The following is a 144179-nucleotide window of genomic DNA, read 5'->3' on the forward strand; positions in this document are numbered from 1 at the left end:
CAGGCTGCTGAGAGAAATAAACACATAAATAATCATAATAAAAGTAGTGTGATATATGAAATATCAGAGAGAAATTCCTACTTTACTTCAGGTATGAAAAAATTTGTTCTTTCCTTCGTTCATTTAAGTCTGCCCAGCCCCTTAGTCCATGGTAACTGCAGGACAACATATAGGGAAGTATTTTCAAAATTAATGAGCACAATAAAAATTCATACTCATAATCTGTGTCTTGAGTTCCAATATGAGATGAAGATGTAGTTTTTATACTGAGAGTACTGGTCACTGGGCTGGGCTGTCCTCTGGAAATTGCAATAACTGGTCCATGGACTTGGAATTATTTTTCCCAGAGTGCAGAAAGATATGTGCTGATCCTTTCATGTTCTCTTATTACTGTTGCAATCCACGTTAAAAATAGGTGCCTATCCCCAGGAATCAGTCTTTAAGCATGGAACCAATCAAGGATAAAAATACATGTAAAGAGATTGAAGCTGAAACCTCATTTCTCTAGGTTGCTACTATGCAATCAGTCTGTTGAATTCAGTATGCCCAGTTACCAGACCAAAAACTTTGCTCTTTTTCCTTTTCCTGAGCAAGGTCAGCCAGTATCTACTCTGGATCCATGAGACTCAGATTGTATACTTCATCAAAATTCAATTAAATCATCAATGACATCAATTCAATACAATCCCATTTACACTGCAAAGATAAACTTTTCCTGGTTTTTTGTTAGAATTTTTCATTGAGAGATACTACTTGAAACAAAATTTAAGCATCTCACCCAGACTGTTGCAATAACTAACCACTTAATTGGTCCTAGTCCTACAGTTTCTCTTCTTTTGGGACAAATTTTTATAGTGCTCCTCAGCTGTCAAAGTATTTTATGCGATCATTCGATTACCGAGGGGCTGGAGAGGCTCAAATGAGTGAAAATAAGAAAATGTTTGATTCATATCTGAAATACAGTCGGAATTTCTCTCTGATACTCCCATATATCACACTGTCTTAAATTGTCATTTTGTCTGTTTTTATTTCCCTTACAAGACTATGAGTCTTTAGAGTATAGGAATTCTATCTTATTTACCTTTGAATCACCTAATGTGCAAGATTATCATAATGTGCAAGTATATTACAATCCAGATCAGGAAATTTCAGCAGTTACTTATTAACAGTTTATTGAAAAAAATTATTAATAGTTTATTGAGACAATACCATATGTGTCCCATCTACCTAAGTTCCAATCTTATCTCCTGATATTCTCTCATATGTAACCTACACTCAAGTTGATTTCAAACCAGAAGAGTTGAAGGTGAGAGAGACTGTTTCGTTTCATCTTCAGACATTCTATGTTAGTAAGTTGTAGGTAGAGTTCAGAAACATATATATATATATATATATATAAAAAATACATGTCATATCCCAACTCTAGAACAAGTAAACTATTTCTTATTCTCCAAGACTACTCTGCAATGTCCTACACCCAGGTCTTCTATTATTATCAGACTAGAATAGTAAGTTTCTTCTCAGATTACTGCTTCTCAATGCCCATTTTAAATAACACCCTCCTACATGAAGCTTTTCCTGATTCATTGCTTTTCTGAGAGATTCTATGACATTTTGCTTATCTCTCTCTCTTTATACTTATTATAGTCTGCCTTGTAATATGGGCATCAGCTTATCTGTTATTCCCACTAACAAATATAATCTCTTTAAAAGCAGGAATTGTCTTACACATTTTTAAATCTCTCTGATAGACTCTGTATAATGGTTTACATAGAAGCTCATTTTTAAAAATTATGTGTTACATTATCTTATACTATTTAGTTCCTACAGTTGGCCCTGTAATTTCCAAGTTGGAGTTAGCCTCTACACAGTTAACACATCACATAAGAACCTTAACAGTCAAACCTGTAAGCAAGCACCCAAACTCAATTTAAATATCCCTTTCTTCTAAAACAAATGCATTATACCACTAAAGCCAGCAGGCTTACTTTGTTCCACTGGGCCACATAAAGTTGGAAGTTTCCAATTATCAGCACAGCAGCATACAGCTTTTACATAATAACTCAGTGTTATGCAGCATCATTGCTCTGAACAAGGGAGAAATGTTAATAGGCAGAGTGAAATGAACTATGCAGACGGATATGACAGGAAGTGGGCCCTTTCAGCACTACAGTTGTTTGAGCTGTGCAGGGTCCTATGCACAAGGCCTAGAAATAAAGTTCCTGGGCCACCCCATGCAGTGATGCTTTAGTGCTAGAGGAAAGGGGCAGCTTGCTTAACCAAGTTCGATTTCGACACCCATTCCTCATTCAATGCAGCAGGAGAAATGAGCCTTAAGGCTAAAGGGAGGCTATCCATGAACCTCTACTCCAGTTCCTTTATAAACCGATCTCCCTGACACCCTGAACTCCTTATGGCAATGGCTTCATCCTTCCTCCTTATACCAACCTGCTCCCTTATACCATTATAGCCTTACACCATTTCTGAAATGTTAATCTTTTATATTCCTTTTTTCTTTTTTTTGAAATGGAATGATTCTAGCAATTCCGTAATTTGCATAAGGAATTGCACCAGAACTTCATCTACCTGGACCTGATCTGGAGGATGAGATTCTGGAATTTGAGCTATTTCTTTAATGACATGAGAATTTCAGGGACCTTGGGAGGAGATCAGAGTACTTTGCCTATGAAAGTGTTATGAATTTTAGGTGTCAGAGGGTAAATTGCAGCAAATAGCCTCTAATATGTCCTCCAATTATTCTGCCTATTGGTATTCATACTTTTGTGTAAACCTTTCCATTTAAGTGTGTACTGCATTTAATGACTCAGTTCTGAGGCACAGAATATGGCAGAGTGATGGGAGCCTTTTTATGTTCCTTTTTCTTCATTCTTTATTCCTCAGCACCCCTTTCCTTCATCTTCCCAAATGTCTGTCTCCTGTGACAAATGATTTTTGTACAGCTAATAGAGACCCCTCCAGTGTCACACAAGCTTTCATGTAATATCACTGATGGCTTGAGGCATGCTGTAATCATGGAAACATGCAATAAAATTTTCCAAACCTAGTTCCTAAAGGAATATATTTTTCCAAGGTCGATAAATCACCTAAACGCCCCTTCCCCAAAACGCCTTTCTTAATGCCCCTGATGCTTTTCTCTCTGAGCTCCCATAGGCTTCTTAGTGGCAATTTATACCTTAAAATATGGTCAATTACATAATTCTTATTTCCACTATAAGATTATAAGTTTCTTGAGAGGACGGTTTCCTACCTTATTCTTTTCATGCCTTTCGCTGGACCTAGAACTTTATCTTGGGTATATCAGGTGTTCAAGAAATGATTTGCCAATTACTAATTAATACATCCCCATAAATGCTTCTTAGCTAATAGGATAAAAAAGGTATTTATTTTCTGTTTCTTTCTGTCCCTATTGCCCTAAATCTCCTCTGATAATGCATGTTTACCAACCAACTTGACAACACATACAAGTCCCAGTGTGTGCAGTTCCTTCTACATCTGCCTCCCTGGCCAGGGCAGCTGGGAAATGTGACAGCACCAGGCAGCTCAATCAGACCTCTGACAGGTGCTGCCCCACTCTGCACAGCCTGAGACCCAAAAGGGAAACGTACATCAAGGACAGGGATTGTCAGGGAAACTCCAGGGCACCATGACGGAGCCACGGGAGCCATGTCTGACTAATGCTAATGGGAGACCAGTCCTCAGTGGTCAGCAAACCTCGCTTTCAAACATCAGGAAAATGACAACAGAAAACCTGTTATTGAGAGCAGGGAGATAAATGGTAGTCAAACTCACTGAAATTAAATTAGAAATTAACTCAAGTGTTACCTTTAAATGTTTACAAACTCATCACTGATTTTTTTTTAACAGAATCAGGAGGCATGTTTTTTTTTCCATCTCTTCCTCCTCAACACAGGCAAAGAACTGCTTGCACTTTATCAACGAGAACACACAGGAAAGGCACAGAAGGAAGCCACACACAGTCATGGTGTGCTTGCTCACCCAAGCAAAGCGACTTGTTTTGCTGCCTGCTTTTTCCTCTTGGCTGTCACAAAAGATTTAAATATCTAAGAGCACCTCGTAAACATTCTTTCTCTTTATAACGCCTAAATTTCTGTAATGTTAAGAAAACATAACTATTTTTTTTTCTGGGAAATACAAAATATGTTTGGGTAAATGCACAGTCTGACAAATTATAATATATTGGGAAACAAATTAGTGAGTGCATACTCTGCGGCCCTTCACACACGTACACACACAGCTGTTTTCAAAACACTCTCCTATCTTCAAAGATTTCACTCTAGTTGCGTCACAGGCAAAGTCCATTAACAATTCCCAGGAAACAAAAACAGAATCTGGGTAATAAAATAAAGTCTTACCTTTTTTTCTTTTCCTTTGTGCCCAGTCTACTTTCGCAGAGGCCTTGGCCTGGCCCTTCAGGCCCGAGCTGCTCGGGCGCAAAAGCTGCGCTGACTCACCTTGGCGAGCCGTGCGCAGAAGCGCTGCGCACACCACTATTCAAGATGGCGGCGGCGGGCTGTGTGCAGACGCTGCGCCGGGAGAGGCGTGAGCAGCACAGCTGCGCCAGACTCGTGAGAATGCCGCGGCCGCCCCCGTGCTGATGAGAACCATATAAAGCAGCCCCGCCCACAGCCCTGCGGGAAGATCATGCAGTCTAAAGCGCCAGTTTGCACCGCTTCACACTCTAGTGGAAGACTAAAGCTTTCTTTTGCTTCTAAACCAAACTCGGTCTCGTTCTATTAGCTCAAATGACACCGGGCAGAAGGACCCTTGTTAGGAACTGACTAGGGAGGGGTGGTAGCAGCTGTAGTGATCCTCCCTGAAATAAGGGGACTCATAGCTTGATATATCACACCAGAACTTCATCTACCTGGACCTGATCTGGAGGATGAGGTTCTGGAATTTTGAGCTATTTCTTTAGTGACATGAGAATTTGAGGGACCTTGGGAGGAGATCAGAGTACTTTGCCTGTGAAAGTGTTATGAATTTTAGGTGTCAGAGGGTGAATTGCAGCAAATAGCCTCTAATATGTCCTCCAATTATTCTGCCTATTGGTATTCACTTTTGTGTAAACCCTTCCATTTAAGTGTGTACTGCACTTAATGACTCAATTCTGAGGCATAAAATATGGCAGAGTGATGGGAGCCTTTTTATGTTCCTTTCTCTTCATTCTTTATTCTTCAGCACCCCTTTCCCTCATCTTCCCAAATGTCTGTCTCCTGTGACAAATGATTTTTGTACAGCTAATAGAGACCCCTCCAGTGTCACACAAGCTTTCATGTAATATCACTGATGGCTTGAGGCATGCTGTAATCATGGAAACATGCAATAAAATTTTCCAAACCTAGTTCTAAAAGGAATATATTTTTCCAAGGTCGATAAATCACCTAAACGCCCCTTCCCCAAAACGCCTTTCTAAATGCCCCTGATGCTTTTCTCTCTGAGCTCCCATAGGCTTCTTAGTGGCAATTTATACCTTAAAATATGGTCAATTACATAATTCTTATTTCCACTATAAGATTATAAGTTTCTTGAGAGGACGGTTTCCTACCTTATTCTTTTCATGCCTTTCGCTGGACCTAGAACTTTATCTTGGGTATATCAGGTGTTCAAGAAATGATTTGCCAATTACTAATTAATACATCCCCATAAATGCTTCTTAGCTAATAGGATAAAAAAGGTATTTATTTTCTGTTTCTTTCTGTCCCTATTGCCCTAAATCTCCTCTGATAATGCATGTTTACCAACCAACTTGACAACACATACAAGTCCCAGTGTGTCCTTCTACATCTGCCTCCCTGGCCAGGGCAGCCAGGAAATGTGACAGCACCAGGCAGCTCAATCAGATCTCTGACAGGTGCTGCCCCACTCTGCACAGCCTGAGACCCAAAAGGGAAACGTACATCAAGGACAGGGATTGTCAGGGAAACTCCAGGGCGCCATGACGGAGCCACGGGAGCCATGTCTGACTAATGCTAATGGGAGACCAGTCCTCAGCGGTCAGCAAACCTCGCTTTCAAACATCAGGAAAATGACAACAGAAAACCTGTTATTGAGAGCAGGGAGATAAATGGTAGTCAAACTCACTGAAATTAAATTAGAAATTAACTCAAGTGTTACCTTTAAATGTTTACAAACTCATCACTGATTTTTTTTTAACAGAATCGGGGGAATGCTTTTATTTTTTTCCATCTCTTCCTCCTCAACACAGGCAAAGAACTGCTTGCACTTTATCAACGAGAACACACAGGAAAGGCACAGAAGGAAGCCACACACAGTCATGGTGTGCTTGCTCACCCAAGCAAAGCGACTTGTTTTGCTGCCTGCTTTTTCCTCTTGGCTGTCACAAAAGATTTAAATATCTAAGAGCACCTCGTAAACATTCTTTCTCTTTATAACGCCTAAATTTCTGTAATGTAAAGAAAACATAACTATTTTTTTTCTGGGAAATACAAAATACGTTTGGGTAAATGCACAGTCTGACAAATTATATTGGGAAACAAATTAGTGAGTGCATACTCTGCGGCCCTTCACACACGTACACACACAGCTGTTTTCAAAACACTCTCCTATCTTCAAAGATTTCACTCTAGTTGCGTCACAGGCAAAGTCCATTAACAATTCCCAGGAAACAAAAACAGAATCTGGGTAATAAAATAAAGTCTTACCTTTTTTTCTTTTCCTTTGTGCCCAGTCTACTTTCGCAGAGGCCTTGGCCTGGCCCTTCAGGCCCGAGCTGCTCGGGCGCAAAAGCTGCGCTGACTCACCTTGGCGAGCCGTGCGCAGAAGCGCTGCGCACACCACTATTCAAGATGGCGGCGGCGGGCTGTGTGCAGACGCTGCGCCGGGAGAGGCGTGAGCAGCACAGCTGCGCCAGACTCGTGAGAATGCCGCGGCCGCCCCCGTGCTGATGAGAACCATATAAAGCAGCCCCGCCCACAGCCCTGCGGGAAGATCATGCAGTCTAAAGCGCCAGTTTGCACCGCTTCACACTCTAGTGGAAGACTAAAGCTTTCTTTTGCTTCTAAACCAAACTCGGTCTCGTTCTATTAGCTCAAATGACACCGGGCAGAAGGACCCTTGTTGGGAACTGACTAGGGAGGGGTGGTAGCAGCTGTAGTGATCCTCCCTGAAATAAGGGGACTCATAGCTTGATATATTTCATTTCCCCACTTCACCTTTCACACTCTCAAAACACATAATACTTAAAATCACAAATTAAAGCAAAGTAGTAATTTTGTCCCTACATTTATAATGGATAGAGGGCCCTAAAGGTAGAATTCTCTTTTGCTTTGAAGACCGTAAAGCAGGAAAGCATCTGCCTCAAGATGGTCTCTCTCTGAACTTATTTTTCTAGTAACATCCTTACAGTACTATTTAAGGGAGATCTTAATTAATAGACATATACCCTGGATTGAATATAATTGATGTCAATGGAAAATCTGGTCAGCGTTTGCCCATGTAACACATTTCTAACTGAATGAATGTAAGCCCAATGCTATCTTTAAAAATGAAGGCTAATTTACTAAAGAAATTTGAAATACATTAAGAGGTCTTAGTGCAGACAGCCCTGTCTATGTTTATCTAGGTAGCATTGAGGTAAATTAATCTTCACCAACTGTCTAGATTGGTTAAAATTTTACAGATATTTCTTTTAAATGCTAATCTTTCAATTTGTCCTTACAAATCCACAACATACTCAAGCAGCTTGCTTATGAACACAATTGCCTGTTGCTCCATAGACAAAAGAGGCAAACAAAGGTCAGAAAGGTGTTTTTTGACTAGTATAGATATCCTCCAGAAGTCACTACAATAAGGAAAGAAAATCAAATTATAGAATAGATTAGGGCTTCCCTGGTGGTGCAGTGGTTGAGAATCCGCCTGCCGATGCAGGGAACACGTGTTCGTGCCCTGGTCGGGGAAGATCCCACATGCTGTGGAGCGGCTGGGCCCGTGAGCCAAGGCCGCTGAGCCTGCGCGGCTGCCACAACAGTGAGAGGTCCGCGTACCGCAAAAAAAAAAAAATAAAATAAAAAAAATATATATATATATAGAATAGATTAAAGAAAATGAGATTTAAAAATATTCAAAACTTATAAGAAAGAAAGAAAAAGAAAGGGAGGGAGGGAGGGAGGGGGGAGAGAGAGAGAGAGAGAGAGAGGAAGGAAGGAAGGAAGGAAGAAAGAAAAGAAAGAAAGAATTCCTATTTTCCTGTTTCTGGTTCCACATATAAGGAGCATGGAAGCTACCATTCCATCCTAACAAGTGAAAAGCTGAACAGACTGAAAAGCCAACAAACTCTTCTTGGATCCGTAAGAAAGGAAAAGACACAGGAAAAAAATCACTACCCTCAAGTTTGGAAAGAGACAGGTGAACACAAGGAGTCACCGATTGCTAAAACAAAGACACATGAGTGGAAACTATTGCAGGAGCAAGTGCCAGAGTGGAAATCCTAAATTGTAATTGATGAGTTGCTGGAGGTTCAGTGTGGACAGCTCTGAGAGTTAGAAACTCCATGGGAGCCCAGTCATTGGGAAGTAGAGGGTTACAATTTTGTGAGATTTACCTTCAGGGACTCAAGGAGGTTCTCACAATAAATATCAAGAAAAATCTCCTTGTACTTCTAGCAGAAGGAAGGAAAAGGAACCGTTTTGAAATAAACCAGATTGCTATGATCTTCATAGCAAGGACTGCCTTCAGGAGAAACTAGTTAACTAGAGCCTAACCTGCTGGGGTATTATCAGAGTTTAACTGACCTGGGAGAAGGGAAATATCTAACTCCAGTCCACTCCAGCCTTACACATGGAAGAAGGGAAAACCCAACACCAGCCTATTCTGTTTATGATGTCTCAGCTAATGGAGGAGAAAAACACTGAGAAACGTTTGTGAAGTTCACAGTCCAGAGGCATAGGCTCATTAAAAGACTGAGACATAATGATAGGACAACAGAGCTCTTCCTCTTCCCCCACACCTTACCATCACACTACCAAACTATTTATAGCAGTTCCTTTTACCTGGTACATCATGCCTAGATATCAGGAAAAATTGCAAGGCATACTAAAAAACAAAAACACAATGTGAAGAGACAGAGCAAGCATCAGAACCAGACGTGGGATGTTGGAATTATCAGACCAGGAATTTAAAACAACTATGATTAATATGTTAATGGCTCTAATGGATGAAGTAGACAGCATGCAAGAACAGATGGGTGATGTAAACAGAGAGATGGAAATTATAAGAAAGGACCAAAAAGAAATGCTAGAGATCAAAAAGATTGCAACATAAATGAAGAATACCTTTGATGGGCTTATTATTGGGCTGGACACAGCTGAGGAAAGAATCTCTGACTTAAAGGATATATCAATGAAACCCTCCATAACTGAAAAGCAAAGAGAACAAAGGCTAAAAAAAAGAGACAGAATATCCAAGGACTCTGGTACAACTACAAAAGTGTAACATAAATGTTATGAGAATTCTAGGAGAACAAAGAAAGGAATAAAAATATTTGAAACAATAGTGACTGAGAATTTCCCCCCAGTTAATGTCAAACACCAAACCATAGATCCAGAAAGCTCATAAAATACCAAGCAGAATAAATACCAGAAAAACTAAACCATGGCATATCATTTCAAACTACAGAAAATCAAAGATAAAGAAAAAATCCTGAAAGAAGCCAGAGGAAATAAATACCTTACCTAGAGAGGAACAAAGATAAGAATAACATCCAATTTCTCTTCAACAACCATGCAGGCAAGAAGAGAGTGCATATTTAAGGTGGTGGGGGGAAAAGCAGCAAGCTATAATTCTGCACCCTGCAAAATTATTCTTCAACAGAGAAAGAGAAAGACTTTCTCAGACTAACAAAACTGAGAGAACTTGTTGCCAGTACACTTGCCTTGTAAGAAATGTTAAAAGAAGTGCTTTAGAAAAAAAGAAAAATAACATACATCAGAAACTTGCATCTACATAAAGAAAAGAAGAGCACTGAGGAAGGAATAAGGAATACTGACAGTAAAATACAGACTTTTATTTTTAATTTTCTTATTCTTAATTGATCCAACAGACACTAATTTGTTCAAAATAATAATAGAAACGATGTTTTTGATATATATAAACATACGTAATTAGCATAAATTCATACGTTTATGTATGCTTATATATAAGTGAAATAAATGGTAAAAATAATATAAGGGATGGGAGGGAGGAATTAAGATTCTGTTATTATAAGTACTTATACTACCTATGAAGTGCTATACTGTTATTTTAAAACAAATTTGGATTAGTTGTAACTGTATATTGAAAACTCTAGGGCAACCACTTTAAGAAGTAAAAAGAGAAGTATAACTTATATCCTAAGAAAGGAAAAAAACGTGTCAGTGTAGGTTCATCAATTTTAACAAAGGTACCACTCTGATGGGTGATGTTGATAACAGAGGGAGGCTATGCGTGTGAAGGTTTAGGGGGTTAAATGAGAAATCTGTGTACCTTCCTCTCAATTTTGCTGTGAACCTAAAACTGCTATAAAAAGTAAAGTCTTTTTTTTTAAAGAGCGTTTTAGTCAAAACCTTAAATTCTTTATTTGTCTCTATTGCTGTTCCTTAATACTATGCTGTGACACTAAGTTTCTATGACTTCCAGTGTTCCTTTAGCTGGAAATGGAGATATCTTTGTCTCATCGCTCATTTGGTGCTCAGGTCATCCTGACAAGGATGTCCTCTTTGAAGCCAGCTCCAAGACCCTTGAGTAAAAGATGAAAATGCCAGGGAGGTGGGAGTGGACTTCTAAATTTAGGGATAACACTGTAATTGGACACCTTCTTAATATGATAATGTAATGTAGCTTTGGGAAAAAGAAAGGTCATCTCAGCAGTATGGGTAGGAGGGAGACGTGAGCGGGAGGGGATACGGGGATATACGTGTACTTGTAGCTTATTCACTTTGTTATACAGCAGAAACTAACACAACAAAGTACAGCAATTATACTCCAATAATGATATTAAAAAAAAACATTTAACAGTCAAGTAATAAATTCTCAATAAAGGCAATTATGTTAAAACTGTTATCAACTCTGTTAAAAAAATAAAGAGTTGAATTCAAAATATCAATTCAAACTTACATTTATTTTTTTAAAAAAAGGTTATATTCTGGCCAGACAAAAATGAATCTAGTTGCTTCTGTGTCATCCTGTCCTATCTCACAGGCTCCTGTAAAGAAATGCATCCAGTATTCAATTAGTCGCATCCAGATTCAATCCTATGGCTACTCTCCACTAAAAGGAGCCACGTCTTCTTGGAGAATAATTGATTCAATCTATGTAGACAGGTTGACTCCCAAGGCACCTTGTTGTCAAAGCAAGTACACTTTCAGAGTAATGTAGAGGCAGTGTTAGGGGGAAAAAGAGGTGAAGTCTGAAAAGAGAGCTACTAGCATCCAAGTTGTATCAATAATCTCTTCAAGACAATACATTTTCTACTGTCCCCTTGGACAGTATCCTGAAGAATCTTAGAAGCCCTACTGTTTAATTAGAAGGATCTGTGCAGCATGCCCTTAAGCTACTTAGAGGTCGTTGTGTCTGTCTGAAGGTTTCTAAAGTAGCTCTATCTTAAATCAATTCTAAGGTCTTAACAAAAGTTTGTATAATTCCACCCTGGATTTGATCTTTGTGTCGAGGTCCTTTCTTACCTTGAAAACACTTGGTTGTCTGAAAAACACCCTCTGGAATCTACATTTCTTCTGAATTCCACTTTAAAACTGAATAACTTTTTCTTCAATCCATCTCTCGCCTCTCTTTTTATTATTGGTAGCTAGGAGAAGGTAGGTGGCACTTTCAGGACTATGCCTGGAAACACCCTTAGCTACGTCATAAAGTGGTAAATATACATACAATGGGATATTACCCAGCACTAAAAAAGAATGAAATCTTGCCATTTGCACTGTGTTTTTTTGATGTAGCCTCAGAAGTCATGCAGTCATTTCGACTGCATTCCTTCAGTTGCAAGCAAATCGCAAATACACTTAGATTCAAGATTCCAGTCTTAGAATTAGACTCTAGTTATAGTGGAAAGGTTCTAGAAATCCATATGGAGTAACAGATACCTCTTGCAACCACCTTTGGAAAATAAAATCTGAGACAGTGTCTGACTGTGGAGACCTGTGGCCCATTTGCTGGGCCAACAAGTTCAAAAACTTTTTTGTTTAGACAAGTTCTAAATTTCAGTGTTCAGACTAGTTAAGAAATATGTTATAAGTAATTTATTCAAATAATAGTTTAAACTATCAAAACTGAAATATATTTTTTACAAAAATAAAATAGAGCTCGTATAAGGTTATCCCCTTTATAATACCCCACTCATTCACTTAGATACTTAGGAGAAAGGGTTGGGTTTACAGCTAACTAATAGGCAATTTTACAATTCTAAAGCCAGTTTTGTCTATGCCAAAGCCTAATAAGATAATACTTAAGATGTGGATATTGCCCCTCTTATATTTCAGGTTAGGAAAATATTGAAGGCTGCTGTTGCAACCAGTGAGGAGCCATTGAAAACTTGAATGTCAATTCCTGTTTTCCAACCTTAGCTGTGACCTCATGGAGGCTAAATATGATTCTTATTCATCCTTTTTGCTACCATTTCTTTTACTATTCCAAACCTTTGACACTTTCCTCAACCCCTTAATTCACTCTAACCCACTTCATTTTCCAACAGATGGTTTCAGCTCAGTCATTTCTTCCTACTCAAGTTACCAGTATTACCATTAACCAGTCACCCAAGCTAGGCACTTCAGAGTTTTCCTCATCATCTCCAACTCCTCAACCCCTAACAATCTGTTCTCAAGTCTTACACATTCTAAATCTAAAATGCTTCTTCAATTCTCATTGCCCTATGTCAGTCCTTCAACATCCTTTACTTGAATTACTTCAGTGAACATCTAACTTGTCCTCTTAACTCAAGTCTCTGTTCCTCAATCAATTCTCCTTGCTTCCCTGCAAACAATTTACATTGGTACCTCGAATTTTTTTCTAATCATGGACTGGATAAAGAAGATTTCCCTTTACATGATACCAATAAGATTTAAAAACCACTCACTTCATCTCAGACTTCTCAAACTATAAATTTCAGAATTCCAATTGTTGAGTACAAATGAGTACAGGTTCTGTTCCAAGGACCAAAGAAAATGTGTTCGTTGTGGAGGAGGGGAATAGGAATCGAAATCATCACATTACATCTAAGTCAAAAATATTCATCTTAAGTATGGCAGAAAGCACAGAGGGACTAAATATAAATATTTTATGAGGCCGTTGACATGTCTAAAATTTCCCCACTACCAGTAAACTCTACTACCAGTCTTTTTATAAATGTATTTTTAAGAAATTTTATGTTCAAATGAATAGTGACTAGTTCTCCCATTTTAATACTCCATCATAATTTTGCTAATAGTTGTGTTTATGTATCAAAAACTCATCTTTGTTAGTTAGCACAGTTAATAAACAAAACAAAATATCATCATAATATTAAACTTTCAAAATCAAAGCAAGCAGATACCTTCCAGATAATTTATGTTTTCCCTCAACACAGAAGGAATGCTATGCACTTATCGCAATGGACTTTTCACCATTTCCTACACCAAAAACTCCATAGAAAATCCTGGTCTCTGTATATTTGCTTATACTATTCTCTCTTCTTAGAATTTACTTTTACTCCGGCTGTGACTGACATAATCCTACCTACCTAGTAAAGCTAGCTATAATTTGGAGCCCTTGCTGATGGACCAGACATAATTAATTTTATCTTCCTGGGGCTGCCAAGATATTTTAGTCATTCCACCAGTATGACATTTAGACCTAGAACACAAGATATTAATCCAGTGTTCAGAGACTGTCCTTGGGATATTTTAAATTTGAAGTGAAAACCTCCTAGGTCTGGGGAACCTACTGCTCCTGAGGATTGGTACTCATAGCATGGATAAGTTCTCTAAGGCCAACTGGTAACTCAGGGGCAGTGACAATTCACACAAGGGAGGGTTAAGGTCCTTGCCTATGTTTTGATAGCAAAAAAGAGAATGATTTCCAAGACTAAAAAAGAGAAAGGTGTGAATACACTGACTTATGTGGGATAAATCACATCAACTTTGAAATGAAACTAAAAGGAGAAACAAAATAATATATCACACACAAAATATGCACAACACTTAATATGTATTGTGTAATATGTAATATCTAATTCATAACATGCAATTAAAATTATATTTATATATAATTGTTTATAACTGTATAATATTATATATAACATACAACATATATGATATAAACATCCTCAAAATTATTGTTTTAATAAACTGCACTTTATCTTTGAAGCTGCTGAAGCACAGAGAGGATCAGCAACATGCCCAACATCAAATGTCTAATAACTGGCAGAGCCACCATTGAAGTCAGACTTTCTGACACTAAAGTTTTAACGTTCCCTTCGTCATACTACGCTGTCACCAATACGCAGTTTATGCCCATGAATTAGGCACAGACAGATGTGGATATGTTTTGAAGAGCAATCAAAGTAAGATGGACAGTTGCAGCAACTCACTGCAAAGCAAGAAACAGTTTGGGCATCACATGACACTAAGATTAAAGCACATGACTGATCCCTGATCAGGGAAATGTGCAAGACTGAGATAATTGGTTTTCCCAGCTCTTCATCCAAAACCAAGTAAAATTCACCAGTGGGCACTAAGTGGTAAAGAGGTAGATGCTTGTCAGAAGAAGTCACTGAAGTAAATAGCTTATACGGCATGGAGGTTACCTCTAATACACAAAGCACTAGAGTTTTGAGGTAAAAAACAATTTACATTGACACCTATGCTACCAACTTGATCAAAAAAGAGGTTTGGAAGGCTACTACTGTCAAAGAGAAAAATATGCTTTTTTTGTTTCCTAAAGAAAACGTTAGATGTTATTATGGCATAAAAAATAGTTAATTTAAAACAGCACAAAAGCTGAAATTGTTATGCAAGACATGGCTGATTTTGATCCTACTCTAGTTCTGCATCTATGCACAATTTGACACAGCAAACAAGATAACAAGAAGCTCAGAATGATAATAATAATAATAATAATAATAATAGTGAATATTCTGACCTTTTGGGTTTAACCCAAACTTTAAGGCACAATAATCATAATTAAACTGTCAACACATCATACAACTAATTTGTAAACTACAATAGTAAAAATAAGAGAGTAAAGGCAAGATGCATGCAATTTAGGGAGATGCAATAGTGCAGAGTAAAAATATAGCAAAATACATAAATCGGGTGAAAAAAATCAAAAGAAGAGAAGAATCTCCGTGAATGTCAAATCTGCTAGAGTATTCCTAGATTGTAAAATCAGAAATGTCATATAAGTTTGGGATACCTATTGAGGTATTCTAAAATAAAGAGCTAAATCCCTGCTTGGCAATGGCTAGAAACAAATTTAAAATAAAGAATTCTGATATTTACTTTCCCAAACTTTTCTGTGAGGAAGATGACATTATTCTATACTCATTTACATAGCAGCTCTAAACATTTTAGCCTACAAGAAATAGTTTTACCTATAAGAAATGATGTAAGATATACACACCCTGTCTGACAAACATGGTCCTTAGCTTCTGGAAGTCCTATAATCCCTCTGCTGAAGAAGAGTACATGAGAGAATAGCAGGATAGGTAAGTCACACAAATGGAAAATCTACTCCCTGCTCCAGGCAGAGAACAGGGTGAGCTTCTGCTGCACCTTGAAATAAGCACCATGAGAAACCATTTTTAGAATAGAATCTCCATGCTCTCTAATAGGCTGCTAAGAACTAGTCACACTCAGTTTTATAAAGAGGAGAGAAAGTCTGTGAAAGAGAATGAGTCTAAGCATATAAATCTATACATTTTAATATTGCGCATGTCACTTAGGTTATGGCTAAGTGGAATCATCTGCCCTCTCATACCACACGTCACTTCTTAGCACACTCCATTCCTTTCTGTGGTCAGAAAATGGCTTTTGAAAATGGCATGAAACATTTAGAAAGCAACTTACTTACTACACAGATATTTTGTTAGGGCACATTGCCAGCTACCAGACACAGACACAATTTTCAGGGTCATTTCCATGGTCAAGGGAGTTAGCAACTACATGGAGACCCAAGAGGAAGTTGGCTAATTAAACTGATATCTAACAAGCCATCTTCTGTAAAATGAAGACATCCAGCTGTCATGGCAAAATGTCCCACCAATGTGTATTGTCTTTCTTGAAGTCAGGTCTTTCCTTAACTTACCTTTTTGATGGCTATTACCACAACTTTGGAACATCATGTGGCAAGGCAGAATAGCGCACTTGTTGGTTAAGAGTGAGCTCTGGAGTTAAGAATGCCTCGGTTCAAATCAGGGCTCAAGCATTCCAATTTAGAGCTGCAATATCGTTCAATACCTCTAACTCTCAGCTTCTTTGTTTTTTTTATTTTTGCTTTAATCTCTGGAAGAGGGATAATAATATCTGTCTCTTAAGGTTGGTCTAACAATGAATTTTTAAAAATCTATGTGGAATGCTTAGCATCTTGCCTGAAATAAGTGCTTAATAAAGGTTCATTGTTTTTATTACTCTTGTTCACAAAAAGACTCCAGCTCTCAAAATATACTTGGCCTAAAATCCATCATCATTACCAAATATTAACTCAACTTCTATCATATACTAAGCACTCTATCAGGCTCAGGGTCTTCTCATGCATTTCCACAGGGAACAAATAAAAAACTGCCCTTAGGGATATTTAGAGTCTAGTGCACTACCTGTCCAGGGTCTCTTCAATGACCTTAGAAACAAAGCAGAACAAAACAGAGTTCCAAAAATATCAGCTGACCCATTTCTGTGCATGAATATCAACATTAATACATTCACCTGGTTTTTTTTAAAAAGGAAAAAGAAAACTGCTTAAAATAAGACATCAGTTGATTCAAACATACCACAAGTCTTCATTTCCCTTCTTGCTGATTTTCTGGTGACTGAAAGCTTGTACACAGTGCTCCCAGGATGTGAGATATGTCCTAAGCCGTATAATTTTTTTTTAATTTTTATTTTATATTGGAGTACAGTTGATTAACAGTGTTGTGTTAGTTTCAAGTGTACAGCAAAGTGATTCAGTTGTACATATACAAAGCCGTAGAATTTTGATGTTTGCTGCTCTTGCTGAGTTGATCATTGAGTTATCTGAAAAAATTATTTAGAAGATATTTAATATTTAACATGTCTTAACAAGTCCGCTATTCTAAGGATTTCATGGGTTACTGAGCTACAAGTCTTTCATTGTCTTTCTCCTTTTACCATACATATCAAATACATGGCAACATCTGATAATTTTAAGTTATCATTACTAAACAGTCACTTGGTACTCTATGCATCCAACCACAATATAAAGTTTCATCATACAATGTTACCTTGGTGGAAATTAGTTGAAATAAACTGGTCTCTCTCAGACTTTATTACCTAGATTATAACATTCATTTCTCTGACCAGAGAAAAATAGGTCCAGCAATTCAACCCCCAGAGTCATCACTTAGTTTTTATTGTCTGATAATCATATGGAGAAAGAACACAAATATACAAGAAAGATCATTAGGATGAATGGAAATATAATGAAAATTCCAAATGAGAAGTAAGGCAATAAATCCTATAGAGATTTCAAGGACAGCAAGATCTCAAGTAATGTTTGAAAAGGAAAAAAATCTTATGTTTGCTAGGAGGCAAACTCAATCTCTTCTTAGCTTGTTTGGTCAGCAAGTTTAGTCAAGTATCATAGACACTCTATGAGTTAGTATGATTTAAGAAAACCCATAGAAATGTTATCTGGCATCTAAAGCTACAACAGATGGCACACCTAACTATATGAGCATTAATGTGAGCTGATATATGCTTGCAGGAAATCAGTGTTATAAAGTGGTTCACCCATAGGAGGCCTTCCAACGTTGTAATGCTTCACGTAGGCTTATTTCTTTTGGAAGTAAAACATGATTTTTCTATACTTTCTATGAAGCAGCAACACCCTTTCCTTAAAAGTTAAGGACTTAGTTTTTGACTATATATATATATATACATATATATTTACTTAGCAAAAAATACAGATATTATATCTTGGATCTTTATTTTCCGCCTCAAATATCCCCTTAAACCTAGCTCTTCATTCTACCACTCTTCAACTGATCATTCACAAAAGGAAAAGTCTCCTTTCCCAAAAAGCAGTTTGACATTTATATTCATATCTTTTCATCTCCCTTAAGGACCCAGATCTGTTTACAGGCATCTCATTTAAGAAGCATTCTGATATGATGTGGAAGGAATTAAGAATGAAGGAAATTGATCTGATCTAATCTGATGCAACATAAGCCAAGTGGTTTATTATAGACAAATTCCCTCAACTGTGAGTTGTTGCCCACTAAAGGAAGTTTCATATACATGATTACATGGATGGGGAGACGTGAAAGTCTGGCAGACATAGCCACCACAACATTAATTTTCTTTTTCCATAAACAGTATTTCATACCCCTCCAACCAGGTTCATTCAGAAGAAGTCATTCAAACGCAAATTACAAAAATATCCTAATATGTATGTGATGAAGTTAACTACCCGCATTTGGAGATTTGTGGGAGGTTAAGAAGTCAGACTTTAAAGATATCAACCACAGGGACCCATCAATCTCCAACCCTTTACTCCTCAGATGGAAATAGCTTCGACCATAAATATTGAGACATAGTCTCTAAAATGTCTCAGTTAAATGGTACAAGAGATGAAAAAAGGGAAGACATTTCCAGCCAAAGACATGGCTTCTCTAGTTTTTACCTATTTGAATATGGATTAATGAGTTGTCATTGTGAATTCTTTGCAAGTCACATTATATATTGATTTATTTCAATAGCAAATTATGGGAACATGGCAGTCAGGAGTCCTGAGTAAATGGGAGAGCTCCAGACATTAGGTTAGACCAGAACTACTTAAAGTGGGAGCTGTGGACCTGTGTGGTCCATGTAAAGAAAGTTTAGAAACAGAGAGTTAATGCCTATAACTTTTTTTTTTTTTTTTTGCGGTACGCGGGCCTCTCAATGTTGTGGCCTCTCCCGTTGCAGAGCACAGGCTCCAGATGCGCAGGCTCAGCAGCCACAGCTCAGGGGCCCAGCCGCTCCGCAGCATGTGGGATCTTCCCGGACCGGGGCACGAACCCGTGTCCCCTGCATCAGCAGGCGGACCCTCAACCACTGCGCCACCAGGGAAGCCCTTAAGTGTTAATTTAATATTTATATTAGGTGCTATGTCAGTTTTCATCAACATATACAACATATACATATTCATTCAGTCTTCAGCAAACATTTAATGATCATCTTCCATGTGCCAGACATTGTGTCAAGGTCCTCATCTGTCAAGTTATTTTACAGTGTGAAATATTAACAATGAAAAAGGGCATTATGATTTATGTAGTAGTAGATTATTATTATTCCCATTTTGTAGATGAGGAAACTAATTCTTCAAGAGGACTGTGTGAGGTCACTCGGGTAGGAATTAGTGGAGTACGGATTAAAATCCAAGTCCTATGACAAAAAACAAGCAGATCTCACAGTTTAGAAACAAGCCTGTGTGCAATTAAGCCTCCCCCATCCCCATAGAAGTGATATTCCTCAATACATGCTGGCTTTTCAAGTTAGAGAGAGCAGAATAAAACTTATTGTTGCAATATAAGGTTCAGGTGAGCATGGCTGCAAACTTCTCAGCACATAGTCTGCAGAGCAGCAACATGGACATTACCTGGGAGCTTGTTAGGCTTCAACCCAGGTGCTCTGCATCGGAATTTGTGTTTTAACATGATACCCAGGGGATTCAGAGGCATATTAAGTCTTAAGAGGCATTGGCCTGCAACCCTGATAGCAACCCTCATTTTCAATCTGTTTTGATTCTCAAGTCTCAGTTTACCAATTCTCTCATCTCTTTTAGAGATTTGAAGTTAGAGTTACATAGGCCTGAGTTCTCTACAAACTTGTATAACCTCCCTCATTTAAACTTTGTCCATGTATAAATGAGGATAGTAACTCTTACTTTCAAGGGTTATTATGAAAATTAACAGAAAGTGTGTATACATTTCTTTATACACATAGTAGGTACCCAGTAAGTATGAATTCACTCACGTCACCATCAACCACAATCCTCACACCCTCCGTTACAACACACCTCAGCTCAGTCCTCGCTTCCATCTTTGTTCTAGCCCTAGTTCTAGCTCTCCCTTGCTGATACTTCCTGCCTCCTTTCCCATCTTCAGTGGAGTTCCCTATGTGTCTCGGTGTGGTCCAGCGTTCTTAATCCTCTTCAGGTGACATCCTAGGGTCACAGATTTGCAGCACGTGTGCAAAGGTGCTGCAAGATGATTAGCTAGCAAAACTCACTTCGTTTATTTGGTGAATTTTCATGCCTCCTGGTGAAGCACTGTACGCTCAATTTGACCACAAACCTTTAAACACCCTTTGTCTTAACACTGGTCACATTCTCAGCAGTATATTTCTTGTCATACCCCTGCATGCTTTTGAGTTTGTGAGTTTTTACACCCCAACTCCTTTAGCTTTTATCCTTATTTACTATTGAAGAATAGAAGGGCAAACAGTTTAACCTATTAGCTAGTGACAGACAGAGGCCCCTTTACTTAGACAGACACATACCCTATTCCCCAACCCATGAGTCTCTTGGTATGTGGTCCTCTGCTGCCCCCTAAGGGCCTCTGCTCACTTTACCCACTGGCCTTGATTCACAGCCATTCAAAACCATTAAGAATACCTGTTCTGATTTTAGTACATGGAGTGCATTGTATGGAGTGTACACAAGTATAATTATAAAGTTTCACATTGTAAAGGATGTATTTGAAGTATAAAATATACTCCTCAACTGAAAGTTCCTTTTATGAGGTCCTTCCCATAGTACTAATCCTACTCTTGAAACATCATTACCTGTCCATTTATGGTCCCCATTGAATGGACAACACAGTCAGAGTAACATAATTCAGCCTGGGAATGAGCTAAGGCCTCCAAGAAGAATGGTACCACAATAAGATAACACTACATGCCCATTACAGTGGTAAATTTTTAAAAGAAACTGACAAGGCCAAGTCTTGGAGAGGGTAAAGAACAACTGGAAATCTCATATATTGCTATAAGAAATGGTACAGTTTCTTTGGGAAATAGTTTGGCACTTTCTAATGAAGCTAAATATGCAGTTATCATATTCCATATCTAGGTGTTAACCCAAGAGAAATAAAAACATATGCCGACACAAAGATCTGTAAACAAATGTTCAAACAGCTTTATTCAGAACTTGCCAAAGCAACTCAGTATCCTACAATAGGTAATTTGTGGCATATGCATGCAGTGAAATACTAGTCATCAAGAGAAAGGAGTGAACTATTGAAACAGATAAGTTAAATGCATGTGAAAAGCACTTAGCTAAGCCAAGGGAGCTACAAACAAAAGCGTACGTGCTGTTTGAGTCCATTTAATGAGATCCTAAAAATGGCAAATCTAATATATAGGACACAGATCAGTGGTTACATGGTCCAAGGTGGAATGGATTGAGTGGGAAGGAACATAAGAGACTTTTGGAAGGTGATAGATATGTTCTATATCCTGACTGTGATGGTGTTTACGCAGGGGTTTTAATGTGTCAAAATTCCATTAATGTACACTTAAAGAGGGGTGCATTTTATTAAGTCAATAAAATTGACTTAAAACAAGCAAACAAATATGTAGATAAGTACTTAGTGATTTAAAATGTCATAATCGACAATGCATGAGCTACATACACATGATGAAGTTGCTTTGGCTTGCTTACCTCTCTGGAGCCCCTTTTAATTGAATTCTAATAGCAAAACACATTGACATGTCTCAACAGCATTACGAAGGACTAAAAATCAATTTTCAATTTTTTTTCACTCATGTGTGATACAGAACATTAGTGTCCTATCTAAAAAATATTTAGTTCAGTCTAATTATTTCAGAATATTTTGTGAACCTTTAGGCAGATATCATTCCATCTAATAAAGAGCCTAGTTGAGTCATCACAAAAGTGAAAACAATAACAAATTAATGTGACAGAATGCAAAAGAGGCTGTACTAATGATCAGTGTTAACACAACCACCAAACAGCTGCTCAGCTCTTCCCAGAATCAGCCTTACCCTTGACTACATCTTCTTAAGCCTTTCTCTTCTGGCTTTGGACCATCTGTCATTTGGCAGATAAGCCATATTCTGAGACATCTATATTGAACCACCATTCTCAAACTCTGTGAATACACACTAATTCTAGGCAAGACCATGCTGGTCTATTTTAACATTTTTGTTTTCCTTAGTTTCATTTAAAACCCTGTCACACAAGGGAGAAACTTAGAAAATTTCAGTGGCAAAATGCAGCATAATTGCCTCTGGGAAGTTCCCCTTACCTTCTGCAAGCTTTTGGTAGCAATTCAATAAATTGTCAAGCCTTGCAAAGAAAGAAAATACAATTTCCTCTAGTCAATAATGAAGATTCACTGGGGATTCAGCTAATTCTGAAGTCTCACAGATTTTGAGCATCTGTAGGATTTTTCTCCTTAGCTGCCTTTCAATCTCAGTCCTGAATATAATATTTTAATTAGTTCTGACCATATTCAGTTATCATTCTCTTACTTTCCAGACTTCATGTATCACTTATGAGAAATGAAAACAAAAAATTGTCTTTCTTGGTCTTTGAAATAGCCCAGAGCACCTAGTCAATTTCTAAAGCTATTTTTCTCAGCTGAGTAGGGGAAGAAAACGAAATGGAACCAGCTTGCTGAGCTAAATAGAAAAAGTTCAGAACTGAGGTGAAGAGCTAAATTATCATTTCCAGTACATCACATCAACAAGTTCATACACAGCCCAGGAAATTCTACACTCTAAACCCTTCTACTGAACACCCACTGAATACATCATCTAAGGTGAGGTAAGAAATACGGAGGCAATGTTATCTTCATATCTGACTATTCCCAGGAGTCTATTTTGTTTAAACCATGTTTATCAGCTTATTACTCTCTTGACAAGCTATCTGGTTTGTACTTAGATCAGTCAAAATACTTGATTTAAAATATAAAATGAGAAGCACTCTTATATGTCATAAAACCAATTTAGTTTTAATTTAGAAATAAAAATAGACCCTAGTGCAACCCACTGTTTATTCTTCTACTTGAACATGTTTTTATATTTCAGGAGAGAAAGACTACTTTTCTCTCTGTACAAAAGCAAACATTTGAAAGGACCACAGGGTAGTATGCAGGAGGTTCTCAAAACAGGAAAATTCCTTTCTTTCCTCTGCTGTTTCATCCCTTCCCGTTTTCAGTTTGGAGCATTGACTGGTGACTTATCCTTATGCCTAAGAATCAGTAGATATAAAACTAAGGGATAAGAGTTGTGCTGTAAAAATGAACACTTAGGCAGAGTGTGGTGCTCCCATCACTGGAGATCAGTCACAGCTTTGATTTATTTGCAGCTCCTGGCACACTAACCACCTGCACAGCTAGTAAACAGGACAGCTAGCCAAAGATCAGGCAGTTCACGTGTTAGAATGCTTTGCTTACCAAGAAAGCACCTACTATATTTGCAAGAACCTTCACACAAAAACAAACACAGTGCAACCGAAGGCAGTGCATTTTTTTTTTTTTTTTTTTTTTTTTTTTTGCGGTACACGGGCCTCTCACTGTCGTGGCCTCTCCAGTTGCGGAGCACAGGCTCCGGACGCGCAGGCTCAGCAGCCATGGCTCACGGGCCTAGCCACTCTGTGGCATGTGGGATCTTCCCGGACCGGGGCAAGAACCCGTGTCCCCTGCATCGGCAGGAGGACTCTCAACCACTGCACCACCAGGGAAGGCCGGCAGTGCATATTTTAACTACAGCTCCTCCGAAGAACACTATTTCCACTAAACATCCAAACAGATTCATATTGCTGCAAGCAAGCACTTGGCAGAACTGTAATGGTAGGCACTGGTGGCCTCACCATCAGAAAAATATAAAGACTAACATAGCCTAACCCTGTTGCCTCCTGCTAGTCCTTCTCTTGCTCCTTTCTTTTCTAAAGACCAAGTAAGGAAAAGTCAAAATAAGAGTAATATTTTTCTTTACTGATGGAAATAGAGTTTTATGAATACAGTTTCACACCATGCCCCCCAAATCTGTATTTGGGATCCTCTTATAAATAAAACAAGTCTCCATTCCAGTTTTCAACATTGCCACAATTAAACACACACGCGCATACTCATACACACCGAAAATGTATACACAATTTTCAGGGAACCTTAGATATCCACAGCATATACTTAGATCAATTCAAATCCACGTGCAACCATGTATTTGGCCTGTCAAGGTATGTTCACATTTGGAAACACTTATGATAAGCGAAGATTATATTTACCTTTGAGCTTTTGACCCTGTCATCACAAACGTGACAGATGAGGCACAGAGGACTCCCCCCTTCCTTACTGCCCACAGTGAGTACTAAATATTTAGAATGAAACTAGAGAATCCCCAGCCCTAAGTTAGCAAGCAAACAGAGCAATTACAAACAAAAATTAAGAAACCTCAGCTGACTCTAATCCTACAGTTCAGAGATGACTTCTGGTGCCATTTTCAACCCATACAGGAGCAAGATCACAGTAAAGTGAGTGCTGTTAATTCTCTTTAGTAAAGCTATTTCCTTATTTCTTATGAGAATAAGTTTTAGGGAACAAAATTTGATAAAGAGCCCCAAACTAGTCAGAGTCAAATGATAATAGTGTGTGTGTGTGTGTGTGTGTGTGTGTGTGTGTGTGTGTGTGTGTGTGTGTGTGTGTGTGTGTGTACATGCAGTTCTGTACCTGTTTTTCTAAGCTATGACTAAAAGAACAATAACTAAATATGCTTTTCAAGGAATAATTACAAATGATAACTCCATTTCCTTCACTGAGTAGAAACGGGACAAAATTCCAAAGCCATTGTTGGTACTAAAATTGTTCGATTTTGCTTTCTGTTAAGGTTTCCATTATTGTATAATGTTATTAAGTATGAAGAAAAGAATTAAGAAGTGACAGAAGATGAAAATCTCAATCCCTCAAATGAGAGTACCACTCTCTTCATTTCTCCACTGGCACACACGGCTCAAGCCCCTAGTCCCCAGCCTGCTGCTACCCAGGACAAGGACCTTCCCCTGATCTCTGTCCCACCACCCTCAGTTTATTCCCTAAGAGACCACTTCATCATGCAACCTGACTTCTTTATTCTGCCTACTCTAGATTTGCAGGTCCTCTACTTGCAAAGCTTTTCCCACTGTTGATAGCATTTAATCCACGTTTGGAGAAAAGCAGCCTCTTCACGTCCCTCAGTCCGTGTGCAGTTACAGTTTGCAACAGAATATGTCCAGGTGCCTGACATGGATTCAAAAGTGCCCTGGCAGTAGCATCGCTGCACAGAGACGACGATTATATGTCTATTCCCTCTCAGGCACACAAAGAGAGGAGACCACCCACCCCAAACCAGTGCCAGCAGCTAGCTGTCCCTCTGCTTCTTTTCAGACCGCACACAGCTGTCACAGTGCTGAGAGGGAAAGCACAGCTGCCTCCGTTTGACCCACACCTACAGGCTTTTCTTCATTCCCGCTCTCATTTCCATGAGCCCCAACTGCTTGCATCTCTCCTCCGCTTCTATCTGTATTAGAGGAAGTACAAGGCTGTGGGCAGAGTCCCCACTGTCTTCCTGTTTAGATCAGACACGTAAATAAACACATCTGTTTGGCTAGGACACAAGCAAAGCCTTAAATAGTAGCATTGCCTAAAAGATATCACTAAGTTCTGTGAAAGAATTATTACAATCATTCTCATGACAAGGCAGCTCTTATACAGCTAAACAAGACACCATTTCACAAACCCACTTGCCTCATTTTTTGCGTATATGAAAAATGCCGGTACTAGAGAACCACAGAGGCAAGCAATTGCACATAACAGCCAAGTAAATCCATGTTCTCAAAACGGGGCACCATGGAGAAAATCACAGTCTTATGAAATAACAACTCTCTCTAAAGCAGATAAAATCCTTTTTAAACATCTGCCTTAGGAAATTCAAGTTGTTTTCATGAATCTCTCTCCTCCCAATCTACTCTGAATTTGTTCATAAAAATGGATGTCAATACTAGATGTATATTTTGTTGTTTGTGAAAAAATATCTCTTGAGGATTGCCTACTATTTTTAGCGACAGATTATTAACCATTTTCTTAACTACCTTCCTTAAAGGGAAAATTAATGGCCCCTGTTTATTTCTCATGTTTAAAATAAAAGAAACCCTAATCTACACTTATAAAATACCAGCATAATCTACATTTATGTAACACAATTTGTTTATTTAGGTACTTCCCAAATACTGTGAAAAGCTTTTAGCTCTACTTCTCTGTTTTCATGTCCAGGACCCAAGTGCTGTGCTGTCTAGAATAACAAAGACCATTCTCTCTCCTGTAACTGTGCCCATTTTTCAGCCAGCAAGGCAAACAGGCAAGTGCTAATGGCTGGTCTGCAGCGACGGCACTTTGTCATGCCAGGAGTTAGCCACAGGCAGCTCTGGAGCCAGATCAGCCCAGGACATTGCCTTGTACCCTTTCTCAAGTATTAATCACCTTTCTAAAGGTCACGGTGCCTGACATGTGGACAGAAAGGCAGGACTCCACCAGCCAAGCTCCCTAGAGCAGTTCACACTACTGGTGCACTTTGCTTGAGGCTTACATCACTTGCTTACCTTCTCGTACACGATGTTACAATCTTCAAATGTTGTACAAGCTGAATCCTACCCCCTTATCCATCTGGAAAACCCACACTCCTGAAGCCCAAGTATCTCCTCCAGGGCAAGCCTTTATTGATGCCACAAGGCTCTGTTTATCTTCCCTTTTTCAATGCAGCCAGCAGATTCTGTATTCACTTCCTTACTTCTGCTAAAGCCCTGACTGATTACACTGCCCTATGGTGACCTATACGCATGTCTGGCCCTGCCTTTGTCCTTAGATTTCTTCTTGGAGTCTAATCTTAATGTGACTCCTCAGGCTGACCTTCCCTGAAGGCTCAGAGTTGGTTTTCTCTGTTATACGCTCCCATTCTGTTGTGTTCTCTTCCTTTACATAAAATCACATGTCAGCATTGTACGGTTTCTATTTCCCGGAACCTTAAATTCTGTGACTGTAGGGACCTTAACAATCCTGTTCGCAATTGCATCCCTAATGCCTGGGACAGTGCCTGAAATCTATTAGTTCTCAACTGTCTGAAAACATCAGGTGAATAAATAAATGCATAGTAGCTTCTTGAAAGTTGGAACCATATCTTATTCAAATTATTATGCCCAGTCTATCCAAGTCAGTGAGCAGCAATTTTCTGACTCAATGATGAACTCAGTAAATTGTGTGTTATTCATTTATAACTCTACAAATATAGTCAAGTTAAACAAACTTGATTCTCAAGGGAAGTGTGTAACCTAATTTCCTAAAATTTATAAGGATCAGAGACATGGAAGAGTAGAAGAAAACATTGAGAATTTAGATTTTTAAATACAATTTATTTTTGACTAGTGGTATCTTGAAAATATTGTACTATGCCATAAAAAATTGCTTTGATGTATGTCCAGCAGCTAAACCAAAGTCAATACGTATTTATCTATGTTTATTATCATGCATGGAAAAATTAAATCACAGGTAATTCAGAGCAATTCAAACCTTCACTTTAGTTTTGCCTTCAATATTACTTTCTACTCATATTTGCATATTTAAAAAAATAATCAATTAGTCATAGTCAACCTTTATGTGCAGACACCATATTAGGCAATATGTAGAAATGCAAAAGTAACAGGAGGGAGACAGATGGCTCCATGTAATATACATAATAAAGTGTCCTGCTTTGCTCTGCCTTACTTAGATATTATGCATTCAATCTGTAATGCTTTATATTCTTTTGCATAGGTGTGGGGTTTTTCCTCTGATTAGACCTGAATTTCCTTGGCTACAAACACCTTGACTTTTGGTTAACTCCTTTTTATCATCATTTGTCCTTCTTTCTTACTGTATCAACTCATACATTCACTCATCAAATATTTATTGAATGTCTGCTATGTGTCAGTTACTCTGCTAGACCCATGATATAGAGAACAAGATAAAGTCCCCACTCCCGTGAAGCTGTATTGAATGTGTATGTGGGAGGCGGGGTGGAGCAAAGATTAAACAAGTAAACAAACAAATATGAAATACGTTAGCTAGGAAAAAGTGTCATAAAAACTTATATAACAGGTAAAGGGTTAGGAACTGGTAAGTATGAGGGTTATTTAAGATGAAATGGCCAAGGAACAATTAAGCAAAAACCTTAATGTACTGAGGAAAGCATTGAAAGATCTGGGTAGAAGAATGTTTTAGGCAGAGAGAACAAAAAGTACTAAGGCTCTGAGGTGGTAATGAGCCCTGTGTATTCCAAGAACATCAGAAAGATGGTGTGGCTGGAGTTGAGTGAGAGAGGGGCAGAGGGGTATAAGATAGGGGTAGCATGAGCCAGATCATGTAAGGCCAGCATAGGCTATGGTAAGCAGTTTAGATTTTATATTTATGCAATGAGAGGCTTATGGAAGGTTTTGAGCAAAGGAGTGACATAATCTGATTTGTCTTTTAAGATTACTCTAGCTGCTCTGTGGCAAATAGGCTATAGGGTTGCAAAAATGGAAGCTAGACCAGTTGGGAGGTATTGCAATGGGCCAGGCAAGACGTGGTAGTGCCTTGGATTGGCACTACCTGGAGGTAATAAGAAGTGATCACATTTTGAACATACTTTGAAAGTAGAGATGGAAGACAAGACTTTCTAAAGGTTTTCATGTTAATTGCGAGGAAATAAGAATTGAGGATGCCTTCTAGGTTATTAGTCTGAAAAGAGGTGAATAGTGATGCGGTTATGAGATGCGGAAGACTGGGGGAGAAGCCTAGAATAGGGCTCCCAAGAGCAGATGCTCCACAAATGCTAATTCGGTAATTAAAAAACAAAAAAGTACAAATTAATACCATTGCAAGCTGTTTATATAAGTGATAATAAGTACATAACTTCAAATTCCAAATCTGTAGCATTTTTAAAAGTAGCAATAGTAATCAGAGCAGGAACAAGGAGAAAATAACATCCCAAGAAAAATCATCTTTAGAACGCATAATTGAAAATCATTTCAGACTACTGCAGGACTTCAGCTTCAAATTTCACAAATTCTAAGAGCTCTAACATTAATTAAAATTGGTTTAAAGTTATTTGTTGAATGATTAACAATGATTCAATTCATTTATCTCTCACTTATTTAGCAGAAGACATTACTGTTTAGCATAAAAGACTCTCCTACCTCTATATACTCATGTTTTCAAAGAAGTTAGAACAGACAAGCTACATCATCTTTATTCATTGTCACGATAGTAATCAGCTGAGAACTTTCAACTTGACCTCTGTGTAGCACTCAGAATAGATAAAGATTGGTTGCTACGATATCTTAATAACATAAATATCCATTCCATCAAGCCAGGCTCTTGAAATTCATCTTAGAGTTTAATAGTGAAGTACCCGCTCCTTAATTGGTAAGATTTGATTAATATGTCCTTTCTTACATCCACATGGCCCATTTGCAGTAGGTTAAACTTGTTTCATTTTTCAAGTTACAACAGTTTAGGGATTTCTGCTTCCCTTTTATCTCTGATGTAAAGTATTACACCTAAGGAACGTGCACTAAATCTGTTTTTACTAATATTCTAGCTGCTTAAATTCAAGGCTCTAGACATGTAATAAAGAGTTATTTCTTGATGGTTTTATAAAGATCCAAAGACTAGACACTAGGGCAAGAAGCATCATTCCATTTGTATAGAATTTTTGAGGAAGGGAAATAGGGGGAGTTTTCTTTTGTTATTTATCACCTAAAATTTGAAATTTTTGCCATTACACCACTCAGTAAACCCTAAGGATAGCTTCCAGTTGGTCTGAGTTACAATAATCTTGTGAAGATTTACTGCTGAGTTTCATGTTATTATAAATGAAGGAAATTCTACTCACAGTCCAAATGTCAAATGCAGCTTCACACAGGGTCAGGCAACATCACTGTGCCACGGGCTTTTATCATAAATCAAACACTCTGGAACAAATTCGGAGCTCTGACTTCCCAAGTTTCCATGTAATATTCTGCACTGTTTTTTCATTTGAACACATGGAGGCCAGCTGTAAATCATACACTAACCTAAAAACTAGGAGACTATTTTTTTTTTCTCCCTGGAATAAAAACTAAGTAAATGGCTGATTCAGGAAAATACTACTATTGGCAGGAAGTGGAGCACCCTTAGAGGACAGGCAGAAGCACATTCAATCCCTGGCCATTTAACAAGATCTGCCAATTCTATGTCGTATCTGTTCCCACAAGACTCCTGTCCCAAATTGCGCCATGTATTTGCTTTCATTTTATTCCAAATGGAGAGTTCGTTTTCTTTTCTATTAACTACTGACTGGCCATTCCATATGTAACTTGCATAATCATCTCTATAGGCCATGGAGAAATATTGTTTGTATCAGTAAGAATCCCTATTATTTTTTTAGTCTTTCCCTATCAAACCAGCATTCCTCTTCTGCTGGGATTGTCTCACCCTTTATAGATAGTCCTATATAATGGATTTCAAAATGTCTTTAACTTGGTTCTCTTCTGCAATGTCTCTTTAGCCCTGATAAACCCTTGGCATGTTTGCCCAACGTGGCCACGGAACACCGTGCACTGTATTCCCCACGCCGTGATGTACACAAAGGAGGGACCCTCATTCTTGACCTCAAATGGTGCATCCTGGAATGGGGTTGTGCGTGCCTGTAGCGAGGAGTGTTTGTTCCTTATTCACACAACGGGCTAGCAACAGCTCTGTTTTTGCCCCACAAAAGTCACGTGCCCTTGACTCTGCCACAGCAGGCAATTCTAACCAGCTTCTGCTCTGTAGACTCTTTCAAGCTAAAGTCTGGTACCTGCATCTGTGCGTCAAAACCTCCGGGGTACACAGTCAAGTTCTCCCAATATCTTTGAAACCATATCCAACTCTGAAACCATGAAAAACTGGGTCCTACCTTAATGTGAATGGTGAATATAATGCATCAAAATCTTAAATAAAATATAGTATTAACCAATCAAATCCAGCTGTATATTTAAAATTAATATTCTTTGCGTTTGTTCCAGGAATATATAGGTTACATATAGGTATGTATCAATAAAGTTCATAACATAAACAGATCAACTAAGAAAAAAACAACTCAATTTATAGTACATTGAAAAAAGGCATTTGATAAAATTTACCATCCACTCTTAAAGGAAAAATCTCTTAAAAACATGAATAGAAAGATGTATATTAAAATCAATCACAGTTTTTCCAGCCAGCCTCATACTTGAGCATTGCATGCTTGCCCATTAATGCCAGATAATAGTATTAGTATGCCCAAAATAATAATCATTCTCTCTACAAATAATGCACATATGATTACTCTGAATCAGCCAGTCAGTGCAATTAAATAAGAAAATGAAATATAAGTGAAAAGTACTAAAATAGAGGAAAACACTTAAATATATTTGTCTACCTAGAAAAAAAAATAAATGAATCAACTAAGAAGCCATTGGAAATAGAAAGTAAAGTCAGTAAAATGGACAACTAAGCTAAAAAATTAATGTTTCCAAAATTTTAAAATGCAAAGAAAAATATTTCACATAAAATAGTAACAAGAAATGCAAAGGAACTACAGAGGAAATTAACTTCACAAGACGTTAGATCACTTACTTGAATAAAATTATAAAATTTTAGTCAGAAGCATAGGAGCAAAATGAATATGTGGAAAACATACAGATTATGAGATAGACAGGAACTTTTAAAGAAAAATAGAAATTCTCCAAATTAAGCTATAGATTTATTTCAGTTTCAGTCAGAATACTGAACGTTTTTTTCAGTGAATTGATAACAATTATGCTAAAGTTCGCTGGATATCCAGGAAAATTATGAAAAAGAAGAATGAGAGAGGACTTGCCCTTTCAGAATCTAAAATGTAGCATAAATTTGTCATAATTGAGTAATTTTTGTGTTTTTGAAATAATCAATAACACAAATACATAAAAATTGGTGGATAAAGATGGCTTTTCAAGTTGACACAGGAAAGATAAATAATTTAATAAATGGAATTGGGACAATGGTTGAGTAATATGGGAAAAAAAAATTAGGTAGATTCCTGCTTCATCCTTACCCTAAAATTGGCTGGAAATAAAGATTAAATTTAAAAGCAAAATCATAAAGTGCTATAAGCATATAGAGATGATATTTATATGTCTGGTATAATGCATATATAATTTTATATTATATTACATTATAAATGCAAAAATATAAACATGACATAAAAATTAATAATCATAAAAAATATATTTGACCTCACATAAATTTAAAACGTTTGTTTTAGACACCTATTGAAAATTACAGTGTTGATATATACACAAGCAAAGATGATGTGCATCTATAGCATGATCTCATTTTGGAAAAAAATCAATAATTATATGTTTGAATAACATGACTATATTTATTATACACTCACAAAGTTGGATGTTTAAAAACATAATGCTTTTTTGTCTTGAAGTGAATTTATTTTCTAAATCTAGATCGCCAACTCACCAGCCTTATATCAGGCAATTTAATTTAGTTCTTGCATTCTAGTTCTGCCCCATCCAGTAATTTAATAGTCCACTTAGACTGTGTAAACCAGTTACAGTGTGGTTCTCTAGTGCCTCCTAGACATTTCTTTCTCACCTCATCGAGCTGTCAGTGTTCCAGGGTATCAAGCACCTGCCTTCCACGGGCAGCAGCTGGCTGCCTCTCTGTAGTGGGGAGAGGTTGTGAAGAAGAGTGACAAAATCTACTTTCTGTGTGGTATTCCACTGCTTCTGTCAGCGTAGTCTCTTGTCTCTGAACCACATCAGGAGGGGTGCTGGTAGGGGTCACATTTGGTTGCTGGCAGCAAACTGGAAGGGTGACATCTCAGAGATGCAGCAGCTCTGCTCTTCTCTCCTCAGCCTGCACATGAGCTGCCCCTCCCAGGTTAAGTCATGAGGTCCATCCATGTTCAACTCACTGCTGTGAGCAACTCCCTGACACGTCACTCTTGGACCATGTAATACCCTGGAGACTCAGTGGAGGGCAGGGTGTGGTTGGAGGCCCCTCTCATATATAAATGAACCATGTATCCATCTCCCTTGCGTTACCAGTGCAGGATGGTGCAGCGCACATCTGCCTGGCTGCCACATTTAAACTGCAGCCAGAAGACAGCGCATGCATCTCCTTTTCTCAAGTTTCTGCCTACTCCCTGGGGCCTTCTAATATTTGTGTCCTGCTTTTCCATTTGATATTCAGCACAAGGAGTCAAGGAATAAAACAACACCAGGCCAGTTTTTCCTCTCTCTTCTTCATCTAAAACTCGATTTCTCTCTACGCTCAACGTGGTTCAAAGTACTTTATTATGTAAAGGGGAGTAAAAAGAGCTGAGGTCCCTCAGCTCTTTACCTCAGCAGATGTGTTTGGTCTCTGCAGCCCTCCCTGCTCTATAAGAACTCATGATCTAAATTGGAGATGGTCATCAGGAAGAGAGAAGTAAATGTTCTTTGATACTGCAAGTAATTATAAGGCATTATAATTATAACATTATATATAACATTATAACTCAGAAATCTTGAGACCCAGAGTGCTGATTTAGCAGGTGTAACTTTCCTGTTATGTTTCAAGAATCATCATATTTTCTAACTGAATAATTTGATTTCTTGCAGGAAATATACTAGGATTGCATCTTGGAATAACCAGTGATGTTAGGAATTGGCTCAATCCTTTACAATTTTAAACCTTTACCCTTAAATTTCTCAAGGAACATTACTTATAAGAAAAAGAGGAAAACAAGAAATAGTCCAGTACTCAGACTTCCAGGAACTTCAAATTCACAAGTGCTGCAGAAAACTCTAGTCAAAGGCAGTGGAGATCAGGAATAGAGCATGGAAGCAAGTTAACCACTCAGGACCAAGTGCTCCTGCACTGCCAGACCCCAAGTTACTCAAGAAGTATTAGGCCATCCTCCTGCACCCTCAACTCACTCAGCCCTGACCCCACTACCAAGGCGTAATCAGAAAACTTAATGTAACTTGATTACACAGTTATTCCTTTCCCTATGTGAAGAGTTACCCACTTTGATCTAATTCCTTAAAGCCTCAGGGAGCATATCATAGGGTATGTTTAAGTTAAATTCCACTAGTCAAATAATGTGGCAAATCTTCTGTGTGTGTTAATTGTAATAATTTCTACGTCTATATATAGCGTTTTAACAAAGCACCTTAAAATACATGATTAATTCCACATGATATTCACAAGACTTTAGGCCAAGTAACAGAGTTCAATATAATAAATAGAAACACTTTAGATGTTTTAAGAGAAATGGGTTTAATTCAAGAAATAAGAGGCTTACAAAATAACTAGAAGTTTGGAAGGAATGGGCTCTAGACTGGGCCTCCAGGAATAACCCCCAAACACTGCATAACCAAAACACCAGGAGGGCTGCTGATTCTGCCACAGTCAGAGGTAAAAATCAAGAGGCCACTACTGGAACTATTAAGTCAAGAACATTCTGTTATGGACTAAGATATAGAGGCCAAACTAGTGGTTACCAGTGGCTGGGGTAGCAGGGTTCGGGCAATGTAGGAGTTAGGGAGTGAGAGGTACAAACTACTGGGTATAAAATAGGCTCAAGGATGTACTGTACCACACGGGGAATACAACCAATATTTTGTAATAACTGTAAATGAAATGTAACCTTAGAAAACTGTATACAAATTTTTTTTTAAATTTTTAAGTAAAATAAAACAAAACATAAAAAAGACATTATGCTATGGCTGTGACCTGGAAATGAGAAAGTAGCTGCTGTTGTCACCTTAGCTACTACGTAAAGCTGGACACTGGAACACTGCTGAAGAAAAACCCCACATCTTTGCAACCTGTTTTCTGAAAGAAAAAAACAAACAAAGGTGCAGGAAGATGGCTCCCTTATTATTCCCACCTTATAAATCTTGAATCAATACTTCTAAATGATAGAATCAAATTTGCTTCCAAATCTTAGCAGCAAAGGAGCCTGGGAAATATGGATTTTTAGCTTTCCAGCTTCTACAGGCCAAGAAGGCAAAGCAGAAGGAGTTAGAAATGGATGCTGGGACTTCCCTGGTAGCGTGGTGGTTAAGAATCCGCCTGCCAATGCAGGGGATACGGGTTTGTGCCCTGGTCCGGGAAGATCCCACATGTCGCAGAGCAACTAAGCCCGTGCACCACAACTACTGACCGTGCGTTCTAGAGCCCATGAGCCACAACTACTGAGCCTATGTGCTGCAACTACTGAAGCCCACGTGCCTAGAGCCTGTGCTCCACAACAAGAGAAGCCACCGCAATAAGAAGCCCACACACTGCAAAAAAGAGTAGCCCTCACTCACCAGAACTAGAGAAAGCCCGTGTGTAGCAACAAAGACCTGACACAGCCAAAAATTAAATAAAATTTTTAAAAAAGAAATGGATGCTGAGAACAGACCAATCACCCATACCACCACAGGGAGCTTGTTGGAACTTCCATTTCACAGATGAGGAAACTGAGATTCAAAAAATTTAAGTGATTTGCACAAGACTTCAGTGCTAAATAAATTGTATTACCAGGAATAAAACCCAGGGATTTCTATGCCGTGACCAGAATACTTTCCAATTTGCCATTCTGTATTAATTGATTATGAGGGATTATTAATCCAGAAGAAGAAACAATTTGTTACACCTGTAAGAGGACCTAACATTTCCTGACATATATTTGCCCATCTATCAGGCTATTATTATGTTTCAAAGAGATCAACTTAGAAAAATCTCTAGATATACAGCACTCCTTCTCAATGGATATTAAGCAGTTGATAGAGTTTAGGGTATAGATGAAGTAAACTTGAAAACTTCAAGCTCTTGTCTTCCTTCAAACATTCAAAAATTACTCAAAGCCTAAAGACAGAAAAAGGCAGCTGAACAGGCAAAATTCATGTTCTTGATTTTTATCCCCATTCCCTCCCCAAATTAAAAGATTATTTGCAAAGATTTATAAAAAGTCAAAGAGTAAAAGAAAAACTTACTTACGTTATCTGAATTAAATTCAGAAATGCTATTCGAGACAAATGTAATATATAAATGTAAGTTAACTAAATACTGGTGAAGTTATCTCTTAAAGAGATACCGGCCTTAAAGATGTAACTATACAGCTATTGAATATAATCTGGCTTGCTTATCAGCTTTCTAATACATATCTCTTTTTAGTAATTGGTTCATTTTTAAAAAATGAATTATTATCCATGTGTTCAGTATGTGGATCATAATTTAATCAAATGTGAAATTTTAGATTAATTTTTAGCATATTCAAACTCATCCCAAATCCACTAATAGACATTCAGAAAATGGTTTTGCTGTCATTCTACAAGTCTCCATGGCAATGTTCAGTGCTCATTTTTGTGACTACCTCTTTAAAGGGAAGCATTTTGGAAGAGGTCTCCTGAGGGCATTTATAATAAATCTTTCCTGAGTTTCTTTTAGGCAGAAAAGAAAAATCCACTTAAGACAATGCTTTAAGGCAAAGTGTTACCTGACTTCAGATTCAAACGTTTTATTTATTAGGGAAGAAGTTAAAATCTCCAGGGGATGCTGAATCAGTCTATTCTGAGAGGTAGAAATGGAGAAGCTACTTCAGGTAAATGGTGTCTAACTCTGGTAACAGAGACAAGTCCTAGCCCTGCCAACATTCTCTCTCCTGGAAATACCACCACTCTACTCCACAGGGAAGGTATATTAATTGCTTAATTGAGAAATGAGAAGACAACAGTGAAGAATTACAGCAGCTTTTATTTACTGAATCCCCACTATATACCAGCCATGTTAGATGCTTCAAAACATTACTATGAGCATTAATCCCACATTGCAGAAAAGAAAGCTGAGGCTCATAGGAGCTAGAAATGTGCCTAATGTCACACAGCTAGTAAGCAGAAGAAGCAAGACTCAAACCATGACCGACTGGCCTCAAAGTTTGCATGCTCTCCCCTACAGCATAGCGATGAGAAACCCAATATCTCGAGCAAAGGCCACTGTCTACTCAAATAGAGATGGTATGAGGCAAGCAATGTAAATTGACCCAACGAGGAAAAACCTACACCATGTAAAACTGCAACGCCACAGAAGCTTCGCAATCTTACCTGAATGTCTCTAGCAATCAATGTAAAGGTTATTCAAGTTCAGCAAACTTGCCTCTAGCAAAATACAGCTAAATTTGTTCTACTTATGGGAATGGAAGGAGAGTAAAAAGATTCCTGTTTCCTCGTTGGCAGATCTATCCCCAGTGTGAATTTTCATCTTCACGAGTTAAAAGATGCAGCATAGAAAGGGATGCATAGTTCTGAATAAACAAGTTATACTTGAAATGACAATCAACACCCCTGACACATTTCTATGTATGTCTGATTTTTTTTTTCTCAAGAAAAGATTATGTTTCTGATACAGGAGTGATCATTTCTAGCCATGTTTCTCATGCCCAAGGTATATATTCCCTATAGTCTCTATGTAATATACCTTCAACATATTATACTTTTTATGATTATTAAGGTAAAACTTCATTTTCCAGCTATAGAGTCAAGCCAATTAATCTATTTCACTTTGGGTTTTTGGTGGGGAGGAGGATATTTTTGACTAGTAAGGCTTTTTTCCTTTATTTAATTGTACATTTTCCCTTTCTACTGCCATTTCTTCCACCAAATGTCTGCAACTGATTGTAACTCCGACATTCCAAATCAGATGTGATGTCTGAAGCATTGTAACTGAATTGTGCAGGAAGAAACACTCAGGACTGTGATTATTCTTCATATAGTTCTTCAAAAAACATTCAGCTTTTCTGCTGCCACATCACATTATAAATTAATTTTGTTTCCAAGTAATGCTCACCTTAATTTTCTTTTACTTCACTTCTCTAACAAGTTATCTTGGCTCAGGCTAAGATGAGCTAGGCAACAATCTCTCTGGAGGCTTGCACGTGCCACGACTGCATAAAATCACCTTAAATGGGAATTCTTAAGGACACTTAAAGAGTTTCTAGCCATATTCCTGATTTGCCTGGGGAGCATTAGGCCTGTAAGAAAGAATTTCTGACATACTGGGGTGGGATGTGGTATGAAGAGTGATTGCTATGTTGGCACAATGAGCCTGAAAAAATATTATACATCTTCTACCAGGAGCAATACTAAAAGGGAATAGTATTTCTGAATACAGTAGGAGACGTTCCTTGAATTCACCACGACTGCACAGACAGCTCCCACTGCCACCAGCACGCAGTGATTATTTTCCATTCAGCCATTCTCCAGTCTCCTACTACCCAGATCTATGTTCTGTAGTGTTCTGTGTATGGCAAAAAGGCTGACGCCTGCAAAACTGCGTCACCTGGGCTAATGGCAGCCCAGCAGGAAATCAGAAAGTGGGAAAAGAAAGAGGGCAGGGGGCTTCCCTGGTGGCGCAGTGGTTGAGAGTCCGCCTGCCAATGCAGGGGACACGGGTTCGTGACCCGGTCCGGGAAGATCCCACATGTCGCAGAGCGGCTGGGCCTGTGAGCCATGGCCGCTGAGCCTGCGCGTCCGGAGCCTATGCTCCACAACGGGAGAGGCCATAACGGTGAGAGGCGCGCGTACCGCAAAAAAAAAAAAAAAAAAAAAGGGAAGAGGGCAGGGTTCTTCTTGGCTTGCTCATGCCTGGATTCAATGCTAGGATTCTAACAGTGGATGCGGCTCCCTCTGACCACAGCTCTGGACAGGCGGTCTCTCCTCAGAGCTCTGTCTCTCACAGGGCTTTAATGTGTGTTCCTCTCCTCGGGTTTAGGGATGGCAACACCTTCCAAATGTTGCTAGTCAGGGGTGCCTCAACTTCTCTTGTTTGTTATCTTCCCCAACCTCACACTTCTCTAACAAGTACTTTCATTAAATTCTCCTCACAATTCCATCAGTGTGCATTCTGTCTGTCTCTCGCTGGGCCCCTGGCTGATGCAGTAATTGGTTCCAGGAACAGACCCTCAGGTTGGAATTCCAGTATTGATTCCACACATATTATTTTATAACATACAGATGACTTACCTACTCAAGTGGGAGGAGGAGTGGAGGGTAAAGAGCAGAGGGCAAGATTGTGGGAGATTAAGTATCTGTTTCATTTGAGCTTTGTGGTGATAAAGATTATAGGTGGCCTCTCACGTGCTGGAGAGATTATAAGAATAAAAATATAAGCTTAGTGCCTGAACTTTCAACTCAAGGCATGGTGGAGAACCGGAAAGTTTCTAGTTAACTTTAAATGTTATCTCTTATCTCGCGTATTGTACAACAGACATAGTTGATGATCAGAATCATGACATGATGATATGAGCTGCAGAGCTGCAATACCAACTAAATATATACATCCAGTGGGCTTTGAAAGTCCAAGTTAAAATTAAGCTTAGCAGCCCTTCTCAAGTCTCAGGATCCCACTTCTTTGTAACCAGGGTTCTAACTGTAATCTAAGAGACTTGTAATAAAGCACTGGTTGAAAAAAGGGGAACCCTGACACCTGAAATGAGGTCCTTAACTTGAATTCTCAAATCCCCCTGCATCGTCGTTGCTAGTTGATACAGTCTCTCCAGACTAAAAAAATTACTTTCAGTAGCTTCATCTGGAACGCTTACCTAGCCAGGACGTTCCCATTATTCTCAAGGTTAACCCACACCACCATCCATAGCTTCCATGGCCACAAGGAGAATTGCAAAGTACTCTCAAATATAAGATAGGTTCAGTATCAAAGGGGTGATAGGAAGGTGCCAATTTTTATAGTCAAGAAATGGGAGTAGGGGAAGCATGTTTACAAATAGATTCTGACAGGATTAAATCAAGGAGCTAAAAATATAAGGTTGTTTCAAGAAGAATTTATCAATATGGGAAAGCTTATCTAAGATTCTAGATATATTATGTCAGCTGAAGCTCTAATTAGTTTGCTTGAAGCCTGAACTCAGTGGTGACCTACAGTAATAAGGTTGAGATGCTGGGACTTCTCTGCAACAAAGAGGAAAGAAATTAAAGGCATAGGGAGGTGGGAATGCTGGAGTGGACCTATTATCTGTAACCTACTCAGCCACTCTTACCATACCTCTAGGAAGGACCAAAGGACACTTCCTTCCCCAAAGCAAAAAGAATACCTTGGTAGTGAGCACCAGTACCCCCCAAAAGTTCTGTCATGGCTGCCCTGTGTAGGCTAGAGATGCTACTGAAGAATCAGGCTCCCTAATCTCAATGAGAATGATGGGGTCTTGGAGTGGTAGAGGCCAGGCGGCAGTGCCCAGTTTCAGGGGTGAGGGTGGCACAACTACTGAAATAGACCACAAAGACAGAACAGCAATACAAGTGTGTTGACCTACATGGATATATGATTGTGGTTAATTTTGTGTGTGTGAGAATTTTAGGAATGAAATAGATTATCAACCTTCTAAAATATTATTTAGTTTACGTTATCACACCAATTCTTCCCCTGGTAGGCAATACCCAAATAAAAATACTATAGTGGGAATTCATGGCCTCTTACCCAGTTCACAAACCCAGCGCCTTTTCAGATAGAGGCTAGTTTTGTTTTGTTTTGTTTTTTAAAGGAATCATTCTGAAAGGCAGACACAAAGATACACTGCAAATCTTCCTCCAAACCTTCCCTCACAAGATCCATGGCTGTTTAACAGAGTGACAGTGAATTGGGAAAGAGAAATAACCATACTACCCAGGAGTTATTACCTCAGTTTAGCACTAATCAGTGTAGGCACAAAGTCAGGAAATAAACAGAGTCTTGGCCCAAATCTACCTTAGAGTGGTCAGTGGGCTATATCCCTTCTGATTGTTATTTCCCATGCTTCTTATTGTATACTTGGAATAATCATAACTTAACAACTGGAAACATCCTTACATTGGTTCTCTGACCTATGAAGTAAATGCTATATGGTGGGAAGAGCCAAGTAGAGTTTCTGGAATTTCCCCTGTCAAGTAGTAAACAGAAAGCAATACCCTGAAAACACTGCAGAAATATGTACTACTATCAAAGATTAAAAGCAGCGTGGATGGTAATTCCGGTCCCTTCCTCATTTTATACTGGCCTTTTCAGTTTGGAGGTCACAAAAGGATGCTTAAGAATGACCCTGAGTTACTGTGATCAGCCACAGCTGCTGATCCAGATGTAGTGCCCTAACTGGAGCAAATCAACACAGCTGCTGGCTCCTGGAATGTAGTTATTGATCTAAGAAGTGGTTTGTTTTCTTGTGGGGTTTTTCCCATTTGCATTAGTAAAGACAATCAGAAACTGTTCATCTTTATCTAAATAGTAGGAACGTAATTATACCTTCAATGTCTCAACTCAGGACTATGTCAACTCTCCTGAAAAAATCTTGACCATTTTGAAATCCCAGAAAACATCACCCTGATCTAGTATATTGAAGACATTATGCTAACTGGACCTGATGACCAGGAGGTCACAAGTTCCAAGATGCCTTAACAAAACCATGTGTGCTAGTGAGTAGAAGACAAACCACACAAAGCTTTGGGATACTGTCAAACTGCAAAATTTCTAGTAATCCTTTACGGTAGAGCATGTGCGGATATTCCCTCTAAAGCAAGCTACAATTAATTGCACCTTGAATTTACTACTATGAAGAAAGAGGCAGCATATTTAGCTTAAGTCTTTGGGGTTTGGAGGAAGACTACACTACATTTGGCAACACTGTTGTAACCCATTTCCTGAATAATCCACAATGTTACCAATTTTATTGCTGCCCACAGCATAAAAGGCTTAGCAATAGGACCAGGTTATGGTGCAGGCTTCCCCATCTTTTGCATTTCATAAGCTAGAATATTTAAATGGTACTTGAACTCTCTGGTACAACTTGAAAGGCTCCCTTTGAGGCCTCTACTGTGCCGCAATAGGAGAAACACAGTATAGACCCTAATATGATAGAGCAATCCAAACTCCCTCCTGCAAAAAACTATCCCATTTGTAAAACTATTTCTGGTTTGCTACTGGCCCTGGTACAACAAAACAACACCTGAGCACAACAACCAGGAGACCATATGACCTGAGCTGCTCATCATGAATTGGGTATTATTTGGTAGATGTGTGCATTGAATGATTAAATTTGGAATGGAATATATCTAACATGCCCAAGGAAGTCCAGAAAACTCAAATAACCCAGCTGGGCAGAATCAGACTTCAAAGTACATACACCTCGGACCTAGAGATTAACATACTGAGTGAAGTAAGTCAGACAGAGAAAGACAAGTATCATATGATATCGCTTATATGTGGAATCTAAAACAATGGTACAAATGAACTTATCTACAAAACAGAAATAGAGTCACAGATGTAGAAAACAAACTTATGGTTACCAGAGGAGAATGGGGGAGGGATAAAGTGGGAGATTGGGATTGACATATATACACTACTATATATAAAATAGATTTAATAAGGACCTACTGTATAGCATAGGAAACTCTACTCAATACTCTGTAATGACCTATACGGGAAAAGAATCTTAAAAAGATTGGATATATGTATATGTATAACTGATTCACTTTGCTGTATACCTGAAACTAACACAACATTGTAAATTAACTATACTCCAGTAAAATTTTTTAAAAAACAAAAATTAAAAAATTTTAAAAAATAAATCAATTAAGAAGTCAAAAGATTTCTTTCAGCTCAAATAAAATCAATTCCATAACAAAAAAATTGCATAAAGCAAGATTAATTTTTCATATTTCTCGGTATTATGTGGACAGGATTCTTAGTTCAAAAACACCTTTCTGTCAGTATTGTGCAGTTTTAAAATGGATGTTGGGGGCTTCCCTGGTGGCGCAGTGGTTGAGAGTCCGCCTGCTGATGCAGGGGACACGGGTTCGTGCCCCGGTCTGGGAAGATCCCACATGCCACGGAGCGGCTGGGCCCGTGAGCCATGGCCACTGAGCCTGCGCGTCCGGAGCCTGTGCTCCGCAACAGGAGAGGCCACAACAGTGAGAGGCCCATGTACTGAAAAAAAAAAAAAAAAAAAAACAAAACAATGGATGTTGGTAGTGGGGTGGGAGAAGGAATAGGGGTTGGCACATCTCGTTTCTCTTTAGTTTCTATAAGATCCTTAATTTCCCCTCTGTATAAGTTTGCTCAGGCTGCCATAACAGAGTACAGGCAGACCTTGGAGATATTGTGCGCTCAGTTCCAGACCACTGCAATAAAGCAAATATTGCAATAAATCAAGTCACACACACACACACAAGTACATACTCCTATTGCTGTCATCAGTTCCTCAAACCACACTTGTGGCCTCCTGGGAAGTTATCTATGACTGTTAGCCAAGAAGGAAAAATTACCTGTCTTTCTGATGGATGTTGACCACATCCAGAAATGGACAGCTGCTACACTCCAGCCCCATCTGTGACGGTCTGAAACTCCTACAGGGAAATATTTCCATTTGGCAGAATTTTGTGTTGTACATCTGTACACTTTGTGTGGAGGGAGAGATGGTCCACTGTATGGATCCACAATGACTCCTGGGAGGAGCTAATGGGATGCCTTTCCCACCAGGGATTTGAAAAACAAGATTAGAGGATTGGTGACAAGGAGTTCTGGGGAAAAGTTATGTGAATAGATGTCTTGGTATAGTCATGGACTGTTGGCTATTTATGTCCTATAGAAAAGTCTACCAGAGGGTATCTATTGCTGAGGAATCTCTTAATGATCAGAAAGATTACTATTACAGATGCCATTCAGCCTCTTTACCCAGCCAATCCAGCATGTGTGTTCAAAATGGCCATGGTGGCAAGGTGGAAGGATACACATGGAACTCAGCAACATGGACTTGCTCTTCCCAAGGCTAATCTATTACAATGCCTATGTACCCAGCCTTTCAGTCATAGAGACCAATGATGTGCTCTGATATGACACCATTCTCCAAAAGGACTAGCAAGCTCCCTGATGGAAAGTTGATTATCCTTTCTACTTGTGAGTGGGGTAGATATTTGTCCTCAGGAACCCAAATACCTGTCCCAGATATGCATTTGGCATCCCAGTCTACAGTGTTTCTTCTAACACCCTACTATAAGCTGAATTGTGTCCCTAGTTGAAGTCCTAACCCCCAGTACCTCAGAATGTAAACTTATTTGGAAATAGAGCCATTGAAGATGTAATTAGTTAAGATGAGGTCATACTGGAGCAAGGTGGGCCCTTATTCCAACATGACTGATGTCCTTATAAGATGATGTGAAGACACAGGGGAAAAGCGTAACATGATGTTGGAGGCAGAGATTATAGTTATGGAACTGTAAGTCGAGGAATGCCAGCAACACCAGGAGCTCATAGCATGGAACTGATTCTCCCCTAGTCCCTTGAGAGATCACAGCTATACTGACACCTGGATTTCAGACTTCTAGCCTCCATCCAGAACTGTACAAGAATAAAATTCTGTTGTTTTAGGCCAGCCCATTTGTAGTATTTTGTCACAGTAGTCCCAGGTATCTAATACACATCCTTATTCATACCTTATTCAGTCAAAAGTTATATCACAAAGCATCAACCTCAATCAAGCCACTCACTTTATAATGAAACAAAGACAGTGATGGGCTCACGCCTATGGAATTCATGGGTTTTACCACATGTCCTATCATCTAGAAGTGGACAGCTATGGTACCAGCTGAGGAGGGTGGGGTTAGGGTACTTTAAACCAGTGATCAATGTACAGTAATGTCCCCCTACTTACCCCATAGCCAAGTCCCAGAACAAATTGGTAGCGGTCCCTCAATATTAAACCTGAAATCTCCATGTTAAAAATTTTGCTTCTTGTTCCTGCACCCTTGGGTTCCACAAATTTGGAAATATGAGTTCCTAAGAGAATAACACCTTCAAATGGGAATGAAGTCACGATTTCAGTATATTGGAGACTAATTCTACCTCCTGTTAATTTAGGGCTCTTAAGCCACTGAATTGAAAGCAGAGGAAGAGTGTGTAACATTGTTGGAGTCATCCATTCCAATTGTTAAGGGGTGATTGTACTGCTGCTACAGAAAGGGAATAAGGAGGGAGATGTGGGGAGTTTGGTAGATTCACTGGAGTACCTCATTATTCTCACAATAATTTTTAAGAGAATCTGTAGAAACGCAATAAAGGTAAAGCCACAAAGGGTTCAAATCCTCTGGTGATAGAGGTTAGGGCCACCGCACTGGGTAAAGAACCCAACCAGCTAAAGCACTGGCAGAGGTAAGAGAACTCAGAATGGGTGGTGGGGAAAGGAGTTTTCAAAGATCAAGGATTCATCAGCACCACTGGAAGGGCAGCCTGAGCAGAAGGTCTAGAATTTCATAAAGCACCAGATGTTTGAAGACAGCTGCAGTATGGAGGCTGAAAGTCACCGAGATGAGAAGAACAGCTTGGTACTAAATGTGAATCAGATCTTCCCCCTCTTGGGGATTCTGAGGACATTTTACAGGAGAAAAGCTGAGATCCTACCAGTCTGCACATGTAAGATTCTGATCAGATTTGGAGACTATGATGGTTAGTTTTTTGTGTCAACTTGGCTATGCCAAGGGATTCAGGTACCCAAACAAACACTAATTTAGGTGTTCCTGTAGAGGCGCTTTTTTAGATCTCGTTAAGATCTACAATCAGTTGACTTTAAGTAAAGAAGATTATCCCTGATTATGTGGGTGGACCTCATTCAATCAGTGGAAAGGACTTAAGAGCAAAACAAATTTCCCTGTAGGAGAAATTCTTCCTCAAGACTGCAGCATCAGATGCTGTGGCCTGCCGTACAAATTTTAGACTTGCCGGGCCACAGTCATATAGCCAATTCCTTGAAATATATATATCTAGATATATATCTTTATATATCTAGATATATATATATATCTGTATGATGATCTCTCATTTTATTTGTGCTACTTGCATCAGTTTTCTGTAAGTCACAGTGGCATGCTGAACTGCAGCTTTGGGTCCAATAATATGAGTTGTTTTACCTGTAGCTGGGATGGATTATTTGTACCTGGTGCTCCTATGAATCATAGTGCAACATGTCCAGGAGGGGGGGCCAGCTGCTGTGCGCAGCAAGTAATCACAAATGGAAACCACTTAACTTCCTATCTTCACCCCATAAACTTGGCCTCGCTGATACAGTGTCCAAACCAGAAGAACTGACAAACTGCCTCCTGGTTTTCAGACAAAAGATTGAAATTACTGAAGAAAATGCAGAGAGAGAGTGAGGAATTCCACATAACTGTTCAAAACAAACTTATTTGACCCTTAAGAAAGACCACTACAGGGTATGTAAATATTGAGTGCACATGGATAAATTTAGGAATTTTACCTTAAAAAATTGAAAAAGTAAAGTGAATCAAGAAAAACTTTCATTTAGAAAACAACTACTTAATTCAAAATTTCTTAAATTTGAATAATGCATGGAACTTCTTTGAAGGGAAAAATATTAGACAACCCACTATTACATACATTATTTTCCTAATATTATATGTATATGTACAAACATAAAAGTAGGTATAAAGTTCTTATGCTTATGCTCTTACAGAGCTAAAATAAACAATTTTATGTTAAATGATAGCAAAATTACAAAGCCAATGAAATTGTAATTTAAAACATTAAATTAGTATGACAATATGACAAATAATTATTTGCTTACTTGGTTTAATTAAATTTAAAACAAATCACTGTTTAGTTTCATGGAAAAAATACATGGTTTACATAGATGCTTTAGAACACGATGGACCACCATTTGGGTTTTTGTCATTGTTAACGTTACTTATTTTTAGATAATTCTTTTTAAACACTGATTAATTATTTTGATCAACCAATGAATTTAATAAAGAACCCAAAATTACAAAAGTTGGCAGTAATGTTTCAATATCATTCAGCAAAAAAATCCTCATTGTGGATTTACTAGGATAATGACTGCTAATGAGCTTTAGCAACTTATTAAATACCAAGACAGAACTCATGAACCTTAATTCACAGCAGGAACACGCAACTGTTATGACACAAGTTGTTCTGAGTTAGACATGTGTAGATTAAAGGAAGGCTCTATCTTGTGTTAGAATCTTTTGGATACATAGAATAGAACCAATTCAACCTGGCTTCAGCACAAGGGTTCTGCCTCTGTCCTCAGCAGGGAGGGGGAGTTTGGGGGGGTGGCTGTGGAATCAGGAACTGGTGAGTTGTTGGGATCTGAGGCTATTCCATGTGTGTGTCTCTCCTTCCCTCTAACCCTCCTCTCTCTCTTTCCCTCCCTCCCTCCCTCTTTCTCTTTCCCCCTACTGGCTGACCCGTCTCCCTCTATCTCTGTATTTCTGTATATGTGTGTCTGTCCCTCACGCCATGAGGTCTTATCTCTACTTCTGTCTTTTGTGTCTCTATTATCTTCCTTCTGTGTTGTCCAGATTTATCTACCCATTTACATGTGAGGCAAAGACTACTACTCCCAGTTTGGGCTTAACATCCTTTACAAATTTAAATGCTGATTAGGGAGAAGACCTGTGTCCCACCTCCATATTTCTAGGAGAGGGAACAGTTTAACAGACCACTGATGTTAAGCTGTGGCTAGTTTGGAGTGAGTGTCACATGGGTGGCTGTCCACTCAACAGTGGCTATTAGAACATACTTTCTGAGAAGGACATGGGTATTATAGGAAACATGTCTATTAAGGACCCAAAACATCAGTTTCTCCTAGCAACTATTCATTAAAGTACTTGAAATATCCAGTTGATTCTGACATTAAAGATAGTGTCTAAAAACCAATCCAGGAAATTATACCAGAGGACAAAAACAAAAGCCTTTTAAAAACATGAAAAGAGCCCCTGACACCACCTAGAAAGAGGTGAATGGCCCAAACCACAAGGGCTATTGGACTGTTCCACCAACAGACCGCTCTTGAAGGCACTCATTTGAAGCATGTGAAAGGACTTGACTTCAAGACTTTGGATGAACAACCTAAGTGTCCATCATCGGATGAATGGATAAAGAAGATGTGGCACATATATACAATGGAATATTACTCAGCCATAAAAAGAAACGAAATTGAGCTATTTGTAATGAGGTGGATAGACCTAGAGTCTGTCATACAGAGTGAAGTAAGTCAGAAAGAGAAAGACAAATACCGTATGCTAACACATATATATGGAATTTAAGGAAAAAAAATGTCATGAAGAACCTAGGGGTAAGACAGGAATAAAGACACAGACCTACTAGAGAATGGACTTGAGGATATGGGGAAGGGGAAGGGGAAGCTGTGACAAAGCAAGAGAGAGGCATGGACATATATACACTACCAAACGTAAGGTAGATAGCTAGTGGGAAGCAGCCGCATAGCACAGGGAGATCATCTCGGTGCTTTGTGACCGCCTGGAGGGGTGGGATAGCGAGGGTGGGAGGGAGATGCAAGAGGGAAGAGATATGGGAACATATGTATATGTATAACTGATTCACTTTGTTATAAAGCAGAAACTAACACACCATTGTAAAGCAATTATACTCCAATAAAGATGTAAAAAAAAAAGACTTTGGATGGAGACCCTGGCCAGCAAAGAATGTATTTTTTACCAGCACTTTTTCTGGTAAAGGAGCATGGGTAAGAATATTTAATCCTTAAAAATTAAACATAATATTATAAAATCCTACCAAATCACTGCCTTCTATAAGTACTTTTACTTATACACAACAGTAGAAACACTAAGATTGCTTTAATCACAAAAATTTTTTTAAGTGAAATTATATCCTCATCAAAAGTGAAATTATATCCTTTAATATTTATTAGATATAGGCAGGATAGGTGCAAAGTGTATTCACAGAGCTTACAATTTGAGAAAAAAGGGAAGATGGGATTAAAATTAATATGTAGGAAAAGCACAATGATGAGCTTTTACAAGCGTGCTGAAGATTTGGGGATTGTGGATGGTGCTGCTTAAGTGCAACAAATCCTCCGAAAAAAAGCTGGCCTGAGTCTCTCAAAAAATGAGAAGGACACTTTGAGAGAAAAGGTCAAATAAATATATGCAAAGAGTATAAGTGAAAGAAGGAAGAAAATTTGGTGTGGGGAGTGCAGAGGGAAGACACGGCTTCCATGTGGTGTGGTGGCAGGCAAGGTGCTAAAGAGTAGAGGCTTGCACAAAGCAGTAACTGGAGTTTCTGAACCAGGTTCAAGAGAGGGGAGATTAAAGCAGCAAAAGTGGTCAATTCTTTTGGCAATGATATGTGGCATAAATTGAATGATGGAGCAGACAGGGATTATCACTTTGCCTGTTATAGTCAGCATGATGCCCTTCAGCACTGAAACACATCTAGTCACCCCAGGACCTGCAGATCTGTAGGGTGCAATCCCTGTCGCCTCACCTACCACATCTGGCCTCACACATCACCCTGGCCCCTGCAACCGAAATTCACTTTTCCAAAACATTGACTGATTCCTGACACTGGCAAGAAGCCAGATCTCAGCTAAGCCAGACACTAGAGACACTCACTGTACCTCATGTCCCCTGCTCTAAATAAAACTCTCTTCTGCTGCTAATACCAGACAAATCTAAATGAGCCTTGTCTCAGTGTACACACGGATGAAAGTGTCAAATTGGCTCCATGGGGATCAAAAGAAAGAGAGGTGATGGAACAGAAAAGAAACAATAATGTGTGGAGGGGGACTACTAGGCACTTCTGTGAGGGGATGATGAGAAAACAGGACCTGGAGGGTGATGTCGGGGGAAAAAAGAATCACGGTGAAAAAGAGAAATGAGGAAGTAAGAAGGACACAAGAGAAACACTTGAGAAAATAAAAAGAAAAGGAGTGGAGGGGTCCAAGGAGAACAAAAATTAATCAAAGACAGAGGGGAAAAAAGGAGATAGAACGAAAGCAACAGAAAAGCAAAGCCAGCGAGCTAAGGAAGAGAACAAGAGGAGAATCTGTATAGACTGTGCATCCTTTTGGTCATCTCTGACCAGGGTTACTGGTGCAAATCCACATTTCATCTGGCTAGTCAGCAAAAAACAAACAAAAATAAAAAGAGAATGTGAGGGATAGAAATGTCTGCATAAAGTCAAGCCTAAGACAAGGTTTTAAATAATATTGGATTTTTAGTTCCCCTTTGATAATCAATAAAAAGACATCAAAGTATCTGTTTTTTAAAATTATGTATTCATATAATTTGTTTGCATATGGAAACTACCTACCTTTTGGAATATGTGGCTTTAAGTGTGTATAGACTGTCCTTCCACTTATGACCAGTAATTAGCCTACTAGCCCTAAGGCTTCATACCAGTGTAGCATAAAAAATTCATTAATTTCCTAAGTGCAACAAATCACAAAAACCTTAAATGAATTAACAATCTGACAGTGATATAAACCCAAGAGCCTTCCTCTACCTCCTCATCATTAAATATAAACACAATGACCAACAGCAGGGTGCTCTGTAGGAGTTACAGGAAAGTAACTTTTAGCCTATGATTTTGTTCTCTCTGACAAAGGAGAGCTTGAATAAAGGAGAACGATCGAAGTTTCTTAAGAACTATATACATTATTGGTTATGTCATTTATCTCTTACCTGGAGTTAAGTGCTATCTCAGATGAATTATATTCATGGGTTATGCTCTCAGGACTGTCTCACTCAGGTGATATTTGATGAGTCCTTCTTGGTAACTTTCAAGATATATCTGTAAGAGATGGTATGTTGAGAAATTTTTATATCTCTATTATGTCACTGAGAGTACCACATCAATACCTACTGAATGATCATTAAAAGTTTAGAGCCACATTTGCTTGAAGAGCTCAGTGGAAAGACAATCTACAAAACTGTTTACAGTTTTCAATGTCCTTTCTTACTCACTCTCTATTTTTTTAATTCATTTTGCTCAACTGTTTAATATAGGAGTTGGAAACTTCTTGAAGAGTCCCGTGGGGATATTAAGATTAAGAGGTTTCAGAGTTCTGCTGATGTATATGTTTTCTTCTCTTAGAAAATTCATTCAGGTAAGAACTTGATTGATTGGAGGTGTAACAGCCTATCATCTCCTCTGAGACTGTACGCAGGTAGGCACTCAGGGAGGCAGGTAGGCAGAGGGCCAGAGAGACACAGAGGTGACTAAAGGACATATCCTCACGCTCCTGAGTGACTGACATGTAAAGGCTACCATTTGTTCTGCTCGATTCTTTTGGTCAGTACTATGGTCTGAATATTTGTGTCCCCCCCAAAGTCACGTGTTGAAATCCTAACGCCTAATGTGATGATATGAGAAGGGGGGTCCTTTCGCAGGTGAGTAGGTCATGAGGGAGGAGCCCTCCTTAATGAGATTAGCGTTCTTACGAAAGAGACCCCACAGAGATCCTTCCCCCCTTCCACCTTGTGAGGACACAGCAAGAAGGCACTGTCTAAGAACCAGAAAGTGGGCCCTCAAAGATTCCAAATCTGCTAGTACCTTGACCTTGGTCTCCCTGGCCTCCAGAACTGCGAGAAATACATTTCTCTTGTTTATATGCTACTTATTCTCTGGTATACTGTTATAGCAATCCAAATGGACTAAGATAAAATATCAGAGTGAATATTTTATTTTTGGTTATGTTGGTATGAAATATTCCACATTGGCATGAATTACAGAAAAATTGGAACATAAAGATAAGCAAATACAATAAAATAAAAACTCACCATAAACTCACTACCCAGACACTAATTTTTCGGCCAATTATTCTCCTACCAGATTTATATTCTTTGCATACATATTTTTAAACAAATATATTTTTACATTATTTGATAGCCTGATTTTTATACACTCAATATCACAAATATATTTCATATGAATAAATATGATTCCTATACTTTCACTGTTAATTGTATACATGTTATATATTGTATTATATATTGTACTATATATGTATATATATAAAATCTACATAAACAATCAGACATGTTTGACAACAATTTTTTTAAAAAACATCAATCTAGGATTTTCAGGGAAAGAGTAGCTCCAAAAAATAATTATCAGTCAACTAATACTGAAAAAAAAATTTTAATTAGAAATTTAGAGATCTCAGTATGTCCTGACCTCAGAACAAGAACCAGATGTTCAAATATGGATAACAGAGATCCTCATCTAAAGGAGCTACATTATGGTATTTTTCCTAAAATATTATACCCTACCTTTTTTGTTTTGTTTTGTTTTGTTTTTGTGGTACGCGGACCTCTCACTGTTGTGGCCTCTCCCGTTGCAGAGCACAGGCTCCGGACGCGCAGGCTCAGGCGCCATGGCTCACGGGACCAGCCACTCGGCGGCATGTGGGATCTTCCCGGACCAGGGCACGAATCCGTGTCCCCTGCATCGGCAGGCGGACTCTCAACCACTGCACCACCAGGGAAGCCCATACCCTACCTTTTTTAATTGGAGGACTCCTATCATCGTTTAACCATTTCTTGATGAACTGTAAAAACTGGCTATTACGCCATGTATCGATATAGCCAGTCTGCTTTTCAGTTTGGGGATTGCTGGTCTTATTGCCACTGCTCCATAACAGCCTCAGTAGCTTTCTAGTCATTTTTCCTAATTCTAGTTTATCATGGGCTGAGACACTGGAGACCTAAGTTCATTAACATGTGCATAAGGCCCAAAGTGTGTTAAATAAGGCCCCCAAAAATCTATAAGGGAAGTATTTGAGTCAGTAAATATCATCCATTGGTTTTATGTATTATTTTCACTAACATTGTTACATAATATTTATAAAAACCTGTACATAAGTATTAGGTATTTTATGCTTTTAAAGAAAAGGAAACTGAGATTTGGAGAAATGAAATAACTTACCCAACGTTACCTAGCTGTAAAATTACAGCATAAAGTCTCAAACCCAATTCTTCTCATTCCAAATCAACTCTAAGGACTTTGTTAAAAGCAATTTCAGGTTTTTTCGTGCTTCTGGCTGAGGAATTCTAATCCAGGGTAAAGCTTCCTAAAACATGTTTCATCAAACAAATAATACAAGGTATATGTATTATGCAATCAAAGAGGCAAACACTGGCACAAACAACTTGCTTTACTGGACTTCTTAGAGATTTTAATGTGTTGACATGCTTCATAAATCTCCGAAAGCAGTATTTCCATAACTACTTGGACCTCCGAGGTGACCCTCTGTAATGGCATACCCCCAGACTTCCAAGGAGCAAACTGCAGAAAATAATGTCCCAGTGGGGCGGGAAGTGGGGGAGAGTTCACCAGACCAGGTAAGTGAGGTCTGATAATCTTAGTCTTTGCATTCACTTCCCAATTACAATCTGTTAGTATAGCTAAGATTAAGCAATAAATTCTGGAAAAGCTTTACATTTATGTGACCTTTTATCTCTTGATAATATAGAAAATTACTTCTAGTAAAAGGAAGAGATAACTCTTTCAAGAATAGCTACAGAATGCACCATGATAAAATATAACAATATTAATAACATTTAATCGGATTAAAAAAGTTTAAATTCCCAGAACACATGGATATAAAATGGAAACTCTTTGGCTGAATTTGGAGTTAAACCACGCACCATGACAGACCACAGCATTTTGTATCATAACCTTCCCCTGAGATGTGCTGCACTGTCCTCAGATCTTCATGATCTCTGTAACAGAAAGAGAATTCTCAACAAAATTCAATAATTTCCACCTTCACAAATTGCACATAATAAAAATTTTTGAGCAATTCTTCAAAACTCAACAAATAACCTTTAAAGTAGCTAAATCTATTTGCAGTTAATTTAAATATTTTCATGGAATAACACCATTTTAGTATAATAGAGAAAGTCATTATACGGCCCATGAAATAAAAGATTCTCTGAAGGGAAACAGTTCCCCAACTTGTCTCCTCGATAAGGTTTTGCATCATGGAAACCCTCTTGGCAACACGTTGTCATCAATATCTGTGAGTGGAAATTTTGCTAAGCACTCTGTACTTATTATCTTATTTAATAATTAAAACAATCCAATAAAGTAGTTACATTGTAAATAATCTCCAATTTTACAAATAATAAAATTGAGGTTAAGAGAAACTAATTAAGTTTACTGAGGAGGCAGAGCTAGGATTGGAAATCAGGCTGCTGTTTACAAAGCACTTTACTTAACCCACCTCTCTCTGCAATGCTCATATTCAGTTACCTGTTTCATGTATTAAAAATACGTAACACCCTGATTTTCCTATTTAAATCTTACAGGAGCCATGGAAGTTTTAAAAGTAGAAATGTGTTCTCAGTAAGATTCCCCTATTTTACCTTAGCAAGCTTCTTGAGACCACAAAATAACGCTTCATTCACTTTGACCTATAACTAACCTCCACTCTTCAACTGGAAATCAAAAGACCGTGGCATCTCATGATTTCTTCTTCTCTTTCGACATTTCTGCTGCCTCATCAAGGCCTTTACAAATGGAACTTAAGTATGATTAACTGCAGTACAAGCTAAACCCCATATATGAATGGCAAAGCAAGCCAGTTCTAAAACCAAAGATAGCTTTATGAGAAAACTAGTAGATGTTCAATCTGTAATTTTAGATTTTATATAAATTAATTTGAAATCCAAAGTCAATAAAAAGGAGAAGAAGGGATCATAAGACTAATTTGCCTGTCAGTGCAGGAGAAGTTGGAATTGGTATGACTGAAAGAGTCTAGAAGGGAATCCTATCAATCAATCCACAATTACTTATTGAATATCCACCACCACTAACTACCATTATGCCACAATTCTTAGAACCCAGCCCTTGAGTTATCCATTGGGGTTAAAGAATTCCCAGAGAATTAGTATGTGTTAATGTAAATATGTATTACTCGAAGATGGGATAGCAGTAAGTCCTTGGCCACTATTATTGCAGTAACCTAATATAATGCAGAGCTCCAAGGGGATAGAATAAAAGACAGATAAATTATGACTGATTCTGGAGAAGTCACATCAATGGAGTAAAGGACCAAAAATGCACCAGAGCTTTGGGTTTTATTTCCAGAAGGTAGAATCATTGTACTAGGTACTGGGTACTAGGAAAGTGAAATAAAGGACAGAGCTGAGATAGAATATTGGGGCCAACACCAGAAGTTTCCCTACAACTAATGATAGCTTTTTTGTCCTCCATTTGTCTGTGTAAGTTGGTTACTTTTTACAATGTAAAATGCATTCTGGAATTTGAAGTTGTGATGCTACAAATAGAAAAGAGACCCTCCCCATACACTATAGGAAAAGGTCACAGAGGTCTATTACATAAAACTGGGATCATTATTTAGACTTAGAGCTCGTGTTGAAGGAAAACTACAAAGGGACAAGAATGGATTTCTCTTGCATTCTTGTCTGCAAAGAGCACTAATCTTTCCAACAAACCATGCCCTCTATCCATGGTGTGCTGACAAGGGTTCAACAACTGACTCTCCAAGAAAAAAAATTATTATAAATTTCACTGCTTTAAAAACATACAGCAACATGATTTACAAATAACGATAAAATATATAATAATCATCATCGTAAATTCCATTCCAATGACTTCAGCGCGGCTTGCTGTTTCCTATAAAATCCACCATCAGTTTCATTTTCATTCTGTTCCCAACAATAATGCCACAAAATTGGACTATGGATAAATGTTTGATTACAATCTGATTCAAAAAAGAAGTCCTCATGTCAATGTCCACTCATTGACAAATGAGTGTAGTTCTGACATAGATGTTGGCTGATATATATATTTTTTATATTATACGGTGAGTCTAAAGTAAAACAACAAGGATGTCTGTCAGACGTCATTTCATTTTCAATGACATGAGTAATTTCTTTGCTAAATCGGATAGCAGTTTTCAAACACTAAAAGAATATTTTTTCAATTTTATGTGCTATTTACAATGTAACAGCTGCAGATACAAAACAATTTAAAATTTAATCTGCATTGCTAATATGAAAAATATTAATATTTTTAAGTCTAGACAATGAACAAATCAATAACTTTTTAGCATTTGTGATTGTCATGGTATAAATATTTCCACCATAGTTGATTCCAAACTACCAGTGCAGGACTGGGAAGAGCAGATGGCATTACACAGCATTTCCACCATACAGATACCAGACATGTAAATAACATCAACAACATAGGGCTTCCCTGGTGGCACAGTGGTTGAGAGTCCGCCTGCCGATACAGGGGACACGGGTTCGTGCCCCGGTCTGGGAAGATCCCACATGCCGCGGAGCGGCTGGGCCCGTGAGCCATGGCCGCTGAGTCTGCGTGTCCGGAGCCTGTGCTCCGCAACGGTAGAGGCCACAACAGTGAGAGGCCCGCGAACCGCAAAAAAAAAAAAAAAAAAAAAAAATCAAAAAAAACACCACATAGATAATAGTAAAATGCAGTAAAATTAAGATGTGACAAGTCTTTCATATTTACTATATCTGTTTTTAACATAATGCTCAGTTATAAGTTTATGCAATTTCATTTTTAATAATGGCTATTTAACAAACAGCAAAATCACTGTAAATTTAACAATTGTCTCTTGAGAGCCAGTAGGAGGTGGCTGGAGCATGCCAGCTGCCCCTACCCATCCCAACGTCCAGCATGCTGCCCTTCTAACTAGTCTTTCTAGGTGTATTTCCCCAGCTGCAACATTATTTTGGAAATTCCCTACTAAAACCTCTTTGGTTTTAAAAAATGCTCATTATTATTTCCTGAACTGGAATGAAATCTGAGAGATAATGAATGCAGGTGAAGAAGAGTGGGTCTATTATCCACTGAGGAACAAACTGGGAGGTAGTGACAAGAGCGCTGGGATTTGCTGTCAGAAGACCTGGACCTACTACCCAATCCTGCTGTCTCAGATGTACCTCTTCAATTTTGAGCTTCAGGATTCTTATCTGCAAAACGCAGTTAATAGTCAATCACCTCACAGTTTTTTTTAAACAAAGGGTACATAAAACACCTGTGAAAGTGTTTTATAATTAAAATTTATGATATATAATAAATCCTTTTATAACATGTTATTCTTTCAAATGAGTTTAACCTTTTGGAACTTCTTTTTTTTTTTTTTTTGCGATACGCGGGCCTCTCACTGCTGTGGCCTCTCCCGTTGCAGAGCACAGGCTCTGGACGCGCAGGCTCAGTGGCCATGGCTCACAGGCCCAGCCACTCCGCAGTATGTGGGATCTTCCCGGACCGGGGCACGAACCCGTGTCCCCTGCATTGGCAGGCGGACTCTCAACCACTGCGCCACCAGGGAAGCCCTGGAACTTCTTTTTTGATCGAGGAAATTAGTCATATTTTAGGTTTTTTTGCTACTTTATTACAATTGACAATTTACGATTAAAGACATTTTTCTGGTTTGGAAAAAAATCTTGTATTTCAAAATAGGTAGATTTGGTTATGAGTACTTATATTACAGGAGATACCAAGCATATTTAAGAGAGCTCCAGAAATGACATTCAAGAGACCAGGATTTCACAGCTAGCTCATTCAACAATATTTACGACACATTTTTAATTTCTCTCAGCCTCATTTTGTTTATCTTTCAACTGCCATGATGGAGTGAAATAATCTGATGTTCTTTCTAAATCCAAATTTGCCTATAATTTCCTTATAATTTTCCTAAAGTGTCCCCTTAAATATTGATTCATTTAAGTGGTTATTTACAAAATATTAGCTACTATTTCTGGCTTTTAGATTCTTAAATTCACAATTAGACCTTACATAGGAACATACTTTGAAATAGGTCATTTTCTTATAGAGGAACAGTCCACAGTCCCTTTATAGCTACAAAGTGGCGACTATTCTGCTTTTTAGTCACTGGGGTGTTTAGCAAAGGGACAGAAAAATTTTAAACCAAAATATAAGAAGCAACCTTCTCAGGATAAAAAAATGAAACGTCTCTGAAAATATAAGGCAAATGAAACACAAAATCTGATTTATTCTGTTTGGTGTTTTACCCTTAAGAACACATCAATTCCATGAAGATGTATAGAATGTCTAGAAACACTTCCCTTTTTCTTTTTTTTTTAATACCTAACTTCAAGTCTTCCTATTTTGAAGGGCTGATTCCTCACGCCGAACTAGTCCTCCAACCTGCCTCTTCCTCCTTAGAGGTCTGTCCCCTGGCCACAGAGCTCCCAAACACACTCCTTAGCCTATCTTAGAACATGTGCTTCTAATTCAAGCAAAAAGAAAACTAAAGCAAAACAACAACAACCTCCAATACAAGTAAGAATCATTCTACACATAAGAGAATGTGGTAACTGCCTGACTCATACAGGGTTAGGTACAGAAGTGAAAATGCCACCTGAATGATTCTTTAGATAATATGAATCTTTCCTGGAACTTTTTTATTACACAATGAAGAAGAAAAGAAAGTTCTTTATGAAATACTTTTCTTGGGAACTAAAAATGTAAGCTTCTACCACTGACAAGGTGGCATTTTTAGATTAAGGCGTGGGAAATCTAGCATGATTTACAAATACAACAGTCCAAGAATAACAGCCTTCCTGCCATTCGTGATTGGCATCGTTATTACAGACTCTGTTATAATCTTATCTCACTGTCCAACAAAGCAATTCATTCAGCAACTAAGCTCACGTCAAAGGCAAGGCAGAGACTACTTATTTGCAGAAAAATGCTTTTGAAAAACATAGTCTCATTGTTCAGACAGAACCATGACATGGTGCAAGGTGCTTATGATAGAAGGTGGCAGGAAATGAAGTCGAAACAGAAATACCAGCTGAGAAGGTGTTTAATCTTCAAGGTGTGAGGTACCACATTCTAGCACCCTCTCTGACTGATAGCAGGCATGAAGGGAAAAACTATCTAAAACATATGGGGAAAAGTACACTTAGGACCCTTTGATGTCTGTGTTGGCAAAGCACTTCAGCTTTGACACCCAGTCTTTAATAAAACAGCTGAAGCTTTTGGTTTGTAAGTAAAAGGAAGCTAAGAGATTGCTGAGTAGGGTCTGTCGCACACACAAAAATGCAGCTTCACTTCAATGGATGCCTGAAACTGTTCATCTCAATATTCACAGACACACAGACACACACACACCCCTTAGAGCTTTCTTATAAGCTACTCCATATCTGTTTTTAACAAGGCTTGTAATTTTCAAATAATTTTTCCCACGGAAAACTAATGAATTTCTACAACTGCATATAATCAAAATGTGGAGGGAAGCTGGAGAGTCCCTCTTTTCCCAAAAGGCAGAAACTGAAGACCATAAACACAGTGGGGATGAGGCCAATATAGGTCTCTCTGCACGAGGAATGATCAATGAAACACAGAACTGACTTTTTCTTTTCAGCTGGAGTGAGGGGTAAACACAATAGCAGCAAACAAAAAAAGGGAGATTTTGTCAATGATTCAGGTATTTCCCAAACTGTCCTCGGCCTCCAAATCCACAAAAACAGCAGGGTCCTGCCAGAGACCATATGCGAGGCAGATAAATCTTAACCCCAGAGAATCTAGGCCCTGCCGCCCATTGGTTTTCCCTGTAGAGCCCACTGATGATCCACACAGCCCAGGTTAGTAGAGAGCAGTTCCTTCTCCATCCCTACCCTCACCAATGATGCACATGTGTTCTTCCACACTCCTCTGGAACTACTAACTCACACCATCTCTTGCTAAGTGCTAATGGAGAAACCTAGAAAGCATTCAAAGAAATGTGTGTTTTTTAAGCAGGTCTATTCTATTCACCCAAGACAGATGAACAGAATTCTAAGGAACTAACAATTGGAGCCAAACTCTGAGATCACCTAAATCCAATCCCACCCCAAAAGAATCCCCTCAACTGCCCTTCTGACTATGACGATGACCTTGCTTCAGTCTCTCCACTGCAGGCATTGAGAGCATGATTGTGATGTTGGTTCAGGTTTGGACCACTGTAAATCTTACGGAAATTTTTCTTATTTTGACTTGACATCTGTTTCCCTTTGTTTTTTACCTGGAGATTCTGACTAGTCCTAGAGAGAGAGAGAAAGAGACAGGGACAGAGAGAAAGAAGAGCATTTTTCTAAGAGATCTTTAGTAAACTATTTATAATAGTTTTTAGCTCTAGACAGTTGTTTTTTTCTTTTTTTTTTTTGCGTTACGCGGGCCTCTCACTGTTGTGGCCTCTCCCGTTGCGGAGCACAGGCTCCGGACGCGCAGGCTCAGCGGCCATGGCTCACGGGCCCAGCCGCTCCACGGCATGTGGGATCTTCCCAGACCGGGGCACGAACCCGTGTCCCCTGCATCGGCAGGCGGACTCTCAACCACCGCGCCACCAGGGAAGCCCTCTAGACAGTTTTTAGCATTGACATTAAGTATATCAACACCCATTTTTTAAGACTTTTTGATATACTTTTTTAGAAAAGTATCAGTCTCCTCGTGTGTTGTGTCCCAATTAATCATGACTGTTAAATATTGCTGATAGATATTCTGCAACTATGTTTACAAGTCCTTTCAATAGATTATAAGGTCATTTATTGGAATTAAGATGATTTTTGTATAAAGGTGACCAGTGTCATTTATTGTTTCATCATATATTTCAGACTTTAATTCTACTTTTCCAGTTGGAAAACTAATTTTCAAGAGCAATCTTGAATATGTTGAGTAGAGAAGTATCTACCATCTTGAGTAACACACCACCTAGGAAAACAGTGGGCTGCCTCACCCTTGTCCATCTCGCTCCCTGCCCTCTGTAGCAGTCTTTTATAATTCTCTACTATTCTAGCCTTTTGCCTGCTTTCATATTCTTTCAGACTTCTGCCACTCTTTAACGTGCATGTGGCACTCCATCTTCGGGGTCCCTTAGAACCTGAATCATCACAGCATTTTCTGTGAAGTGTCATTGATTTCTTCGGTTGTCTCCCCTTTATTTTTCTTCTAAGGATAATTAGCAATTTTACTATCAGATTTTCACATCGTTCCTTTCTAGAGGACCTCATCTCCCTTTAAGAGTATCTGGTTTATGGGCTTCCCTGGTGGCGCAGTGGTTGAGCGTCCGCCTCCCGATGCGGGGGACGCGGGTTCGTGCCCCGGTCTGGGAGGATCCCACGTGCCGCGGAGCGGCTGGGCCCGTGAGCCGTGGCCGCTGAGCCTGCGCGTCCGGAGCCTGTGCTCTGCAACGGGAGAGGCCGCGGCAGTGGGAGGCCCGCGTACCGCAAAAGAAAAAATAAAAAAAAGAGTATCTGGTTTTGTGATGTGCCTATCTCTTTTTTTTCTCCCAACTCTTGGAGCCAGGCTTCCATAAATTCTAGAGGTATGCTTGTCTGGGACCCGTAAATTTTTTTTTCTACTTTTTTATGCATTTTTTTCCATCCAAGCAACAAAGTCTTGGTAGGGCTCACTGCTATGACTATCTCTCTCAGAATTAGAATTCAGATGTGAGAGGATTTCATGAAGACATGTATTAACACGTGTAATTGAATTGAGAAGTGAAGTCAGACTTTTTCTGACAGTAAATCTGATTCGGCTGATTGATTTGATTTCAGGACTGGCTTTGCCAAATAAGCAACTTAAATATTTCCCTTAAATTAGTTATTTCTGTAGCTCTGAGATTTTAACAATAGTATATTTAAAGTGCATGAAAAGAAAGTGTTTTATCAAAACTGTTTATTGGTAGATGTGCATCAGAATTAATAATAATAGTGATTGAATACATCTCAGTAAAGGCTTTTTGGTGTACTGGCTATAAATTGAGAAAGAAAATGACTCTAATGACAGGGTGACAAATCCTTTTGAAAGTCAGGATCAAAACTGAAGAGAACATAATTAAATTGTCAGCTCGTAGATTAATATAAACATTTTTGATGATAGATCACTATATGAATTTTTGGCACAGAACTCAGAAAGAACTCAAAGAATTGAGTGACATTACTATACTAAAACTTCCATTTTTAATCTTCTTATTTATAATGTTTCCTCAGTGTTTACATATATATAAAATATAAAAATATAAATATAATTGATGTTGAACTTTGCCTCAATTACATTAAAACTAATATTCATCCAGGAAAAAATAAGCTATTCTTATTAAGAGATTAATTTTCAGTAATATTTTGCTTTTTGCATTTAATAAGTATTAAAATTTATAGTATGATTTTTTTGATCAATTGGGTAGTAATAATAATTTTCATGAAATTCAATCTAGAAGAATTTTTTAACACTTAGAGCCTTATGGCCAGAAAAATAAAAAATAATTAAATTTTAATTTATACAGACAAATTTGCTTGTTGCAGAGAAATATGATAGGTGACAAATACAAGACTTTCAGAAGTATAAAAGTATATTATATTAGAGTAAAAGTTTATTGGAGAAATATAATGGAAATATGAGATCAAAGAAGAAAATATACATTTTTAAACTGTTAAGAGTTTGTTTATGTATTCTTAAATAAATGTGCCTTGAATCACAGAATTTAAGAATTGGAAGAGAAATTAAAGGTTAACTATTGAACTGATCTTCACACATTTGCCTGTGTTACCCCACATAATACTGAATAATTTCATACTCCCTCAAACATGAAACTGACTTCTAATTTTTTCTATCTGAAATTTAAATGGTTACCAAAGATGTAATTTCTGTCACAGTATAAATATTTACACTAAAAAAAATTTTTAAAAACAGTTACTTAACTTTTTTAAACATAGCCAGAGGGAATCTGAATGTAAACACTATGGTGATTTGATCCTACCGTCATCCCTTATCTGTCATCTCATTGGTGTGCTTCTGTAGTGTCACTTCTCTTCTCTGCTCCTATAATCCTCCTGAATATTTCCTATTGTGTTTATGCTGTCAAGGAAAGGGTTTTCCACAAAGTCAATATTTTTCCAACTTATTTTTTAAATTGATTTTCTTCTGAATCATAAACACCTTGCATAAACCATACACCACTTCTTTACAGGTGTTCACTTCCATTCTTTCAAATTCTGGTGATAACTATGAACGTGCATTTATTCTGTGTCATATATATTATTTACTTACAACGTACCTAGCACCCAGATGCTCAATGAATGTTAGCTTCTATGGTTATAATATTGTCTTCTTTGATAAATACTTCAAGTACACTTCGTTATCAGTCTCATACACACTGTTTTATATATATATATATATATATATATATGTAACATTTTAAGTATTTTTCCAGTATTTTAAGGAGTACTAGTCAGTTTGTTAGCTTTAAATTTTTATTTAGAGATTTTTCTTTTTCACCTCAAATTGCTATTTAAAAGTATATGTCTAAAATTGAGATATTATTTCAATGACCATGGGTATTATATACTCCAAAATCTTTATTTTATGCTTGAAATGTTATCACAGAGTGATTTTTACCTGATCTGAATTTTGAAGTAGTTAATGACCAAGCTAGCCCCTGAACCGAGATAGAACTTAAGACAGACTCATTTAGCTCTCTACTCTAGACAATGAAGAAATTATCACTGCTACATCACTCTCTAGTCGTCCCTCCCATGCTTCAACCGGCCAGCTTTTGTCATCATATACCATTGCTTTTCCACTATCAAAGTTTATAACATTTATATTCTTTTATACGACTATAATTAAATCTCATGGTTTTATAACTAAAATTAAGTTTCAATTCTAAAAATTGAAAACCATTAATATTATCATTATGTGAATATTATTCACTACAGAACCCAGTATAGTGACTGGGTAAATTATAAAAAGACAAGTAATTTTATTCAGAAAGCCACTGCCTCTGGAAGGAAAATATTAAAGGCTTGTGGTCAAATGAGTTATTTATTTTAAACTCTTAGTTACTCAATTTGCTTTCTATATCTAGGGCGAATTTTTTGTTAGCCCTTTGCTTGATTTCCTTTGAACGCGTAATGTTTCTCCCCACCCACTCTCTCATTTATTTTCTTGTTTACCAAATAAATGTCTCCCTCCTTGGCCAAACAACTAAGTCATCCAGCTTCTTAATCAATTAAATATGTTGAATGAATTTTTTTTTCTTGAAAACAATATTCTTAGAATCCTACTGCTATCTTTTCTTCTTTCACTCATGTGATGAGGCCACATGGTATTGCCCTGTGTGGTATCACTGCAGCCTCACTTCACACAGAGACCAGATTAATAATGTTTCATTAATGAAAATTCTTTATTTCTTTTCCCCATTGGGTATAAAACCTGTTTATCCCTATGTATTTATACATGGAAATTAAAGATATGATAAACTTTAATCCTGACAGAACCTCATCTGTCTTGTTTTTTACTTTTAGACCCCCTGTACCCACTTTTCCCACCCCTCACTCCCTGCCTCTGGCAACTGCCCATCTGTTCTCCATATCTATAAACTTGGGTTTTATTTGTTTGTTTGTTTTTAGATTCAGCATGCTTGCAAGAGAGATCATATGGTATTTGTCTTTTTCTGTCTGACTCATTTCACTTAACATAATGAATGCCCTTGAGGTCCATTCATATATTGCAAGTGGAAAATTTCATTTTTTTCCATTTTTATATAGACAATATAATATACTGTATATGTATGCAATATATATATAATATATATACAATACATATATAATTTCTTATCCATTCATCCACTGATGGACTCTAGATTGTTTCTATATCTTGGCTATTGTAAATAATGCTGCAATGAACATTGGGGTGCCTGTATCTTTTCAAGTTAGTGCTTTTGTTTTCTTCAGATAAATACTTAGCAGTGGAATTGCTGGATCATATAGTGGTTCTATTTTTGAGGAAACTTCACACTGTTTTCCATAGTGATGGTACCAAATAACATTCCCACCAACGGTGCACAAGAATTCCCTTTTCTCCACATCCTTGCCAGCACTGGTTATTTCTTGTCTTTTTGATAATAGCCATGCTAACAGGTGTGAGGTGATATCATTGTGGTTTTGATTTGCATTTCCCCAATGATTAATAATTTTGAGCATCTTTTCATGTACCTGTTGGCTATCTGTGTATCTTCTATGGAAAAATATCTATTCAGATCTTCTGCCCATTTTTAATTTAATTTTTTGTTTGCTAATGAGTTGTATGAGTTTTTAATATATTTTGGATATTAGCCACTTATCAGATACATGATTTGCAAATATTTTTTTCTCATTCAGTAGGTCATCTTTTCATTTTGTTGATGGTTTCCTTTGCTGTGCAGAAGCTTTTTAGTATGATGTAGTCTCACTTGTTTCTTTTTACTCTGTTGCTTATTCTTTTGATGTCAGATTCAAAAACTCACCACCAAGACCTATGTCAAGGAGCTTACTACCTATGCTTTCTTCTAGGAGTCTTAAATTTTCAGGTTTAAGTCTTTAATCCATTTTGAGTTAATTTTTGTGTATGGTGTAAGATAATGGTCAAGTTTCATTCTTTTGCTTGTGGCTGTCCAGTTTTCCCAGCACTATTTATTAAAGAGACTGTCCTTTCCCCATAATATATTCTTGGCTTCTTTGTTGTAAATTAATTGGCCATATACGAATGGGTTTATTTCTGGGCTCTCTATTCTGTTCCATTGGCCTATGTGTCTGTTTTTATGCAACACCATAGTAAAGCTAATTACTATAGCTTTAAAATATAGTTTGAAATAATTAAGGAGTGTGATGCCTCCAGCTTTGTTCTTTTTCTAAAGATTGCTTTGGCTATTCAAGTTCTTACATGGTTCCATACAAATCTGAGGATTATTTTTTCTATCTCTGTGAAAAATGCCACTGGAATTTTATTTATTTGTTTTTATTTATTTATTTTTTTGCGGTACGTGGGCCTCTCACTGTTGTGGCCTCTCCCATTGTGGAGCACAGGCTCCGGACGCGCAGGCTCAGCGGCCATGGCTCACGGGCCCAGCCGCTCCGCGGCATGTGGGATCTTCCCAGACCAGGGCACAAACCCGTGTCCCCTGCATCGGCAGGCGGACTCTCAACCACTGCGCCACCAGGGAAGCCCTGGAATTTTGATACAGATTGCATTGACTCTGTAGATTGTTTGGGTAGTATGAACATTTTAACAGTAGTATTGATTCTTCCAGTCCATGAACATGAAATATCTTTCCATTTATTTGTGTCTTTTTCAATTTCTTTCATTAATGTCTTATAGTTTTAATGTACAGGTCATTCACCTCCTTAGCTAAATTTATTCCTAGGTATTTTATTCTTTTTGATGAAATTATTTTCTTCATTTCTCTTTCTGATAGTTTGTTATTAGTGTATCGAAATGCAACAAATTTTTAAGTATAGATTTTGTATCCTACAACCTTACTGAATTCACTTATTATTTACAAAAGCTTTTAGATTGAGTCATCAGTGACCATTTTACTTCTCCTTTTCCAATTTAGATTCCCTTTATTTCTTATTCTTATCTGATTGTAGTGGCTAAGACTTCCAATACTCTGTTGAATGAAAGTGACAAGAGTGGGTATCCTTGTCCTGTTTCTGATCTTATAGGAAAAGTTTTCAGCTTTTTGCCATTAAGTGTGATATTATCTGAGGGCTTGTCATATATGGACTTTATTATGTTGAGATATGTTCCCTCTAAACCTGCTTTGTTGAGAGTTTTTATTATAAATGGATATTGGATTTTGTTAAGTGCTTTTCCTGCAACTATTGAGATGATCATAAGATTTTTATCTTTCATTCCGTTAACGTGATGTATCATACTGACTGATCTGCAGATGGTGAACCATTCTTGCATCCCTGGAATAAATCCCATTTTTTCATGATGTATGATCCTTTTACTGTATTGTTGAATTCAGTAAAATTTGCTTATAACTTGTTGAGGATTTTTTCATCTATATTCATCAGTGATATTGGCCTGTAATTTTGTTTTCTGGTGGTGTCCTTGACTGGTTTTGGTATCAGGATAATGCTGACCTCATAAAATGAGTTCAGAAGCATTTTTTCCTCTTTTATTTTTTGGAAATGTTTAAAAAGGATTGGTATTAATTTTTCTGTAATGATTGGTAAAATTCAGCAGTGAAGCTGCCTGGTCCTGGACTTTTGTTTGTTCAGAGGTTTTTGATTATTGGTTCAATCTCCTTACTAGTAATTAGTCTCTTAAGACTTTTTTATTTCATCAAGATTCAGTCTTGTTGGTTCTATGTTTTCAGGGATTTATCCATTTCTTCTAGGTTGTCTAATTTGTTGGCATATAATTGTTCATAGAAGTATCTTATCACTCTTTGTATTTCTGTGGTATCAGCTGTAATATCTCCTCTTCCATTTCTGATTTGACTTGAGTCCTTTCTCTATTTTTCTTGGTGAGTCTAGCTAAAGGCTTGCCAACTTTGTTTACCTTTTCTGATAAACTAGTTCTTAGTTTTCTTGATCTTCTCTATAGTCTTTTTAGTCTCTATGTCATTTACTTCTGCTCTAACCTTTGTTATTTCCTTCCTTCTTCTAAGTTTGGGCTTCGTTTGTTCTTCTATTTCTAGTTCCTTGTAAATTGTTAAGTTTAGGTTGTTTATTTGAGGCATTTCTTGAGGTAGGTATTTATTACTATCAACTTCCCTCTTGGAACTTAAAATGTAGCTTTTCCTGCATTCCACAAATTTTGGTATGTTATACAGATTTCTCCTGCTATTCAAAACTAGAGCATTCCTATGAAAGCTTTCATATGCTAAAACAGCATAAAGCAAAGAAACAATTTTTTTTTTTTTTTGTAAGAGCAAAAATCCTCTTCAGATTTCTTTCTGTTAGCGAAACAAAAACTAATGTAGGTCTTTCATAAAAGTGAAGTGGAATGAAGTAAACTTTTGAAAACTGGAGGAAACCTGTATTTCCATTTTCATTTGTCTCAAGGTATTTTTAAATTTCTCTTTTGGTTTCTTCTTTGACCCATTGGTTGTTCAACAGTATGCTGCTTAATCTCCACATATTTATGAATTTTCCAATTTGCTTTGTGTAATTAAGTACATGATAAATACAATACAGTAATAGCAGGGGATTTAATACCCCAGTTACATCAATGGATATATTATTCTGACAGAAAATCAATAAGGAAATATTGGTCTTAAATGACACGTTAGACCAGATGAACTTAACAGATATATGCAGAACATTCCATCCAAAAGCAGCAGAGTACACATGCTTCTCAAGTGCATGTGGAACATTTTCCAGGAGAGATCATAGGTTAGGTTACAAAACAAGTCAATAAATTTAAGATGATTAAAATCATATCAAGTATCTTTTCCAACCACAGTGGTATGAACTTAGAAATTAATTACACAAAGAAGCCTGTTGCTATATTTTCTAAAGTTGATGCACATTTTTCATTCTGACATTTCTTTTTATAGTATTCCAAGTTCAATCCCATTTTTTTTTTTATTTCCATGCTGTATGCTTGCTTCATTTCTGTTTATGTTTTGTTGGCATATGTTCTTAACCCTATTTTTAAAGTTGACAGTAAGTAATATTCTTTCATATTCTAATATGTTTTCCTTTTGCCCTCACACTCAACTGACAGACTAGCTGGGGTAAGATTTCTAGGTTCAAAATAACTTTGTTCAGAATTTCAAAACTTTACTTCTTGGCCTCTAATATATATTGCTGGTGAGAAGTCTGACAACAATCAGATTCACATCCCTCTGTTTGCAAACTGTTTCATATTCCCTGGAAGCTTTGAATGTCTTCTTTATATTCTAAATTGTAAGCCTTCATTAAGTTAGGCCTAGAATGTATACAGCTTCATTCATTCCATTTGGTCATTAATCAACTCTTTTAAAAGTTCTTCATCTCTGACAACTCTTCCTGCAGTCTTTCTGCATTATTCCCTCCCACCCATTGTCTCTGTTCTCTTCTTAATGTAAATCCTATTAGATAAATATCAGACCATCTAGATTGCCCTCTATACCTCTCCCTTTTTCTCTTTGCCTTTATTCTTCTACCTTATTAACAATTTACCAACTTTATCCTTTAACCCTTCTATTTGATTTCTATTTTACTGATCATACCTTTAATTTAGAATAAACACTTGTCCTCTGGTTGATTATTTTACATACCAGCCAATTTTAATTCTATGAAGGGGCTATTTTATGGAATACTCCAAATGTACAAATTAAAACTTTTTTATCTTTTTTTCACTTGAAAAAGATTAAGCATTAGTATTTTCTCTGTATTGATCCATGTCTTTTTCTTTCATGCTTTTTATTTTACTCAAATATATGTGCATTCTTGATTTCCCACTTGTATTTATAAATCATTTATTATGCTTCCAGGCATTAAACATTGGCTCCCCTAACTTTTTCATAGTTCTGCCATTCCAAGAGGCTTCTCTGTGAACTTAAAGACTAGCTTCTTATAAATTCTTAGACATGAAAACCCTGAATAATTACACAATGGGCATTAATCTTGATAGTCCTAACATTCAAAGGGTAATAATGCTGGAACTAGATTAGATGCCCTTACACAATGGCCTGTCAGTGGAAATGTAAACAAGCCAATCTCTGGATGTAGAGTTAGAAATAAAGATAGCCACATATAGGATGGAACCAATAAGATAATTTAAGTTACTGTCTTAGTGACAGTAGTAAAGTAACAACATTAGATTGGAAATCTCAATGCCTGTGCTCTAGGCCTACTTCTGCCACTAACAACTAGCTATAAACCTGTAAGAGAGCCATATACTTCTTGGATTGTAACATGATAATGCTTGAGGCCCTACCTATCCTAAAATTCTATAATAGTAGGAATTTAAGTGTTCATAAATGGTCTTTCTGCTCCTAGGATGTATAACCAAATCAAACGTTAACACCATAGAAATGACATATCAACATATATAACATATCTATATACACATTTATTAAACAGGCACTGTATTTAGTGCTAACACCAATTTTTCTCCTCTCCAGGATACTCTGATTGGTCTTCACATAAACATTTTTTTATCCCACACAACCTACTGATGTTTTTTAATCACATAGAACTCAGAGGAATACTTGAATTACAGTGTATAATATATTCAATCAACAATATGAAACAAAAATAGGGTTTTCAACTGAAACATCCATTTTCATATAAAGCTTTTGTTTTTTCTTCCTAACTAAATCTCACATTATCCAACTCAGCAAACTCACCCTGAACATCTTATTGGTTCAGGTATAGTTGTGATCTTAGAGATCTCTGCCAGTATTCATTGTTTTGCTACTTTTAGTCATGTTGTCACATAGGTCATCTTTCTTACTTTAGATCCAATCACTTCTCTTTTTCATAAAATTGCAAAATGTCCTTCACATTTTCATCAATCAAGAAAACAGATTTAATCTTTATAACTGACAAATATTACATACACAAATGAGAAAAGTTATCATTCTTCCTATTGTCCACACAATCTAGTTTTATATCCTATAAATAACCAAGATTATCGAGTATATGTTTCCTGATTATTTAATAAGAACATTTTTTAATTTAATAACTCTGATATATGGTTTACAAACCTTCTTTAAATACATTACCTCATTTGAGTCTTTGAATTTGTCTGGGACATAAAAAGGAAAATATAATTCTCACTTTACAGATTGAGGAGGTGAGGCAAGAAGGTGCAGAAGGATGAACTACAATTATATCCCAGGATTCCAGGAGCCAATTCTGATAATATTTTCTGCATACTCCCACTACCAAATTTTGCATTCCATTTTTCATCTTTTTCTAATGTCCACTCAACTTCAGTACCTATTTTCTACAAATCTTTTTATTCCAAACTTCTTTCATTCATTAAGTAAACATTAATCAGCTCCTACCATGTGTCAAACTGTGCTAGATACTAAAGCAGAGCTTGGACTAGTGAAGAAAAAGCATTAATCAAATAATGACAAAAGAAAAATGAATATTGCAACTGTGACAAATGCTGTAAAGTAGAAGCACCCTGTGTCATCAGACCCTGTACTTAGGAGATTTGATATAGTCAGAAGGGTCAGGAACGTCCATCCTGAAACAGTTTAACATTTGAGCCTTGGTTGAACAATGAGGCAGAATTTACTAGATAAGAAGAGAAAGAGAAAACAACACATGCAAAAACTGTTAGCAGTAGGAAGCAAGCATGGTAAGTGAGGAGCAAAGAAAGAAGCCAATGTGATGGATTCAAGAGATGGAGGAGAACACAGTTTGAGATGAGACATAAGAAGAAATGGAGACCAGGGTCTGCAGGGTTTTAAAGCCAAGGTTTATGAGTTTTGTCTTTATCCAAAAAGCAATGGGATTGTATTATTTAATTTAATGAAATATACAAAGTAGGCAAATCCGTAGAGACAGAAGGTAGATTAGTAGTTGTCAGGGGCTGAGGGAAGAGGAGAATGGAGTGTGACTGCCAATAGATACAAGTTTCCTTTTTGAGAAGAAAAAGATATTTTTAAATTAGTGACGATAATTGCACAACTCTGTGAATATACTAAAACCTACCAAATTACATACTTTAAAAAGGGTGAATTTTATGGTATGTAAATTATATCTTGATACTGTTATTATTAAAATAATAACAGTGGAAAAGTATTAAAGATTTTAAAAGGGAATTCTCTGATAAGATTAGAGTTTTAAAAGGATCACTCTGGCTTCAGTGTGAAAAAATAGATCTGCAAGTAGAGAAAGGAGGCTATTATAATAATACAAGTGAGAGAAATTTAGAAAGGAAAACCAATAGAGCTTAATTATAGATTTAGTATTGGAGACAAATAAAAAGAGATGTCAAAGTATAGTCCCTAGTTTTCTAGCTTGAACAAGGAAATGGATGTTGGTACCGTTCACTGACATTGTGGTACTGGAGGGTGATCAGATTTTGAGGGGGAGAGGATTGGATGTTGAGTTCAGTCTTTTATTATATTGAGTTTGAGGTTCCCTGGAGAGATGTCAAATACAAAAATTAAGATATATCAGTCTGAAACTCAGAGTAGAGTTTTTAGTAAAGGGAAAAAGTATGAGTCTTCTGCATACAAATTAAAATAATAGACATGGATACAGAGAAACAACTTGGGAAGAGAATACATAGGGTAAGAAGAGAAGAGGGCTACGACCAACCTTAGAGGAACTCCAAATTGTTGGTCATAGAGTACAAGTTTGTAGTGGAAAAATAAAAATAAACACAAGGCAGAGAAACAGGGATAAAACCAAGAGAGTGTTCTGTCAAAGAGGACAAGGAGAGCATTCAATCACCTCTATGATAGCCCTCACACTATTTGATTCTTTCCTAGCTTCTCTGCTAGATTATGAGTTTTTTGAAGGCAGACATATTTTCTTCTTGCATTTTACTTAGTATTGGGCCCATAGCAAGCAGTCAATGAACATGTGTGGTTTGCAATTAAATGTTTGAATTTGCTGTTTAGTGAAAAAAGTGTTACACTGATAGCTCATAATTTTATGCCAGAAAAATTTTAGTGGAACAGACAGAAGTTCCCGTTTTTCCTGACTAAACAAAGATATCTCTAACTCCACAGAATAACACAAGTAAATGGCATAAACAGAGCTCAATGAAAATGACTAGCAGTAGCAATAGTCTAGCAGCAATGGTGGTAAAAGCAGAAACACTTGCACAATAAAATCAAGGCTTAAATAAAATGAAAAAGGAGTCTGAAGGGCTACAGAGTCAAGATATTTCCAGAGCTAGATTTTTTAGGGAAAAAGACAGCCAACTCAGTGAGCAGAAACAAAATGCAAGGAGGCTGAGGAAGACATAAATTTGTGAACCATGGCTGCAATTTGGCTCCTACCCACCCAGGATTCTGAAAGATGTGACCAGTCTGTACTGAGAGAATTGTTAATAAACAAGCTTACCTGTATAAAAGGTACATAAAAATCAGCAGTATATTCATAATTACACATATATACACATACCAAGGTTAACTACTTACTTCATAAGCTATTTACATTGTTCTTTTAATTTGATTCCTTTGTTTCCTAATATCCAGGAGCTTGTGGAAAGCCTACTGACCATAACCTTGATGCCCAAGCAGGGATTTCCCCAGAATGGATGAATTCATCTTCTTCACAGCTGCCATGAGGAACTTTGGGCATGCCAGCTAATACTACTTGGAGAATAATACTGAATGTTAGGGAGATCTTCAGGAGATTGTTGTGGCAGAGATTCTGCTGTACATTTGCATAACACAATGAATATTTTGGGGGGACAGATGCTACTCTACAAAAGTTTGTCCTGATTTATATTTCTACTGATGTATGTGGGAATTCTACACACCTATTTATAGCTGGACTGAAAATTTTACGCTACCCAAACTTTGTTGGGCAGCCCTTATCAGTTGGGGCTTGGCAAGTTAAAAACAAAAATCTATGATCTCCCTTTAGAAAATCCATCATGTCCTTTTCCCTCATTCTAACCTTGTCTCAAAGTTTCACAAATCACACATCACAACAAGGAGTTTGAAATCTCCCATAAGCCTAAACTTGTCATCTTCTCTTGCTCTTATTTCACATATTTCTTTGCTTTATCTCTTGTCCCAGAAGTCTGTAGTATACCTACTTCTAGTAGCTTTATTTTTAAACCTTTTAGAGAAGCAGTAACTTATTCTCTTAATCTAATTCTTCTTATATGAAAATTAGTCAATAACGCTCCCATTTATACCCCATCATTACCCTTTCCATTTGCAAGCACATTGCATAATAACATGTTCTAGACTTTTCTGCTATCCTGCAACAGTAAGACTGCTTTTTTAATATAAAATCTTTGTATCTCATAATTTTCTTCTGTCACCCATGCTGTGGATGTTTTGTTTCTAATGCTACTCGCCTACAGGCACAGACACTCAATAAATTTCATTTCCTTTTCTTGTCTGACTTTGTCCAAATTTATCTGGATGATCATTTCTTCTCCTATTTTTCCCAAAACAGAAATATAAAAGTAAATACAGGTACTGCATTTTCAGTTTACTTTCCATTTATGTGGAAAGCCTAGAAGCTTAACCCACAAAAGCAAGCATTCTTAAATTTTTGTTCAGATCAGTTCTCTTGGCTATCAGCACCATCACTGTAACTTGAAAACTAGTTTTGTGGCAGAACTGTGCTGATCAGTCTTTCCTTCACTTGCCAGAGGCCTGAGTGCTAGTCAGATGTGGGAACCATTAATTTTGGCCACAATGGGTCAGACAGAGCAGCTACTGGGCTGCTCTCCTCTACTGCCTCCGGTGGAAGAGTCAGCAGGAGAGGGGCTATGAATTAGTACTTCCGCAGCAGTAAAGGGCTCCACAAAAACAGGTCAATCAGCAAGCAGTCTGGGGAAGTTATGTATGTTATTTACTCCATAGAAATCCAAATAAGGAAATCTAAGACTCTGAGAAGTACTGCAATAAAGAATGTTATTCCCCTTGGTTTAACTTTGAATTTCCTACTCTTCTTAATTTGAGATCATTTTTTGTGTTGTGCACATGTGTAAAAACTATTAACGTTTAGTGAATCAAGCTTCAAGAGACAATCCTCTGGAAATTTTTAGATTAAGAACCAAGGCCAATTCTTATGCATCTAAGATTAATAGCCTTTAGACCAGGGGACAAATCTTTCCAGGACAAGATTTTCTCATGTTGCTTTTCTCCTCAGACTTCTACAAGAAGTTTCATTTATTACATAAACCTACATTTTTCAAGGTGCTCCCCCTATAAACTGCCTCCACTCTACCCAAAATGTGATATTCTAAAGTCAGCAGATCAGTGTTCAAATCCCAGCTCTGCTATTTACCAGCCATTGGGCAATTAATTTAATCCCTTTTAGCCTCAGTTTGCTCCTCTGTAGAAGTGAGAACAGGTTTTCCCTAATATTAGCACAGCCTAAGGCAAAAGGACAAATGAGGGCCAACATAGCATATGTCTAAATACCTGAAAGTTATCAGATAGACTATGCCCCCTACCTGCCTGTTTTCCACTCAGCCTCCCCCTCCCCCCTACTCCTCAAGTCTGCTCCTCTAGAATGTGCTCACCACCCAGAGACCAGAGAGGCATTTGCTCTCCCTGAGCCTGCCCCTGCCTCCCTGAAAGCCTGGGTGGGAGTATAGATCTTTTGGGGCCAGAAAGGTAGAAACTTCCCAGGCCTCCTGGCTGATGATTGGAGTGCCAGAGGGATATCCTTCCGACTCAGGATTTACAGAAGACTCTAAGCATCTACCAAAACTAGACCATCCAAGGAGAGGGAGTGAAATAGGGAGGAAGAGAATGCAGCTATGTGGGGATCTTAGTCTGCCTAGACAGCCACTTTGGTGTCTGGACAGCTGGATGTAACCAAGAGCACCAATTCTTTCTCTAGTTTCCCAGGGCAGAAAATGTGACAACACATGCACACACACACACACACACACACACACACTCAGCCTAGCATCCTCTGGCCTGGGACAGCCATTTTGGCTAATGCATTTATTTCCCATAATTCTTGTGTAGTCAAATTAATTTCAAACGTAAAAGGGAAAAAAATAAAAGAAAATCTTAGCTTGAAATGGAAAAACTTTCTTTGTGTATCAATATCTGTGATTTGCAGTGTTTGCTAAGGCTCAGAGCATTGACTGGGCACACCTCTTACTCATGTCTAAGGGCAGGAATGATTGTGATAATTGTAACTATCTCATAGAATTAAGTGGGAATTAAATATGATAATGCATATGAACTATGATTTATACCATTATCAAAATCAGGAGTAACTCTTCTCTAAGCTTGGCTTCTAATTCTCGTTGGGAAAAAAGGTAATGAAGCTGTATCTTTAGAAAATGAACAAACCTGGAGGCCAGTGAGTGTTATTTCATTGTTCAACCATTGCAAGACATTTAGGGATTATAGCACTGTATTGGACTCTGCGCTTTAAAGATGATCAATTTTCTCATAATATTGAAGAATAACAAGATACTCCAACTCTGTGAGAGTAAGCACTAGGCTTGCCTTCAGATGACTGTCTGCTTTATTGGAGTGGGGGAAACAAACTCCTTATAATCTCTCTTAGAAATGATAAGCAGAGATGACATTCAAGCAAACATGATGATCTCATATGGAATATTTTTAAGCAGCAGTTCCCTCCCTGATCTTTCACATTAATTAAACAAGTAGGTTGGTTCAATTTTTCGACAAAGAGTTTGCATGAAACTTTATAAACATTATATATCCCAGTTGTGACAATGATACAAAATTTATCTTTCTAAAAAACAAGCACACAGATGGGACTGACTTGAGGTACAACTTGCTAATCTCATACCAGAGAAGAAAAACCTATATTGTATAAGAATATAGTTATAAGAATAACTATATTGTGAGTACTGCAGGGCTTCAGGCCTCTGAAACGGAATTTGACCAAGGATATTCTGAGCAAATGGATAATACTTTATATGATATATATGCTATATGTTCACCTTACCTATAAGATTCTTACACAAAGTCTTCAATCACGCCAGCTACCTACTGAAGACCCCATGTTCACTGCCACCACTAAACCCTCTAAAATTTATCCATGCTTCATGATGTCCTCCCACCCAAACGTCTTTTAGGAAAACTTTGCCCTGATAGTCTCCTCTGGACTTCTTTCTCACGCCTTTGGTCTCTAATTTTTTTTAACGTCACATGTGTATATTTTACCTTGCTATTGACATTTTAAATTACTTAAGAATAGAGAACAGGGGGGGGCTTCCCTGGTGGCAGAGTGGTTGGGAATCCACCTGCCAACGCAGGGGACATGGGTTCGAACCCTGGTCTGGAAAGATCCCACATGCTGCAGAGCAACTAAGCCCGTGCACCACAACTACTGAGCCTGCGCTCTAGAGCCCGCAAGCCACAACTACTGAGCCCATGTGCCACAACTAATGAGACCCACACACCTAGAGTCTGCGCACCGTAACAAGAGAAGAAGCCACTGCAATGAGAAGCCCGTGCACCACAATGAAGAGTAGCCCCCGCTCACCACAACTAAAGAAAGCCTGCACACAGCAATGAAGACCCAACACAGACATAAATAAATAAATAAATAAATAAATAAATAAATAAAGATTCAACTCAAGGGCTACTTTAAAAAAAAAAAGAATAGAGAACAGAAATCAAATGACTTTGTACCCTCCCAGAGTGCCTAGCATAGTGCTAATGGCTTCACTCTAACACAAAAGAACTAGTTAGTACATGGCAGACCTCAAAGGTCTGCATAATTAATTGGTGCCTAACCCGTTTTTTTTATTTCCAGAAGTAAGGTTAGACAACATAGCAGGCTATTTGAGCTCTGCTTTGTCCAACATGCTGTCAGACACCTGACAAATACAGAGATATGAACTAGGTAACATGAACCCTCAAATAATTAAGGGGTTTAGTGTGTATGTGTTCCTATAATGAATAATTAACAGAAGCAATTTGAGAGACTCACCACACTAATGCAGTGGGAGATGCAGTTGGATTTGATTTCGCTTTATGTTTCCTTTAAAGCATTCACACACCAGCCACCATCTTTTATACCATGGTTATAGGTATGTCATGTCTGGAGCCTCTGAGGTAGAAATTATGACAGTTGTTCTAGAAGCAGTGATAGAAAGATAATTAAAAAATAATTAACAAGAATAATTAGCATGGGGCCAAAGGAGGAGAGCTTTTATTTTATCAGCTAGATTGATGTGACTAAATGTATACAGAACACAGCTAGAAAAGTAACTTTACGTGGCAATATGGAAGAAACAACAATTTTTCATTTTTATTTTATTTTCCTGCTATTCCTTCCCCACCCCACCGAAAGTCAGCAAGAAGTAGTTGCTGTGATCCTCACTGCCTTTAGAAAAATTCCATTGAGCACCTCTCACAACATATCTCCATTTGACTGAACAGCTCAAATGAAAACACAGAGATGGAACATCAGGATCTGTCAACATAATGCTTCTGGGGGTTGTGTATTAGGTGATTACTTTGGCACTAGCTAAGCAGAAAAGACGGAAGAAGGCAAAGGCAGTAAGCAGCAATAGAATTTTTACTTGTTTTTGTTTATCATGTTTTACTTTCCTGAGACTAAGACTAAACTATGACAGTAAAAGAACAGAGGCATTAACATTCACTTTTAGCCAGTAAGGTGTTCCCAGCACTGATTGTCTTATAATTGGACAAGACAGCATACAGTTTTATCCAGTAATTTCCTGTTACAGGGAAGAAGCTGTATCTGCTCACGAATGGTCCCCTGTTGAGTGAAAAGCCCTGAGTTAAACAAGCCACTCAGCCAGGAAAACACGCTACGCGGTCAGACAGACCGAGCTGAAACACTAGCTTCTGTCACACACTAGTACAGTTAAGGGGCCTTAGGCAGAATACTTTCTCTCCCTGAATTTAAACTGTCTTCAAAATGGTGATGACAATACCTACCTGGCCTAGAGTCTGCATTATCATATATTTGAATGCTACTCTTTTGTCACAATACTTGTTTTTATTATCAAGTTCCTTAGCCTCTCAGAACCTGCTCTCCCACCTGCAAAATGTAGGTAATAATAATCTCATAGGTTTAGGATGAAAATTAGATAAGGTCTCTAAGAAAATTACCTCCCCAAGCTATATCATTTACCAAAACCCACTGAGTAAAAAACTATACAATGTTAGAAGGTAACTTCTTTTTTTTTTTTTAAGAGTTTTCACATTGGTACCAGTAGATTTTAATTTTGTAGTTCTCAAACACTTTCGTATCCTATCCCTATTAAGGATAGGGAGCATTTTGATAAATGCTCCCTATCCTTAATAACACCTTTCTATTGATATTTCATTTTATTTTTTTGGCCGCACCACCCAGCATGGGGGACCTTAGTCCCCCAACCAGGGATTGAGCCCATGCCCCCTCCACTGGGAGCGCAAGTCTTAACCACTGGACCACCAGGGAAAGTCCCAGCAGGTAACAATTCTTGACTTACATTTATTAAGAGGAAAAATAAAAAAGAAAGGTATGATATAGCTATAGACATAGGCAGCCGAACAATGGCTTTTGTGTATTCCAAAGATCTGAATATAGTAATGCTTGGTAATTTTTATTTGTTTACTTGCTTTTTGTTTTGTTCATTTGCTTATTTTTAACATATGCAGGAAACCAAGCTGTGTCCTAAGTACTAGATATTTAAGGCATAAAAATATAATTAACACATCATCACACAATTCTGTTTCTCCCCGGAACTTGATAGCACTGGGGAACGAGGAAACAGTAAAAGAAGTAGGCAAAGCCTTTAACAGCGATTGTAATGGTAGGCAGGAAATAAGTTGTAAGGATATGGATTCTTCAGATGGGGTTCTCAGACGCAATTTACGTAGAGGACATTTGAGATGGAAAGTGGAGAAAGAACAGGGAGTCAATCACATTAGAGGGTGTGAGAATGGCTGACCTGTCTGAAGTTACACCACAGAGAGTTTCTGGTAATTTGTGTTAATCATCTCAGGAACCTCACTCCCCAGGAGCCGTGGTTCCCCTGGGGGGGCGGGGCGGGGGTCACTGGATTTTAACAGAACCCAGTCTTGGCTTGCAGAGCCTTAGAACACTTTACTAGACTCATGGTACCTGTTAGCATGATTCATCAATTCATTTAACAAGTATTTTTGAGCAGCACCCTGTGCCACTCATTGTCCTCCTGGACTTGTGGTCTGGAGGGAGCAGAGGCAGGAACGGGCTCTCTCAAGTCTAGCTCAGATAAATAAACATTAAGAAAGTTTTATATAGATTAAAACCCCCATCACCACAGCCACCAAATCTAATAATACACAGTAGAGAGATTATGAGAGAGGAAGAGATTAAAAGTGCATATGAGTCTTTTCCTCCAAGCAGGAGATGTGTGCCCTTAGTGGTGTCATATAATTAACTTACTTCTCCTTGTGAGTGTTTGGCACCTTGTTATACTGCATGACCCATTAGCTCTGAAAAAGCCCCAGGTATAACTGGTTGCTCCCAACGTGTTAGAACCAAGAATAATTCTCAAATGCTTCCACGTCCAAAAATACTAAGACTAAACATTACAGCTCAGGTGACTGAACTTTAATGACCGTGCCTGGAACACATCACTCAAATATTTATTGACTAAGTATGAACAACAAAAGGTTCTGAGGTAGAAGAGAATGAAGGAAGTTTGTGGACGATAAGGAAACATTTTCAGAAGAAAAAAAGAAGGAACACAGTGTTAGGCAGGCTGGCTGCCTCCATAATCTGGGGCATTCCTCATAGTTCATTCCAATTCTGCCTGAGACTCCCTTCCAAAACATCCTCAACTGTTAAGACAAAAGAAAGCTAACAGTTGGAGGACATTAAAGCTGATTACCAATAGGTTGTATTAACATGCAAAGCAATTAGGAACCACTAAAGAGTATTAACATGATCGGCTGATGCTTTGTGTACCAATCATAATTCTGAAACTGTGAAAGTTAACTTCATCTGCAGCCAGCCTTAGGCACTGTGATTCAGGGCTTCAAAAATGATACTTGTCGGAGGAACTTCAAGATGGCGGAAGAGTAAGATGTGGGAATCACCTTCCTCCCCACAAATACATCAGAAATACATCTACATGGGGAATAACTCCTACAGAACACCTACTGAATGCCGGCAATAGAACTCAGACCTCCCCAAGAGCAAGAAACTCCCCACGTACCTGGGTAGGGCAAAAGAAAAAATAAAACACAGAGACAAAAGAATAGAGACGGGACCTGCACCTCTGCGAGGGAGCTGTGAAGGAGGAAAAGTCTCCACACACTAGGAAACCCCTTCACTGGCAGAGACAGGGGGTGGCACGGGGGAGCTTCGGAGCCACGGAGGAGAGCACAGCAACAGGGGTCCAGAGGGCAAAGCGCAGAGATTCCTTCACAGAGGATCAGTGCCAACCAGCACTCACCAGCCCAAGAGGCTTGTCTGCTCACGCGCCAGGGTGGGCGGGGGCTGGGAGCTGAGGCTCAGACTTCGGAGGTCGGATCCCAGGGAGAGGACTGGGGTTGGCTGCGTGAATACAGCCTGAAGGGGGCTAGTGCACCACAGCTAGCCGGGAGGGAGTGCAGGAAAAAGTCTGGAGCTGCCGAAGAGGCAAGAGACCATTTTTCCGGGGTGCGTGAAGGGAGGGGATTCAGAGGCAAGAGACCATTTTTCCGGGGTGCGTGAAGGGAGGGGATTCAGAGCACCGCCTAAACGAGCTCCAGAGACAGGCACGAGCCGCGGCTATCAGCGTGGACCCCAGAGACGGGCATGAGACGCTAAGGCTGCTGCTGCCACCACCAAGAAGCCTGTGTGCGAGCACAGGTCACTATTCCCACCTCCTCTCCTGGGAGCCTGTGCAGCCCACCACTGCCAGGGTCCCATGATCCAGAGACAGCTACCCCAGGAGAACACATGGATGGCACACCTCAAGCTGTTGAAATGTCATATAGGTCACGGCGGCCGCAGGCTCACCTCACATCCGTACCCCTCCCTCTCCCCGGCCTGAGTGAGCCAGAGCCCCCGAATCAGCTGCTCCTTTAACCCCGTCCTGTCTGAGCGAAAAACAGACACCCTCAGGTGACCTACACGCAGAGGCGGGGCCAAATCCAAAGCTGAGCCCCGGCAGCTGTGCGAACAAAGAAGAGAAAGGGAAATCTCTCCCAGCAGCCTCAGGAGCAGCGGATTAAAACTCCACAATCAGCTTGATGTACCCGGCATCTGTGGAATACCTGAATAGAAAACAAAGCATGCCAAAATTGAGGCGGTGCACTTTGGCAGCAACTGTAGACCTGGGGTTTGCTGTATGCAACCGACTGGTTTCTGCTTTTATGTTTAACTTAGTTTAGTATTTAGAGCTTATTATCATTGGTAGATTTGTTTATTGATTTGGTTGCTCTCTTACTTTTTTTTATATATAGATTTTTTTTTCCTTTTTCTCTTTCTGTGAGTGTGTATGTATATGCTTCTATGTGTGATCTTGTCTGTATAACTTTGCTTTTACCATTTGTCCTATGGTTCTATCTGTCCGTTTTTGTTTTTGTTTTTTTGTTTTTTTGTTTTGTTTGTTTTGTTTTTTTCAGTATAGTTTTTAGCACTTGTTATCATTGGTGTATTTGTTTTTTGGTTTGGTTGCTCTCTTCTTTCTTCTTTTTATTACTTTATTTTTTTATTTTAATAATTATTTTTTATTTTATTTTATTTTTTCTTTCTTTTTTTCCTCCCTTTTATTCTCAGCCGTGTGAATGACAGGGTCTTTGTGCTCTGGCCGGGCGTCAGGCCTGTGCCTCTGAGGTGGGACAGATGAGTTCAGGACATTGGTCCACCAAGGACCTCCCAGCTCCACGTAATATCAAACAGTGAAAATCTCCCAGAGATCTCCATCTCAATGCCAAGACCCAGCTGCACTCAATGAAAAGCAAGCTACAGTGCTGGACACCCTACGTCAAACAACTAGCAAGACAGGAACACAACCCCACCCATTAGCAGAGAGGCTGCCTAAAATCATAATAAGGTCACAGACACCCCAAACACACCACCAGACGCAGACCTGCCCACCAGAAAACAAGATCCAGCCTCATCCACCAGAACACAGGCACTAGTCCCCTCCACCAGGAAGCCTACACCACCCACTGAACCAACCTTAGCCACTGGGAGCAGACACCAAAAACAATGGGAACTATGAACCTGCAGCCTGTGAAAAGGAGACCTCAAACACAGTAAGTTAAGAAGCAAAATGAGAAGACAGAGAAACACATGGCAGATGAAGGAGCAAGGTAAAAACCCACCAGACCAAATAAATGAAGAGGAAATAGGCAGTCTACCTGAAAAAGAATTGAGAATAATGATAGTAAAGATGATCCAAAATCTTGGAAATAGAATGGAGAAAATACAAGAAACGTTTAACAAGGACCTAGAAGAACTAAAGAGCAAACAAACAATGATGAACAACACAATAAATGAAATTAAAAATTCTCTAGAAGGAATCAATAGCAGAATAACTGAGGCAGAAGAACAGATAAGTGACCTGGAAGATAAAATAGTGTAAATAACTACCCCAGAGCAGAAAAAAGAATGAAAAGAATTGAGGACAGTCTCAGAGACCTCTGGGACAACAATAAACGCACCAACATTCGAATTATAGGGGTCCCAGAAGAAGAAGAGAAAAAGAAAGGGACTGAGAAAATATTTGAAGAGATTATACTTGAAAACTTCCCCAATATGGGAAAGTAAATAGTTAATCAAGTCCAGGAAGCACAGAGAGTCCCATACAGGATAAATCCAAGGAGAAATACACCAAGACACATATTAATCAAACTGTCAAAAGTTAAATACAAAGAAAACATATTAAAAGCAGCAAGGGAAAAACAACAAATAACATACAAGGGAATCTCCATAAGGTTAACAGCTGATCTTTCAGCAGAAACTCTGCAAGCCAGAAGGAATTGGCAGGACATATGTAAATTGATGAAAGGGAATAACCTACAACCCAGATTACTCTACCCAGCAAGGATCTCATTCAGATTCAACAGAGAAATTAAAACCTTTAAAGACAAGCAAAAGCTAAGAGAATTCAGCACCACCAAACCAGCATTACAATAAATGCTAAAGGAACTTCTCTAGGCAGGAAACACAAGAGAAGGAAAAGACCTACAATAATAAACCCAAAACAATTAAGAAAATGGTAATAGGAACATACATATCGATAATTACCTTAAATGTAAACAGATTAAATGCTCCAACCAAAAGACATAGACTGGCTGAATGTACACAAAAACAAGATCCTTATATATGCTGTCTACAAGAGACCCACATCAGACTTAGGGACACATACAGACTGAAAGCGAGGGGATAGAAATATATATTCCACGCAAATGGAAATCAAAAGAAAGCTGGAGTAGCAATTCTCATATCAGAAAAAATAGACTTTAAAATAAAGACTATTACAAGAGACAGAGAAGGACACTACATATGATCAAGGGATCAATCTAAGAAGAAGATATAATAATTGTAAATATCTATGCACCCAACACAGGAACACCTCAATATATAAGGCAAATACTAACAGCCATAAAACGGGAAATCGACAGTAACACAATCATAATGGCGATCTTTAACACCCCACTTTCACCAATGGACAGATCATCCAAAATGAAAATAAATCAGGAAACACAAGCTTTAAATGATACATTAAACAAAATGGACTTAATTGATATGTATAGGACAGTCCATCCAAAAACAACAGAATAAACTTTCTTCTCAAGTGCTCATAGGATAGATTATAGCTTCGGTCACAAATCAAGCCTTGGTAAATTTAAGAAATTAAGGAAACACTCTCACTTACCATTGCAACAAAAAGAATAAAATACCTAGGAATAAACCTACCTAAGGAGACAAAAGACCTGTATGCAGAAAACTGTAAGACACTGATGAAAGAAGTTAAAGATGATACAAATAGATGGAGAGATATACCATGTTCTTGGATTGGAAGAATCAACATTGTGAAAATGACTATACTATCCAAAGCAATCTACAGATTCAACGCAATCCCTATCAAACTACCAATGGCATTTTTCACAGAACTAGAACAAAAACTTTCACTATTTGTATGGAAACACAAAAGACCCCGAATAGCCAAAGCAATCTTGAGAATGAAAAACGGAGCTGGAGGAATCAGGCTCCCTGACTTCAGACTATACTACAAAGCTACAGTAATCAAGACAGTATTGTACTGGCACAAAAACTGAAATATAGGTCAATGGAACAGGATAGAAAGCCAGAGATAAACCCACACCCATATGGTCACTTTATTTTTGATAAGGGAGGCAGGAGTGTACAGTGGAGAGAAGACAGCCTCTTCAGTGAGTGGTGCTGGGAGAACTGGACAGCTACATGTGGAAGAATGGAATTAGAGCACTCCCTGGCTCCATACACAAAAATGAACTCAGGATAGATTGGGGGCCTAGGTGTAGGGCCAGATACTGTGGAACTGTTAGAGGAAAACATAGGCAGAACACTCTATGACATAAATCACAGCAAGATCCTTTTTGGCCCACCTCCTGGAGAAATGGAAATAGGGACAAGGATGGGAAAGTGGGACCTGATGAAACTTGGGAGCTTTTGCACGGCAAGGGAAACCACAGACAGGGCGGGAGGACAACCCTCAGAATGGGAGAGAATATTTGCGGGTGAAGCAACTGACAAAGGATTAATCTCCAGAGTTTACAGACAGCTCATGCAGCTCAATGTCAAGAAAGCAGACGACCCAGTCCAGGGATAGGCAGAGGACCTAAATAGACATTTCTCCAGGGAGGATATGCAGATTGCCAACAAACACATGAAAGAGTGCTCAACATCATTAGTTATTGGAGAAATGCAAATCAAAGCTGTGGTGAGGTGTCATCTCACACTGGTCAGGGTGGCCATCATCAAAAAGTCTACAGACAGTGAATGCTGAAGAGGGTGTGTGGGGGCGGGGGGCCCTCTTGCACTGTTGGTGGGAATGTAAATTGATGCAGCCACTATGGAGAACAGTATGGAGGTTCCTTAAGGGACTGGAAATGGAACTGCCATACGACCCAGTGGTCCCGCTACTGGGCATATGCCCTGAGAAGACCATAGTTCAAAGGGAGTCATGTACTACAATGTTCATTGCAGCTCTGTTTGCAGTGGCCAGGACATGGAAGCAACCTGGGTGTCCACTGACAGATGGAGGGATGGAGAAGATGTGGCACATATATACAATGGAATATTACTCAGCCATAAAAAGAAGTGAAATTGAGTTATTTGTAGTGAGGTGGATGGAACTGGAGTCTCTCATACAGAGTGAAGTAAGTAGGAAAGAGAGGGACCAATATCGTATGCTAACACTTGTATATGGAATCAAAAAAAATGTTCATGAAGAACCTAGGGGCAGGACAGGAATAGACATGCAGACCTACTAGAGAATGGACTTGAGGACACGGGGAGGGGGAAGGGTAAGCTGTGACAAAGTGAGAGAGTGGCATGGACATATATACACTACCAAATGTAAAACCGATGGCTAGTGGGAAGCAGCCGCATAGCACAGGGAGATCAGCTCAGTGCTTTGTGACCACCTACGGAGTGGGATAGGGAGGGTGGGAGGGAGGGAGACGCAAGAGGGAAGAGATATGGGGATATATGTATATGTATAGCTGATTCACTTTGTTGTAAGGCGGAAACTGGCACACCATTGTAAAGCAATTATACTCCAATAAAGATGTGAAAAAAAAAATGATACTTGTCAATACCCTTTACCTGTGGCCTCTTCACATGATGAAATTCCAGGCCTGTACCAACCAAATGGCCACCTCCCACTTTCCTTAGTCTCCTATGATTGGCTGAGTGTCATCAGCAGAAGAGTTTTCTCTTGAAGTCACTAGAAATTGACGACATCCCATCTCAGGTGATCTTTAACACTACCAAATAATCCTTCTGTTTCTGTCTTTCCACATTTATCTCTAGCTCTCATTTTCCTCAACTGTTACTCCAAAATCTCATTTAAGCCCCGTCTGCCATTACTTCCTTCATCATTCTCAGATGACCATATTGCTTCCTAGTTCACAAGTTAAGTAAAGCTCATGAGAATTCCTTCAATTTCCTTTGCCCATCTTGATATCACAGACATTCCCACTATTCTCCCTTCCTTTCTTCCTACCTAGTATTTAGGTGCTCCTTGTTCTATATATACTAATCGTTTAACTGGCATCCTATCCCCCTGGTAAGTCATTCCATCAATTATTCCATCTCTCTCCTGTAATTCAGCCTTTTCATGTTTAGTAGTTTACATAAGTATGTTCAAATCTCTCCTACTTAAAGTAACAAGGGCTCAGCCCTGTAATTCCTTAATTATCTTAATACATATTATAAAAATAGTTTTCCAGATATATTATGCAATTTTAAGAATGGATTTTCTTTACTATAAAACTGACAATGCTATTTGACTTAAAATTAGTGGCTCCTACTGAATAAAACATAAGTTCTCTAACACAGCACACCAGGTTCTTCATTGCCTCTCCCTACTCAGCTTCCCTCCTCATCTCCTACCCATCTTCCTTAGGAACCCTGTGAAATACTGAACTATTTCACCCAACATTCTCTATCACCACTCTATGTTTACAATGTGTTTTGCTCTTACTGGGATATAACCCAGGTCATAAAACAGTGGTTTTGGGCAATTCTCAGACGGAAACATTGGGTAAGGCAGCAAATTGACTTGTTCGTTGTAGCTGTAGACAATGGGAATTTCTAAGGTTTTGTAAACAGGGAAGTGGCGATACTGGGTTTCAATATGGATCACTCTATATGAGAAAAGATTTAAAGAGGACAGTGATGCAGAAGGGTAAAACCAGTTAGAAGTTTGCTGAGGTTGTCCAAGTGACAGCTAATGGGGGCCTGAAATAGAGTCATAGCGTTTAACATGTAGCCTCAAAGAGGCCCAAGAAGCAATACCACAGAGGTCAGAGTTAAAAAAGGAGACTATATCATCACAGAAACCTAGAGTGTAGAGAGTCCAGCATGAGGACCATTGACCCCAGAATCAAATGTCATAGAAAAGGACCAAAAATGTGGCCATTTGATTCAGTAATTAAGGAAACTTTTTTAGCCTAGTCAGCAGCAACTGCAATAGAGTAGGAGCAGAAACAAGAATGCAGAATTGAGGAGTGAATGGGAAATAGGGAGTGTCTGGCTAGTCCTGTGAGTGGCTAGTAATCTCCAAGAAGTTTGAAGAGAAGGGAATTGAAATTGACTAGAAAGGTCTAGAAGCTCTACAGCGTCAAAGGGCTAGTGAGGTAGAAAGAGATTTGCATGTTCTTGGCTGAAAGAGAGCTTGGAAATTTTTTTCTTAAAAGATCAGATAGCAAATATTTTCGGCTCAGAGGTCACAAGGTCTCTGTTGCAACTATGCAACTCTGTTATGGGAGCACAAAGCAGCCAGAAACAGTACATAAGCTAATGGATATAGCTGTGTTTCTATAAAACTTTATTTACCAAGAAGAGTGGAAGCAGGCCTTCTGGCCATAGTTTGCTGGTCCCTAAATGACCTCAGGCAGACAGAAGGGGTGGGATCCATAGCAAATCTTGGCCTTAAACAAGAAGCAAAAGGACAGGAATTCCATGGCTGTCCAGTGGTTTGGACTCTGTGCTCTCACTGCCAAGGGCCTGGGTTCAATCCCCAGTTGGGGAACTAAGATCCTACAAGCAACGTGGCACTGCCCCAAAAAAAGAAGAAGATAAAGGCGTAGTGATATACACCTGTCAGTAGAGGCTAGATTAGCATTAACTAAAACCTTGAACAATTAGTTAAAATAAAAATTCAATTTTTTAAATTACATAGAGATATCTCTTAAAAGTGGACCCAGATGTTTCTAAATGGCTCTTTATAAGACCCTAACGAAAGAAATATTTAGTTGTATTGAAGTAATTTGGATATTTTACATTCTCAACCATGATTCATCTAGTATCATCTCTCAGAAATTGTGAAATAGTGTTAATGATAGCAGCAAGGACCTCCCCCTTGCATCCCGCCTGAACTTGGTGCAACACAAATTCATCACCGCCTGCTCTAAAAGGAAGGTCTGATTTAAAAAGAAGGATGGCATTATTCTCTTTCAACCCCTGATCTACAGATATCTTATTTGTAAAGCTGATTGTGGAATCCTGGCTTATTTCCATAACTAAAGAAATGTGATTAAGTTCCTATAGGCTTTAGATAATCACCAAAGCTTTCTGATTCTTATAATCAGGTCAGAGCTTCAATCAGTGAAGCTCTCCTAACACTATTGACTGTTTTAAGAATCTGGACAGGATAGCACCTAAAAACTGCAGTCGTTCTGAGCAAAAGCTTTTTAATATAGTTTCCTTGGTAGAGCGTATACAATATGACAACGAAGGGCTAGCATACCATGGATGTTCACATCCTAAAGCATCATGGGCAGGGGCATATTTGTAGGGCAAAGTGGCAGTGATTCTATATGTTATTGATTTTCTAATAATTGCAATGGTCTTTCACTGAGACAGATACACTAATCACCCTTGTCATGATTAAGCTGACTGGGCTTCAGTAGCTTTTCCTACCCAGCCAAAATTTGCCAGGTAAGTTATTTTGCCAACTTAAATCATGTGAATAGTATTATTAATTCCTCCTAAAAACATGTCTAGCAAGGCAACTTTCTCCTCTGTCAAAACATGAAAACTGTCTGGCTAATAGTGCTCTTTGCCATCCACATACCATCAGTAAGAATGTCTTATTTTAGGCAGAGGAGCAGGGTGGTGGCTATTTGGTGGCAAAAAATCAGTGATGTTAGAGTTAAAGAAAAAATGTTCTAGTGCCTGTCAGGGGAGACACTGAAGACTTTAACTCCTCTCTAAGACTGTTCTGCTGAATTGCTCTGGGGAAAAGCTTCAGGCAGCCCTTCTGCTGTGGATGGAAGAAAAATAGAAATGGAAGGAAACGTATTAGGAAGCAAAGAGGTGGGCCTGTGGGGAAGAACAGCAATCAACAAATAAATCTCTTGATAGAGTTTTGGATTGATAGATAGCACTTCATCCTGAAGCATTTCTCAAAATCCCACACATGCATTTTCACAAAAGAAATGTAAACCCTTCAGGAATAGAAGAAAATCAGGAAAAAAAAAAAAAAAAAGCAAAGAGCCTAATGGTGAAAAAGGAAAGGGAATACTTTGGACCAATTTCATTTGGTCAAAACACATTACGGAAAAGACCATGAGCTCTTAAATCCCCACAAGGTCCAGGTAAAGCCTCATTTTCTATGGTCTCATCCTTCTGGTATTCCATTTGGTTGGCTGAAAGGTTGAGTCACAGCCCTGTTGGGAACAGACTCTGTCCCAGAAAACCAGGCAATAACAAATGTATGGCCAGTCCACTAAATCACACCCTAAGAAAACCCTGACTTACTCTAAAGCTGTATTTCCTCATTTCTCAGAATCTAAACCATCATTCTGATGGTGAGCTATCTCCCTAAAATCCTCTGCAGAAGCAGGAAGTCCTAAAGCTCTTGGAGCATTTTAAAAGTTCAAATTCCACTGGGATAAGATACCAAAATCACAGCTCAGAACTAAAATCTCCACTGCAACCAAAATAACTTGCTCACTCCCACCTAAAAAACTTCATATGGCATCTCCGGATGCCACTCCATCATTTTTGTATAACTAATAGCTTGCATTTTGAAGCCATTTATATTCTACCTGTGTGCTTTTACACAGCATCACAGTTATACACTTTCTCTCTCTCAAGAGTTGCTATACTTATGTGTGATCTATATTTTGCAGGCTATTCAAGCACATAACCACAAAACAAAAATGTTTCTAATCCTCTCCTACTTGTTCTTTGAGAACCCAAGCATCATACAAATTCCTGGGAAAACGTCTAGGAATCAACATAGGATTTTTTCTGATGTAAACAAAGAATTAATTCTCTTGGCCACCACCATCTTCCTGTCCTGCTTTAGGTCTTTATTGTTTATGTGTTGTATAGCCAACATCAAAAGTGGTAGCTACATGGCTTCAGCTTTTCAAAGGCATGACCACCGTCATTGTTGAACATGACCACCACAGCTGCGGATGTCAGCCATAGGCATCGCTCTTTCGGTTGCTCTTCTCAGCATCAGAAATGATGCTGAAGTCTATGCCATGTATGATGACTAATATTAGAGCCCCATCCACTAACTCCATTGCTATAACCCTATACTAATCACTACTGCCCCCAGTGCTACAGATGCCCATGGGAATTGCCGTAAAGGCAGCAAGCATTGCAGCCATTACTGCTGCCAATGCTGGGATTACAACCACCACTCTTCTGAGGTCCAGTGTTGATTTTATCATGGCTCTGGTGATGGCTCCTATGAGTCTTTTATTGTATCCATCTTATGGTAGAACCAAGACAAGTCTCCTCAGTGGTGGACTGACAGATGGCTGAAACACCAACCTAGTTGCTCCAGTAGAACTTCTAGGGCACATCCTTGAGAACACTTTCCCTTATCCCACATCCAGAACATCACTAAGGTAACTACTTTCAAAACATATTCAGAATCCAACTACTTCTTTCCATATGTATCCCTACAACTCTTATTCAAGTCATAATCATATTTAGCCTAAACTTTGAAACGATCTCTGAGTTGGTCTTCCTGCTTCAATTCTTGCCCCCCTACAACCCATTCTTCATATGTCAGCTAGAGAGAGAATTTTATAAATATAACTCAGACAATGTCACTCCCTTGCTTGGAGCCCTCCGATGTGTCCCTGCCTTACTCTAGCTTAGGAAGCTCCACGTGATGTGCCCCAGCTAACCCCTCCAACTTCACACCACTCTCAACTTCAAGAATTTATCTTCTGCACTGGCATTTTTCACAGAACAAGAACAAAAAATTTTGCAATTTGTATGGAAACACAAAAGACCCCGAATAGCCAAAGCAATCTTGAGAACGAAAGAAGGAACTGGAGGAATCAGGCTCCCAGACTTCAGACTATACTACAAAGCTACAGTTATCAAGACGGTATGGTACTGGCACAAAAACAGAAAGATAGATCAATGGAACAGGATAGAAAGCCCAGAGATAAACCCACGCACATATGGTCACCTTATCTTTGACAAAGGAGGCAGAAATGTACAGTGGAGAAAGGACAGCCTATTCAATAAGTGGTGCTGGGAAAACTGGACAGCTACATGTAAAAGTATGAGATTAGATCACTCCCTAACACCATACACAAAAATAAGCTCAAAATGGATTAAAGACCTAAATGTAAGGCCAGAAACTATCAAACTCTTAGAGGAAAACATAGGCAGAACACTCTATGACATAAATCACAGCAAGGTCCTTTTTGACCCACCTCCTAGAGAAATGGAAATAAAAACAAAAGTAAACAAATGGGACCTAATGAAACTTCAAAGCTTTTGCGCAGCAAAGGAAACCATAAAGAAGACCAAAAGACAACCCTCAGAATGGGAGAAAATATTTGCAAATGAAGCAACGGACAAAGGATTAATCTCCAAAATTTATAAGCAGCTCATGCAGCTTAATAACAAAAAAACAAACAACCCAATCCAAAAATGGGCAGAAGACCTAAATAGACATTTCTCCAAAGAAGATATACAGAGTGCCAACAAACACATGAAAGAATGCTCAACATCACTAATCATTAGAGAAATGCAAATCAAAACTACAATGAGATATCATCTCACACCAGTCAGAATGGCCATCATCAAAAAATCTAGAAACAATAAATGCTGGAGAGGGTGTGGAGAAAAGGGAACCCTCTTACACTGTTGGTGGGAATGTAAATTGATACAGCCACTATGGAGAACAGTATGGAGGTTCCTTAAAAAGCTACAAATAGAACTACCATATGACCCAGCAATCCCACTACTGGGCATATACCCTGAGAAAACCATAATTCAAAAAGAGTCATGTACCAAAATGTTCATTGCAGCTCTATTTACAATAGCCCAGAGATGGAAACAACCTAAGTGTCCAACATCGGATGAATGGATAAAGAAGATGTGGCACATATATACAATGGAATATTACTCAGCCATAAAAAGAGACGAAATTGAGCTATTTGTAATGAGGTGGATAGACCTAGAGTCTGTCATACAGAGTGAAGTAAGTCAGAAAGAGAGAGACAAATACCGTATGCTAACACATATATATGGAATTTAAAAAAAAAATGTCATGAAAAACCTAGGGGTGAAACAGGAATAAAGACACAGACTTACTAGAGAATGGACTTGAGGCTATGGGGAGGGGGAAGGGTAAACGGTGACAAAGCGATAAAGAGGCATGGACATATATACACTACCAAACGTAAGGTAGCTAGCTAGTGGGAAGCAGCCGCATAGCACAGGGAGATCAGCTCGGTGCTTTGTGACCGCCTGGAGGGGTGGGATAGGGAGGGTGGGAGGGAGGGAGACGCAAGCAGGAAGAGATATGGGAATGTATGTGTATATATAACTGATTAATTTTGTTGTGAAGCTGAAACTAACATACCATTGTAAAGCAATTATACTCCAATAAAGATGTTAAAAAAAAAAAAAAAAAGAATTTATCTTCTGCCACTTTGGCCTTCTCTCTGTTCCCCAAATACACCAGCTCATTCCATCCTGAGTGTCTTTGCACTAGCTATTTCTTTTGCTTGAAATGCAAAAATGCCATACAGTATTTGTGTGGCTCCTTTCCCTCAGAGAACTCTTTCTAATCCAAAGAAGCTTCCAAGTCGTTGTACTTCAATTCACTGAAAAGCACTTACTCTATTTTTCTTGTTTATCTGATTATCTGATCGATGTTTACATAAATTGATGCCACAGAAATATCCTGATGTGAAATAAAATCTTCAACTACAAAGTCTATAGGATTATATAAACAATCTGCTTCAGAGAAGAACTGTACCCTGATTCCCCCAAAAGTCACAAATCAGTAACTGACACATCCAGTCCCAGAGAATATAAAAACTCAGAAATTCAACTGACATTAGAATATCTCTGCCCAGTTAGGCCTGCTGCAGGCAGGAATTCTACGGTAGCAAAGGAAGGCATGGGCAGGTTCTTTCTATGTTCATTAGCTCCCCATCCTCCACTGACCATTCCACTCTCTCCTCCTTGCTGCAGCTTCCAGCCCTTTCCATTGTTGAGGAGGAGAGAAGAGAAAAAAATGAGGAGAAACCTTCCAAGATCGGTCCCAGTATTGTCGGGATTTGGTCTCCTCTGGTCCTGGCAGTTATTTTAAGTTCTCTCTTCTCCTTTCTTTCCTGGGCACACCTATGGATTCTTCAAAACCACAATCTCCCCGGCAGCTCCCTGACATAAATATTCACCCTCCCTCTGAACACCAAGGAGTCCCCCTTGGCCCCCAGTCTAGGCAGTAGGCCTCCAATCAGATTCTTGCTATTGGATTGTCCCAATTCCCCAGAGGTCCCTTAACACTCCCGTAGATGGGTCAGACTCCAGGTGGCTATCTTAGTTGTTAAGTAGTTCTATACCACTGTGTTCTCTCTCCTTTTCACACTGGATGAGGGTAGTTACGGTTCTTACTGCCTTCTTTACAATCCTACTGAGGGGGTCTAGCACCTCGCTTTGAAACTTCTTATCATGGGCTCAGCCAAAAGTAATTTTCCATATTTTTGCATTCTTATCAAAATGTACAGATTTTATTAGTCAGCCCCTCTTCTATGAAACATTTTCCGCATAGGATGTCACTGTTTATAGTATCAGCTTAGGCAGTGAGAAGAATAAATATATATTAAGTCTAATATATGCAGTTCAGAATATGTAGTCCAGCCTTATGAATAGTCACCTAGATGACAAGTCTAAATTAATGAACTTGCAGAAAAAAAACATTGATTTGGTTCATTTGGCAATGAATATTTGTCCATGAAGAAGAGTACATTTTTATAAACAGTTCAACATTCTCGTTTTTCAGGTTTATTATACACCCAATGGAGCAGAGTTGATCTCAGCATCTAGATAATAATAAAGAATGAACTGTTAAAGATACTCAACCCCGCATTACCACAGGCCCTGGCTCGCTTGTTGTTGATGCCATTTGTATTAATACACAGACCTCATAAAGCTCACTTTTAGCAAGACTCTCCAAATTCCCAAATACTTACCTCCAGAGGAACTCAGTGTCCCCCAGGGTTAATCCCTTATTAACCCCCAATACTTCTGAGGGTTGGCCAGGGAAGCATTAAAATTTTAGTGCCATAATTAATACCAGATTACAGTCACACAGGTATTATCCTTGCTGATTTATGATACCATATAGCACCCGTAAATGAGCTGTTCCTTCCCCTTGGGTCAGTTGAAAACTTCTAATTCTTTGTTTCTCATGACACATCTTTCTGGGATGGGGCAAGCAGTGAAAGCAAAGAGAAAAAAAAAGTATCTGACAATGTCTTTGATATAAATCCCAGGTATTCTCTTTCTTCCCCAAAGCAGCCTAGATTACCATTATGAAGAAAAGTCAGAATTGAACATAAAACAAAAATCGTAACAAAGAGAAACATCTCACATCCTCTGACAAATTTGAACAAAGTCATGAAGGTCACTTACCCAAAACAAGGAAGAGAAAATCTGAAAGGAATTGTGTCTACTATTTTAAAAACACCCTGATAGAACTCAATAAATGTTTAAAAAAAATCATTCATTATAGATAGAATGGCTTCCTTACTCATTAGCTATGTGGTCTGGAACCTGTATCTCCTCAAATGTGAAGTAGGATAGCACTGTTTACTATTTATGGTTGATTTAAAATTGGAGTGATTCAAGATATAATGATTTGAGATTAGATGTTAAAATGCACATAGATTTAATAGGCCAGAAAAATGTATTCTGAAATCTTCTGAAAAACGTCAGAAGATTTTTTTAAACTTGCTTCCAAAGCAAGGTTTATTCATCCTTCTAGTCCAGAGACCCTACATGAACGTGTCTTATTTAGAATAGTGACACAAAGGAGGTTCTATAGCCTCATTTCACAATTCCTGTAGTTATTTTATGTCAGAGACTTGACCTCTTTGTGAACAACTATATAGACATCTATATAATAGATGTTAGAGGTTGTAAGATCCTATTTACTTGGTTGACTCAGTCTCACAACTAAGGAAAATGTCCCAAGAATACTAACACGCTTAGTTCTTCTTGCTTCCGGCAACAAAAATGACCTTATTTATATGATTATTTTTATATAAAACACCAATATTGTCCCACATGGGTAAAATGAAAAACATTTGTTTTTTTTGTGTCTAATACCTTTTTTAGAATAGGGGAAAAAAGAAAATCAACGCTTCAGATTACTTTGCAGAATAACATTCAGCTGTCTAAGAGAAACAGCCTGTGGGGGGGGGGTGCCAACCTCTTCACCTGGCATGTTCACAATCTCATTGCAAACTACTGTACCTGTGAGTCAGAATTTGGCTGCCAAGCATGTCCCAGGCTGCAGGATGTGGAGTTCTAAAGAGATTGGCCACAGGCATTGATTAGGAAGAAGCTCCTGGAGGACAGTGAAGCTTTCACCATGTTGTTAATAAGGATTTTCGTGTGGAGTGACTGGAGAGCGTGCAACAGTGACTGCAAGCCCCAGGAAGTTGCCAAACACTGAGCCTGCATGGGTGAATTCACCCTGTTTACCTTGTTTGATATAAAACCAGAGGAGGGCCAGGCAACAGCCATAAATTCAAATAAGTTTTTAAAGCCTTCTCAATTGATCACTACATAAAAAGACACAGAGCAATTGTATAATCACCTCACACACAGGTAACTAAATATGTTACTCTTTCGAAATTCACTGATGTAAAACACGGAGTTTTTTCTCCCCAGCTAATGGTTGAGAGCAGGTTTATATTGCTTTCTTGTGAACTTAATACCCAACAAATAAATGATAGTCCTGGAAGGAGCTCTTTGGGTCAGACAGTAACATGCATACAATGATATCTGCTTGTGGTAAAATAACTATTACAAGTGAAGCAGAATTAAAGCCTTGGTTACACTTCTGTCTCTTACAAATATATTAAATTTTTCTCTGAAGGTCAAAGAAAACAAAATTTTCTCCTAAATTGCTTGTCCTCTTATGTCGTATTAAAATATATAAGCTTGACTCATGAGATGACACAAACTGGAGCAATAAATGACCATAGAATATTTGTGAATTCACAAACCATTAATTAACTCCTGAATCTACGTTCAAACGCGGGGCAATGTGGCAATGGGAAACAGAAATGATAATCATACCTAAATGGGAAAGTAAGTAGATGGTAAGTACCGACAACAGTTTCCTAGTGTAAACATTTTATGTGATAATCTGGGCCAATATAAAGTTGAAGTCAGAATTTAAACTCTGGATTTTACCCTTGACTCCTCAGTCCATGAGCACAACTTCTATAACCACAAGAACAATATTATTATTCTGTCTTTCACTGAGGTAATTTAAAAGGAGAAAAAAAAATGATTCCCGCCTCAATGACATTTCCAAATGATTACATTTCCTCATATGACTATCAACATAGAAATAGGCATCCTCAGAAATCTCATAACCTTTCACAGGTTTCTGTTGTTTCAGGGTCTCCATCTTTTCAGTGAGTGTGGCTTCACCATCAAAAAAGATGCTAAAAGCTTTTTGAAACATAGAAAACCTGTGTGTATGTGCACATGCATATATAAAATGGCATCATTGCTAATACATGCAATCTAGATGAGATCTAAAGCTCTACTTAACCATGCTCCACAATGTATAGGATTCCTTATCACAGTGTCTGACATATAGCAGAACAGCAGGCTCTCAATAATTCTTTATTGAATGATTATGATTATGATTGTTAACACTGAAGGCTGAACTCAGAGACTTCTACTAAAGAGATTCATTTTCATGTTTGCTGTGAATTTTTCTTGAACCAAGATGTTAACTCCTGGCCATGAAAATATCAAAGGTTTTGTTGTTTCTTCACATCAAAATTAATTGTGATAAAAATAAAACTGCAGGCTCACCAGAAAGATTAATACCAGATTCAAGAAAGAGCTGGCAGTCAAATTTGTCCATATGTGGGGAGTAATGCACAATTGAAATTCTCCCCCAAGGAGAAATCAGATACAGCTTGTAAGCCATTACAGGAAATTGCTGCCATAGCTTCTCCAATTACAGATTAAGTATCAATCATACCAAGCCAGAAATGATGCCAATCTTATACTAATATCAGATCAAATGATGTAAATTCTAATTTAGGTATATTTAGACATTTTAGCTTGATTCTCTAATCCTTGTCCAAGAAAAAGAATATTCCACCTTCCAAAATTAATATAAATAAATCCATTCCCAATATACTATCTCCATTAACCATTATTTGGATGCGATTACATTCTCATGGTCTACAACCCTAAGGAACAAAGTCAAATTGCAAGAAAACAAGCTGATATCATGCAGTTTGAGAAAATCATTTCCGCAGAGTCCAAAAGTCAGAAGAAATTTAGTTTTGTTTCCTAAACAACACAGGAAACTCTGATGTTCTGAATGACCACCATGAATCATTTATTGTCATAATCAAAAAAAAGGAAATTCAATTATGTTCAGTATATTCTACTAAGTCAGTCAAGTGGATGCAATTTTTTTATTCCCATCAACATAAAAAGATTCTAAGCTTGAGCAGAAATTAATCAGAAAATTCAGTGAACCCCAAACACCTGTCCTCTAAGAATTTTATTAAGCTTTTATAAAAAGTCAGAAATAACACAAAAAAGAAAATTAAAATAGCTCAATAACTTTGCAATAATTACACTATACCATACTAGTAAAGGTTTTTTAACTAAATTATCAAAATCTATTTTAAGAACTTAGATTTCAGTGCCCAAAATCAGAATGACTTTGACCTTCCAAAAGTCAATCTGCATATTCTGAAGAACACTGAGTCACTTCTGCTTTACTTTGATATATTAAAGGGAGAATGCTGAGATATTTCTAGATAAAGTCGCACATGTTTACAAATAGTCTAATGTGGTTGGCTTCCAAAGTTGATTAGGATAGAGTTCCTCATACAATTGTTAGCTCACAATCTCATTTCTTCAAGATGTTTTTGCTACCCCATATTCCAAATGTTTTTCTGTGAAAGCTGTGGTAAGATTTCAAAACTTAGGTGAGGAAAACACATTCTCTTTACTAATTAAAATGAAATACACTAGGCCCTTGACATTTATATCAGATAGTTCCAGGAACTTCCACAATCTTGAAATTTTAAAATATCACCATAGAGAATCAAAACTCTGCATAGAAAGCAGTATAGCTGAGTGCTGGATTGTCAGTGGGGCTCAATCACTGGCTAACAGCTGATTTTCCCAATCACCACACCAGCCTCGAAGAGTTCATAAGTCAAGTTCTTGCCTCAGCAAAATCACAAATTAATTTCTGTCGTCAATTTTCAGTTTAATTATGAAGAAATGAAACCAAAAAATTTAATGTGCAAATATCAAAGTTATAGTATAAACAGGATGCTCTCCAAAAATAATACAATAAATGTAAGCTCAGGGACCAACGAGTCTCTCCAGAGCCACTGGGTAGGCATTAAAAGGATGTCAACAAATCTGTCTAAAGTTTTTAATATAATACCCTAAAAAAAGGAAGCCAAAACTAGAGCTGTAGGTAGCTTAAAAGTACTATTATCAGGGTAAACAGTGAAGTTTATTTCAGATTTGGGCAGCAAAAGCAATTATCACCTCAAGGAGAATGTTTTTCTAGGGAAAAGCAATTCAAAAATTTTCACTCAAGAGGGGACTAATGTGATACTCAATTCAAAAAGATCTATCAACATAAATACACTCTTCTGTTCATATAAAGTTTTTGTCATGAGTACTCATTTTAATAAGATAGAAACTGTAAAGTAAGGATTGTGAAGACATCTATTTCTGGTAATGGTAGGTAATTTGAGCCAACTCTCCAGTTGAGGATAGCTTAAAAAGCTGGACAGAATATACATTTTTAAAGCTGCCTAAAGGTATTAAAAGCAAATTTCTAAAACACCGTCGAAAGAAATAGAGAGACCCAGGAAGATGAGTTCACTTTGCGGGCTAATTTTTCCCTCAGAGCATTGACTGATTGTGGAGGGAGTGGTTGAGAGACTAAAAGATTGAGCAGAGCTTTGGATGGTCTCATGAAGATAGGGGGACAGTGACTGAAGTCCCAGATTCACCGTGTAGGAGGTTCTTGGTGAATCCACCTCACTATGGATTGGGACTTAAAAGGGCTAGAACCTACAAATAAAGGTGAACTGGAAATGGAAATGGATCTCACAGAAACTGTAACCCAACTTTGAATCTTATCAATCCCTGAAATTGTATTAAGGTGATCTGAGAGCACGTGGCTCTAGCATCCAGAGTGGTAGATCTCCAGGGAGAAATAAATATAAGTTCTCTCAAAAGGAAGATGACACCACTCTAAGCACTGAATCATTTCTTCACACAATATTAAAAATATAATGTCAGGCTCAAAATAAAAAGTTATCTTGTACATATGTGAACAAGAGGATATGATTTAAAAGCAACAGCAATAAAAGACAGGAGAAACACAGTCTTAGGGTATACAAATTAAGGTTATTGTCCACAGGCTTTAAAATGGGTGTTCTTACTTTACATAAAGAGATAAAAGAAAAGACTGGAAATTTTAGCAGAGAACTGGAAACCATAAAAATTAACCAAGTGGAAATTCTAGACAATAAAGTAATATAATAAAATAGCCAAAATTAAGAACGCAGTGGATCATTGTACCAGCAGATTAAACACAGCTAAAGAAAGAATCATTGAACTGAAATATTGAAATAAGCCAAAAAATGATATATCCTAAATGGTGCACAAAGAAAAAAAACAGAAAAATACAAAAAAGGGGATAATAGACATCAAAGATGATGAAAGGATCTACAGTGCAATTAGTTTTCTATTGCTGCATAACTAATTACCACAAACTTGCAGCATTACACAACACAACTGTATTAGCTCACAGTTCTTTTCGTCAGAAGTCTGGCATGGCATGCTAGGTTCTCTGCTTTGGGCTCACGAGATTGCAATCAGGGTGTCAGCTGGGCTGAGTTTTTGTCTGGAGGTTGTGAGGGAAAATCTATTGCTTTCTCGTTGGCGGAATTTAATTCCTAGTCTTTTGTGTGACTGAGATCCCCATTTCCTTGCTGACTATTAGTGGCCACCACCTTCAGCTGCTAGAGGCTGCCCACATTTCTTGTCATGTAGCCTCTTCCATCTTCAAATCAGTAATGAGGCATCAAATCCTTCTCATGCTTTGAATCTCAGACTTCCCCTTCTGCCAATAGCCAGGAAAACTCTCAGCTTTTAAATGGCTCATGTAATTAGGTTGGGTCTTTAGATAAATCTTATTTTAAGATCAACTGTGCCATATAACAACATAACCGCGGGAGAAAATCCATCATATGTACCATCCCAAGGATTATGCAAGGCCTGAGTACTAGAGGAGCAGGAAATCTTGGGGACCATCTTAGGATCTTGCCTACCACAGGTGTTCTCATCAATGAGCAGGTCACACTAACTAAAGAAGCCCTGGAAGACAGAGTAATCTGAATACAAATCCTGGTGTGTTTATGCGTTTGTACAAAAAAAGAAAAGGTAACTGATTTTCTCTACATCCATTGGAAAAGGGTCATGGTGGTCAATGTTCAGCTTCAATCTTTAGTTGAAGATTCAACTAAAACCTTAAAACTAAGCATAATGTACTACTACAGTCAATAAGTTGAAACCCATTTAACACTGGGTCAGCACCATAACTGGAATTACAATACAGATTTGTCCAACCCTAATTTATTCCACTCACTGAATCAGGGCCACAAGTTAGGGTTTTGCTACACAGTAAGTCAAAGAAAAATAAAAGACTGCTAGAAGAGTTTTCTTCCCCACAGAGCAGTTTGCCTAACGTGTTCACACATCCACCCACTGAAATTTAATCATTAATATAGCACATTGCCAGAGAGATGAAAGGTAGCAAGGTAACATAGGTTAGTTAGATCTCAGGAGAAAAACCAACATATCAAAGTCCTGTCAGAATAAGAGATAGGGACCCAAAGGACAATAAGAATTTTGTTTTGCACAAAAGAAATGTTTCTATTTATCAACTTCTACTTATTTGTTAAATATCTCATCTTTTCCCACCACCATCCACCCCATCAATATGACTGAGGCAGTAAATTTTTAAAAATAAAAGATGGTCAAAATAGGAAAGTCTAACAAAATTGCTGGTAAGGATGATAAGGATTGATTTTCCAAGGTTGTTCTAATATTTTGTTTTTAAAATATTTAGGAAAATAATGTTATTGGCAAGGTAAGTTAAAAGGCCTGCAGGAGACAATTTGAAGAAGGATCAGACTAGACTATCAAAATCCAAGTCACAAATTCAAAAACTTACAAGGCCACTCGGGTAAAGTAAGTAATGAGGCTGGTCTAACATAAAATCATAGGGAGTGGTACCATATCAGAAAACACCTGCTCTGCTTGGATATGCAGTACTATTCTACTGTATCAAGGCAATGCCACGAAGGAAGTGGAAAAAGTCGTCCCAGATCTTTTAATTTCTCTTCAAGAGAATCTGAAGATCTGGATGCTTGTGTTAATGTTCTCAATTTTTATCAAACTGAAAGCAAACAAAAATTATGCATAAGCCATTTTGAACTCAAATTCTGCTATATGTGGCCTCTATTCTAAAAGGAAATAACTACATGATATATGGAAAGGTTTGCTCTGTAATTCAGCTAATATTAACAAAAATATAACAAAACTTTGGAAACTATTTTTTATCATTACCTCTGGGATATGATTCAATTTACCTTATACTTTTGGTTAATGTTGGAAAAAAGATACACAAAATCACCCTAAGAGGACACTTTGTAATCAGAAAGTTATCAGGACCTGGGGTCAACTTGAATATTGGTCTCAATACCCAACAAGCCACTGGAGCAAAACTAGGCATTATAAATTAGAAACTCCTTAGAAAAGGCCAGTTGTTTAATTCCCTAACCTTGGTACATAGCCTTAAGAGTGGGGGAAATATGATTTTAATATTTTTCTCCAGTATAAATGTCACTCAAATGCATCAGCATATTTGAAGGGTATGTTTGTATTCCTTCCAGTCCCTTTATGGCCTGAAATGTCAACACACAGTCAATACCTCATTTCCTGTTGATCTTTCAGAACTAATTTTTTTTTAATGAAACCAAAGATTTATTTCTAAAACTCTCGGTTTCCCATTAGGATTAACACTGCTTTGGGCTCTGCATGCATCTCCCAATCAATTGGATGTCTTTCCTGATCACCCTCTCATCTTCACATCAGTGTGACCTGAGCTGTTTCTCGGTCTTCAAAGATGCTGCAAGCTGGGACTGAGCTCTCCTTAGCAGAGGTCCTCCCTTACACAGAGTCCCCCCTCTTCAGTCCCTCACAGAACAATTTACTCAACATCCTCCCAACACAGTTGATTTTCAGTGAACCCTGCCTCAGTCTTTTTTTTTAATTAATTAATTATTCAATTTATTTTTAGCTGCTTTCAGTCTTCGTTTTGCACACGAGCTTTCTCTAGTTGTGGTGAGCAGGAGCTACTCTTCGTTGTGGTTCATGGCCTCCTCATTGCAGTGGCTCCTCTTGTTGCGGAGCACTTGGGCTCTAGGGCATGCGGGCTTCAGTAGTGGTGGCGCCTGGGCTCAGTAGTTGTGGCTAGAGGGCTCCAGAGCGCAGGCTCAGTAGTTGTGGCGCATGGGCTTAGTTGCTCCGCGGCATGTGGGATCTTCCCGGACCAGGACTCGAACCCCCGTCCCTGCATTGGCAGGCAATTCTTAACCACTGCGGCACAAGGGAATTACCCTGCCTCAGTCTTTAAGTAACTCTAGCCTTGATCCATGAATCCATGTATTTCTAGTGTCACAGATAAAACTTGCTAAGTAGTTTAATTTGGCTTCAATAGCTGACCTGAATTTCAAGCCCTTATGGATAAGATTCTTGCAACACTAGTTAAATGTGGCCTAGCCTTGGCATCTTGGAAAAATTTCCTAAGTACATATTACTCTATACCGTTTTGTCAAATGAGGCACTGATCATTTTCTAATATTTTAAAAATCGCTCCTCAGGCTTCCCTGGTGGCGCAGTGGTTGAGAGTCTGCCTGCTGATGCAGGGGACATGGGTTCATGCCCCGGTCAGGGAAGATTCCACATGCCGCGGAGCGGTTAGGACCGTGAGCCATGGCCGCTGAGCCTGCGCGTCCAGAGCCTGTGCTCCGCAACAGGAGAGGCCACAACAGTGAGAGGCCCGCGTACCGCAAAAAAAAAAAAAAAAAAAAAAAATCGCTCCTCTTCTAACAGTATGGCTCCAAAAGAAGGAAATTTCAATTGTTTCCTTTCACTGTGTTCCAAGTGAAGATTTGTAGGATATGAAATATTTAAAGTTGTAATCAGAAGAAAGAAAGTGCAATAGATTTTAAAAAATGACTCTTCACTGAAGCTCCCTTAATACTCAGTAGCACATATTTCCTTCTCAAGAAAATCAAATTTGCAAATGCACATCAACATCAAGCACTGTATCTAGCTCAGTAGATTGCAGTGGTCACTCGATATACATTACTGACTTCCTTCTTCAAGGAAGAAGGAACCCCCTTCTTCGAGGGTTGTAAGTGAAGTCAGGTAGATTTTCTCACACTGTCAGTTCCAGTAACTCCTCTTTGGTGAGTTTGGAGAGTAATATCAGATATATAGATACCATGAGTGTCAAAGTAGAGGAGAATTAGTCACTAAACATCAATCATCATTTTCCTACAGTACAAAATGTAAGGATTACATACAGTATACAGAAATATATATATGTAAGTTACATGTGCATGTGGGGGACTGAGGGGAAGGAATATTGCAAGAAGTATGTGAAAAAGAGAGACTCCAAGGAGAACAGAATTTTAGGGGAAGAAGAGAAAACATGGACATAAAAATAAATAAAAATTGAAACATGAGCTTCTTTTCAGAAGGAGGCTTACAGGTGTGAGATAGCCAGGATTCCATGGAATACTGGATGTGCAAAGTTGATGGACTGCTGAGAGAGAGAAAGCAAGAGAGAGAAAGCCCAGTACCAACACCCAGAAGGTGGGAAGAGGAGGATCTCATTGTACAAAACCAAGAAGGAGAAATCCCTTGTTTAAAACTGGCCTAGGAGTGGTCACTGATTCAGGAGTTCACGGATAGAGTTGATGGGAAATGGGAAAAAAATTGGAGTTTTCCATCTCCCTACCATGCTCTTAAGCTAATTTTTAAATATTATATTTTCGTGGGTTATGCATTTAATTATTTTATGCCAGGAGCATCGGTTGAGGTCTGTAGGGTCCTTGTTTTTTTTTCAAACAAATTGAAAACTTAGATAAGAAAGGGCTATAGATCAAAATATCACATTTGTTAGCCATAAAGACCATTAGAGAAAGATAACTTACTGTGAGAACCATGACAACCCTGATAACTAAGCCCAATAATTCAGTAGATTTTACCAGCTTGTTACAGGAAAAACTAAATAGCAGATGATCTCCTTATTCTGGGTGGTAAGGTTGCAGAACTCCTGCTTCCTGGGACAGCTAGACCCCAACAGGAGAGAAAAAAAAAAAAAGCAGAACTAAGACAAACACGATAGGTTTACTTTTACCAAATGCTTCAATCAGGTAAGTCACCCTTACTTGCCAGGAGTGGAGCAAGTAAAGAAAAGGAGAGATTCTGGGAGCATTATACTAATCAAGCTCTCCTACCATGGACCTATATTAGAGATAATGGCATAAGGAAGTCACATTCCCACCTTACAGTGTTTGCAAGAACATGTTTGAAAAATAACTGCTCCTCACGTTATTGTAATAGACATTCCCACATATCACAAACAATAAAATAACAGAATTTTGATAAGATCTTTTATCCAGGCCTTTAGTTCAGTAAATGGAGAAAAAGAAGTTGCACACAGAGAGAAAAGATGAGTTACAGGCCAGATTAAAAAAAACTTTAGGAAATTACATCTATCTTTGGACAATTAAATTTCTTAATTATCACTAATTCTTCCAGAAACCATGAATTTTAGAATTCAGTTCAATGTGAATCATCATTTTACGGTTTGGGTCATAACAGCAAACAATGCCCATCTGATCTGGTAAAAAAAAAAAAAAAACACAAAAAACCAACACACTGATAGGAGAATTGTGCCCTGACTTTTCCCTAATAAGTTCACCAAGTTGTGATTTTTAAGACCATAAGGAGTCAACTTTGAGCAGGAGAAAGAGCAGTGATTGGTCACAAAGTCCTTTATTCAAGCCTTAAAACTGTCACTCTCTTGCACTATGTCACTGGATATACCTGGATCATTTTTTTCGTCTCTAAAGCATGGGAGCTGAACAAAGTCATTTCTGAGGGCTCTTTCAGTTTGAAAGTTTCATACTCTACTTCTAATGTTATTAAATTACTTCTCAATATTTGAACCAAGTTGAGACCATGTAGAAATATCTTCGTATTTGCTTCTTTATTTCTCAGTATTTTCCCAGACTGCTACACTAGATCCCATACTAGATATATATCCAGCACTAGACACTATATCCTGTAGGCGAATAGCAACACAGATGAGCAATTTCTTGGGTAATGGTCTCTTAAAAGGTGTTTCCCAATGGTGAGTACTTAACCTTTCTTGAACATATACTTATGAAAAACCATACTCTTCCTTAACAATGGTCCTATTTACACAGCAGGGAATATCAATGCTGAGTATGTGCATCAAAATACATATAGGCCTCAGTCAAGCCATTGTATAAGAAAGCACTCAAGTGAGTGATCAATAGAAATCTGTTGCCATCACAAAAGCTGAATGTTAAAACTAAATAAGCACTTAGAACTAGGTATTGAATAAATGTGAACAAGAATATTAAATTATCCTTGTTACATTGCAGGAAGTTTTGACAATAAGGATTTACCTTCTCCAAGTATTTGGAAAGCATAAACTGATTAAAATGAAAATAAAGTGAACGCTAAATAAACAGCAAAACAAGAAAGTAAGTAAGCAATACATAATATTAGAAGTTTGGGAACCACAACGTTTGGAAAATTCCATGAGCTTTATTAGCATTTCTATTGCCATTATTCAGAAAACATAGACATGGACTTCTAACATACTATTGATGCTAGAACTAGCTTTTCTCTTTTCCTAAAGTCACCTCTTTTCAGATATTCTCATTGCAGGACTTCGTAGCCTGACCCCAGAATACTTAGCTTTCTCTCTACCAAGATTTCTCCAGGTTGGCCTATTATCAGTGATCACGTTATACGCAATAGTCCCGTTGAATCATTCTGTTTTGATTTTCTTTTTTCACATGATATGATCTTAAGGAAATATTCATACTTCACATCTATAAAATTAAGATTTTGTACTAGGACAGTATTTTATATTCACTTAATAAAAACAGAGCGTTTATAGGATAAAAAAAAAAGTCTTGTTAATTAGCCTGGGCTCTCATGCCCACAAATTATTATGCGTCTTAATGTAGGCAGAGAGAACATCGTCACAATTACAGCACATCCTGTTAGTATCTCACCTGGCTAAGCTGCTGCTGTTCACTGACTTCAGACATCTCCATGTGGAGATGCTGGTAAGTATGAGAAGAGCTGATCAGGTATTTGCTGCCTGGAAGATCAACTGACTCTATCTGCAGTGCTGAGTAAGCCTATTTTATCTCCCTCCTTCAACACGATGCTCAGCACCAGAAACTGGATGGAGAAGCTTACTAATGAGGGCCCAGTCCCTTCAAGTGATTGAAAGCAAGGTGGTGACTAAAGGAGTTTTAGTTGGTACAACTTTGAAAAGAATACTGATGATCATGGAATACTTGGGTGACCCTTTCCCTTATAACATAAAAATTCTCTCTTTACTCCTAATGCTACTCAGAATGTGGACTCACTTATAGTAAGTGAAATGATATAAATACAAAGAACAGTTATTCTAATCAGCTAATTAGTACACTTTGGCAATTAATATTGTATGTAATGGTGTAAATTTCCAAAAAGGTAATACTTTTTAAAATAGTTTAATAGGCCTTTAATGAAGACCAGATAAGCTAGAGATCTCACACTGGAGCATCAATTGAATTTAAATTAGGAAAAAGCAGAATTGGCCTCTTAGTAGGTTTGGCCAGTTCATAGAAAATGTTGCTGAAATCATCCTAAATTAATTATAATGAAATGGGACTGGATGAGTCAGCAAGTTTGTCATCCTGGAAATAGAAATAGTGCACAATACCCCTATCATGATATGGAAAAGGAGCTAGAGTCATGAAACACTCCCTAGGAGATTTTCCAGAATCTCTACTCTTCATTTTGAGACTCACCAAATTTGTGTTAAGAACAGCTTAGTGGATCTTATAATACTAACAATGAAGTAAAATAAATGATTCAATTCTTCTTTGGGCTGCTTTTCAATATGAAAATGTGCCTTTCTATAGTTCGGCCTTAACCTCAAGATTCTAGAAAATTAAATAAAATAGCATGTTTAATCTTTTGGTCAATTTGGATGAACTTGGAACTTACTAAGTGTAACATTAATTCCCCATATATACGTAGGATGCTATCAGTTAGCTTAGGCTGGGTTATATGTGATAACAAACCATCTCAAACCCTCAATGGCTCACAGCAACAAAAGTTTTGTTTTATTGTACTTTTCCTCTTATTCATACCACATGGTTCTGCTCAATGTTATCTTCTCAACAGCATTTAGGCTGATAGAGTAGCTTTCATCTAAGATGTTGTCCATCTCATAGCGAGCACACTGTCTTAACATTTCCACTAAAAGTGACAAACATTACTTTTGTTCACATTTTCTTGGCCAAACAAAACAAGTCATATTGCCAAGTCTAACATCAGTGGGATTCAAATATATAACCCTTCCACAGGGAGATACATGACAAGAAGGGGCATTGCAAGGAGGGCAGGAAAAAAAACTTAAACCATAGTATAAAGTAAAACAGTCTGCTCTCTTATTCACAAATATTTAATATCCTCTTTTCCATATTTAAAATATCATTCCCATACTATCTCCAAAAGGAAGCAATCTGAAAGTCCCATCATCTCATCAAGGCACGAGGCTCGCACTCACATGAGGGTTTCAACACTAGGTTCATATGTGGATCCTCTTGATCCAAAGACCCAGACAGAACTAAAAAAACAATTTATCGGCCCTCCCTACCCCACCCTGCTTCATAATAATCACACCCATTCAGAAACAGGAAGAATGATAGACACAAGTGGCCACTGATCCATAGTAATTCTAAAATCCTGCTAACAGGCATCGTAAGGACCTCACCGTGAAGGTAGGTATTACAGACTTAATGTTTGTGTACCGTCAAAATTCATACGTTGAAGCTCTAACCTTCCAGTGTGGCTGTATTTGGAGATAGGACCTCTAAGGAAGTGAATAAGGCTAAATGGTGCAATAAGGTTAGGACCCTGATCTGATATGATTAGCATCCTTACAAGAAGAGACACCAGTGAGCTTAGTCTCTCTTTCCAAACCAAAGAAAGACCATGGGATTACATGGTAAAAAGGCAGCGGTCTGCAAGTCCTCACCCAAAACTGACCATGCTGGCACCCTGATCTCAGACTTCCAGCCTCCAGAACTGTGAGAAAAGAAATTTCTATTGTTTAAGCCATCAGTCTGCAGTATTTTGTTGCAGCAGCCCTTGCAGACCAATACAATAGAGCATGTTTCTTGATTAAGCCATGTTTCTGCCTGGAGGAAGAGCTTTCTATTCCATTGTTATCAGTAGCCTTTGGCTCAACCCTCTGGAAAGTCTTTTTCCATCATCTCCCTCGACTTCTTTAGGAAGACATTAGAGCAAATGATCTTTTTGGAATCTGAGAAAATTTCAATCCTGTTTTCTACCCATAAAAGATTGGAAGCCTAAGGGTCATATTAAGTTTGATTTTGGGGTCACACTAGTCTATAAAAACATAGTTTCTCGTCTGTTTGACTGAAACCAGAACCTTGTGTCCAGAACGACAATATGGCAATTCTTTTTGGAACATGCCTCCACTCTAGTTTAAGCTTGTCAGGCTTCTATAAGAGAACCATGATCTTGGTCTCATCTCCCTGGGAAATTTTATCCAGTTGAAGGAATATGGCTAACACCTTAGTCAATTTGAAGATCTTAAGCAATGGGATTTATAGCCAAACTCTTGCTTTTATTCAAGCCATTTTTTCAGTTTTAACTAGCCTAAGTTGCTACCAGATGTTCACAGTTTTATCTTCTAACAGTTGGAACCTGTTTAATACTATGTATGGGCTACTCTTGGTTATGTTCAACAACTTATTATAAAAAAAGAGATAACTCTGAAAAAAAGTGGCTTGTTTGCAAGCACAGATGAAAGGGAATAGAGTCAGGGGAAAGAAATCAAAAACTTCCACTTAAAACATATCAGTTCTGCTCATATTTCATTGACCAAAGCAAAACACATGCCCAATCTGATATCAGCAGGAAAAGGAGTATAAATCCTTCCATAGGGAGGGACAGTGAAAATTTTGAACAGTAATAGAGTTTATCACAAAGCTTTACAGTATCTACATAAATTTTTCATTATGCACATATATCATTCTTGTGAAACGGGGAGGAAGAAGTAGATGGTATTACTAGCCTCATTCTCCAGGGTATGAAATGGAAGTTCAGGGGACATTTAAATTATAACTCAAGACCAGACAGCTAATAAGATGAAAAAGTCGATCTAGAACCCCAGATTCCAGGCTTTTAGTGCAACATTCTTTCTACTACTCTTAGCTGGTACTCATGAAATACAAATTTACACAATATTGGTATACAAAGACAACTGCCCCATGAGACAAGGAACACTGAAGTTAGGAACAATGTTCAGGTACCAAAGAACTCTGGGTTCCAGGCCCAGCTCACTTACTTACTAACTGTATGAGCTTCAGCAAGTCACTTAACTTCTCTGTGAATCTGTTTCCTCATCTGTAAAATGGAAATTGTTTTTATTTAAAAGTGTCTAAGGCAGAGTCTCAGATACTAGTTTAATACATATGTTTGACACTGCATTAAAAATCAGATCCAGAATGTGGAAAAAAAGAATGCAAAATGAAATGAATACAATGGAGGCATATTTGCCTGGATTTTCTCCCCTCATTTATGTCCCTATTTCTCTCTATAGAAAGTGATCCTTTTTTTTAGATGAGCCCATAAACTATGCACTTGAATAATTTATGCAATTAATATGAAGCATCATAAACAGCCATTTAAAATTCCTAACCTTCTACATTAGCAGCAAAAACGTAGGATTTAGGTAATAATAAAGATTAGAAAAGATAACACTAGATGCATATTTGATTTCATTTCAAATACAGATTTGTTTTATTATAAATACATTGTTTTATATGTGGGACAGGAATAATATTATTATCCTAATTTTCCAGATGAAGTAACCTTTGTTCCAAGAGGTTAAACCGCTTACAGGTTAAGATCTTGGACTTAGAAACCAATGTGTGCCAATAACTCAAAAATTCTTATTCTAGGTAATCATATTCTCATGGTCTTAGGCATAACTGATATGAAAAATTTTACTCACAGTTCCTTCTCTCATCAATTCTTCCCATGCACATATGTATTGTAGTATCAATCTCACACAAAGCCAGAGCAAGTGCCTCTTTTTACCACCTCAATACATACTATTACATCATTGAAATGTTAATACACAAGGTTTTAAATCTCAAGTACATTCCTTTTACAAGATTCATAAAGTTCAATGTATTTCTTAAATAAAACAAGCAAAAAAAGTATTCTATAAGTACTGTGAAATCCAAGTTTGAACATACAGAGAAATAATGTGTCTGGTGGAAATTTTAATAGCTATCAATATCTAATGACTATTCAGTTTGGACATTTATGCTTTGATCCATACTAAAATTCTGATCCATTGCTGGTAGATATACAACCAGAAATCATATACACTGCTATACACAGGAAATTGTTCACGAAAAAATAAACCCCTAAGTAATAGGCAAATCTTACATAGAAGCTATTTTCAAAGCTGTGAAAATCACCATTAAGTTAGAAAGAAATAGGATCCACTTAGTGAGTCGTGTCAGGATCAGCATCAATCTCATCAAAAACAGAGAACCTTCCCTCTCAGTTAATACTGCAGAGAGAAATGCACTCTTCCAGAAAGAGAGGAGTCCACACAAATTATAATAAGCATCAGTAACTCCAGTCACAACATTACAGGAAGAACACTGGCAAACACAAAGGCTTCCTAAAGGTCCCATAATGAGGAAAATGAGTGTATTCTGGGAAAAAAAAATTACCCTTTTTTTTTTTTTTTGGTTAGTTGGATTTTAAACTTTCCTTTTTTTTTTTGAGCTGCTGCACAAAGCTGAAGCAAAGGGTCAATGACCCCAAAGCTTTATTATTTATTTAAATTGGTTTTTAACATAATTTTTGTGTACAACATTATATTTCAACTTCTGCATACACTACAGAATGCTCACGATCAAAGGTTTAATTTCCATCTGTCACCATACAGTTGACCCCTTTTACCTATTTTGCAGTCTCCCCACACCCCTTCCTCTATGTGTTTGTTTTTGTTTGGTTTGATTTGTTCATTTATTTTATCTTTTTTGCTTGTTTGTTTTGTTTCTTTTGATTCCAAGTATGAGTGAAATCACACAGAATTTGTCTCTCTCTGTCTGACTTCTTTCACTTGTATAATACCCTCAAGGTTCATCCATGCTGTTACAAATGGCATTAAACTTTTAAAAATTTTACTCAACACTTCAGCTAGTAGAAATGTAACAAAACAATAAAATATCACTTTCTACCTATCATTCCTGCAAAAATTAAAAAGAGCTAGAGATTTCAAGGCAGAATGTGTGAGGAAATAGAGTTTTTACACTCAGAATATAAATTGCACAAGCTTCTGGATGGCAATGTTGCAATGCACCCACTGCAGCAATCTGTTTATTGTCACAACAATTCCACATTTCGGATTTATCCTACAGGAACAAGAAAAGCAAAAATGCAAAGATACCTGTTACTGTGAAGTCCACTGGGGGATTGGGAGCATTTGTTTCATTAGTAAAATTTGAAATAATGTAAATGTTGTCTAATAAAGTTTTTAAAATAGAGAATATCCATACAGCCAAATACTATGCAGCCATTAGGAAGGATCAGGTAGTTGCTAGGTATTGGCTTACCATACATTAAATGCAAATTACAATTCAGTATGCATAATATAGAAAATATACACATTTAAATGTGCACTGCAGAAGGCTGGAAAGATAAACATTTTACTAATAACAGAGTTTGTCTCTGGAGAGTGGGATTAATGGGCCACTGAGAATCTCTCACAATTATGCAGATCTGAGGATTGGACCAAAAACAACCAAAAGAACATGCTGGACAAGGAAAGGTGCCCATGCGGGCACACACATGCTCTTGCTCCTTTTATTAGTGCACTTTGCATAAGATATCTTTAGATGCTTTGTGCACTTTCATGATATAATAACTTCGTTTGCAGGGAAATAACATACAAGCTCAAGATTACCTCACATCTTATACTAGCACCAGAGGGTTAGCATTTGGGACAAGTGAGGGAGAAATTACCCAAATTTGAGTTATACTCTATGTTAACAAATTTATCTGTCATAAATTGGATATCTGGCAACACTATCTCCCCTAAGCATTACTTTCCTCAATGTGAGAAGGCCACTCAGCCAGACTTGGAAATACTCTTTAATACACAAGAAAGTAAAAGGGTAAAACAGGCAAACACACACTGTACCTGGCTAATTAAAAGTGCTTTTGAAGTTTTAGGTCACAACTTATACTAATAAATCTTCTCCCTAAGTCTCTCTGTCTCTCCTTCTCTCTCTCTCTCTCTCTGATATAAGCAATAATTTTATTGCTGAAATTGGTGCTTCAGCTAAACTGTAGTTTATCTTTATTATTAAAAGTTAAAAATGGATTAGGAACCAAGATGGCAGAGTAGAAGGACGCGCTCTCACTCCCTTTCGCAAGAACACCAGAAGCACAATTAGCTGCTAGACAATCATCAACAGGAAGACACTGGAACTCACCAAAAAAACACCCCACATCCAAAGACAAAGGAGAAGCCACAATAAGATGGTAGGAGGGGCGCAATCACAGTAAGATCACATCCCATAACTAGTGGGTGGGTGACTCACAGACTGGAGAACACTTATACCACAGAAGTCCACACACTGGAGTGAAGGTTCGGAGCCCCACGTGAGGCTTCCCAACCTCGGGGTCCAGCAATGGGAGGAGGAATTCCTAGAGAATCAGACTTTGAAGGCTAGTGGGATTTGATTGCAGGACTTCGACAGGACTGGGGGAAACAGAGACTCCACTCTTGGAGGGCACACACAAAGTAGTGTGCACACCGGGACCCAGGGGAAGGAGCAGTGAGCCCAGCGGAGACTGAACCAGACCTACTTGCTAGTGTTGGAGGGTCTCCTGCAGAGGCAGGGCGTGGCTGTGTCTCACTGTGAGGACAAGGACACTGGCAGCAGAAGTTCTGGGAAGTACTCCTTGGCGTGAGCCCTCCCAGAGTATGCCATTAGCCCCAGGAAAGAGCCCAGGTAGGCTCCAGTGTTGGGTTGCCTCAGGCCAAACAACCAACACGGAGGGAACCCAGCCCCACCCATCAGCAGTCAAGTTTTACTGAGTTCTGCCCACAAGAGCAACAGTCAGCTATACCCAACACAAGTCCCTCCCATCAGGAAACTTGCACAAGCCTCTTAGATAGCCTCATCCACAAGAGGGCAGACAGCAGAAGCGAGAAGAACTACAATCCTGCAGCCTGTGGAACAAAAACCACATTCACAGAAAGATAGACAAGATGAAAAGGCAGAGGGCTATGTACCAGGTGAAGGACAAGATAAAACCACAGAAAAACAACTAAATGAAGTGGAGATAGGCAACCTTCCAGAAAAACAATTCAGAATAATGATAGTGAAGATGGTCCAGGACCTCGGAAAAAGAACGGAGGCAAAGATCGAGAAGATGCCAGAAATGTTTAACAAAGACCTAGAAGAATTAAAGAACAAACAGAGATGAACAACAATAACTGGAAATGAAAACTACACTAGAAGGAATCAATAGTAGAATAACTGAGACAGAAGAACGGATAAGTGACCTGGAAGACAGAATGGTGGAATTCACTGCTGTGGAACAGAATAAAGAAAAAAGAATGAAAAGAAATGAACACAGCCTAAGAGACCCCTGGGACAACATTAAACGCAACAACATTCACATTATAGGGGTCCCAGAAGGAGAAGAGAAACAGAAAGGACCCCAGAAAATATTTGAAGAGATTATAGTCAAAAACTTCCCTATCATGGGAAAGGAAATAGCCACCCAAGTCCAGGAAGCGCAGAGAGTCCCATACAGGATAAACCCAAGGAGAAACACACCGAGACACATAGTAATCAAACTGGCAAAAATTAAAGACAAAGAAAAATTATTGAAAGCAGCAAGGGAAAAATGACAAAAAAACATACAAGGGAACTCACATAAGGTTAACAGCTGATTTCCCAGCAGAAACTCTACAAACCAGAAGGCAGTGGCATGATATACTTAAAGTGATGAAAGGGAAGAACCTACAACCAAGATTACTGTACCCAGCAAGGATCTCATTTAGATTCCATGGAGAAGTCAAAAGCTTTACAGACAAACAAAAGCTAAGAGAATTCAGCACCACCAAACCAGCTTTACAACAAATGCTAAAGGAAATTCTCTAAGTGGGAAACACAAGAGAACAAAAGGACCTACAAAAACAAACCCAAAACAATTAAGAAAATGGTCATAGGAACATACATATCGATAATTACCTTAAACGCGAATGGATTAAATGCTCCAAACTTGCTTGCTGAATGGATACACAAACAGGCTTGCTGAATGGATACACAAACAAGACCCATATATATGCTGTCTACAAGAAACCCACTTCAGACCTAGGGACACATACAGACTGAAAATGAGGGGATGGAAAAAGATATTCCATGCAAATGGAAATCAAAAGAAAGCTGGAGTAGCAATACTCATATCAGATAAAATACACTTTAAGATAAAGAATGTTACAAGAGACAAGGAAGGACACTACATAATGATCAAGGGATCAATCCAAGAAGAACATATAACAATTATAAATATATATGCACCCAACATAGGAACACCTCAATACATAAGGCAACTGCTAACAGGTATAAAAGAGGAAATCGACAGTGACACAATAATAGTGGGGGACTTTAACACCTCACTTACCCAATGGACAGAGCATCCAAAATGAAAATAAATAAGGAAAGAGAAGCTTTAAATGACACAATGGACCAGATAGATCTAATTGATATTTATAGGACATTCCATCCAAAAACAGCAGATTACACTTTCTTCTCAAGTGCGCACGGAACATTCTCTAGGGTAGATCACATCTTGGGTCACAAATCAAGCCACAGTAAATTTAAGGAAATTGAAATCATATCAAGCATCTTTTCTGACCACAATGCTATGAGATTAGAAATGAATTACAGGGAAAAAAACATAAAAGACACAAACACATGGAGGCTAAACAATACATTACTAAATAACCAAGAGATCACTGAAGAAATCAAAGAGGAAATAAAAAAATACCTGGAGACAAATGACAATGAAAACATGACGATCCAAAACCTATGGGATGCAGCAAAAGCAGTTCTAAGAGGGAAGTTAATAGCTATACACAAGCCTACCTCAAGAAACAAGAAAAATCTCAAATAGTCTAACGTTACACCTAAAGGAACTAGAGAAAGAAGAACAAACAAAACCCAAAGTTAGCAGAAGGAAAGAAATCATAAAGATCAGAGCAGAAATAAATGAAATAGAAACAAAGAAAGAAATAGCAATGATCAGTAAAACTAAAAGCTGGTTCTTTGAGAAGATAAACAAAATTGATAAACCATTAGCCAGACTCATCAAGAAAAAGAGAGAGTGGACCCAAATCAATAAAATCAGAAACGAAAACGGAGAAGTTACAACAGACACTGCAGAAATACAAAGCATCCTAAGAGACTACTACAAGCAACACTATGTCAATAAAATGGACAACGTGTAATAAATGGACAAATTCTTAGAAAGGTATAACCTTGCAAGACTGAACCAGGACAAAATAGAAAATATGAACAGACCAATCACAAGTAATGAAATTGAAACTGTGATTAAAAATCTTCCAACAAACAAAAGGCCAGGACCAGATGGCTTCACAGGTGAATTCTATCAAACATTTAGAGAAGAGCTAACACCCATCCTTCTCAAACTCTTCCCAAAAATTGCAGAGGAAGGAACAATTCCAAACTCATTCTATGAGGCCACCATCACCCTGATACCAAAACCAGACAGAGATACTACAAATAAAGAAAATTACAGACCAATATCACTGATGAGTATAGATTCAAAAATCCTCTACGAAATACTAGCAAACAGAATCCAACAACACATTAAAAAGATCATACACCATGATCAAGTGGGATTTATCCCAGGGATGCAAGGATTCTTCAATATACGCAAATCAATCAATGTGATAAACCATATTAACAAATTGAAGAATAAAAACCATAGGATCATCTCAATAGATGCAGAAAAAGCTTTTGACAAAATTCAATACCAATTTATGATAAAAACTCTCCAGAAAGTGGGTATAGAGGGAACCTACCTCAATATAATAAAGGCCACATACGACAAACCCACAGCAAACATCATTCTCAATGGTGAAAAACTGAAACCATTTCCACTAAGATCAGGAACAAGACAAGGATGTCCATTCTCACCGCTATTATTCAACATAGTTTTGGAAGTCCTAGCCATGGCAATCAGAGAAGACAAAGAAATAAAAGGAATACAAATTGGAAAAGAAGAAGTAAAACTGTCACTGTTTGCAGATGACATGATACTATACATAGAGAATCCTAAAGATGCCACCAGAAAACTATTAGAGCTAATCAATGAATTTGTTGCAGGATACAAGATTAATGCAGGATAATAATAATGCAAGATTAATGCACAGAAATTTCTTGCATTCCTATACACTAATGATGAAAAATCTGAAAGAGAAATTAAGGAACCACTCCCATTTACCATTGCAACAAAAAGAATAAAATACCTAAGAATAAACCTACCTAGGGAGACAAAAGACCTGCATGCAGAAAACTGTAAGACACTGATGAAAGAAATTAAGAATGATACCAACAGATGGAGAGATATACCATGTTCCTGGATTGGAAGAATCAATATTGTGAAAATGACTCTACCCAAAGCAATCTACAGATTCAATGCAATCCCTATCAAATTACCAATGGCATTTTTTATGGAACCAGAACAAAAAATCTTAAAATTTGTATGGAGACACAAAAGACCCCGAAGAGCCAACGCAGTCTTGAGGCAGAAAAACGGAGCTAGAGGAATCAGACTCCCTGACTTCAGACTTTACTACAAAGCTACTGTCATCAAGACAATACGGTACTGGCACAAAAACAGAAACATAGGTCAATGGAACAAGATAGAAAGCCCAGAGGTAAACTCACGCACCTATGGCCAACTAATCTATGACAAAGGAGGCAAGGATATACAATGGAGAAAAGACAGTCTCTTCAATAAGTGGTTAGGAAAACTGGACAGCTACATGTAAAAGACTGAAATTAGAACACTCCCTAACACCATACACAAAAATAAACTCAAAATGGATTACAGACCTAAATGTAAGACCGGACACTATAAAACTCTTAGAGGAAAACATAGGCAGAACACTCTCTGACATAAGTCACAGCAATATCTTTTTTGACCCACCTTCTAGAGTAATGGAAATAGACGAAAAGACAACCCTCAGAATGGGAGAAAATATTTGCAAACGAATCAACGGACAAAGGATTAATCTCCAAAATATATAAACAGCTCATGCAGCTCAATATTAAGAAAACAAACAACACAATCCAAAAATGGGAAGATGACCTAAATAGACATTTCTCCAAAGAAGACATACAGATGGCCAAGAGGCACATGAAAAGCTGCTCAACATCACTAATTATTAGAGAAATGCAAATCAAAACTACAATGAGGTATCACCTCACACCATTTAGAATGGGCATCATCAGAAAATCTACAAACAACAAATGCTGGAGAGGGTGTGGAGAAAAGGGAACCAACCCTCTTGCACAGTTGGTGGGACTATAAATTGATACAGCCACTATGGAGAACAGTATGGAGGTTCCTTAAAAAACTAAAAATAGAATTACCATATGATCCAGCAATCCCACTCTCTGCATATACCCAGAGAAAACCATAATTCAAAAAGACACATGCACCTCAATGTTCATTGCGGCACTATTTACAATAGCCAGGTCATGGAAGTAACCTAGATGCCCATCAACAGACGAATGGATAAAGAAGATGTGGTAGATACATACAATGGAATATTACTCAGCCATAAAAAGGAACGAAGTTGGGTCCTTTGTTGAGACGTGGATGGATCTAGAGACTGTCATACAGAGTGAAGTAAGTCAGAAAGAGAAAAACAAGTATCGTATATTAAGCATATATGTGGAACCTAGAACAATGGTACAGATGAACCAGTTTGCAGGGCAGAAATAGAGACACAGATGTAGAGAACAAACGTATGGACACCAAGTGGGGAAAGAGGCAGGGTGGTGGTGGTGGTGGTGTGATGAACTGGGTGATTGGGATTGACATGTATACACTGATGTGTATAAAACTGACGACTAATAAGGACCTGCTGTATAAAAAAATAAATAAAATAAAATTCAAAAAAATGTTATAAATGACACAATATCCGTTCCAAGTTTTCTTCATCTAGCTCTAAATAGAAGCTAAGAACAGTGAACAAATTTCAAGCACACAGGGGATAGGACCAGGCAAAAGAAGAGCAACAGACACAAGGCAGAGTTGCAACAGATGCTTTCATTTTTGACAAATATGCTTTTGCAGAGGGTCTCTCTTCTCCACCTCTGTTAACTTAACAAATGTCTTAATTATGTCATCCACATAACGACACTGGAAGAAAGGTTCTGGCAGACCCACTGTGAAATGTTAATAGTGTACTTCAGAAAATAAATATTATTTTGGCTTATCTCATTCATCTTGGCCATTCCTTCCTTCCCTTCAGGCAACCTGCTTCGGAAAGGCAAGTACTTTATCCATGTGACAGAGCTATAGGAAAATTGCCGCTCAGACTTAGGAAATGAGTCTTTCCCATTTTCTGACAACCATTTATCTCTCTGCCATCAGGCAATATCTAAAATTTTTATGTGGGCTGTATCTTAAAGATGAATTCCTACTGAGTCTCAGGGTCTGTCAATATATTTTTAACCTTTGAAGGAAATGCTATCTTTCCAAAACAGCCATATTTTATTTTCCAAGGTTAATACTATCACTTAAAACAATTATCCAAAAACTTTGGCAGGCTACCATATTCTGAATTTTATAACATGACCTCACTCCTAAGTAATTCACAAAAATGTGTTTCAAACGAATTAAACATCATTGAAAATGCAACACTCAATAAAGCAGACAGGAAAATTGCAAAATTATTCAATTTAGCTTTAAATAATTACTAATAACAAAATTGTAATTTTTAACTTCAAATCCCATTTTCAAACTTTCACTTTTATACTTTTTTTCCGTAAAGAAATATACCAAAATGTATGCAATGTATATAAACCTCTCCTACATTCCAATTTTTTAAATTATCATCATTTTCTTCTCATTAGTTTCTGTATTCTCTTTACTCTAATTTGTCCCAGCCTTCTTAGCTCTTTCCCTGATCCCCACTCACATACTTGTGAACTATAGCATTTTCCTATTCCAGGGGATTTTTGTCCCTAAATTGATGATTCTTTGTTGTTCAGCTTTTATTTTAATGAGACTCCATATACTGCTTTTTTGTTTCTATAGCTTATTTTCTTTCTCCTATAATATTAGCTGTGTCCAAAAATCCTTTTGCTACTTGTGACATGCCCAAACCTTGATCAACCAGGTTTCTCCTTAATTTGGAAGATTTTGTATCAAACAATCCTCCAATTCATATTGACTTGAACCAACAATTCATTATGTAAAGAATTTCTTATGAGATCTGACAAGCTCTGGGTTGTTTTTTATTTTCTGGAGGATTTTTTCCTATAGCATCTGTGCTGTATTTTCTATTTATCCTCCAGATCCACTCTCCTCCTTACACCTTGCTCTGTGCAGTGAGAAGCTATTCTTCATCAACAGTCTCCCTTGTTCTCTGGCTTCTAGTTGAGAGGTTACCCAAGGGGAAGCACAGCCCGGAGCCTGGAGGACAAGAGGGTAGTAAAGCTGAGGTCATTGTCCCCCCGATCTATATCCTGATGTCCCTGTATTGGCAGCCTCTGCCAGAGACCCTTTTCCATATAGCTACCATTTCCTGGGGCTGGAAACCACCGTCTTGTTTCCATTTCAGATCTAGAGGTAGAAACAGCTCCTCATTTTGCTAACCCTGGGATTCTGAACTATCTCTTGTTAGTTTCATTTAGCACCTTGTACAATCTAGTAAGTGATCCCTTTATCAGACTTCCCTCAATCTACCTAATTGAATGTGCTTCTAAATGCTATAGCTTCTTAAAGACCTTTAAAAACATTCCGACGTTCAAATTCATGAATTTATTTTGTATGTGTATGTGCTTTATCATCTTACTTTTCCAGTTTTTCATTCAAGTTATCAGTCTTTTTAAAATCTGTGATTTTGCTTATGATTTTCTGTTTAGAAATCTGTGTGTGATTATTGTAGAAATTCTGAAAATTACAAAGAAAAAACCCATTTATATTGCTAGCACCAGGAATAAGTACAGTAAACCTTCTGACAAATTTTTCTCTATATAAAATTTTACACAGGTATGTATCATATGCTTTTGTTCAACATCATATAAGCAATTCCTCACATCATTTAAAACTCTATAAAAATTTTTAGTAGCTGCATAATATTTTTCACTAAATATATTATATTTTACTGAACCATTCCCCTCATGCTAGATATCTAATTGTTTCTAATTTTCACCATTTTTAGTGACATTTCTACAAACATCATTGTGCCTAAAACTTTGTCTATATTATACACTATTTGTTTTGTATTGATTTCTAGCAGTGGAATTAATGAGCCAAGAGTGATAAATATTTTAGTCTTTTGATACATATTATTAAATTGCCTTCTAGAAAGTTTCCACTCCCGTAAGTATAAATGCATGACTCACTGACCTACATTACACTCAGTATTATCGATTGTTAAATCTTTAATATTATCTGATAGGTCAAAAATTGTATCTCATTGGCTTCCCTGGTGGCGCAGTGGTTGAGAGTCCGCCTGCCGATACAGGGGACGCGGGTTCGTGCCCCGGTCCGGGAGGATCCCGCATGCCGCGGAGCGGCTGGGCCCGTGAGCCATGGCCGCTGAGCCTGCGCGTCCGGAGCCTGTGCTCCGCAGTGGGAGAGACCACAGCAGTGAGAGGCCCGCGTACCGCAAAAAAAAAAAAAAAAAAAAAAAAAATTGTATCTCATTGTTTTTTGAACTTGCATTTCTTTAACTGCTAATGAGATTTAACATTTTATTTTCCCTTTTATCAGTTTTTAGGTCAGGTACTATTGTAGTCCTATTGTCCATCTAAGTTATGTAAGCTCTATATTTAGAGGATGTAAATTCTGTTTTTGTCATATTTCTTGCAAATATTTCCCCCAAATTAATGCCTGTCTTTATGTTTATACTGCTTTGAAGAATCAAAGTTGTTTGAACTTGTTTTTCAAGTCAATTACATTTGTCAAAAATTTCCTCCAGTGCTTTTAAGGTTATCTTGTTCCATGTCTAGACACAAGATAAATATTAATCTTTTCCAATGTTTTATGGCTTGATTTTTTTTAATGTTTAGCTCTAACTGCCATTTTTTTTTTTTTTTTTTTTTTTTTTGCGGTACGCGGGCCTCTCACTGTTGTGGCCTCTCCCGTTGCGGAGCACAGACTCCGGACGCGCAGGCTCAGCGGCCACGGCTCACGGGCCCAGCCGCTCCGCGGCATGTGGGATCTTCCCGGACCGGGGCACGAACCCGCGTCCCCTGCATCGGCAGGCGGACTCTCAACCACTGTGCCACCAGGGAAGCCCCATTTATTTTGATAGAGTATAAGATAAGATCTAAACCAACTTTTTTTTTTTTTTACAAATAGCAAACTGAGTGTCCTAGCATCATTGATTTATGATAATTTGTTACTTATATCACCTGTATTTACTAAGAACTGTTTGGCTACCAAAATTTCCCTTCCTCCCACTTTCCCATTCCTTATAAAAATACTCTGCTAATTTAATGAGTACTTTCAATATGTTTTACTATCTAATAATGGCAAAAAGACGTATTTTTTTCATTCTTCAGTTTTCTTCAATTTAATTGAACATCTATTTATCTATTTATCTGTTCATTCATTTATCCCATCCTAAGACCAGAGATTGTGATTTGTCCTAGGAGATGTACAAACAATAAATTCGACAAGATCTCAGGAAGTTTACAAATAGTGGCAGAGAACAGACAGGAACACAGACAACTATAGTACAAGTAGAAATAAAGTGGCATCAGAAAGTTATTAGGTTCTATGAAAGAACTGAGAGAGAATCTGATACACAAGAGTCATCTGGAAATCCTTTATGTGAAGATGGCATTTGATGTAGGCCTTCAAAAGGAGCTAGAATTCAGCAGGCAAAAAGTGGCCAACAAGATCAAGTTCACCAGAGGGAGTGAGATAAGTAAAGGCATTAAAGTGAGAGAATGGAAGATTAATTTGGGACACAATAAATAATTCAGCATGCATGGTGTTCAAGTGAGGAGACAGAGCGAGCCCTGCAGTTTTAGGCAGGGGTCTGGGCAGATCAGCTCTTTGTGTCAGGTAAATTACCACATCAGCCTTCCACAGCACAGATATCTACCCTTTAATACATTAACTCCTATTTGCAACAATAATTTCTCTTCAGGAGAACTTTCCCTTGTCGCTAGTTTTTAAACATTAGGAAGGAGAATTTGATCCTACACTCAACCAGCACTAACAACGCCAGCAATTCCCATCATATTCTGCCTCAGTGTTGACATCTCCAGAAGGTACATGTCATATCTGACTTTCCCTCTTTTCCTCTAGCCTTAAAAGGCTTGCTTGAATTCATCTGGGCAGGTTCATTCACTGAGCGCTTTTTTTGTTGTTGTTCCTTGTTTAGAATTCTGTACCCTTGAAATGATTCCAGCAACATCTGCTGTCCTTTTAATCTGCTTTTCCACAGACGGCATTTCTGTATGCCACTCTTTAATGACATTGGCTAACCAAACTTAATGTTCAGATGTTTTCCTGAGCCCTACCTGCAGCAAGCCATTGACTCTGGCTTGGTACTTGTGGAATCTCTACTGATCAATATAGGCCACACTCGGGTAAAATAACAAATAAACCACCAAATATCATCGGGTTAACTCAATTACAGTTTACTTCTCACCAGGCATAGCATGGTAAAAACTGGGCTGCCTTCCTTCAACTTGTAGCTATTCCCACTGCAGCATTTGGCCTCCAAGGTCACTGCCACAAAAAAGAAAGCTGGAAGGACAAGAGAAATGTTTTATGGTCCAGTCCTGAAAGTGGCTTGTATGATTTCTGCCTTCATCTCACTGGCTGAAACTCATAGGTATTGCCCCAACCTAACTGCAAGGTGTGCCCAGAAAAAGGGAATGGTGTGATGAAACACGGCATATATTGGCCCCAGATAGTTAATCCCATCTAGACCCTCACTTTAGTTCCATCCAATATTTACAATTTCTAATCTAAAACCACACCAGAATGTTCCTTTTACTATGACATTTAATGCAGAACAATGAGTCCTACATCCCAAACCATATATTTTCCTAGAGGGAATGAACAAAACTTGTACAACTGTTCTGTTAAGTGGTCTAAAACATTTTCTTCTAATACAGTCATTGAAATAACAGCAATTCTCTGCATTCTCATCAAACTCCAGAAATCCAAATTATTAAGAATGTTTTCCTTGGGTTCATCTTAACTGATTCTAATCAGGGTTCCATCACACAGTTCTCTTCCTGGAGAGTTACCTTTATGAAATGTAAAACATAATTTCTGGACAACTACTTCTCTCAATCAAATTTTAGGTTATCTGCTCCACTCCCATAGGCTGCCTTTTTTTCCCTTTTCCATTCCGTCTTTTCTTAACCATTTTATCATGTGGAATAAAAAAGATTAAGTAACAATTTCTGCTTTCTTTCCATGTTCTTGCCCTTCTTCTCATTTTCTTTTTTACTTTCTTTCTCCATCTATTCTTTTTTGTTTTGTTTTGTTGTTGGGTTTTTTTTTTTGCGTTACGTGGGCCTCTCACTGTTGTGGCCTCTCCCATTGCGGAGCACAGGCTCCGGATGCGCAGGCTCAGCGGCCATGGCTCACGGGCCTAACCTCTCCGCGGCATGTGGGATCTTCCCGGACCGGGGCACGAACCCGTGTCCCCTGCATCGGCAGGCGGACTCTCAACCACTGCGCCACCAGGGAAGTCCTCTCCATCTATTCCTATCCTCTAGCTTTCTTCTTTCATTCCTTTTCCTCAAGGTTCTCATGCACAGCTGGCTTACAGAAGTTATGTAAAGAAGGGCTTCTGATGCTACCACTTCTATTGTCCTTGTACTTTTCTCTTTATCAGTCGAATTGCCTGAGACCTATATATATTCACTGGCATTCACCTCCACTTCTTAAATTTCTACCACATCTCAGAATACTGCTCCCTCAGACCCCCAAATCATTTTGAAATTATTTAATGTCACTGCTAAAGCTAACAAACACCCCTGTGAGCTTGGTGGGCAGAAATTAGCCACTTTCTTACAAATAATAAAATAGAAACATGCAGCAAATAAGAATACACCTCTGAAATTAGATCTTTTATATCCTAGAGCAGGAGGAATAGACAAACTAGGGCCAATTTTTTTACAACTTGCAAGTTAAATATGGTTTTTACATTTTTTAAAGGTTGTAAGAAAAAGCAAAGAATTGTGTGGCAGAGGCTATATGCAGCCCACTGACTCTAAAATATTTATAATTTGACCCTTTACAGAAAGTTTACTGACCTCTATTCTGGACTATAGTTCTATTATTAGACTTAAATCATCATAAAGATGTTTGTAAGTTTGGGACTTCCAGGAAACGGATATCAAGAAAAAATTCAAGGGCAAGAGATTTATTGGGGGGGGGGCGGTGGATAGGGAGCAAGAGTAGGCAAGGAAAGCTTTCAGACCAAGATACAAGACTGACATTTACAAAAGGAAAGGAAGGGGGAGGGAGGATTCATTAGGAAGAGTCTCAGACAACAGCGCAAGCTTGAGAAAGTCTTGGCCTGCCCACCAGGCACTTCAATGCCAAGATCAATCATAGAGGAGTCCCGCATTGGGCAGAAGTCTCCAGTCCCTGTCACCTCCCCACCAATGCTTGGGCATCAGCGGGAAGCATCTCACGGCCTCAATGTGTTGCATCCCAAAAGCATGGCCGATGGAGACTATCAGCTCTCTACTCTCCTCGTAACAGATCCCTCACCTAAGTCAGTTTCATCTCTCTGTTCCCTCTCCTACTCCACTACTTTCATATGCCAGAATTCAAATGTCTTTATCACTAGCAATTGATTCAGATTTTCATACAAGTATATTAGAGACCACGCTAATGAATACTTATGGAAAAAGCAACGTAGGTTGATGCAGACTTCTTCAGCATTTGTAAAATTTTGCACATAATAGAGTATTGTTGTTTGTGTTAAAAAAAATAAATACACACCACTTGTATATTTATATAGTCTGCTGTGGACTGTTTTTGCTCTTCATATTTAAAGATGAAGCTGCTAACAAGATTATTCTCAGCCAGGGGCACTCACATGACTGATGCATGAGCTGCAATCACTCAGGGCTATATAACAACCTTCTCCAGGGTCTGTCATTATTCAGTAGTCTACAGGAGACGGTATTAGGTCCCTCATTTCTGACTGGTACATGCCATCTCACTGCCTGATGGCATCTCTTGTCTGCCACAATTATTCTTTAACCACCACATGAACACACACACATGTACTATTGTATACCTCCTCACTAAGCCATAAACACCCTTGTGCATTTCCATGTGGCTGTGCCTGGGACCCTCCGCTTACCTGCACTGCCACTTCTCTCCCCAGAAGCCCTGCGCATCTTTCAAGGTCCTATTCAGGCTCTGCTCCATCCAGGCACCTTCCCTGATTATTCTAGCTCTCAGATATTTCTCTAATTCTGACCTCCTACAACTCTTAAACACTTCACTCTTCACTTTCACTTCACCTGTATGTGTCTAGCATCTTCAGGTAGCGTTTCACTTCCTTTTGATGAGAGACTATTCTCTGAACTGCCTCTGTACCTCTCACAGAACCTAGCTGGATCTCATATACACTGACCTTGATGGAATACCCTGCCTTCAAATCCCGTACCCTTCCTTCAAGGCTAATTTCAAACTCCACATTCTCTAAGTATTCTTTCCAACTCCAACTTAAGACTGTATCTTACTCTGCACTATCATATACTTTGCTTGTACTTTTAGTATATAATTGTTTCTGCTTTGAAACTTAATCAGATGTATGTATATTTTTCTTCTCTACCCTCATGAGGTTATAAGAGCTTAGAACACATATTCATCTTTGTATCCTTCATTGTACTTTTGCTCTGCTTAAGCCCGATCTTCAGTTTTGCACTGAATGAAATAATGTCTGAAGAAAAGAATGGTAATAGTTAAAACCTTGTACAAAAAGAAAAGTGACATGGAAGAAAATGTAGCCAGTAATGGGAAGAAGGCTCAACAAAAAGCCTCAACTCTATCACTGACTAGTTGTAGGGTCTAGGAAAGCCAGGTAGTTTCTCTAAACAAGAATTCATCATTTGTAGAAATATGTGGATATAATAAACATTACTAAATAACTGAACGTTTAAGAACATGAATTCTGCACACAGTATTTGAATCTCAACTTTGCCAATTACCACCTGCGCAAGTTACCAAACTATAACAAGTTTATTTTCTCACTTGTAAAATATCATAGTACAAAATGATAGCCTATCTCATAGTGTAATTCTGAGATTTAATGAAATAACATATATAATGATCTTAGTAAAAGATCTAGGATATAGAAAGCTTGGTGTGCCTGGTAGTTGTTAGTTTATTACTAATATTATTATTGTCTAAGATCCCTTTTAGTTTTAAAAATCAATATTCTATGACAGCATATTCAACAGCTCCATCAATCTCTGAACACATACTCTTGTTTCAAGACTCAGCACTGAACTGATCATTTATCTGCCTGCCTGTTAACATAAGTAGGGTTCCTGAGGATGATTTCTAGCTTTTAAACTGTTGGTTCACTACAATGAGAAACCTACAGGGAAATTACAATGTACTTAAATATCAATATCTAATGTTGACTATTCTATCGAAGCCTTATGAAAGAGATTGCCCAAAGTGGACACCATCATAATACTCTTAGAATTAGTGCTGATGGCAGCATAGCACACTACATTGAATCAAATTGATGAGTTCAAATCTCAGCTCTATATTTACTGCTATGAGAACTGGGACCTTGTACCAATTGCTAAGCTCTTTGTATTTCAGTTTCCTCATCTGCAAAATGCCATAATAATTATCACAATTTCAAAAATTATGGGCATTAAATAAGTACATGCAATGAGTGTCTGGCATATAGCAAACACTCAATATATATTGACTATTATCGTTATCCACGCAAGTACTGTGTGCCTGAAAAGCCTTACAAATAAAGTACTGCTACCAACGCAACCCACGTGAAACTTATGTGGAAATATTAACCAGAGAAGCAAATATAAATTAGTGCAAGAAGGAGAGAGCATCAAGTTAGATTATAGAAATAGAAGTTAAATTAGTAAATTCAGGGAAAATTTTGCAAATTATGTAATCTTTGAGGTGGACTGGGAGAGGAAAAGAGAGATCTCCAGACAGGCCTTGAGGAGGTATTGAGACTGAACAAGGGGAGGAAAAGGAGAGAACAGTGAAATGACTTAAATATTTTAAATCACAGATTGAGGGAAGAAAACATCATGATGAGAACAGGATCTAGAACAGATAAAGGCTCAGGACAAGCTACTCTCTGCATGTGCCATTGCTGGTCCTGCTATAGCACCCACACCTATGATACCCACGCTAGAATAATAAAATATAAATGCATGTGAAGTGTAATCATGGGTGGTGTCTTCAAAAACCATCTGAGAAGAGCTCTTGAAAGAAGTTGTATCTCTGACAAAGAATGGTGTCGTGAAAAAGAAGAGTATGACATATTATAAAAGGTTAGTTAACTTCAGCCTATTGCTAGCATCCTGAGACTACTCATCTCTAGCTCCTTCCAAGTACTTTGGTTGGCTTCCTGGCATCAGCATTAAGCAATAAATCCCAGAGATATATTTCCGTGCTTTCTCAACTGGCCCTCTTGCCAAGGCTGATGCTGGGAAGGAAACCACAGAAGTCACGGATCCACGGCTGGAGGAAGGTGCATGCTCACTCTCTGTTGCTTGCCTGCCCTCTTATCACCCTTACCATGACCCACCATCACCTGTCCAGGGTTGGGCGTACCAGGGAATAGTAGAAAGAGGAACAACATAAGACTACTTATATCTGGTCCTCTGAAAGGAAAAAGGAAAGCTTAACAAAAAGATCAAGATCATTGATAATGTACTCATCCAACTTCCCAAGCTAGGTCACAAAAAAATTCACATGACAAATTGTGGGTAAATAACTTCAATTGAGAAAAATCAAAAGCATTATAAAAAGTGGGTGCTATTTACATATTTATTAAAAGATAAAACAGATTTCAAGAAACTTTCCCGCTTGCATAGGACCATTATAGTCTATACCCTCTGCCTCTGCCAAGCCTCCTCTCTCCCTCTATTTTCTCACCTCAAATTCCCAGGTAAACTTGTGATTTCATCCACTATTAAGGCACTTTGGTAGAAAAGTTTAAGAATCACAGGATTTTGTTTCCTTCACATCACAAAGACAAATACCGTTAGATGAATGTGTTGGTGCAGAATGAAAAGTTTCTCACTTCCCACACAGTATTTTAATAAGCAACAGCTAAAAAGCCTTCCTCTACCCTATGGTTCTTCAGTTCTGCATCTGTCACTACCTTTGTGTTACTACATTTGTAAATCTCCCTCTTGTGAAAGTCACAGTCTGTCCTTCACCAAACACACCACCCAACAGCTTCCCTGATGAGAATATATGTTTTACTATTTTGGTTTCCTGATTAGACACAGGAGAATGTAATACCACTTGCCTGTTCCTCCCCTCAATGAGAGGGAAAATTGCTAGTTTCCTCACACCATTAGTGTGGAGATGGCTGCCCTGCTTCTATCCTGCTGCTCAGCTGTAATCTTTATCAAGAGTATCTCCATTTTCCTTAACAATTTCCTAGGATTTGGCTTGCAGAAAAATCAGCCCATCAAGCTGCAGTCCATTTCATAAACATATAGTCTTTTTGGATTTTCCTACAAATATAGTGCTGAGGACAGTCTTCTCTTTTTACTAAATATTTAGATTATATGAATTTGGTGTTAACTGGCATTAAACAGCATGAACTAAATCATTATTATTAATAAACAATACAAATACGTATTTCCGTAGATACTGATATGACTTTCATCTCACCATTGAAAGCCATTGCTTCTCTGTTCAACACATATTAGGTGATAATAAGAATGTATTCTTCCTCATTAAAAGCAGAATAGGTGAGGTACAGCAAGATGAAGTGATTTGGACAGGAATAAGTCGGCACTTGATTGAGAGAGCTCTTTAAAATAAGAAGTTTGGCGTTAGTTGGGATTGGACCAATAATGAAAACAAGTTTTATCTGATTGGCTCTCAGTAGATTTTAGAGTGTCCGTGAATGAAGTAAAGCTGGAAAAAGAAATGGCATTACATGATAGAGGTTGAAGTGAGGCGACAGGTGTGGACAGATAGTCAGATGGACAAGCTCCCACAATGCCTACCTCGTAACGTTGTGATGATTAAACTACACAATACATATAAAGCCCTTAGCACAGTACTAAGTGTGGTCTCTAAACATGAGACAGGACTACAGATGGAAATGAGGATTGGATAGACAAAGAAACAAATGTAGGTCTAGAGCTTGTTCTAGACACATACAAGAAACTAGCAATTTTTTAAAATTTATATATAGTAAAATACACTAGATCTTCAGTGTACAAAATACTAGTTTTTTGGTTTTTTTCCTCTTTTTGCGGTACGCGGGCCTCTCACTGCCGTGGTTCCTCCCGTTGCGGAGCACAGCCTCCGGACGCGCAGGCTCAGCGGCCATGGCTCACGGGCCCAGCCGCTCCGCGGCATATGGGATCCTCCCAGACCGGGGCACAAACCCATATCGCCTGCATTAGCAGGCGGATTCTCAACCACTGCGCCACCAGGGAAGCCCCAAAATACTAGTTTTGATAAACGTATACAGCTATTTAACCACCACCCAAATCAGGAATATAAAGCATTTCCTTCACATCATAAAATTCACATGTGCTTTCCAGTCAATCCCCTCCTCCATAATTTCTATTACTGCATCTCAGTTTGCTACTTTTTGAAATGCATATAAATGAAATTACACCATACGTATCCTTTCCAATCATATTGACTTTTTCACTTAACATAATGCTTTTTGAGATGCTGCTTGCATGTATAATTGTTTATTATTTTTTATTGCTGTGTGGTATTCCATTATATACAGGATAATTTGCTTATTCACTCAAATGGACATTTGGGTTGTTTCTGGTGGGCTATTATGAATAAAGCTGCTCTAAATTTTCTTGTACAATTCTTTTTGTGAACTTATGGTTTTATTTATCTTGGGCAAATACCTAGGATTGGAATTGCTGGGTTAGATGATTTAATGACAGTTTCCCAAAGGGGCTGTACCATTTTACACTCCCACCATCAAAGTATGAGGCTCAAGCTGCTTTATATCCTTAACAACATTTCAATCATCACTCCTTTTTATTGTAACTATTCTAGTGAGCATGAAATCATACCTCATGTTGGATTAATTTGCATCTCTCTGTCACCTAATATTGTTGAGTATCTTTACGTAGATTCATTTTATTTGTATATCTTCTTTTGTTAATTGCCCAATTTTCTTACCCATTTTTCTTCTCTCTATATTATTGATTTGTGAGAGTTCTTTACATATTCTGGATACAGTCCTTTGGTGAATATGTGTTGAGAATATTTCTCCAAATTGATGGCTTGACTTTTCACTTTCTTAGTGTATTTTGATGAGCAAACATATTAAAATTTGATGAAATTTATCAATTTTAATTTCATGGTTAGTACTTTTTTTTTTTGCGGTACGCGGGCCTCTCACTGTTGTGGCCTCTCCCGTTGCGGAGCATAGGCTCCGGACGCGCAGGCTCAGTGACCATGGCTCACGGGCACAGCCGCTCCACAGCACGTGGGATCTTCCTGGACCGGGGCACGAACCCATGTCCCCTGCATCGGCAGGCAGACTCTCAACCACTGCACCACCAGGGAAGCCCCATGGTTAGTACTTTTCATTTTGTGTCTATAAAACCTTTGTTTAGCCCCAGGTCGTAAAGATATTTGCCAATGTATTTTCTAGAATCATTATACCTTTAGTTTTACATTTAAATCCCACTCCAATTTGAATCAATTATTATGTGGGATGTGAGGTAGAAATCAGTGTTCATTTGTTTTCATACATACACCCAGTTGTATGTATGAACTTTTCCTTCCTCATTCAACTGTATTGGTACATTTTTTTGAAAATCACTTGACTGCATAATTATGGATCTCTTTCTGGACTCTCTGTTCTATTACACTGATCTATTTGCCTATCTTTATTCCAGTACCACACTGTCTTAAATATAATAGCTTATAGTAAGAGTTAATATCAGGTATTCTTAAGTTTTCCAACTTTGTTCTTTCTCACTATTATTTTGGCTATTGTCAGTTTTTCATTTCCATATAAATTTTAAATCAGCTTGTCCATTTCTATAAAAAATTGGATGAGAGTTTGATAGGGATTACATTGAATCTACTAGTGTTCCAATCCATGAATATGGTTAAGTCTTTCCATTTACTTAGAATGTCTTTAATTTCACTCAGCAAAGTTTCACGGTTTTCAGTGTAGAAAGGTCTTGCATGTATTTGTTACATTTTCCTAAGGTGTTTTATACTTATTGATTCTATATTAAATAAACCTTTTTAAATTTAATTTTAAAATTGTTTGCAGTTAGTGTGTAGAAATGCAGCTCATTATCTTTATTGACCTAATATCCTGAGAAATCGCTAAATCCATTTATAATTTAAAGTTAGTTTTTTGTTGTTTTTGTTTGTTTGGGTGTTTTTGGTAGATGACTTGATAGGATTTTCTGTGGACAATCAGTGAATAGATTTGGTTTTACATCTTCCTTTCAAATCTATATACCATTTCTTTCTTTTTTCTTTACTTATTGCACTGGCTATACCTATCTAGTACAATGTTGGACAGAAGTGGTAAAAGCAGAAAAACTGTATTTATTCCCACTCTTAAGGATAAATATTGCAGGTTTTTCCCATTAAATATGTAGTTAGCTGTAATGTTTTGTAGATGTCCTTTACCAGATTAAGGAAGCTTCCTTCTACTCCTTGTTCACGAATGGATGTTGAATTTAGTCAGATGTAACTTTCTACTTGGGGTCTAGCCTCCCTGCAGGCCATACTAAATAGATGCTCTCAGGAGAAGGAGCCCCATAAATATAGACTTCACTCAAAGTACTTACCTTTTTTGGCCAAAACCTCTCGCTTACGCCTGCTTATGATTGCTCTACATGACTTTAAATAATTGTGCACATATATGTGTGTGTGTGTGTGTTTAATTCTGTTCATAACTTATAATTATTATCTGCAAGACAATTATACCAACAATCTACTCCTACTCCTTCACTGTTGACCATCAATTTTCTTTTAATATTTTTCATTTTATGACAGCAAATTGATGAAACAAATAAATAGTATTGCATTCTCTTGTATCTAGCATATAGTAATGTTTATAGTCTCATAAAAGCTTGGAGTGAGATCAAGAGGTACTAGTGAAGAACATATTTTGACTTTCAAAATAAGGAGATATACAGATGTGGTAACACAAGTGGGATATAGTTTTTTCTTCTGGCTTGCTTTCAAACAAGAATATTTAAACATTAACATGTTCAAATACCTTCTCCTGCCAAGTTAATATAATCAAACAAATAGACTAAGAAGGTGAAAGAGTACTCGGGGGTATCCTAAGGCAAACTGAATAACAGTCCTATGCATGAAGACTGTTAAACAAATGAAAATTGTCTCTCAGGGAAACAGTCCTGTTCCCCAACATCTATTTAGCCTACTCTGCCTGAAAATAAGGTTATTTCCTTCTCTTTAAGGTATTCAAATTCTTGCTCCCACTGCTCCTTTGGTAATATTTTCTTCTTGTCAGAGCTGGGGCTGAGGCAGCAATGGGACAGGAGAAATAAAGAAAGACATGGGTTTAAATTTAAAAGCAAGGTCTCAGGTTAATTACTCAATTGAAAGGAGGTGTAGAACGTTGAGTCATATGTACAACCATCATCAATGAGCCATCATCCCATGGTACAGGTAGGGTCGAAGACAGAAACATGGTGACAAAATGTCCACTCTGTTCAAGATTAAGAGATTGTTTCAAACACAAAGAGCTAATGAAGATTTTTTGGTGGTGGCAAAGGGCATGAACAAAAGTGTTATCAGAGGGGGCTGATATCAAAAATAGAGCTTGTATAATGTAGGACACAAATCACAAAGGCATTTTCAATAGTAAAAGTAATATTGTTGCGGAACTCCTGTTTTTCAGTCCCAGATCCATCATCTTCTAGCCATATGATCTCAGGAATTTTGCTTAATCTCCTTGTGTTTCATTGTGACATCTGGGAACAGGGGTGTAGTGACTGAGGACCAGACCGCAGTCTCCAGATGTCTCAATTCACCGATGAATGCCTGAGTCTCCCCACAATTTCGTCTTTTCAGTTCCAGTCTGGCCATTTCAAACTCTCCTTTCTCTACTCCTATTTCCTATTATTTCAATCTCTCCAACTTCAGCTCTTATTCTCTCCAGAATTAAACTTAAATATTTCCAATTCCTTAAAAAATTTATCTTAGATCAACTTTCAAGCCAGCTTATATACTTTCACTTCAAAGGCTGCTCTTGGGAAACCATTGGTCCAGTTGAAACTTCCTATACCCCAACAGATGTTTCATATCTATTTATGTAAGTAACCACATACTACTGCTATAAGCACTTTAACAGCACTCTATCTAAGCATTCCATATTCCTCCTTTGCTAAAGGCAATATCAAAAAATGGCACTAAAAACACAAATAAAGGGAAATAAACACAAAAATGTCTTTTAAAAGCTTACACAACCTGTTCAGAAGAGCAGGCACTTTTAATTAGAAATGCTGCAAGACTGCAAGGAGCAGCAAAATGTGATTCCTTGAAACATACGTAATAGGATGTGCTGATTCACAGGCAAGAGGGATAAAACCCAGAAGCTGCCTGTCTGCTACAGCAATCCTGGCCCTTCCAACTCCATTTCTGAAAGATCAGCCTCAATGGGAACCTTTACACACAAGCTTGGACTCTTCCAGAGGAAAAATAGGCATAGCGTTTCAGTTGGCAAGATAACTGTGTGATTCTCATTTAGCAGCAAAAAAAACATAGTGTCCCCTATCCCTGAAAGCTCTTCTTTTCCTTCTAGGATCATGGAGATTTGTGTAGGTTGTAGCTTTGCTTAAAATCCCTCAGGCCTGAAACAAATAATTTGAAATGCTTAAAACCGTCATGGAAAATATATGGTTGGGTTTATTTTTCACACGAGAAAATGAAAGGGGAGTGACTATCATCAAACAAAGTCAAGGAAAGTGCCTTTTCCCACTTGCCTAAGTTTAAATTGTTTGAGTGTTCTATGCCTTACATGAGGTTTTTTCTGAGAAATACCTTCCAGCACAGATACACAGAGTCACTGCCTGTCTGATGTCGGGTGTGGAACCCACAGTACAGCTTTCCCAAGGCAAGTCATCCTTAAGTAGAACTGGCATAAACAGGCATCTTAAATTTTAATTTTACATTGCACAGTTTTCATCTGAGCCACCACATGAAAGATGTGAAGGGCTACTCTGCACCTATGACCTAAAACACTATAAATAGTGAAATGTAACATTTGAATGTTTCCCAAAAAAACACAAAAGCAATTTCTTATGAGGCAAACCTTTGCTGCTGCCTCTGAGACCTGCCTGCCTCTATGGATCCCAAGAGGAATATCAGACTCTACAACATACTTCAATTTTAGTAGTTTCTAAGAGTGGTTTAAGAGTATTCCTGGATACAAGCAAAACAACAAGCAAAATGTCTTATCCTAAATGACTCCTCTTCCTCTGCCGTATAAACCCATTATGATGGTCAATTTTATGTGTCATCTTGACTGAACTAAGGGATACCCAAATAACTGGTTACACAGTAATTCTGGGTATGTCCGTGAGGGTGTTTCTAGATAAGACTAGCATTTGAATTAGTGGACTAAGTAAATCAGATGGCCCTTTTCAATGTGGCTGGGCATCATCCCATCCAAGGAGGACCTGAATGAAAGTAAAAGGTGGAGGAAGTTGAATTCATTCTCTGACTGCTGAGCTGAGACACCCACCTTCACCTGTCTCTGGTGCTCGTGCTTCTCAGGCCTTCAGAACCAGATTGGGTCTCCAGCTTGCAGACAACTCAGTCTCCATAATCACCTGAGCCAATATCTTATAATAAATAAATATTTCTATATATCCTATTGCTTCTGATTCTCTAGAAAACCCTAACTAATACACCTATTAAAAGTAAGAATTTCACAAAATTCTCACTTACATTTATTATGGTAAAAAATAATAAATCAAATTTTAAAAAAATTATTTATTGACTGTCCATTAAGTAAAAGATACTAGGATAGGCACTGTGAGATATAAAATAAGGAAGATAAACAATTTTCTCGTAAGAGGTTTATTGACATTTTACCAATTTCAAAATATCCATCTTCAAAAGATGAGAATTCATCATCAAGGCTGACACATTTGAAAAACAATGTGTTGCTGGCTTTAGATACAATTCTCTAACATTATTCTAATCAACAATGAAGCAACCAATCCTAATTCAACAGAGGCAATAATATCTATTTGGATGCCCAAACTGTTGATTTGAAATTAAATAAACATATATTTTACACTTATCTCATTATATTGTATCTTTGATTCATATTGAACCCATCTCCCTATTTTCTGCAACTCCTAGTCTTCAGAGCAAATTCGTAAGAATTTCTAGATATTTCTGGTCTGCCTTCAGTTTATAGAATGAGTGGGATCAGTATTTCCCATTTCAAAATCCCAAATTCAACAGAGTCTTTGGGATATACCCACTGAAGTAGTGGAAACACATAAACTCTGTAGTCAGAGAGTCCTGGGTTCTTATCCCAATCTGATACTGCAACTCTGATAATGTGACCACAGGCCAGTTACCTAACTTCTCCAAGCCATTGTTTTCTCTGAAAGTAGGCATGCAATTTCCCTAGTTCACAATACATTACAACTATTGTGAACAACAGTAGCAGCAACAAAATTGCTCATCTTAGTTGAAGATCTGGCAGTGCCTCAGGACAATCATTCTAACGATTCAGTGATTACCAGATTAAAAATCATTTTAGTGCTTGAAGGGGACAGATCCAACCTCCTCATTCCACACATGAAGACACTGAGATATAAAGGACAGAAGGTACTTGTCCAGGGCCACACACTTAGATAGTGGCAGACCTTGGATCAGGTCTTGACACCTAATCTAGTCCCCTTTTTGCAGTACAGTAGATATGTCTATGAAAACTACAGAAAAGTAGACTGACTTTATAATGATCTTTGATATCTGCAAATTAGGGGGTTTCCTATTGTTAACACATCTCTTTTAAAAGATGGTTGTTAGAGCTCCAACTTTAGGCAGAAAAATAGGCACTAATCTTTAGGCCATGGGCCGCATTTTCCTCAATATAGTAAAAAAAAGGTTTTGACCCACCTCCTAGTAATGGAAATAAAAACAAAAATAAACAAATGGGACCTAATGAAACTTAAAAGCTTTTGCACAGCAAAGGAAACTATAAACAAGATGAAAAACAACCCTCAGAATGGGAGAAAATATTTGCAAATGAATCAACGGCCAAAGGACTAATCTCCAAAATATATAAACAGCTCATGCAGCTCAATATTAAGAAAACAAACAACCCAATCCAAAAATGGGCAGAAGACCTAAATAGACATTTCTCCAAAGAAGACATACAGATGGCCAAGAAGCACATGAAAGGCTGCTCAACATCACTAATTATCAGAGAAATGCAAATCAAAACTACAGTGAGGTACCACCTCACACCAGTTAGAATGGGCATCATTAGAAAATCTACAAACAACAAATGCTGGAGAGGATGTGGAGAAAAGGGAACTCTCTTGCACTGTTGGTGGGAATGTAAATTGATACAGCCACTATAGAGAACAGTATGGAGGTTCCTTAAAAAACTAAAAATAAAATTACCATATGACCCAGCAATCCCACTACTGGGCATATACCCAGAGAAAACCATAATTCAAAAAGACACATACACCCCAATGTTCACTGCAACGCTATTTACAATAGCCAGGTCATGGAAGCAACCTAAATGCCCATCGACAGACGAATGGATAAAGAAGATGTGGTACACATATACAATGGAATATTACTCAGCCATAAAAAGGAATGAAACTGAGTCATTTGTTGAGACGTGGATGGATCTAGAGACTGTCATACAGAGTGAAGTAAGTCAGAAAGAGAAAAGCAAATATCGTATATTAACACATGTAGAATCTAGAAAAATGGTACAGATGAACTGGTTTGCAAGGCAGAAATAGAGACACAGATGTAGAGAAAAAATGTATGGACACCAAGGGGGGAAAGCAGTGGGGGGTGGGGGGGGTGATGAACTGGGAGATTGGGATTGACATGTATACACTGATGTATATAAAATAGATAACTAATAAAAAACTTAATGAATTAAAAATAAAAAAGGGATGTTTAACCTCAAAAGTTTTATCATCATTTAGCTATTCTTCTAAAAGAGAAAAAGGGACTAAAATATGGATAATTGAAAGTTCCAGTTAACTAGGTCCTAGTTAATCTAGGTTTTATTATTTCTAAACCATCGCATTACAAACTCTTATTGGTATAATTACTTTGGAGGCCATTCTATATGGTGCCTTCTGTTCTCTAAACTAAGCTGACCCCAAAATGAAGAACCCCTAGAACTCAATCTGAAAGCTATACTCAGTTCTTAGAATTAAGATGGCATTTTAGTCTCCTGTTTTTGAGCTAGTGCCTTTTCCTATATTTTTACATTTAAAAATCCAATTCAAGCTTTTTGCCTCATGTCCTCCTCTCAGACACCTTAAAAAAAAAAAGTGAGTAAAATAAATCTTTACCCATAGAAAATCTCACACATAATGTTGCCAACAGGCCTTTCATTTTATTGGTTTCCTGGCTGGCTAGTGTATTAGAAATAAGTGAAGATGCGAAAATAACAAGGAACTAGTTTCTGCTGAGAGGAACAAGTTCTTCAAGTTATGAAGCTGTAAGGAAAAGCACAATGAGAAATAATCTTAATATCCCAGAAGCAAGCAATTCTCAGCTGTAAAGCAGTAACGAAGAACTGAAAATCTTAGGAAACACTCAAAATAGGCAATAACAGCACAAAGGCATTTCAATGTTTTAAACTGCAAGGTGAGTTGAATAATGGAGGAACTGTCTTGACAACTCTCAAGAGTAGTCAGATGTGTTTTATTTGCTTTCCCTTTTTTTAATCTGAGTGATTACCTCACCTGTTTAGGCCTTCTACCTTTATATCACAGCAATAGGAAAAGACACTTAAGACGTTCATTAATTTAGACTCCTTTTGTAGTTCTACTGTAAAGGATAATCACCTGTTAGCTTAAGATGGGAACTTATGACTTAACATATTTATATGGCAGGCTCTCTGCTGTGAAGTTAGACTTCAAAATTCAAACTGAGGACAGGAATCAGCCAGAGCTCTTAAATGAAGCAAATATGTTTCAAATTTCAGCAGAAGAGCAAGAAAAGTCCTTAATTAATTAATGGAATGGAACAAGTAGCAATTCTGCCTGAATTTATGTATTCCACATCAGTTGTTCTGTACAAAACAAAGAGTATTGTTGTTTATGTGTGTTTCAAAGAACTAAAGAGAAAGTATAGGCAACATGAATTTTTCCCCTATGTCAACAGCAAAGTCAACAGCAATGACCTAACAGTAATAGAGACTTTGAGTTAGATACAATCTGCTTTTAAGATACCAAAAATTCTCTTTCATACCACGTTAACCAAAGGTACTTTAATAACATCTTACGAGCTGAGTAGGTGTCAAGGATCATCTTTCTTTTACCAATGAGAAAATGAAGCAGAGACGGTTCTGTGATTTAGCCAAGATCAAATGTCAGTAAAGCAAACAATCTCAAAATCAGAGTCTTTCAAGTCTCAATTGACAGTTCCAGCCCAGAGGGTCAATTCACTGAGTATTATGTGAGAAAATCACCTGATAGCATCAAGGCTCAAGATCTGTGGGCTCTGGGTTTAGTTCTATCCATTATTTTGTCACAAAAATTTTTATTCTTCTATGCAAAAATTAGAATGTTTGTATTACAATATCATCTGAAAGTCTTAATTAAAAGTTAGTCATTTCAGGGGGAAAAAACCCAAATTGTATGACTCAGTTATACTTCATGTTAGTTTTACAACTGATTTCTTACTCCACCACTAGTACATACTTGTATGTTTTAGGTAGATATAAGGAAGGCATTTTAAAGTAAGCCTATAAAAGGAATTGCATACCGCCTGGAAAGCAACCCACATGCATCAACTCCTTCCTCTTTTGCAGATTCCGTGCTCTAAAATCCCACTCAAAGGCATCATTTGTGCTTCTGACATTAATGGTAAGACAGGCTCAAGCCTTTATAAAGGAAGAAAATAGCTATGAGGATTTTGCTGTATAGTATTGTAGCTATTACAGATTTTCAATTAACCTTTGTGCCTGCTTGGCAAATACCATAATGGTCAGACTCCAGTGCCACAGACTATGTCACAGTGCACAACATACAGCTAAAGATATAACTAAGACTTGAAGGCAGTTCTGCAAAGATACAGAAATCATTCGAATTATATACTTGTATAGAGATATTGATCAAAAAAAGGAAAACTTCTCTGCTTTTGACCAATAAATTTGTATTATACTCTATGCAATATTAAATATCATTAATTTATCTAAGCATAATATCATCATTAAGTTATATTTTGTTTTGTTTTGTTTTTTTGGTTTCTTTTGCGGTACGCGGGCCTCTCACTGCTGTGGCCTCTCCCGTTGCGGAGCACAGGCTCCGGACGCACAGGCTCAGCGGCCATGGCTCACGGGCCCAGCCGCTCCGCGGAATGTGGGATCTTCCCGGACCAGGGCACGAACCCGTGTCCCCTGCATCGACAGGCGGACTCTCAACCACTGCACCACCAGGGAAGCCCTAAGTTATATTTTAATCCAAGTGTAAGTAGAATATTGGGCTTAGATATTGTATAAATCACATGAAAAAGATATAATCCTTTCCTTTCCAGAGCTCAAAGGAAAACACTGTTATATGCACTGGAAGACACAAATGTACAATATACAAATAAATAACACTAGGAAAGATATAAAATATTATTTTCAGAGCCAGTTACTTGTGTTCTGAATATATTTATCACTAAAGTTGTACATAAGAAGGGGAGAAAAGGATTATTCTTATGTAAAATGTTAGCTCTTAAATTTACTATTTTCCAATGTCAAAGAGGTCAAAATGAAACACAGAGGAAATCCAAAGGACTGCAAGGTAGGGAATGCCTTTGGCATTTACCAGTTTCGCCTTATCAGTCAGCCAGTGAACGATGGTCTGTTCTCTGGAAGTCATCTTCTCACAAGTCTCAGAATCCATATAATTACATTCAAGGCTTATGATGTATCCACTTGAGTCACTGGGCCCAAGAGCTCTTTTATTCAGATAAAGTACTCTTCCTTAATACACTGGAAAATGGCATGCCTTCTACTCCTCATTTACTTCCTAAACAACCTATCTCATCTAAATGATTGTTCAATTCAGATACTAAGTCCATAGATTTGATAATAATCTCTTAACATGAGCAATTTATATATAGAATTCAAGCATTCCTAAACAGGAAGTTACAATAAGGAAAAAAGAATGAGAAACATTATCTGTCTTAAGTAAACCAAGTTCATTCCAGAAGCAGAAAATCCATCAAGAATGGGTTATTCTTCTCTGAAATACGTTTAGAAAACTTCATGACAAGAAACAGTTCAAGAGCTGCAAAAATTTCCAGAAATGGTGGAATGAGACAATTACAAACAGAAAGATTGAGGTATTCATGTTTTGGACCTGAATTCCAAGAGACCCTCTGCTAATCCACAGAAAATTTTACCCGTGACTCATGGAGAGGTCAGGCAGGAAACAAAAAGTTGGATCTGTCAGAGCAGATGCTGAACCAAACCTGAGGGTATCGTAAAATACAATCATCCCACAAAGCCCCATATCTTCGTGGGAAACCAAGAGGCATGGAAAGTGGGGGAAGGAAGAAGGAGGGTCCTACCAATATTTTTCCATTTTTCTTCTTCCTCCCATTCTAAAGAATGGCCTCCTTTCAAGTAGATTTCACCAGAACACAAATGCGTTAGGGTGTGGGGTTGTTGAGTTGCTGTGTATTTAGAAGGACTCCTGGTCTTCCTTTTACCTCACTGATTGCTCCCCAATCCTCTCTACTTATCCTTTTCTTCAACATACATCAAAACTTTAAACTCCCAAAGCATTTGTTCCTTGGACTTCCTTTCTCCTCTACCTATACTCACTTCCTTGGTGATCTTATCCAGTCCCATCATCTATACAGCAATAACTCCCAAAGTCACATCTCTAATCCCCACCTCACTACCTGCCTCTTTAACTACTCTCTTTGGATGCCTAATCGCCATCTCATATTTACCTTGCCTAAAATTAAATCATTGATCTTCACACTCACCACTCCCTAAAATATCTGCTCTGCCTGCGGTTTCTTATCACAGATAACAGTAGTTCTTCCCTATTGCTCAAGTCAAAAACTTGAGGCCACTTTGACTCCTCTTTTATATTTATAACATTCATCCAATCTCTCTACAAACTCTGTTTTCTCTTACTTCAAAAATATATTCAGTACCTGATCCTTTCCCACCACCTCCATTGCTTTCATACTGTTCAAGCCACTGTCATCTTGTTATATCTCATCTCTCAGGTCTTCGTTCAACACAGGGAGATACAATGTCCCCTCACAGAGACTCAACAGAACCTAAATTGTCTTGTGGTTGTACAGAGTTTTCGCTCCTTTGCCTCTGGTTGGGGAAAAAATGTGTCCACTTTGAGTTAGTGGAAACATATCCTTATTAATAAAATATATATTCTTCCAAATCTGTTGTTAGCCAGTTCCCTTATGATCATTTCTTTTGACATTCAACAGCCTAGATTTTCAAAACCCAAAATCCCTTTCTCTGCTTTGGTGTTACAATAACTCTGACCTGTGACAATAGATGCTTCGCAAATTCTACCTTCAATGGAGGAAGAACAACAAGTTGAAAAATAATTCCTGGCAATGAAAAAAAAATTGCAGTAGACGCATCTCCCATATATGCAGGCAGACTGAAGGGTAGGCTGGTTTAGTTGATGTTGCTGAAAGGACTCTTCCTTGGCCAGGAAGAAGTTTAGCTATTTTAGAAATTCAGAGTCCCTAACAGCTTCAAAAATCACCTTCCATTTTTCTCCCTTTCTTCCTTTGCCAGTTCTCCTTTATCTGAGATTTCTTCTAACAGGGAAATTTAAGACATCATATAGTTCTTTCACACTAAAACTTTCACTGAAATCTTTAGTAACCTCTGAGTCCCTTTCACTTCTACACACCAGATCCCTCACAGGATGACACCCATTGCCTCTAGATGATTTTGGACCAGGGTTTATAATCAATATGGTGCAGAGATGGGTGATCATGAGGATTCTTGAAAATTCTGGACAGTCCCAACTCGAAACAAGTATAAATAATCTTAGGTCAACCAACTCAGGTGTTTAAGAAAAGTAATTTTCTATTTTATGGTTGAATTTAATTTCCATTTTGAGTGCTGGATTTGCTAGGTGATAAAAAAAAAATCTTAAGTCAATTCAGGTCCTCTCTCACCTTCTTGCCCCCAGATTCTACTGCACATTCTGGCCAAAGGATACAAAGAAATTACTTGGAGAAACAACATCAACAAAATCGGGCAAATTTCAATGGAGAAATAGATTTTCCAGGTCAAAGAAACTAGAGTCAGGGGT

The 144179-nt window shown here is 38.1% G+C and overlaps 1 long non-coding RNA gene across 2 annotated transcripts; it reads right to left on the reverse strand.

Moving 5' to 3' along the window:
• Positions 1 to 16930: 16930 nt before the first annotated feature.
• On the reverse strand, positions 16931 to 114218 carry LOC105748518 (uncharacterized). Of its 2 annotated transcripts, none has more exons than XR_007470637.1 (5): positions 114028 to 114218; positions 53764 to 53838; positions 53042 to 53186; positions 50797 to 50905; positions 16931 to 17252 (listed from the first exon to the last, which is right to left on the reverse strand). It is a non-coding gene; the product is annotated as an uncharacterized LOC105748518 (long non-coding RNA). The 2 variants fall into 2 exon arrangements; XR_007470636.1 differs by lacking the exon at positions 114028 to 114218 and adding an exon at positions 62877 to 62987.
• Between the last annotated feature and the right edge of the window lie 29961 nt (positions 114219 to 144179).

The sequence above is a fragment of the Orcinus orca genome, chromosome 12 (genome assembly GCF_937001465.1).
Source record: "Orcinus orca chromosome 12, mOrcOrc1.1, whole genome shotgun sequence".
Lineage (NCBI taxonomy): Eukaryota > Metazoa > Chordata > Mammalia > Artiodactyla > Delphinidae > Orcinus > Orcinus orca.